General features: G+C 36.8%; 14 protein-coding genes, 2 non-coding genes and 2 pseudogenes across 20 annotated transcripts in view; 9 read left to right on the forward strand and 9 right to left on the reverse strand.

Moving 5' to 3' along the window:
- The window catches only part of LOC18773205, a 5,974-nt gene extending 3,916 nt beyond the window's left edge, over window positions 1-2,058 (reverse strand). For 2 of the 3 annotated variants that reach the window (XM_020566773.1, XM_020566772.1), the window contains exons 1-2: window positions 1,403-2,057; window positions 1-939 (exon numbers count right to left, since the gene is read on the reverse strand). The exon at window positions 1-939 is cut by the window's left edge and continues 1,914 nt beyond it. In XM_020566773.1, coding sequence (XP_020422362.1) covers window positions 1-939; window positions 1,403-1,876 — 1,413 coding nt within the window. In that variant the 5' untranslated portion in view covers window positions 1,877-2,057. Of the gene's footprint in view, window positions 940-1,402 lie in introns of all 3 variants that reach the window. The other variant, XM_007208070.2, reaches the window with a different exon arrangement.
- Window positions 11,196-15,481, forward strand: LOC18775015 (superoxide dismutase [Cu-Zn], chloroplastic). Its single transcript, XM_020566967.1, has 8 exons — window positions 11,196-11,634; window positions 12,167-12,228; window positions 12,308-12,347; window positions 12,490-12,585; window positions 12,672-12,703; window positions 12,887-12,962; window positions 13,248-13,301; window positions 15,187-15,481. Exons 1-8 carry the CDS (start codon window positions 11,349-11,351, stop codon window positions 15,210-15,212), a joined length of 672 nt encoding a protein of 223 aa, XP_020422556.1. The 5' UTR covers window positions 11,196-11,348; the 3' UTR covers window positions 15,213-15,481.
- LOC18773909 lies at window positions 23,687-25,092 on the reverse strand (annotated as a pseudogene).
- Window positions 31,917-33,226, forward strand: LOC18773662 (zinc finger protein ZAT5). Its single transcript, XM_020567309.1, has one exon. It carries the CDS (start codon window positions 32,107-32,109, stop codon window positions 33,034-33,036), a length of 930 nt encoding a protein of 309 aa, XP_020422898.1. The 5' UTR covers window positions 31,917-32,106; the 3' UTR covers window positions 33,037-33,226.
- Window positions 37,550-37,622, forward strand: TRNAV-UAC. Its single transcript has one exon. It is a non-coding gene; the product is annotated as a tRNA-Val (tRNA).
- Window positions 37,738-37,810, forward strand: TRNAV-UAC. The gene has a single exon. It is a non-coding gene; the product is annotated as a tRNA-Val (tRNA).
- On the reverse strand, window positions 38,183-41,569 carry LOC18772425 (50S ribosomal protein L9, chloroplastic). Its single transcript, XM_007205883.2, has 6 exons — window positions 41,307-41,569; window positions 40,901-41,028; window positions 39,806-39,851; window positions 39,152-39,249; window positions 39,026-39,073; window positions 38,183-38,595 (listed from the first exon to the last, which is right to left on the reverse strand). The coding sequence occupies exons 1-6, from the start codon at window positions 41,451-41,453 to the stop codon at window positions 38,475-38,477; spliced, it is 588 nt and encodes a 195-aa protein (XP_007205945.1). The 5' UTR covers window positions 41,454-41,569; the 3' UTR covers window positions 38,183-38,474.
- On the forward strand, window positions 48,331-49,951 carry LOC18772882 (zinc finger protein STOP1 homolog). The gene has a single exon (XM_007206415.2). It carries the CDS (start codon window positions 48,488-48,490, stop codon window positions 49,736-49,738), a length of 1,251 nt encoding a protein of 416 aa, XP_007206477.2. The 5' UTR covers window positions 48,331-48,487; the 3' UTR covers window positions 49,739-49,951.
- LOC18773392 (DExH-box ATP-dependent RNA helicase DExH9) lies at window positions 53,657-61,172 on the reverse strand. The gene is made up of 13 exons (XM_007208050.2): window positions 60,488-61,172; window positions 60,149-60,349; window positions 59,492-60,049; window positions 58,979-59,083; window positions 58,388-58,498; window positions 57,763-58,013; window positions 57,058-57,181; window positions 56,583-56,865; window positions 56,351-56,505; window positions 56,011-56,160; window positions 55,686-55,918; window positions 55,142-55,406; window positions 53,657-54,208 (listed from the first exon to the last, which is right to left on the reverse strand). The coding sequence occupies exons 1-13, from the start codon at window positions 61,121-61,123 to the stop codon at window positions 53,930-53,932; spliced, it is 3,351 nt and encodes a 1,116-aa protein (XP_007208112.2). The 5' UTR covers window positions 61,124-61,172; the 3' UTR covers window positions 53,657-53,929.
- LOC18774996 (probable histone H2B.1) lies at window positions 68,695-69,450 on the forward strand. The gene has a single exon (XM_007206048.2). It carries the CDS (start codon window positions 68,802-68,804, stop codon window positions 69,234-69,236), a length of 435 nt encoding a protein of 144 aa, XP_007206110.1. The 5' UTR covers window positions 68,695-68,801; the 3' UTR covers window positions 69,237-69,450.
- Window positions 69,577-73,512, reverse strand: LOC18773030 (pheophorbide a oxygenase, chloroplastic). The gene is made up of 7 exons (XM_007208144.2): window positions 72,730-73,512; window positions 72,201-72,436; window positions 71,890-72,016; window positions 71,323-71,459; window positions 71,066-71,225; window positions 70,203-70,481; window positions 69,577-70,105 (listed from the first exon to the last, which is right to left on the reverse strand). Exons 1-7 carry the CDS (start codon window positions 73,180-73,182, stop codon window positions 69,851-69,853), a joined length of 1,647 nt encoding a protein of 548 aa, XP_007208206.2. The 5' UTR covers window positions 73,183-73,512; the 3' UTR covers window positions 69,577-69,850.
- On the reverse strand, window positions 74,610-76,322 carry LOC18775088. Its single transcript, XM_007205028.2, has 3 exons — window positions 76,091-76,322; window positions 75,252-75,352; window positions 74,610-75,149 (listed from the first exon to the last, which is right to left on the reverse strand). Exons 2-3 carry the CDS (start codon window positions 75,332-75,334, stop codon window positions 75,023-75,025), a joined length of 210 nt encoding a protein of 69 aa, XP_007205090.1. The 5' UTR covers window positions 75,335-75,352; window positions 76,091-76,322; the 3' UTR covers window positions 74,610-75,022.
- On the reverse strand, window positions 77,161-78,695 carry LOC18772088 (cyclin-dependent kinases regulatory subunit 1). Of its 2 annotated transcripts, XM_007207465.2 has the most exons (4): window positions 78,587-78,695; window positions 78,362-78,477; window positions 78,218-78,278; window positions 77,161-77,580 (listed from the first exon to the last, which is right to left on the reverse strand). In XM_007207465.2, the coding sequence occupies exons 2-4, from the start codon at window positions 78,412-78,414 to the stop codon at window positions 77,431-77,433; spliced, it is 264 nt and encodes an 87-aa protein (XP_007207527.1). In that variant the 5' UTR covers window positions 78,415-78,477; window positions 78,587-78,695; the 3' UTR covers window positions 77,161-77,430. The 2 variants fall into 2 exon arrangements, with proteins under 2 accessions (XP_007207527.1, XP_020422285.1); XM_020566696.1 differs by lacking the exon at window positions 78,587-78,695 and having other exon boundaries at window positions 78,362-78,580.
- On the reverse strand, window positions 79,372-87,397 carry LOC18774416. The gene is made up of 18 exons (XM_020566831.1): window positions 86,094-87,397; window positions 85,896-85,982; window positions 85,599-85,803; window positions 85,398-85,509; window positions 84,822-85,022; window positions 84,610-84,691; window positions 84,471-84,530; window positions 84,339-84,391; window positions 83,903-84,069; window positions 81,978-82,188; window positions 81,674-81,731; window positions 81,491-81,547; window positions 81,107-81,355; window positions 80,742-80,806; window positions 80,549-80,605; window positions 80,373-80,466; window positions 80,122-80,262; window positions 79,372-79,942 (listed from the first exon to the last, which is right to left on the reverse strand). Exons 1-18 carry the CDS (start codon window positions 86,919-86,921, stop codon window positions 79,850-79,852), a joined length of 2,820 nt encoding a protein of 939 aa, XP_020422420.1. The 5' UTR covers window positions 86,922-87,397; the 3' UTR covers window positions 79,372-79,849.
- On the forward strand, window positions 96,993-100,764 carry LOC18774061 (annotated as a pseudogene).
- LOC18773726 (uncharacterized protein At1g08160) lies at window positions 106,210-107,256 on the forward strand. Its single transcript, XM_007205877.2, has one exon. It carries the CDS (start codon window positions 106,326-106,328, stop codon window positions 106,920-106,922), a length of 597 nt encoding a protein of 198 aa, XP_007205939.1. The 5' UTR covers window positions 106,210-106,325; the 3' UTR covers window positions 106,923-107,256.
- LOC18772876 lies at window positions 112,236-118,314 on the forward strand. 2 transcript variants are annotated; one of them, XM_007207084.2, is made up of 8 exons: window positions 112,236-112,425; window positions 112,977-114,072; window positions 114,336-114,454; window positions 115,553-116,515; window positions 116,598-116,910; window positions 117,027-117,192; window positions 117,791-117,896; window positions 117,992-118,314. In XM_007207084.2, the coding sequence occupies exons 2-8, from the start codon at window positions 113,245-113,247 to the stop codon at window positions 118,107-118,109; spliced, it is 2,613 nt and encodes an 870-aa protein (XP_007207146.1). In that variant the 5' UTR covers window positions 112,236-112,425; window positions 112,977-113,244; the 3' UTR covers window positions 118,110-118,314. The 2 variants fall into 2 exon arrangements, with proteins under 2 accessions (XP_007207146.1, XP_020421807.1); XM_020566218.1 differs by lacking the exon at window positions 112,236-112,425 and adding an exon at window positions 112,527-112,856.
- Window positions 119,545-121,004, reverse strand: LOC18774059 (histone H2B.2). The gene is made up of 2 exons (XM_007208497.2): window positions 120,930-121,004; window positions 119,545-120,762 (listed from the first exon to the last, which is right to left on the reverse strand). The coding sequence occupies exons 1-2, from the start codon at window positions 121,002-121,004 to the stop codon at window positions 119,740-119,742; spliced, it is 1,098 nt and encodes a 365-aa protein (XP_007208559.2). The 3' UTR covers window positions 119,545-119,739.

The following is a 122,786-nucleotide window of genomic DNA, read 5'->3' on the forward strand; positions in this document are numbered from 1 at the left end:
AGCTGATGCAGCTGATGCAGCAGCGACAGCTGCAGCAACAGCAGCCATACCAACACCACCGCTACTGGAATTACTTACCAGTCCTCCCCTCCCTCTCAGAATATCAGATTGCCTGACAATGAACTCCTTCACTGATATGATATCCTCTTTGCTTGCACTCTGACCATGACTTTCAAGCAGAAGAGAATCTGAGGTTCCCTTTCCATTCAAAACATCTTCCACAAGTCCGGTGGCAAATTCAAGGGATTCACCCCTCTGATTTGTACACCTATCTAACAACAGAACAGCCCTTGATGCATCAAGTGAGAATAAAGGTGCAGAACTTGAAGCCCCCCCACTTCTTGACCCTGCATGACTTGTTTCAGAACCTGAGAGTGTTCTACACTTCTTAATTAAGAAACGAATCTGTGCTTCAAGTGATGACTGCAGTTTCTTCCTAAAACTACCCTCAGATTTACTCACAGGGCGTGCAAGCACAACCACTGAACCAGAACCTTTAACAGGTAAGCTTGGCCTTGCTAAACTGCCCAAACTAGATGATTGATTATGTGAGGATGTATCTGACGACTCCTCCACATTAGAACTGGGATTTGGCACATCAGAGAAATCATCAATAAAAACAAACAGTGTGACTGGGGTACACTGTCCTGGAAACAAAGAGGTGTAGGAACCTAAACCTGACATTAGCGAAATGGAAGAAGCATTGCGATTCAAGATGCTACCACTTCTACCTTGAGAAGAACTGTTTGTGGAGGTTGTGGATGTGGTAGGCCGCGCAGATGATAATGATGAAGGTGGCCTGGATGGTGTTGGCTGCAAAGTTTGGGATCTCACAAATGGAGCCAAAGCATGCTTGGCAGCTTGCAACACTCGAAAATTTTTCAGGAGTTCAGATTCAAACCGCGACCCTTCCTGAATGTATATGATTACATGGCAAACCTGCATTACTCATTGGGTTAATGACAGTATTATTCACAGACATTCATAACCCCTGTGCATGAAAACTTCAAAAGTTCATTCTGAAAGTTGTAACTAATCAGAAAGAGAAAAAGGTAAAACAAAATGGTCATACACTGAGTACAGGTAAGTTCTTGTACTAGTACCAGAAACAAAACAATGCCCAGGGAAATTCTACCTCTATGAAATTTGTACTAATTTTTTCACAAACTTTCTACGTTTAAACATTATGAGTTATAACCCAATCCAGAAGTCTAAACCCTATACAGAGTTTCTAGTTTGTACACATGGGTCCATAACAAAAATGTTCAAATTTTTTTTACAGAAAGGTACAAACAAGGACCATTTCGGCTCAAATTTGCATTAAAGTAGTACATATCAAAATCGCAATATATGCAACTAAAAATACTAGAGAGAAAAAAAGGGCAAAAGAAGAACAACTTACAGAGAACATGAACAAAAGCCCCTGAAGGTCCCCAAAGTCGTGCTCTTCTACCGGTGAGTCAAAACCCGACCCGGACTCCGAGAACCCATCGTCCATGGCGGGGCAGCGAGTGGAGCAGAACTGCAAAAACAGAATGCCCTTTTGCTGTTCATGGAAGTAACTGATTCTTCGCCACCTGAACCAGTCCCTGAGTTCCTCTTTCTCAAGACAAAGGCTTTTATCAAGATTGCCCGACCCGAACACATTGAAGTCGAGAATCCGGTTGATGAGTTGGGCCGAGTCGTCGGGGCTCCGCCCGATGAAGCCCACGACGACCACGCCGTCGGAGGAAGGAGGGTCTGAGGAGGAGGGTGCCGGAAAGGTTTGGGAGGGTGAATAGGAAGTGGGTGTGAATGTGGCGGGTGAAGGAGGTGGGCGGACTAGGACCCGCATGGATGATGGGTTCGGGTTCGGGTTTGGGTTGGGAGTGTCCATGGGTGCAAGTTGGAAGGTCCTGTTGGGAGTCTGCTTATTTGGTTTGGCTTCTTTGGACTTCCATTGACACAGAGAGAGATGGCTTCTAGATTTGGGATTTCTGGGGTTGTATACACACCCAAATACCCGTTGCAGCTATTTTAATTTATCCATTCGTCTAGATATACATTTGACAAAGTTGGAGTTGGAGTTCGACTAGTGTTGATCCAATTCGTCTTTTAATTCAACAATTTTTAGAGTGCTAGACCCGCAAAGCTTTGAGACATTTTTTGATTCATATAACATAAACTTTTTGTTTTGGGCCATAGTGATTATTTTGAAATTTTTTAAAGCTCACTCTGTTTAGTAAGACATAAAAAAAAAATTACTAATTGTGAATAATTAGTGTGAGAGAAAGTAATTAGAGAAAACAGCTTATTAGGTGCTTTCATTTTTTGATTATGCAGGAATCAAATTTGAGAACGCGCTAAGTGCACTTCCTTTCTCCAGTTTTTATGATTGTCCTTTTGTATGTCATATTGACTGTTACTGAAAGTAATGAAGATTTTATCTTTGATCACAAAAATAAAATAATAAATAAAATAATAAAACTTTCATAATTCCAAAAATACCTGCATCTAATTCCACGCAGGCTCTTCTGCTTGCTCGTTTTCAGTCTTCACGCTCTCTTCCCAAAGCTCTTCTCTTCCATTTGTTCTTCTTTTTTCATTGTTAGATCAATTGAAGTAAAGCTGCAAGACTCAAGTAAGATACACATTAGGTTTATTTATTCTCAATTTCATTATTCCCTTTCGCTTTAATTTTTAAGGTTTTAATTGCTACTTTGTGATGAATTTTGTGTTTATATTTGTGTTTGTATTGTCAAGCCAAAATCGAAATTACTCTATGTTTTTCTTTTTGCTTTTACTACCCACCTTGTGTTTGGTGTTTGGTGTTTCGGATTAGGTAAGGGTTTGGGTTTTAGGGAAAAGAATGCTGTTGCATATCGCTTGGCAAATTGGAATTTTTAGTCTGGCTTTTGGGGTTAGTCTTTTTGATGGGCCTCCAGTTTGGCCTAGTTCTTTTCTGATAGATGATTTAGGGTTGCTACTTTTCGAATGATTGGTGTGGCTCAGTTGTTGTTTTTCTTGGGTTTTATAATCTCTCTTTCTCTTTGGTAAAAAAAAAAAAGTTGAACATAAATAATTCAGAGTTCCTCATTGTTCGAATACGTATATGTATATGAACATGATTATTTTTTACCTTCTGCATATACGTATACATATATGCATAACGTCAAAATTCATCACAAATACAGAAGCACGAATACTCTTAAATACGTATATAGATCCAATAGAAAGAAACATGCGTATGCCATTTTATTCTTGTTTAGTTTCTGAGTCTCATACTTCTGCAGGGTTGATATACTTGTACAATTGAAGGTCAACTCTCCTATATATATGTTATACAAATTGTTTACAAAGATTATAATAATTTCGTTCAAACTACTGGAGGACATGGGAAAAAATCGAAAGTAGTTTGGCATGTTTCCCGTGTCTGCAACATTGGTCAAATAAATTAGATCACTATATTTTTTTGGGTGCTGAGAAGGTTTATCCCTACAAAGAAGTTCCTCTCAATGTAAAATTGCGTAGAGCAGAAGGGAAGCACCTGAATTTTGAGCATACCAGTGAGTTGAAAAGCGCTTGTATAATTCAAAAATAGAACAAATATAGAAGAGCTGTTGTAAAGTATAAAGTAGTGGAGCCCACTTACTATTTGTTTGTAGACTTTGGTACATGATTGTATTGTAGACTCACGGGTGTTATCCACCCTTTCCCTATAAAAGGCTTCTCTCTTATGCAAAGAGAGATCATGATCTATGAAGAAGAGAATAGAGGGAAGAAAGAAGAGAAAAGAGGGAAGAAAGAAGAAAATAGAGTGAGAGTCAGAGAGAAGAGAAAGATTGGAGTTTATTTGAGGAGAAATTCTGTCAGTGTAAACACCACAAAGAGAAATATAATTCCACCCCCAATATTACAGTGGTACTTCTCATCCTCTTATTATTCTAGTTTTATTACACGTTATCAGCACGATAGTCTCTCCTTTTATTTCTGAAATTTTTCCAACTCAACACTATGTGGTTACTTCTCTATCTCCTCTCTGTCATATGTCTACTCTCACTTTACTACTACAACGACATGCAAACTTTCCTTTTTGTGTTCTCACAATTTTTATGTTGTTTAATCCATGCTTGTTTAATTTACTTCTTTGTAACGTAATTTGTAATTTCTATGTTGTTTAATCAGTCCTGTTATTTTATGGTGGTGTAATTTTTTACCCATCGCGTTGTAATACAAATTATTGTAATAAAATGATGGTGTGATCTTAAAACCCATCTATTATATCTTGAATAGTGGCGCAGTTATATTGCCCACACTATATAATATATTATGCACTTCATATATATTAGGTGGAGGTTTTTATCCCCACATTTATTTTATTTATGGTATGGTGTAGGTTTATTACCCATACGGCAATATTTATTTAAAGGGTGGTGCGGGTTTATCGTCCATGCCTTTGCTTTTATTTAAATGTATGGAGCAGAATTAGTGCCCATACAAGCACGTTTACTTTATCGCAAATTTACTTTTACTTAAAGTATTATTTATGGTATGGTGTAGGTTTATTACCCATACGGCAATATTTATTTAAAGGGTGGTGCGGGTTTATCGTCCACGCCTTTGCTTTTATTTAAATGTATGGAGCAGAATTAGTGCCCATACAAGCACGTTCATACTTTATGAATTTACTTTACCGCACATTTAAGGTATGGTGCGGGATTAACGTCCATACAGCAAGCAATTTAATTTATGAATTTATTTTACCGCACATTTAATTTTATTTAAGGTATGGTGCGGGTTTATCGTCCATACCAGCAAATTCATATCACTTTATTTTTATCATCAATTAATATACCTGAATAATGAGGACCTGAAATTCCTATTAATAAGTGGCTTAATGTCTTAGATCTCGAGCCTAAAGTTTTGGATGGCAAATTTGGCAAAACTAGAGTTTGCTGCCTTGGACCTTTCCGGGGACAACTATTTATCATGGGTCCTGGATGCCAAAATTCATCTACGAGCCAATGGCCTCGGACAAACAATTGTAGATGAGAATGATACTTCGCCTGAAGAGAATGCGAAGGCCATGATCTTTCTTCGCCGCCACATCCATGAAGCGCTGAAGAGCGAATATGTGGTGGTTGATGAACCGTTGGTTCTGTGGAAAGCTCTAGGTGAAAGATACGATCACCAGAAGACGGTGACTCTCCCAAGAGCTAGATACGAATGGACCCACTTGAGATTTCAAGATTTCAAGTCAGTGTCCGAGTATAACTCTGCTATGCACAGAATTACCTCATTAATGAAGCTATGTGGGGAAAATCTATCTGATGAGGATATGCTCGAAAAAACTCTGAGCACTTTTCATGCTTCAAATGTCCTCCTTCAGCAGCAATACAGACATAGCGGTTTCAAGAAGTACTCGGAACTTGTATCTTGCCTCTTGTTAGCTGAGCAGAATAATGAGCTCTTATTAAAGAATCACCAATCTCGCCCAACGGGCTCAGCATCACTTCCTGAAATAAATGCTGCATCTCAGGAAGTGAATGCCACTTCATCTCGTGGCAGTATCCACAAACGTGGGCGAGGGGGCAAGCGTGGCCACTGGCAAGGAAGTAGAAAAAATCGTGGTGCTCGTTCAGAGGGTTTAGGTCCAAGGAGCGGTCCATCCATGAATGGCAAAAATGCATCCCGTAATAAGGGAAAGGCACAGATGAGCCATGTGCCTAGAAATGTTGAAAGCCCTTGTCACAGATGTGGTGCAAAGGGACATTGGGTGCGCGCATGTCGTACGCCCAGGCATTTAGCGGATCTCTATCAAGCTTCACTTAAGAACAGGAAAGTGGAGATAAATTACATTGATCATGCTCCGCCAGCCACAGATGGCTCATCAGAAATATCACGTCAGCTAAACAAGACGCATCTAGATGTTTCTGATTTTGTTACTGAAAGAGGGAATGAAGGTTATGCGTCCGAATTAGATTAAATTCCTTAATGTACTATTTGTATTAGCTGAAGTGTTGTTTAAATTTCAATCCAATAAAAGTGGTAATGTTTTCTTCTTTATTGATTCAGCTTATTTTACTTATTTGGTGGCATGGATGTAACTTATGGATACCCTCAAAACAAAGGCTATGACAAAGATATTTGTCTCGCAGACAGCGCAACTACTCATACGATCCTTCAAGATCGGAAGTATTTCTCAAAATTAATGCTTACAAAAGCAAAGGTAACAACCATATCAGGTCCTGCAGATCTGATTGAAGGTTCAGGAATAGCCCAAATTATGTTACCGAATGGAACAATACTGTCCATTCCAGATGCTTTGTATTCATCTAACTCCAGAAGGAATCTGTTGAGTTTCAAAGATATACGTTTGAATGGCTACCATGTTGAAACAAAGAAAGAGGAAAACATGGAATATCTTTGTCTTACCTCCAGTGATACCCAAAAGCGTATACTGGAGAAGCTTTGTGAGCTCTCATCAGGGTTGTATTACACAACCATACAGACAATTGAGGCACATAGTGTCATGGACCAAGAGTCCATTGACTCAAATGCTTTTAAGCTTTGGCATGACAGGTTGGGTCATCCTGGATCCACCATGATGCGCAGGATCATCACTAACTCTAAAGGACATCCCTTGTTGACTAAACACATTATGTTATCAAGTGACATCTTTTGCCAAGCTTGTTCACAAGGGAAGTTGATGATCAGACCATCACAACCAAAGGTTGATGTTGAGTCTCGATCATTTTTGCAGAGAATTCAAGGGGACATTTGTGGACCTATTCATCCCCCATGTGGACCATTTCGGTACTTTATGGTCTTGGTTGACGCATCTACCTGATGGTCACATGTTTGTCTTTTATCTACTCGGAATATGACATTTGCTAGGCTTTTGGCTCAGATAATTAAATTACGAGCCCAATTCCCAGACTATCCCATTAAGTCAATCAGACTCGATAATGCTGGTGAATTTACATCTCAGACTTTTGATGACTACTGCATGTCACTAGGCATTGATATTGAACATCCTGTTTCCCATGTGCATACTCAAAATGGCTTGGCAGAAGCTTTAATTAAGCGCCTTCAATTGATAGCACGCACTTTGCTAATGAAAACAAAGTTGCCAATTTCTGCTTGGGGATATGCCATTTTACATGCAGCATCACTTGTGCGATTGAGGCCCGTCGCCAACAATCAATATTCTCCAATACAACTCGTATTGGGAAATCAACCAAACATTTCACATTTAAGAATTTTTGGGTGTGCGGTATATGTGCCCATTGCACCACCGCAACGTACTAAGATGGGCCCTCAACGTAGATTGGGAATTTATGTTGGTTTTGATTCACCATCTATCATCAGATACTTGGAACCCCTGACGGGTGATATTTTTACCGCACGATTTGCGGATTGTGATTTTGATGAGACAATCTTCCCACCATTAGGGGAAGAAAAATCTGTGTCTAAAGAACAAGGCAAACTCATTCCTGAAAAACGGCATGAATTATCATGGAATGTATCCACATTGTCTCATTTCGATCCTCATACTGCTCAATGCGAAAATGAAGTGAGAAGGATCGTTCACCTCCAAAGTATTGCAAATCAGATGCCAGATGCATTTAATGATGCAGCAAAGGTGACGAAATCTCATATCCCAGCTGCAAATGCACCCGCACGGATTGATGTCCATAATGGACAAAGCAATGTGCCAGCAAATGGTTCATCTGCTGCACGCCTAAAGCGTGGCAGACCACTAGGCTCAAAGGATTCAGTTCCTCGAAAGAGGAAGTTGATGGACAAAATGAATCCAAATGAAATAAATAGAGAGCCCACAATTCATAATTCAAATGCCCCCAAAGAGGGACAGGTACTTCTTGACAAGGAAAACGTCATTGGTGAGACAAGTGCCCCTGGAGTGGCAACCGTACCTGAAAGTCAAGAAATCTCCATAAATTATACGTCCACTGATGAATTGTGGAGTAGAAATGAGATGATCATCGATGATATATTTGCATTCTCAGTGGCTGCTGAGATCATAAAAGATGATGATATTGAGCCGTGCTCTATTAATGAATGAGATTTGCCTCTAGTGGAAAGATGCAATCCAGGCAGAATTAAATTCTTTAAAAAAAAGGAGTGTTTTTGGACATATTGTTCCAACTCCACCCAATGTGAACCCTGTAGGTTACAAGTGGGTATTTACAAGAAAGCGCAATGAGAAAAATGAGATCTCAAGGTATAAAGCGCGACTCGTTGCGCAAGGTTTTTCACAAAGGCCTGGAATTGATTATGTGGAAACGTATTCTCCAGTAATGGACACAATTACATTCCGTTACTTAATAAGTTTGGCGGTTTCAGAAAAACTTAAAATGAGACTCATGGATGTCATTACCGCATATTTGTATGGAGAATTGGATACAGATATATACATGAAAGTTCCAGAAGGATTCAGATTGCCTGAAGCAGCCAGAAATAAACCACGGGGCATGTTCTCAGTTAAATTGAGAAGATCATTATATGGGCTAAAACAATCTGGACGAATGTGGTACAATCGTCTCAGTAAGTATTTACTGAAGGAAGGATACACAAATGATCCTATTTGCCCATGTGTGTTTATTAAGAAATCAGAGTCTGGATTTGCGATAGTGGCAGTATATGTCGACGACATGAATCTAATTGGAACTTCTGAAGAGCTTCAAAAGACTGCTGATTATCTCAAACGTGAGTTTGAGATGAAAGACCTTGGAAAGACAAAATATTGTCTTGGCTTGCAGATTGAGCACAGTGCTAATGGAATTTTGGTGCATCAATCAACTTATACTGAAAAAGTATTGAAACGGTTTGGCATGGATAAAGCCCATCCACTTAGCACTCCAATGGTTGTTCGGTCGCTTGACACTAAGAAAGACCCATATCGTCCAAAAGGGGATGATGAAATGGTCCTTGGTCCAGAAGTACCATATCTTAGTGCAATAGGTGCTTTATTGTACCTAGCACAATGTACCAGACCAGACATATCATTCTCAGTAAATCTGTTAGCAAGGTACAGTTCTGCTCCAACAAGGCGACACTGGACCGGCATCAAACATGTTCTACGATACCTTCGTGGGACAACAGACATGGGGTTATTCTATTCCAGTGAATCGACCAACGCCCGGAGTATTATTGGTTATGCTGATGCAGGATATCTCTCTGATCCACATCAAGGACGATCACAAACTGGGTATGTATTTACATGTGGAGGAACTGCAATCTCATGGCGCTCAACGAAACAAACATTAGTGGCCACATCTTCCAATCACTCAGAAATACTTGCCCTCCATGAAGCCAGTCGTGAATGCGTTTGGTTAAGGTCGGTAATCCATCACATCCGAAGCACATGTGCCCTACCCTCAGCAACAGACACTCCAACAATTCTGAATGAGGACAATGCAGCTTGTATTGCTCAGATCACAGGAGGATATATCAAGGGTGACAGGACCAAGCACATATCACCAAAGTTTTTCTATACACATGAGCTCCAGAAGAGTCAAGAAATCAAAGTCAGACAAATCCGCTCAAGCGATAACCTGGCAGATCTCTTCACTAAATCATTGCCGAAATGTACATTCCAAAAGTTAGTGCATGACATCGGATTACGACAACTCTGCAAGCAATCAAGTTGGAGCATGCAAAATCAGGGGGAGCATTCAAGAGTCCTCTAACACAGGACATATGCACGTTGTACTCTTTTTCCTTCGACTAGGATTTTTTCCCACTGGGTTTGTCCTAGCAAGGTTTTAACGAGGCAACATGAGTGCATTACCCTTATGTCCCAAATAAAGTTGTACTCTTTTTCCTTCGCTTAGGTTTTTTCCCACTGGGTTTTTCCAAGCAAGGTTTTAATGAGGCAACCAATCTAGGGACATGTGGTCTCCAAGGGGGAGTGTTGTAAAGTATAAAGTAGTGGAGCCCACTTACTATTTGTTTGTAGACTTTGGTGCATGATTGTATTGTAGACTCACGGGTGTGATCCACCCTTTCCCTATAAAAGGCTTCTCTCTTATGCAAAGAGAGATCATGATCTATGAAGAAGAGAATAGAGGGAAGAAAGAAGAGAAAAGAGGGAAGAAAGAAGAAAATAAAGTGAGAGTCAGAGAGAAGAGAAAGATTGGAGTTTATCTGAGGAGAAATTCTGTCAGTGTAAATACCACAAAGAGAAATATAATTCCACTCCCAATATTACAGTGGTACTTCTCATCCTCTTATTATTCTAGTTTTATTACAAGAGCATAAATTTAAACAAATAATTTTAAAAAAAAGGCAACTCTACGCAATGAGCATGCAAAAACGCCAAAAATTAAAGTCAAGGTATCATAAGAACAGCACCCATCCGTCGGATAGCTGGGCCTATTAAGATACATTAGGTCAAAGGCAATGGATTGACCAAAAAAGGGTAAAAGGCAATGGCTTCCTTCGTGGTTGTTTGACCAAATATTTGACCACAATCAGTTATCACCAAAAGTAAAAATCTAGCTAATGAGCTTCTAATTAAGCTGGTTTTATAATGCTTAATTTGGATTTTTTAGCGAAATAGTAGATATTCAATTGAAATCAAGGCACAAACCCATAATTCATCAATAAGAACACAACAAAAAGTTTCCAAACGCCAAACTGCTTTATTTCACAACTAATTTCTCTCACAGCAAATCTGACATCGATTATTTTCATAACACAGCAACGCTAAACTGACCCTAACTAGATACATTTGACAAAGTTAAAGTTGGAGTTCGACTAATGTTGATCGAATTCTTATTTTGATTGATTAATTTTAAAAATATTCGACCTATAAAGTTTTGCTTCGAGATATCTTTTGGCTCATACAACATAAAATGAGATGTTGTGAGATAGGCCCTTATTAATTCTTATATTAGACATAAACTTAAAAATTTATTAACTTATATGAAAAACTCAAATTTGAATGCAGGTTAATAATTGTCCTAGTATTATAAAATATTTATAGACTATTTCATCCATCTTAATTGTCAAATCCCTTATTTTTTAGCATTTATATAATTTCTTTTAATTTGGGAGAACCTATTCAATAATAAGACGTTTCAGCCAAAAATAATCAATTACCAAATTACCTACATATCCAAGGGTTTTCTCGGCTTTTTCTAAGGGTTCTGCCTTGGAGATGGCCTAAAAGTGACAAACTAAGAACCAAAGGCCCAGATAACCCCAACCCGGCCTCAGAATTGGACCGCACCAAAGCACCTGAGTGGCAAATCCTCGTTGACCACAAAAAAGCTCACTCTCAAAACATCATCTTCAATTTCATCTCACTATCATCCACCTCCACAAACCAACCCAAACAAGCAATGCAAGCAGCCTTGGCAGCCATGGCAGCCCACACTTTGATGCTCTCAACCTACTCATCTCCCACTCTCTTCTCCCAAATTCAAAGCCCTAACTCTCACCCACTTCCTCACTCCTCCTTCCATGGCCTCTCTGTTAAGCTCCCACTCAAATCCCAATTCCAATCCATGTCTCTCGCCGCAGCCCATAAGCCTCTCACTGTGGTTGCTGCCACCAAGAAAGCCGTCGCTGTCCTCAAGGGCAATTCCAGTGTCGAAGGGGTCGTCACCTTAAGCCAAGAAGACGATGGTCTCTTCTTATGCCTACCCTTCATTCCCCTTATATCTTTGATATTCTAATCGAAATCTGCTTCTTCTTCTTTTCTTCTCTCACTTGGGTTTTTTATGGTGTTTCCGATTGTTTTATTTTATCCTTAACTTGTTTCCATTCTTACATTCTCTATGTCTGAGGGAATGAAAATGTGGAAAAAATGATGTGTTGGTGGAAGCTTTAGCGGATTAGAACTGAATTTTAGTTCTGCATTATTGGGTAGTGAATAGGTTCTTTATCTTAAATCATTAGTCCAATGTATAGATTTTCTTGTTTCTAAATTTGACTTCTCTTTGTTGACAATTATGAAAATGGGGGTAGTCAACTTTTTCAAAGTTGAGTTTATATTTGATTTAGTTTATTGCTGTTTCAATGCTTCCTTTAATTGTGAGTGAGCGGTCGGAATTCCATGCTCAAAAGCGTAGGTGTGAAGATAGTCTGAACTCATAATTTCAATGGCATTTGATGGTGCAATGACTGCTCATCACTGATCGTGTTGTACTGTTCCTAGGGCCTACAACTGTGAATGTTCGTATTACAGGACTTACTCCTGGGCCTCATGGGTTCCACTTAGTGAGTGTTTCTGCATTAGCTTCTGTCATCTGTGGATTAGTAAACTTGCAATACCTAAGTGTTTTTCTTTCTTGTGTAGCATGAGTACGGTGACACAACAAATGGATGCATATCCACAGGTATGGATTGCTTTCGTTTCAAGCTTAAACTGTTAAAGTTATAATATTTCAGTTGACGTAGTTATATTTGTGATTCTTTTTTTAAGCCATTGTAATGAATTTGTCTTTTCCTTATAACTTTGCAATTAATTCTAAATTTTAGGACCACATTTCAATCCTAAAAATTTGACACATGGTGCTCCTGAGGATGAAATCCGTCATGCGGGTGACCTGGGAAACATAGTTGCTAATGCCGATGGTAATTCATTTTTTAAATTCATTTACAAATTTGTTTCAATCTTCCACACCAGTTAATGTACTAAGAGATATATTGTGGGGATGCAGGGGTGGCAGAGGCAACAATCGTGGATAATCAGGTAATCATTAAACTTGGGTAATGTTCTTCTATAAGAATGTTTGTAAGCTCAGGGCATGCTTATCTTTATTTTCATACAGGTTTGGTTGTGGTGTCTGACAATTTTTATGTTCACACTTTGTACTGTGTTCCTACCCAAGTAGTATATGATTACTCAGTTTTTGATTTTGGCTTAAATTTGTAGATTCCATTAACTGGTCCTAATGCTGTAATTGGAAGAGCACTTGTCGTTCATGAGCTTGTGGATGACCTTGGAAAGGGTAAGTATGTCTGTAATCTAGCTTGTGGAAGAAACTTGTTAGTACATTTAAAGGCTGAGTAGGGCAAACTTTACATGCAATGGTTTATATGGTTGAACTAACCAGTTGGTAGGTAAAGACAAGAAATTTAAACAGAAAAAGTTGTCTCCTCCCTTCCCTTGTTCTTTTCTCGGGGATGGAGGAGAAGCAAGTTTTTAGCATAAGACCGACCCCCTATGTGAGTTTGATGCTTCTTTCAAATTCTTCTTATTTCTTTCCTCAATCACATTTGGGTTGCATTTGTAGGTGGACACGAGCTTAGTCTAAGCACTGGCAATGCAGGTGGAAGATTGGCATGTGGTAAGCAAGAAAATTCTGATTCACATTTATTTCTCTTTTCTTCAGTCCCTTTTCTGTTTTCCTGTTTGGAAGAAGATTATATGTTGTTTATTGCTCCTTTATGTAATTGCGAATTGGAAGAATATGATAAGTTGATGATGATGAATAATTTTTTTCGGGAAATAAGGTAATTATTTCATTAGACATGGACCATTGTGCATAACAAATGATTCATAACCTGATTTTGATTATTTGCTTCAAGTTTATTCCACCTCAATCATTAATTTTATTTATTTATTTGTTGAACCAAGTAGGTGCTTGATATAGCGAAATAAAAATAATTTGATTACTGTAAATTTTTATTATATGTGAAAAATGAGTTAAAAAAATGCCCATATGCCTTACCTGTGTTAAGGTACTGTAAAATATGAAATTGCAAGTTTGTTATGCATAGAAACTTGGGAAACATCATACCTTTTGTCAACATTCTTTTGGGTGAATTTGGGGGAGAATGTTATATTTATGCATGTCTTTATGTCTGCATATACTTACTATAGCATTAGAAACCCTTCCAGGACGATCCACTAACCATTTCCATGTTTAATTGGGGTCTTGAGAAACCTCTACATAATAAATATAAAAAATCATTGTTTTGCTTTAGCTTGTAAATATTGATAATGAGAATCGACTATTTTGGGTTCTAATGTGAAGATGAACTGGCCTCAGATAAAAATTAGAAAAAGGTATATGGGCTGTAGTTTCAGTTGAATATATCCAAAACTCTGTAATCGTCGTAATAATTCACAGCCAACTAATTTAATTAAAATCATAGAAATGATGAGTTCCAGTTCTTACATATGCTGATGAAATCTTTCATGTCCCAATCTATGGGTGGAAATTGTTATTTGCCCCAACATCTTGATGCCTGTTGCAATTTAAAATAATTGAAGGACTTAAGCCAACTCACAAGGTCACCTAAAAAACTGCCACTTCTTTTGTTGGGCACAAGTGAGATGGGTTTGGTCAAACCGTTTGGGTATAGGGTCATCTGAGATACTATGGTGATTAATGGCTAGGTTCTAAAGGGTACATTCATGAGGCCGTCAAACATGTTTAATGGGTTTCGGTAATGGTTCATCAATTGCCATTATCCTAGGATTCATTTTTCTCATCATTAGCCTCATTAAGAAGGCTTTGAGAACCATTTGGAGCACCCCTCTCTGGTTTTCACTCTTTCCTATTAAACTGTAGTTCTAGTGAATTAGTGAGTGAACAAAGGTGAGAGTGAGTATTTTGTGCGTTTCATTCTGGTTATGGTAATGGTAGTCTACCCTTCATTATTTGTTCCGTCGCTTGCTGCTCTATATAGTAGGCTTTAGTCACAACATTATAGGTAGACGTATAACAGAGATATCTGCATTAGGCACATAGCAGCTGTGTTCAACATTAGGAAGAACAGAACTAGTATATGATTTTCCGCTCCTCCTTAGCTAATAGGTAGTCCCGTGAATGCCATTTCCCTTTGAAAAATGCTTTCACGCATCCTAGTTAGGATGAGGATGGTTAATTAGGTGATAATTTGTTTTATAGGAGTTCACTGAGTGATAATTGGGAATATAATTTCTGATCTTTGCTGGATATGCTATGCGTTTAGAAGCATCAAAAAGGAAAGTTTACTTTAGTTGTACAGATACATGGTGCTTCAAGTGCCGATATTAGTTGAACTTTCATTTTTTGAACCGCATAATCACATAATCACATAATCCATAATCACATAATCACATCGTATTGTTGAGTTTTTTCTTGAACATGTTCTCCTGCAACACTGCAGCATATATGGAACTTCTTGGCTTGTTTCCATGATTTCATTAAATTATCAATTTTCGTCATTTTTCTTGGCTTGCAGGTGTGGTTGGTTTGACACCAGTGTAACGACAACATCCTTTTCAAATCAGTTTGGTATGAAGATTTGGCTGCTGTGGTACTAAAGTTTCTCATATAGAGCTAATCTGTTGAGGGTGTAATGTAATATTATGGACAAGGTCATTATAACATTTGTGGAATATTTTGATCTCAATAAACTTGAGTTGCTATGGTTGCATTATGAGAGTGGAGAACTTGCTTTTGACTTTTGAAAGCAGTAAGATTGGATTAATGATGTCCTTTATCCCATAAGAATGAGCATGATTCTATAGTGTCTATTGGCCTGAGTGCATTGTGATAGTGAAAACTTGTTATTGACTTGAGTTGCTATGCCTACATCCGACAAAACCGGAACGATACATGGAAGATAAACATGGTACATGCACAAGGATGCCACACATAAATCAAAACCTAATGTTCTACCATCGCATAAGAGTGAGCACGATTCTAGTCTTTTTACTGGAGTGAAAACCTAACCGATATGTGATGCACGAGTAGGAGACAGCTTTGTTTTTTCTATTTTGGTACAAGGGAAAGGTGGACGGTGAGGAAGGCTCAGGGTTTTTTTTTTTTTTTTTTTTTTTCTTCTCTATTTTGGACAAGGGAAGAGCCATGAAAGGGCACGAGGCACAGTTTTGTTTTCTGTTTTTTTCTAGGTTTGTTTAAGGGCGTAGGACCAAAGGTGGCTCACAATTTTTCTTATTTTCTATTTTCTTTTGCAGACCCCAAGTGGCATAGCAAACTTCCGAGCTTGAACCTCGGCTGCTCAAGCAACTTGCTTTATCTTCTTTCAACTTGTTTGAACATTCTAACAATAACAATCTGTTCAGCTGCTCTAATCCAATCCACTAGCAAATGGTAAAATTGTACAAAGTGAATCCATCGCCCATTCAAGAACCTTTTAACCTGAAAATCATTTAGGTAAAACAAGTTTAATTTGTCAAAGATTCAATGGAGTCCACATTGATAATTAATGTCTCTCGGAGCTGTGCCTTAATATCATGGACCATTGATCTAGTGGGGAGAATTTGAATCCATAATTATGTTAGCAATTTCTCTTTTATCACATTAGCATGATTGGAGAATTTAAATTCAAAACCTCGAATAATGGTAAATGCTCTTAATCACTACAGTTGCAAGCCCTCACAATGTTAGGATCTTTTTAATTTTGATTCTTCATAGATAAATTAATCATGAGTAAATTATGAACCTTTTTATGGGCAGAAAAAACTTTCTTGTAACGGGAATAACACTGTTTTGCTGTCCTTGGCCAATAATGTAATGACTCATGTAAAAGTTATCCCCCATGTCATTACACTATTCGCCGAAAATAGAGTGTTATTCTCATTGCATGAAAGTCTCTTTCCTTTGCTTTGTGAGGGGACACCTGACACCCTAATAATCTCTCTCAACTCCAAAACTACTTGTAGTTAGTTGATAGTGATTAGTCAACTTTGAATCACGATTTCTTTTACATTTGTTGGGGTCCTATAAACTTGGCTTAGTAGGCTTAGCCAATGCTTTTTAGTCAACACGTGGCTGGTAAGCGGTGCATTTCATGCCATCATTCTGGTAAGAGCAGCCAACAAACTAGTACACCTGCATGCATCAGATCTAGCAAACATCTCATGAATAGGCACTGCCGGTCCTAGCATTAAATTGAAATTCATTTTTAGTTTCTTTGAAGGTATTTCAAGCAAATAACATCAACACAATTTATATAAGTATAAGATCCATCTCATTATTAAGGCTCCTTTCCCACCGGCCATCTAACGTGTTGGGCTAAAAGTGACCAAGTCATGAGACAGGTACCAAAATACGATTAGTACTAAAAAGAGTTTGAGTATGTAAGAGCCTAATTTGAAGGTATGAAAGAAGTTTGGCACAAAGTCCTTGTGGTTGTGGTTAGAGGGAAAGCCTTAATTACTATTATTTTTCCTTTTTAATTATCTTATATATTATCTTCTTCTATGTGCATTAGTTCTAACTTCCATCAAACACATGACTTTCAGTACTAATTAAAGTCATCACTATTACTAGTGCCCACTAATTATCTCAACCAGAGAGAGAGAGAGAGAGAGAGAGAGAGAGAGAGAGAGAGAGAGAGAGAGAGAGAGATCTGATTCTTGAGATTGCTTGAATTGGCAGGCAGCGTTAAGCTTTTTCTGTGTGTCCCTTTGTTAGGCTTTTGGGTGGTAAATAGTCAAGAGTGTAATGCTACTCTGAGTCATGTTTCTTGAGGTTGGTGTAATGAGAACAATTTGTTACTAGTTTCATGCAATACGTAACCCTATTTGATCCTTGTTCTTTTTGTAAAATAATGCATGCGAAGATGGTAGAGGTTTTTGCTTTTCGGGTAAGGAAAGATCATGAAATTCCTGCATAATAGTTTTACCACGAATTCTGATGGTAGGGTAGCTCTTTGAGTAAGTGGTTGCAAGAATGGAAATTAATGTTCCTATTTTACCACAAACATGTTTGGTAAACCTATAATGAAATTTAAACACAAAATTTAATATCTTTTTAGAGGGCATGAATCTATAATGAGATGTGGTTAACAGCGGGGGTGGTGATATAATCGTATCTGATGTTGGTGGTGGGGTGGGGATTCTAATGGTAAGTTGGTGGCGAGATGGGGGGTGTGAGTGGGTGATGCCGGTGGCGCTTGTTTTATATAATATTAAACATAACTAAATATATTTAAATATATGAAATATAATAAAAATGTAATTAAATATTTATTTTTATTTTAACAGTAAAATAGAATAGGAAAAAAAAGTTTATCAACTTATGGGTTATTAACTTGTAAATTAAATATCACTATATTAATAGATATTTCTATAACATTCTAATATACTTCGTAAATTTTGTATCCTTATGCTTTAGGAATATAAAATAAAACGCAGAGTATTCAAAGATTTCTTTCTTTTTCAATACCCGAACTTGAAGATTAGGAGCTTAAGTAGTGAAAATGAATTTGGAAACATTGACGTGTAAATTAGCTACAAGCAGTATGTTTTAATATTGTTTACCAAAGCATAAAGGGTCAACCTTCCTTATTTTGTAAATTCCATGTCCACAAATCTTCTATTTAGTGTGTAACCTGCATAAATAGGTCATAATTCAAAATCCAAAACATTATGCACAGACTTTGAATAAATTCTATATTCGCATTATCAGGTGCAGTCTTGCCACTATCCTACTCAATCATTCATTCTTTTGATAAGGTGAAAATGCTTTGGTTTCCTCCACCACCAACACAACAACCATCCAATTCCACATCACCAAACACCAAATGAATGGCTTCATTGCTCTCTTACATTATCCTGCCTCGCTCAACTAGCCACATAAATTTTTCTGTGCCTGAGAATCGTTATTAGTGGGGCTGAATTTGTGATAGCAGTGCCAGTGTGACCGAATTAGTTAAGTTTGGTCATATTATAAGAAAAAGTTCATGATAAAAATATGTTATGTTGCCTAACAGTTAGTTAAATTTAAACATGTACATGGTATATTGTCAATCTAAATATTAAGAGCGTGAATTGTCATGTCATAAGAAATATGCACTGTTAATTTAAACATTAAAAGCATGAATTGTTATGTCATAAAAAACGTGCACAAAAATAGACAAATTATTCTCTCGCCAAACAGTTTGATATGTATATTAGTACATTTTTAGTCTACATATTAATTAAAGGGTGAATTCTTATTTTAATTTTGAAGAAAATTAAAAGTAGTTGTGTATGTGGTTTGCTTAGTCTGTCAGTGTCCAGGCATGGTGTACTACCTACCAAAATATCATGAAGACTACTTTGTTTGCATTATCTTTAATAACAATTTTCAAATTGCAAAGACAGTCAGTTTACTGACAACCAAGAAAAAAAAAATACCAAAAAAAGCGGATCTAGCGTGGTTTGTTAGCTTTTGATTATTTTATGAGGACGTGCTTGGTTGCAAAACACTTGGCTCTCATGACCATGAGTGGCTCACAAGTCACAAGCTTCTCACTCTCTCCCCAAGTGACATCTCTACTGTTAAAAAAGTGGAGTGAGTTTCAAGTCCCCAAATCCCAGAGACAAGTAAAGTACTCCATTCACAAAACTATATATTAATTGGCGCTTATATATATATACTTTCTTTCTGTTGAGAGATTTCTTAAATAATTTTATTTGAGAGACATCTTTTAAGGTTCTCTATAAATTTTTTTCAACGATTGAAACTATCTATTAAGTCTATATTCATAGATTATCCTTGAAAAAAATTAGACAAATCGGAAACTGTTTTGATATCCAACTGTGTCCTACAAAATCAATGAACACAGTGCTTCAAAAAAGTATTAAATTTTCAATAATTCAATTGAGTAGTCATATGATATCGGATTCAAGTGATTTTTTTTGTAGAGATGATCTTTAAATGAGTATCTACAAAAGAGATGGTTTAGATTAGTGAAATACAATACAGAATGGGTCATACAATGGTATCCCTCAAATTAGCTTATTTGAGGGATCCTCAATGGAAGCTCTCTGTATATCAGTCCCCTTCTATTGAGGGATCCCCTACGAATTTTTTTCAACGATCGAAACCATCTATTTTGATATCCAATTGTGTCTTACAAAATCAATGAACACAGTGCTTTAAGAAAGTATTAAAATTTCAATAATTCAATTGAGTGGTCAAATGATATCGAATTCAAGTGATTTTTTGTAGAGATGATCTTTGAATGAGTATCTACAAAAGAGATGTTTGGATTAGTGAAATACAATATAGAGTGGGCCCTACAATGGTATCCCTCAAATAAGCTAATTTGAGGAATCCCTCAATAAAAGCTCTCTCTCTATATATATATATATGATGTAAGAGGAAATATGGGTAAATTATAGTGTGAAAAATTAATTAAAATAAAATGGCTCAAAGTTGAAAGGAATTCGTGTAAGATAGGAAAATTCCAATTAAATATCAATTATGGCACTAGGGAAAGAAGGAAGGTGTATAGTTGGAATTTTCTATCAAGATTTGTATTTAATTTAATGTTTTATTTAATATTTTTAAGAATAAGTTAATCTATTATGATATTATTTTCCTAATGTGATTTTAGATATGATTTTTATTATTTTCTTGTTAGCTAAATTTAGGAATATTCTAGAACCTAGAGTTTCTTATGGTTTTAGGGTTTCTGTGTTTTCTATTTAAGCCAACTAATGGCATTGTATTTGTCAATTAATTCATCTTATTTTCAGTCAATATATTTGAGGTTTACTCAATTTCTCTGGTGGATTTCAGTTTGTTGGTGGATTCCGGAGTGTTACTTGTAGGGTTATCGTTCGATCTCCCTATTCCATTATATCTCGCTGCATCAATATATATCTTAAGGTCCCCACTTTCTCCCTCCAACTCCAAACAACATGCACAACAAGGTACAATCACCAAATATAAATTAGGATAAATTTGTCCCATGCTAATTATATTATTCCTAATTATATTTTCTGAGGGACTTCTTTGATCATTCAAACTAGAGTTTATTAGCTTTTTTTTCTTTGACCAACTCCAAACACATCAACAAAAATAACGAACAAACGAAGAGTTCAATAAATAACATGAGCATACTCGAAAGCTTCATATATAAACTGCGGCCTTGCAGAGACTTCATTCACTACCATTGTATTTCATATTGAGTATACAGTATTCATGAAAACTATAAACAATTTTGTAATATTTGTTTTATTTTTGCTTTGCCAACAAGCTTGCGGGTGGCCGTGGCCATGGCCAAGAGTGACTGTCCGTATTACCAACAAGCTAGGGGGCGGCCAAAGCATGAACATTCCCTGCAAATCTGCAGACAATTATCTTGGCTTGCAAATTCTGGCAGACGATCAAGAAACTAGTTGGAGTTTCGACCCGAATATTTGGCAAACAACACACTTTTATTGCAATGTGCAATGGGGTAACTCATGTTTGCATCAATGTAAATATGTGATAAACGAGAACCATCAAAACCAGCGGCAAGAATATCCTTTAACAACGTAGATATAATGATGAGTTTTGATGGAAAATAAAAGAAGAAGAATAAGTCCATCAATGCAATGAATTAATCTTTTATTTTAGCTTATGATGTCAATCAACATTAATATACGTATTATCATATACTTGCAATAATTTATCAAATAATCCTCTATTAGTTTATATTTTTCATTTATGAATTCGTAAGAACTTGTTAGGACCAATTCGGCTTAGTGAGAAGATATGTGGGTTAAGGGATCGAAATTCCAAAACTGATTGAGGGAAAATGGAATTGCTGAAAATATATAGGAGAGGAGGTAGCTGGTAAAGGTTAGAAGATGACTTCAAAAAAGAAACACATCAACAATCATTTCAATATAATTACAAGGATTAGAATAATTTAGACTATCGCTTATATATAAATAAAAAGAACACATCAACAAATATAATTACAATGAACCCAAAACATGTAAGAATTGAATATAAGAAGTCAACATAAATCATTTTCCCATATTATTCCACCAATCTTGTTGTGGTCCACAAAGTGAGCTCAAAATATGTATATATAGAAAAACCGATTAAAACCCTGGAAAAGAGGGTAAGACTATAATGGTGCATTTGGATGGGGGAAATAAACTTGGGATTTAATATTATCTTAGAATAAAGTTTTAAAAATTAACTAAACTTATAATTTGTTGATTATCAGGAGGAGAATGAGAACCTAGATGCTAAAATATTAAAACTATTGAGAGAATATTTGTTTGTGGGAATTTTCTGTGTATTCTTCTCCTTGTAGGAGGTTATATTTATAATACAACGAAACCTGAATGGGCAAGTAAATAATAAATTCCTAAATCTATTTGCAGTAGGAAATCAGGAATTAAAGTAAATCAATTACAATTATAATAGGAATTCTTGGTATGTAAGGAAAGTAAGTCAATATCCACAAGTCACGCCAACACTCCCCCTCAGTTGGTGCATAGATGTCGTCAATGCCCAACTGATCTAGTGAATTGTGGAATGCTTTACTGGAAATCGCATTTGTCAAAATATCCGCCAATTGATCCTCGGATTTCACAAAATGCGCAATCTGGTCCATGTGTCGGGGTCGTTAGTCGAGAAGTCATAATCTGTGCAGCGGAAGATGCATAGGATACAGTTGAGTAGGAATTGGGATCGGAATATGAGCCTGAGTCGAGGCCGGAGTCAGAGTTGAAATCGGGATCAGGGTCTGAATCAGAGCCAAATTCGAGGTTGGGGTCATCATCGGAGTGGGGGTCGGGGTCGTCTACGGAGTCGGGGTCGGGGTCGGGGTCGAGGTCGTCTTCGGAGTCGGGGTCGGGGTCGTCTTCGGAGTCGGGGTCGAGGTCGGGGTCGTCTTCGGAGTCGGGGTCGGGGTCGTTGTCGTCATAGTCGGAGTCGGGGTCGGGGTCGTCAAAAGAGGATCCTGATTCTGGATTAGGTTCGGGGTAAAAGTCTGCATCTGTAGGAGCGGAGCCATCTGGGCACTCAACTCAACGATGGTTGGTGGAGAATGAGAGAATGAGTCGGTGGTGCTACCTCTATGAGGGTTAAAAAAATCATCAACCCCCATAACACTAAATAAAATAATCTCTATTACAATAGGACAAAATATAATTGGTAAGTAACCAAAATTCTAATGAAATAAGGACTCGTCAACACTCCCCCTCAAGTTGGGCAAAGATATTTCGCAGGCCCAACTTGACAAGCGAGTCACAGGACACCATACTTGAGAAACACCAATTGTAGAGAAGATCTTTTAGTCAACCACGAGTGAAACAAGTGACAAACTAAAACAAAGTTCACAGCGGAAACACAAGAGCAAACCCTAAAAAATAGGGCACATAGCAAAACACAGAAATCCTGTGAGCACGGCTGTAGATAAGGCAGAACACAGAAACCCTGTGAGCACGGCAGTAGGTAAGGCAGAACACAGAAACTGTGTGAGCACAGCAATTGGTAAGGCAGAACACAGAAACCCTGTGAGCACGGCAATAGGTAAGGCAGAACACCGAAACCCCATGAGCACGGCAGTAGAGACAATGGCAACAATAAATTCTTCCATATAAACTTTAGCTAATTCACTCATACACAACTTCTCTTCAATCCTCCTCTCCCCTTGAAGAGAAGGGGTCGTCGGAGTCAAGAAATAAGCAACATCTTCATGAAAATATGTCAAGGTAATTGGGATAGGTCAATAAACATATCCCTTTCACTCCCCCTCCCCCCCTCTCAAGGGGGGAGAAGAGCACTTAAATTTCAAGAAGAACACAAGCACAGGTCCCTAGATCGAACCTGGCTCTGATACCATGCTAAAATATTAAAACTATTGAGAGAATATTTGTTTGTGGGAATTTTCTGTGTATTCTTCTCCTTGTAGGAGGTTATATTTATAATACAACGAAACCTGAATGGGCAAGTAAATAATAAATTCCTAAATCTATTTGCAGTAAGAATAGGAATTCTTGGTGTGTAAGGAAAGTAAGTCAATATCCACAAGTCACGCCAACACTAGATACTAATAACTCAAGATTTAGGAATCTCAGTTGGATCAAAATCATCCTTGGAGTCCAATGTTTGCTTGGTTAGCCTAAGAAGACTCCCAGTGGCCAAAATAGCGTTGGGATTGATATCATGCATAGACCTGGCATACAAACTCCTACAAGCCTCACTGCCCTTATCAACCAACTCCTTGTTTTGGTTTGGACACAAAAGGCAGTGACCCAATATCCTCAAAACCGGTTGCATCAATTCCCATGGCAGAGGAACCCTCCCCTCCTTTTCTCCATTCCCATCCTCTTCTTTGCATTCATTCCTATTGCTACAGCTACTACCAGTCATCTCCTTGTACATTTCACCGTCTTGGCCAGCCGAAAGCTTACAAAACTGGCAAAATTCGATCTTCGACAGCACTGGCATTTCATGTATCTTGCTGTAGTACAACTCTAGTGCAACCCCAACAATCCTAGCCCTCCTTGTGGACCTCACTGTACCGTAGGGTTCCAAACTTGGAGATATGACAGCCAAATTTAGGTCTGTGGAGTTGTTTTTAGCGGGTGCTTTGGTTTCATGGTAGAGACTGGGATGAGACAGGTCGGGACACTGACGGTTATGGAGTGGCCAGAACGTGTTGCGGTTTCGTGGGCGTAGAGGGCTAAGAGGACGGCCTCAAAGCCGGCTAGGGGTACACGGAGTGCCACACGGGAGATGTAGATGCCCGCGATGAGGGGAAGGAAGCGAAGGACGAGGAGTTGGAGGTCGGGATCGGAGGATTGGAAGGTGTCGTAGAGCCAGCGGCAGAGGTTGTTGTCGCCTGCACCGGAGTCGGGTTGGCGGAGAAGGGAGGAGATGTGGGAGGCTGTGTGGTGGTCATGGAGGAGGGAGCGGGCAGGGTTGGAGGAGGAGAAGAGGGAAGGAGGGAGAGAGGGGAGAATGGTTGAGAGGGATTGGATTGCTGATTGGGATTTGGAGAGGGATGAGTTATGTGATGAAGCTGAGGCTGAGACTGAAGTGGTAGTTGTTGAGGATGGTGTGATGGTGGTGGAATTGATGGTGTCTTGATCATCTTCTAGGGTGGAGGAAGTGGAGGGGTCATTGGACATTGCTTAAGAGGGAGAGAGATAGAAATTAAATGGGTAACGTTTCAAAGTAGGTTAAAATATATGTGATCTATAAGGTCAGAGGAGATAATTGAGGGGGAAGTTTTCTTTTTATGTTCTTTTTTGGCCGATAATCGGGGAGGAGGAACAGGTGAACACCCTTCAAATAAAATTAAGAAATATTTATCCACTCGAGCCGAAAATTATATGTAAAAAGGTGAGAATGCTTTGGTTTCCTCCACGACCCACAACAACCATCCAATTCCACATCACCAAACACGAAATTAATGGCTTCATTTTGCTCTCTTACATTATCGTGCCTCGCTCAACTAGCCACATGAACTTTTCTGTGCCTGAGAATCGTTTATCTGCTACCTAAATATATAATTAAGGCATGAGTAGTGGGGCTGAATTTGTGATAGCAGTACTGTGCCCGAATTAGTTAAGTTTGGTCATATTATAAGAAAAAGTTCATGATAAAAATATGTTATGTTGCCTAACAGTTAGTTAAACTTAAACGCGTACATTGGTATATTGTCAATTTGAACATTAAGAGCGTGAATTATCATGTCATAAAAAACGTGCACTGTCAAATTGAACATTAAGACACTATGCCAAATTTTACTTTACACCACACCACATAGGCATTGACGAACCTAAAAACCAATGTTGTTAATATATTAGGCATCGATTTTATAAATAATAAGACTAAAAATGTATAAAGACATGATCAAAAATTTCAGAAAGCCTTGCCTTTTTTAACTGTAGTTCCAGTGAAAAACGATTGATTTGATTAACAGTAATGGCATGTAGTCTGTGCTGGATCAATTTGAATTATTAGATGTCAAGTTTAGGGAAAGCAAAATTATTTTCTTTGTTCCTTATAATAAATGACAGATTTCAAAAGGAGGGAGCATGGTGGGTTATGTGACGAGGAGTTAGGTGGTAGTGGTAAAAGTGGAAGAGATGCGCAGATGTGAAGTTTAAGATTTATTTGGTGATGCTGAAGGTATATCTGTGTTTACATATGGAGAACTTGACTTGTAGGATAATTAGGTGTATAAATTTGGTTTCTTCTTGTAATTAGGCTCGCAGCTAGCAGTAGTAGTAGTGTATGTGGTTTGCTTAGTCTGTCAGTGTCCAAGCATGGTGTACTACCTACCAAAATATCATGAAGACTTTAGGCATCACTTTGTTTGCATTATCTTTAATAACAATTTTTATTTTTATTTTGGTAACATCTTATTAATAACAATTTTCAAATTGCAAAGACAGTTAGTCAGTTCACTGACAACCAAGAAACAAAGAAAAAAAAACTACCAAAAAAAGCAGATCTAGCGTGGTTTGTTAGCTTTTGATTATTTTATGAGGACGAGCTTGGTTGCAAAACACTTAGCTCTCATGACCATGAGTGGCTCACAAGTCACAAGCTTCTCACTCTCTCCCCAAGCAGTGACATCTCAACTGTTGAAAAAAGTGGAGTGAGTTTGAAGCCTCCAACCCCAGAGACTAAGTAAAGTACTCAATCCGCAAAACTACATATGAATTGGCTTATATATATCTTAGGGTCCCCACTTTCTCCCTCCAACTCAACGTGCACAACAAGTTACAATCACCAAGTATAAATTAGGATAAATTTGTCCCATGCTAATATTATTCCTATTTATATTTTCTGAGGGAGCTTTCTTTGACCACTCAAACTAGAGCTTATTAGCTCTTTTTTCTGATACTTTTTGCGTGGAGATTATGACATGGTACCTTTTCAATACACATGGCTAGGGAAATTCAACCTGAAAATGTTTTTTTATAAACAAATTTGGACAATGAATGTCTTCCATTTCTTTTTTGAATTTTGGAATCAGAATCAAAATGCTTTTATGAAATTCTGAAATTTCAAAATGCCTTATGGCATGTTCGGAAACTATATATAAATTGAATATTTGTACCGAAAATAATATAAATTGAACATGTCACACTCGAACAAGAGTTTGGCCTTTTACACTTTGCCGCCAGTGTACGAGAGTATATGTTTTACCACTTGAGTTAGAAGTTTCCCTTTAGTTAAGTGATCGAGCTAGTTGAGTTATACGATTGAAAAAAAGTATATCTTGGCTTTACATATAAGTTAGGACCCCAAACATGCCTTATAAAGCAAGATATGGACGTATTTTACACTATATAATAGGGTTATAAATTGCTTGAGTGTTGTGCTTAGGTAAGAAAAAGAAGCTTAATGACTAATGAGATTCTAAAGAAAAAAGAGTAAAGTTGTAGTCAAAGTGATTTTCTGCTTCTCTGATAAATGATGGGATTATTATAGCAAATTTCAGGCATAGGACCCTAGGCATTATTCTCATCCAATATTCCCTCTTTTGTCGTAATCTTTTTTTCTGAATTAATCCGAGTACAGATACGCACAAAGAAGAAGAAGAAGAAGAATATCTTATATTTTTGGTACACCACATACCCTTATACTTTATGCTTTAAAAGCAACAGCAACAGCAGCAGCACTTGGCAGCATCACACACTACTACTACTACAACTACTACTTCACTTACGTGCCTCACACGACTAATAACCACACATCCATCTGTTACGCCAAGAATATCTGCCTTCCTTTGCCTCCTCAATGTCGTCCCACTACTCTCCTCTTCTTACTTAATTTAGATTTCATCTGCAATAAGCATCTCCTTGTATGCATAATTTTTTTTGGGTTGGTCAATCACATTTTGTAAATCTGTGGTTTGAGGTTAATTTTGGTCAATATCTTTTTAATATTGGCAAATTAAAATCTTAAAGTTACGAATTCTTACACATGGACCTCATCCTCACTTCAATCGTCAAGTAAATCTTGGTTTTTGGTGACGCATGGATTAATAGATGTCATATGAACAACAAAGAAGAATTATTTTTATATTTAAAGAGAATCTTAGCCTTCTAGATATTTAAAGAGATGAAAAGTGGCACGCGACCATCAATCTGGGGTGTATACAAGGAAAAAAACAGGCTCAATGATTCCCTATAACATGAGTTGTTAACTTGATAGTTTGACGAACATAAGAGTCTGTGATTTAACAATTTATTATTATTTTTTTTCACAGTTGAGTGGTTTCACTATCAATAATACCGAGACATTTAATGATAAAATTCTACATTTTCTAAACTATGTATGTGATTACCAATTAGTAATGAGCAACATGTCCGTAACTTTGAAATCTTGCAAAGTAATTCAAAAGAGAAAATTTTTTTTTTGAAAAATCTCAAGAATAACTTCCAAACATCTTGTGTTGACTTTGGAATACATGGTGTTTGATGACTTGTACCCCAATTTTTCGGGGAAAAAAACATACAAAACTAAAAATATTTCTTTATCAATTTGTTCTCCCTTATCTTTTTTTCTACGTAACGGAGGGGATAGATCCAAAACCTATATGGACTTTTGAAGAGGATGGCTTGTACCGTAGGAATAGGTGCACCCACTTCTTTGATCATGTCCATGGATCCTTAGTTGATCTTACACACAAATAGAAAATAAAATTAAAATCAAAGAAAAAAACAACGAAATTCGAATATATATTGTTACAAGCCACGATCTTAATTTTTGTTATTCTGTTGAAGAAAGGCATATGCTTAAATCCGTTAATGGCGCTTGTCGGTTAGATAGATTCTTTATTCCACTGCTACAACTGAAAGTGTTTCACACTGATAACTGATGCCCTGATAATTAATTATAATATATAATTAATCTTTTTATTTACTATGCTTTTTTTATTTTAAATATTCATTTATCTTAAGAAAAATACAGATTCTTTGTGGAGCTACAGCGAATTATGATTTATCCACTTAGAAAATTAATAATTGAAAAGTCTCTATTACAAAAAGAAACAAATGAACCAATATAAAATTATTCAGATATCTAACTGCGAGAAAATAAATTTCATAATTTTTGTAAAGACAGTATGTATGTACATATACAATTTGTGGACTTGTTAACGGGGTCTAACCCAATGAAAAAAGGGTCTTGACTTGTAGATTAGAGGTCTCATGCTCGAACCTCCGTGGCATCAGTTGTGTGTGTGAGAGAGAAACCCCCTCCCCTATAGTTTAGACTATCACTTATACTCAAAAAATCACATATGCCAAAACTACCATTCTTCTAGTTAAATTTAAAAATACATGGATCTAAAATGAATGCACTCTAGTGATTGGGGGAAAAAACAAATGGCAAAGAATAATGCACACCAAACAAATAATGTAGCGGATGATGAATGGGTGGCTGCTTAGGAAAAAAGAAAAAATAATAAAGTGGGTCAACGGTACATGAACCACACTAGATGATGAAGTCGTGAAGAAGTTACCTAAAACTTCGTTAGTTATTCTGAGACTTTCTTTACATTTTGGTTTTAGAGGTTTGAATGAATATTTTTATAAGAAAACCATTTAAAAGTCAATACAAATAATATATATATATATATATAAAATAGCATAATAAGCTTATTTGAGGGACACCCCTTGTAGGCCCCACTTCGGATTGTATTTCACTAATCCAAACGTCTATTTTGTAGATACTCATTCAAAGATCATCTCTACAAAAAACCACTTGAATCCGATATCATTTGACCACTCAATTAAGTTATTGAAATTTTAGCATTTTCTTGAAGCACCGTGTTCATTGATTTTGTAAGACACAATTGGATGTCGAAACGGTTTTTGATTTGTCTAATTTTTTGTAAGGATGATCTATGAATGAAGACCTAAAAAATAGATGGTTTGGATCATTGGGAAAAAAATTGTATGGTACCCTAAAGGGCGTCCCTCAAATAATTTTATTGGAGGGATCCCTCAATAGAAGGGGACTGTATATATATAATAGCATAATAACCAATATAATATATATTGCAATTTAATTTCTTTAATCTCCTACCCTTTCTGAGTCTCAATCAGTGTGCAACAGGTGCCCCGTCAACATGGCCTCAAATTTTCTTTTTCTTTTTCTAGATAGGTCCCCTTTTTTTAAAAAAAAAAAAACGAAAAATAGATACTTTGAGGTTGTAAGTTGCAAAAGCAACCGAGTTTTATAGCGAAATAGCTCCCATATTTCCTTTTAAATGTTAGTCCATCTCTGTTTTCTAATGCCGACTGACTCACTCCACTTCTTCTCAAGCTCTCTCTTTCCCTCTCAACAATCGCATTCGCAGAGCAATTAACAAATTTCAACTTATAGTGTTTATATACGTGGATATGGAGCGCCGTATTAAAAACGTTAACAAGTTAATAAGTCAATATAGCATTATCTATTTTTTTCATGATCTGAATAAATAGAGGAACACATGTACAATATTTTCGATGAATAATAAAAGGTTTTTTCATCAATTTGCCTTTAAAATGGGTCACTCTTAATTTACTTTTCACGCATTTCATCCTATTTTTTGTTTAATAATGTCATGTGTGAAACTGTATTGGGAAATTGATCTTTTCAACATCAATTTGCAAATTCAGTTCCAATATGTATATATAGAGAGAGAGACATATAAATTGAATGATTACTTCAACCTTAAAAAAAGTTAAAATTTTGATGGATTTGAAGATTAATGAGATATGACTACTAAGTAATGTGAAAAAAAAGTTTAGACGATAACGAAAATGGTAATGAAGATGCTCATGATCTTGTGCAAGATAAAAATAACTAGGTTGGTGATTTAGGTCAACCTAATTTGGCATGGGATGCTTAATTAGTCTCCGTTATGAGGTAATTAGGCATTATTAATGTATTGAATTTACTAAATTAGCAAATTTTGACTTTGCTTTATTAATGTATGGCATCAGAATAAATGCTAAAATACGGTTAGCGTCGAGGCATCACAAATTAATTAGCTGCAAGTGTCAACTTGCTTTTAAACAAGATGATGATGAGGATAATTAGTCACCAAATGCCCGTGTGCATATATACTTGTATTGTATGGTAAACATACCCTACTTATCACTTAACCAAAGCCTACTTGACTTGTTCACAGTGCTTGAATGATGTCCCTTTCTTTTGCTTGCTAGGCTGGGCACTGTGGTGGCTTAATTGGTGCCCTGCAAACCCAAAGATATGCTTAGATGAGAGAGAGGGAAAGAGAGAGAGAGAGCTTATTGGCACGAGCTTTAGATGAGAGAGAGAGAGAGAGAGAGAGAGAGAGAGAGAGCAAGTGAGCAAAGAAAGAAAGAATAGTTGACAGAAAAAAAGTTGTATGGGGTTTGCTTGAAAGCCACCCGAATCTCCTCCCATTACTCAATAGATGAGAAGTAGTGGTACTTTTCTTTAAGAAGACATGAAGTGAATGAGGTGTAGCCATGCTTTTAACGTGCCATTCTCCTTTGCTTTAATGGGTGTGTTTATTCGTGACTTTTGTTGGCTTACTATGTGAGAAAGAGAGTGTGTGAAACCGACTCCAAACGTTTGTACCAACCATTTCTTGAACTGTTTCCATTCTAATTTTCTATTTTCATTTCCTCTCTCTCTCTCTCTCTCTCTCTCTACAATAATATCATTACACTATAACAAACTATATTAACACTCTACAATAGTATTATTGTGTAAACAATAATAGAAAGCAACCTTTTTGCCATGCACTCCAACGAGTCATCTCTTTTAGTTTAGCTACAAAACAACAAACCAAGCACCTAATCATTAAAAAATCTATCTACCCTTTTAATACTTAGCCAAGTAGTATATTCTACATTTACCTTATTTACTATTTACTTTAACCTGATTACGTTAAACGAGTCTTGTTCGTATAGATCTGATGACTTCTATAAGCGATGTGGTAAAAAATATAGTGAGTAAAAATGTCTCTCCCTTTTCCTCTCTAGCCCTCTCCTGATGCTAGAGGAGATAACACATGACTCCAATTGAAATAAATGTTGACGTACAATATATTCGCGTGAAAGTAGAACAAACTTTTCTTGGTAGTAACACTTCGAAGGTTGGAAACGCAAGGAAGATTTTGGTGGCAGACTAATTTATGGTTAACTGTGAGCGGAGGGGCGGCTTTTGACCCCACAAAACTTTCTTACCATTCACTATATATAACAACCACACTCACTCTTCTTTCCTTGCTTCCCTTCCTTGCTCTCTCTCTCTCTCTCTCTCTCTCTCTCTCTCTCTCTCTCTCAGCCTTTGCCTTTCTTACTTCTCATCAAACACCTTTCATTTCTTTCATCAAACACCTCTCTCTTTCTTTATTTTTCTCTCTAAGCTAAGCTCTTGGTCAGAATCAAGTTCTGGGTTTTGGTCTGCGAGTATGGAAGGCCAAGAAGAATTGGTTTTGAGCAGTGATCAAGCATCCCAGATGATCATGATCAAAGGCAAGCGCACCAAGCGCCCGAGGCCTCTGTCCCCGAACGGCGTCGTGGCTGCGGGGACGTCTAGCTCATCAAGCGCCTGTGGTGGTGGTGGTGCTATGGGAGGAGATCATGAGTATAATTATTATGGTAATTCGTTTACATCGCCCACAACTTCTGGTGAGATCTATGAGAGTACTGAGGAAGAAGAGGACATGGCAAATTGCCTAATTCTCTTGGCTCAAGGAGATCATGTGACTGTTAACCCAAAGCAGATCTTTGAGCAAAGACTAGAACAAACCAGTAACATGGGCAAGGCTGGTTTCTTTGTCTATGAGTGCAAAACATGTAACAGAAGCTTCCCTTCATTTCAAGCACTTGGTGGCCACAGAGCAAGTCACAAGAAGCCCAAGGCCATGAGCACAGAGGATAAAAAGCCAGCGCCAGCCCATTTTATCCCAGCCTCCACTTTTGAGGAATTTGAAGATCAAAGCAAGCAGTTCATCAAATATAAGAGCAGCCCACCTCCTGCAATTTCAAGCCAAATAGGAAGCAAGCCCAAAATTCATGAGTGTTCAATTTGTGGCTCTGAGTTCACATCTGGGCAAGCTCTTGGTGGACACATGAGAAGGCACAGAGCAGCAGCAGCAGCAGCCAACAACAGTACTAATCATGTGGCGGCTTTGCCTAGCAATATTGGCACAAGTACCAAACTGCAGAGAACTGTTCTTCCACTGGATCTCAACCTTCCTGCACCAGAAGATAATGATCATCATCACCACCAGCTTCATCATCATCATCAACACCGTGACTCTAAGTTTCAATTTGTGCCTACCCAACAAACAACTCTTGTCTTCAACGCCCCTGCTTTGGTGGATTGTCATTATTAAGAGAGAGAGAGAGAGAGAGAGAGAGAGAGAGAGAGAGAGAGAGATATGGAGTGAGTGAAAAAAAAAAAAAAAATTCTTAATTAGTAGATTATCAATGTGAATTATAAGCATTATTTTTCAATTAATTACTTACTGTCAATTGGGTATAATTGTGGAATATTAATTCTTTGATCAATTCTTTCCACTTTAATTTGTTGTTTATTTATTTTTCTTGTTGGTTCATCTAATTTGTTGAAGTGTGAATACTTTGAGTAAGTAAGTGGTTAGTGTTCATGGTTGCCTTTCATTCACGAAAAGTGAGTGATGAGGCATCTTTTCCTTTTCACAATTTTCCTTTCTTTTTCTATGTTCTTTTTAAGTGGGAGAGCTATACACAGAACACCAAGAGAGAGAGAGAGAGAGAGAGAGAGAGAGAGAGAGAGAGAGAGAGAGAGAGTGTGTGTGTGTGAGTGTGTTTGTGTGTGAGGAGTGAGAGAGTGAGGGCAAGGCAATGCGGTGGCATGGGATGGCAAAAGGGCTAGGGTTAGGCACCACCACCACCACAACCAAAAGTCATGGATTAGGTTCTTCCTCTCCTTGGTGTGTATTTTTATTACAATAAAGCTAAAAAAAAGCCAATAAAAGCTCTCCCTCTCACTTCCCAGTCTGTTTCATTAAATGACAAGAAGTAATGGATAGCAAAGCAGAGTTGGCAATTGCCATGCCACATGTATCCACCTGTACCTTTCTCTCTCGCTCTCATTTCTTTTTCATTTTTAGCTTAATATAATAACAAAAACAATATTTTTTATTTTAATTTTGTGGTCCACCTCATCAAGTTTTTTTAGTTCCAAGCCTAACAAATATATATAAACACTCTCTCTAACAGTTGTACCTAATTTACCCAACTGCTGTGTATGTATGATCCCTTACTTTGCAAGTCACTTTAGCTATATTTGAGATCATCAATCATCATCATCCTCTCTCTCTCTCTCTCTCTCTCTCTCTCTCTCTCATGGGTCCACCCCATGCCACATTCATTGATATTCCCTAGAAAGATACTCTAACTCATACCACAAACACTTTCGGTTTGGCTAGCTTCAACTTATCCAAGCTCCACTCCACTCCACTGTACTGTGAACTCTACTTCATTTGGACCCACAATCCCCTCACGTATTGTTGTTGTGATAGCTCACTGCTTTTCAAATCAATTTCTCCGTCATCATTTGAGAGTTCCTCTTTAGTATTCCTTTTCTCTACCATGTCAAAGAATTTCCTTTTCTATATGTGTCACATTGTCAAGAATGTAACCCATCACTAATCAAGTTTTATATTATCAAAGGTTAGGTCAATCGTTCACACACGTATTTATGGAAGAACAGTTATTTATACACGAATAATCAGGTATCAACGAACAGTTATCTAAATGCTAATAATTGTGATTTGGTTGTACATATATAGATGAAAATGGGAGACTTGAAATGGGTTCAAAGAGAGTGTTACTTTCACACTACTAACTTGCAAGAGAGTTTGCTAAGTGCACGTTTAGGTGAATGTGGGAAGTGAATCATGTGAAAGAGATTGCGTGGGAATTGAGATGTCCAAATACACACTTAGAAAGAGGGAGAGGAGATAATCATTGACATTGGCACATGTAGTGGGGAGGTTACCTTGTCATATATCCTCTCCCATTATTCTTCTCCACATTATATTTATTCAGCATATGCTAAAAACCAGAGCTAACTAACTTAATTAATGGTGTGAATTTGCTTCTTATATAAAAAGATTCTCCTTATTGGCTACTCTGCCAATCATCTAGAGTAGGGGTATATTTTATGAAGAAAATAACAAGGTCAATAAGGCTTGTTTTAGTTTATATTAAAAAATAAAAATACCAATTAACTAATCGTCTAGTTACATTTTTCTTCTTAATATTTAAAAAAGCCTCAATTATTTTCAAATCTTCTTCGCTATCTTGTTGATCTAAAAAGACACTACGAAAAGAAAATACATCAACTTTTAAACCTAAGCAGTTGTATTTGGTACTAATTTTCAAGCCACACACATGTAACCTCCAAATGCCAATCCAAGTCAATCTATGATCTTTTTAGCTTACCAATTAGACATGTAATCCTTCATATGGACATCCTTTTCTTGTCTACGGAAGTGAAGAAATCGACCTCTTTGCAGTTTTGAGTATATACAACAAGTACCACTCAAAAAAGAGTTCAAAAAAACCACCACCAATCACAATGCGACAGCAAAATATTGACACATATTTTGATCCATTCATACATGTCCTACTGAAAATGAAGTGTTTTGTTTTGTCAGTTTTGGCTCGCATGTTCTGAAATTTTGGCCACTTTTCTGTGGACAGTTTTCACTTCAAGTCGTATGCTTTAAAAATATAGGAAATAGTAGTGTGGCGTGCTCTCCAACTTCACACAGCTGTATGGCTGTGAGTGAACAAAAACCACAGGCAAGCAGGCAGCAGGCAGCAGGCAGCTCCTCTCCTCCAATTCAATGGCATGGCATGCAAGCTCAAACTACCAAAAGCAAAGACACCCAAAAAGGGTACTTTGCTTAGAGACAAAATTAAATAATTAATTAATTAAATGAATCAATACTCTAATTAAGCTAGCTGTCACACTGTCCAGAAATGGGTATTTGCCGGCCATTCTTGTTGATTAAACTTTAATCACATTGGACTTAACTAAATCATTAACCAAAATGGGTTTATTTCGTCTTTGCATTTGTGTGACACTTAAGTCGTGATATTTTTGGTGATTGTTTTTGTGGTTGTCATTAGTTGGTTTGGTGAGATATTGAGTACCTAATCACTACTACGCATCTGGTTCACAGATTTTGGTGGGTTAGGTTTTTTCATGGTCATGGACTAATGGTAGTTGCTGAATGGAGAGAGTTGAAAACTGCTAATTAATGTAATGTACTATTTTTTATTAGAATAGAAACTCCACAATGATGTTCAAAGTGAAACATGATGTATGAAAAAATTAAATTATATGTATATTCTCGTTTGGCGGGTAAATTTGTACTAGATTAATGGCATGATCGTTGTTTGGTGAACTTATAAATACTTGGACTGAACTTCTTATTAAATTGGAAAATAATCCAATATATTATATCGTACAAATCTCATTGAGAGAAGTCAGACTCATAATTTTATAAAAAGAAATATGACTCAATCCTAATCCGATTCAAATTCAAGCCAAACCGAGATAAAGTCATAAATTCAACTCTCAATTGCTTAAAAGAAAAAAAGTTGTGTATGCTACTTTCTATGGTGTAGTACGTTTCATTTCAATTTCATTGTACGGGACCATGTTGCATGTTGGGCCCTTAAAATTTGAGATGAATGCATGACACCCTTTATTTAAGAGGTATGCTTTCATATTGATGAATTTAAAGGTATGGTTTGAATGCTAAGCAGAAGCTAATTGCGTAGACAAAAATGGTAGGGCAGGGATTTTTGTAATGGCATGTTGAGTAAAGATGCCTAATCTTAGAAGTAAGAAAGATGCCAAGGAACTCTCAGTTTTTCACAGATAAGACTTTTTACATCTGTCTCACAAGAGATAGATTCAACATTAATTATTTCACCTCATCTCAGAAAGTTGGAAAAAGATAAAAGTGAGTTCTAAAGTATCTTTCCATAAATAATTTTGAATTGATTGATTGGCCTGATTAATATGACATGTAATGCTAAACTTCACTTATTTGACTAATGTAAAGTGATGTTTTGAAATATTCTAAATTCAATTAGACAAATAACTAATTTGTTAGTTAATAGGATATAGTTCGGTGAAAAAGGGAATTGACTTGTAGACTAGAGATCTCAGGTTCGAATTTTCACGGCATCATAGTTGTGTGTGTGTGTGTGTGTGTGTGTGAGAGAAATCTTCCTCCCATGCTTGTACTAAAAAATAATAATAATAACTAATTTGTTATGGCTCATTACTTATATATAACAAAAGTAACGTTAGATGTTTATTATCACATTAATCATTTATATTATTTGTCAATTAGCTCTTAATTTAGTAGTATTTCTTTTTTCTGTATTAAAAAGATGTTTTCAAGTTTGATTCTCCCTCCGTATCAATTATAAAACATTATCATATTATCCACTTATAAAATGTATTTGACTACGCACAGTGGATGCATTATTCTCATACCTCCTTCCTTCCCTCTCCTTTTCACCCATAAAACGACCATAGAAAACAAATCATGGTATAAATAATATCATGGGTGCAGAACAAAACGATAAGGGCTGTCAGAGACATAAACATTGTGTTATGGAGAGCCTTTATGCAGCGAAGTCTCAGTTATGAGGCCCCAAAGAGCCTGTAAACATTGTGTTAAGCAACCAGAGAAATTTGAGTGTGGTTAAACAAATTTGTGTTAAGCCTCCGTTTGGGCCCGACTGCTATATTGTAGTGTGGTTAAACAAATTTCTCTGGGCCATCTTAAGTCATTCTAGTTATTAATATTATAATTGAGAAAATATAAACAAGTGGTTGCTGTGGTGTAGTGGTTATCACGTCAGTCTTACACACTGAAGGTCTCCAGTTCGATCCTGGGCAGCAACATGGTTATTTTTTTATTTTAATTAATTGGTATTTTGATTTTATTTTAACCATTTATATTTCAATATTTTACTGGGAATCCAATATTTACTATTTTAAACTTACTTATTGACAAGAAGTTGCTGTGGTGTAGTGGTTATCACGTCAGTCTTACACACTGAAGGTCTCCAGTTCGATCCTGGGCAGCAACATTATTGTGTTATATTTTTTCATATTTTGTTCGTTTGATGAACCAGCCATCTTTGTGTATTGTTTTGATGAATGTGGATCATCAAAGGCACATAAGCATGGCGTAATTCTCTTTGGGTTTGAAACCAAACGTCTACTCAGGAGGATATATGGGGCGATTCTGATGGGATCCAATGTAGGTCCAACTTTCTCTTCACTCGTGGGATCAGGGTAGCCTTTTTTTAACCCGGTACATGTTGAAACTTTACTGAATGACATTATGACAACACTAACCAGTTAAACTAGTTTGTCAACTACATCCCAATTAGTCCCAAGACTCCCCAGAACCAAAGGTGTTGCTGAGGAGGAGAATTATACTGACAATAAACAAATAATATTGCCCAAAAAAAAGGTTTATATAGAAAATGGAAAAAGAATTGTCCAGAGATGGCTTCTCATCAAAAGGCCACCCTCCAATGAGGAATAAACATACATTGGCACAGCCGAAGGTAAATCAGATTTATACATCTCTACTTTCATTAGATTACAGCCACCCTCCAATTGGTGCCCATATGATTTCATGATGTTGATAGTACTTTGGCCATGTACATCCTGCATAAACACATCAAAAATTCATCTTCTCTATTCAAGTGGGCCTCCAAAGACAACTCCAGAACGTGCTTATCCCTAGTTAGCAGAAACGATCACCCGCACTTTAGCAGTCACTTCTGGGTGAAGCTTCAGTTCTGCAATATACTCTCCTATCTCTCGAATATCTGGAAGAGAAACAATTCGCTTGTCCACATCCCTACAGATTAATGAAAGGGCAGAGAATGGAGCAATCAGACAAGCCTGGATGTGTTTAGCATAGTTAAAAAGACAAACGTGGGCAATGAAGAGTCGGCTTTGATAAAATGCATAGATATGAAATGCAGAGACCATCTCTAGTTGCACGTTGTTGAACTTTCTGAATTATGGATTTCATTGGCCAAAGAGAGTATTAGGAAAATCAAATACATATTTTCTCCCTTCTTTTTTTGCTTGGGGGTGCTGTGGCTTAGAAGTAAAAAATTTCTGCTAATAGTTCTTAATTGTAAAATTATGGATGCTTGTGTTAAGAGCCTATATGGTATATATCTCATGCATTCAAGTGGGGTATTCAGAATGCAGTAACAGTGCACGAAGTGAAAATTGTGATTGATATATAAATCATACTCTTACCAGATAAAAGATATTACCTGTTAAGTTGTGCCTTGATTATGTCAACGAGATCTTGCGGGGTCACACTGCAGAAATATGTCTGTGTTAAACAACATATGCAGACAGTGCACTGAGTGCTTAATGTCGCACTGAATATAATTCACCTTCCAAAAATTAGCTTTCCTTTTCCACCTTTGCGCTTCACCTTGAAACCTCCAACAGTTTCAAAAATAATAGCAAGTTGCTGCGCCTCTTCTTTTACCTGCACCAAGATGAAATAATCTAACAAGACATAATTAATAGGACAAATTCAGACAATATAGAATCTACTAGCTAGAGAGATTAAATGCAATTATTAGCATTTGGGTGAGACTGCCTGATGCAGCAGCACACTCACAAAGAAGTGGCACCCCCGTATGGGGGTCCTACCTGGCCTCACTCCTTTGTGAGTGTGCTGCCGCATAGGGCAGCTGCACCCAAGAATCTCTCCTATTAGTGACAAGCCTTGCTATGTTTGACCTGACAATTAATGAGACTAACAGACAGCCCGATGTAGCGTGGTATTATAATATAAAGCATTCAGGATAATCTCTAAGAGAATACAAAAATGTGCTTTTCAATCCAGTTTAGGATGATCTGATACGTCCAAAGGCCCAAAACCTGAGCCTTAAATGAATGATATGTGTAAAGGGGTGTAAAGAAACAAGGCAAAAAGTACATCTAATTTTATATCTATAGTTTGAGTTACAGCATAAGAAAACATATGAGGGGCACAGCACATGAGGCAGAAGGAAAAAATATATGTGTTATCTAAATACCCTTATTTTCTCTGCCTCAATCCTTTCGTCTTCCATCTTCATTTCCCTGGAAAGAGCAATTAGAAAAAGCGTGCAATGATAACATGTTCTCAAGATAGAGTATAGTTAATTTTCGCAAAAAATAAAGCATGAGTGCCATTAGGAATGTTGATTCATCTCCCCCCAAAAGTAATGTTTATGCCACGCTATAAACACAAATTTTTTGTATGACATGTTGCTTATCAATCTTTAATGAGTGATATTTTTGTTTTGGTGAATCATAACATATATTACAACATAGATCAAATATCTTCTAACTGGATAGAAACCATATAGTTGTAACTTGTAAATTAAAGCACATTCGTGACTTGTGCGCTCTAAAAATACATTACAAGAAGAGGCATATTGCACAAGAACGCTAAATCCTCTTCATGTTTATCTCTACTTTATATTTAATATTCGAAATAGTAAGAGAAGAGTTGCACCTAAGGGTTGAGGTGCCTCCAATAAATTTCCAGAATCAACTAAAAAGTATCTAATAGTTATGCAAATAAAAATTCACACTTTCACATTTTTGATGCATTTTAAGAAGTATTATATGTACCAAACAGAACTTAAGAAGTATTACTACCTCATATTGATATGATATGAGTGTGGAACGCAGTATCTGTGCACCTAGGAATAGGTTGAAAGCCCTTGTATTCAATTTCTTTTGTTGAATGTTATGAAAGAGTTTCAGAGGTACAATTAAACACTATAAATGCTATAATTAAACCTCACCACAAACATCACCCTATATCAAGCAACATTCATATATTACTCTCAAAACTTGTATATGCCTCCTCTGTCCATTGTAGGTTTATAACTTGAAATGTTTATGTGGTAACATTTGTATTTGCCAAAATAATAATTGATTCCCTCATCATTCTGTCCAAGTCCCATCTTTAAGTTTTCCAACTTTTTGTCATCAAATTCGGTTGACTCCGTAAACACAACACAAAAGATTGAGAAAAGTATTATTCTAACTTCAGAATTGAAAACTTCAAAAGTAAACTACAACAAAAATGAACAAAGTAGAGAAAGGAAACAATTTCACGTAAGATAGTTATGCATTACTTGAGCAGCACAGGAGTGACAAGCTGGGCCTTGCCCAATGGTAGCAGATAATTCCTGTAATAACCAGCTTTCACACTACGAAGCTCCCCTTTCTTTCCCAGGTCAGCTATATCCTCCTTGAGAATTATCTGAACCAATCAACAACAACAACAATTGACAACCCCATCATAATGCTACATTCTAGCTCACTAATTTTCTGAGAATGATTAAGAACAAAATTGAATAAAAGGAAAATCTTGGACAAAATTTCACCCAACCCAACTGTGCTTAGCAAACCATGTGGCTCAAATTGAGGTGGGTTCTTCTTTTATGAATTCTCAGAGCAGAGACCATACAAATTTTGTACTTTCTGGTAAAAATATAGAAACACCAAAGTGTTAGAAGAGAACCCATTTCTTATAATTACCGTTCGAGCCTTCTTGGCTTTCTTTTGAGCGAAAACCACCAAGCCCGTTCTTCTATCTGACAATTTACAGGCTTCGTTTGTGTTTGCAGCGAAGCTTTGAAGCAACGAGGAAGAACTCCATGAAAGAGTCGATGCTGTAGATGCCATTGCCACACTTTCTTTCACTCTTACACAAGCTCACACTCTCTCTCCCTTACACACACACACTCTCTTGGGCTTTATGAGATTTATGACCTTATCTCTTTGTTATGCCTCTGTTATGTCACAGAGACAAGCACAATTTTGTGTTTTATCATTTTGACCTCTCCGCAAAATGCAAACTACAAATGTTACCCACCTAATAACTTTTGAATTACAACAATTCACCCTTTTCCTTTTAGTGGAAAATAAATTAAATTAAATTAAAATATTTTGCGGCAAAAAGAAAGTGGTTTTTTTTAACTATAGACGTCCTGAACTTTATCTCAAGTTTCAATTGAGTCCTAAAATTATTTTTGTAGCAATTATATCCGGGAACTCAGCAAGTAGTTCCAATTGAGTCCTATAACAAAATTCGTTGAGTTTGACTATGTAAATAGCACGTGATGTTGTTGTTAGGGGTATATTGGACTTTTGGCTCCGGGAGAGAAGTGGTAGGAAATATTCTGCCAGAAAAACCTCTTCATTTTTCATAGCTACAAATCAAAGCAAAGAAATTACTCCAATCTAAGGCCAAAGTGTTGAATTTCAAACTTCAAAAAAGTCGAGGGTTTTTGCTTCTGTGGGGAAAAGGGTGGCGAAGAATATTCGGGTGATGATGAATTGGTTTATTTGGGGAAAAAAAACAAGGAAAAAAAAGAAGGATGATGAATTGGTTTATACAAGTTGGATGTGATTGCTCTCACGTGCGGCCCAGAAGCAATTTGAAAGCCTCTTCCTAGCAATTGGATTGGATTGGATGTATACCCGTTGGGGAATGAAGCAAGCGACTTGCCACAGGCACCCTACGTCATCAGCAAAATCACTTCATTTGCAAACTTGGGAGCCAAGGAGACATGAAATCGGATCTCTCAAAAGAAACTAAGGGCATGTTTGGTAGTTCTTCTAGAGGGGTAAAAGTGCTTTCAGACAACCGAAAACGTTTTTTAGAGAGGCACTTATTATATGCTTTTTCTTATTTTTGGTACAGAGGAGGGGCTAAAACCCCAAAGCAGCAAAGCTAAACAAAAACTAAACGAGGCCTAGCTACACTTCGAGCATCAGTATCTAAGGCTGTACTAAGAAAGACACTTCTTCATAAACATGGAGACCATGACTAAACTCAAAACATTTGGCTGCCAAGGCATCTGCAACATAATTTTGCTCACGAAAGACATGCTTAACAGAGCAGTTCCAATCCTCTCAAATCTTCAAAATGAAGCAGTTGATAATACAATTGGGTTATTTAACAGAGCCACAGCAGAACTAGAGTCACACTCAACCTCCACCATTTTAAAAACTAGTTTCCCAAGCCAAATTAATTCCATAGAAAAGCCCCATAACTCATACTCAACAATAAAACCATCACCTAAATTCACAGTGAAGTCTTTTTTCGGTTTCTTTATGTTTGGAATAATAAGTCGCATCGACTCTTTGGATTTTTTGTGTGGTTTTCATATCTCCTTTTGTGAGAGTTTCCACCTCTCTTTTGTGAGAGCTTTCCATCTCTCTTTTGTGAGAGTTTTATTTGTATTGTTATGGCTTGGTTTTTTCAAGCTTTATCTCGTTTTGGTTGTTCTGAGTTTGAAATCTTAGTTGGGATGCCTATGCCAAAGTTTTTATGCTCCCGCGTGATCGTTAGTGGAGGTGCACCAAATTGTCTTAATTTTAATGTTATACCGCTCAGTTATTAAAATGGCTCTTTGTGACTAGTTTGTATTAGCCCTTTGTGGCTAGCAGGGATGAGCATTTAAATAGGAAAATAAAGCTCAATTAGGCTCCAAAAAACTGAAAAATTGGGTTGACCAAAAATCAGACCGTGTTGACCTAAAACTAGACTGGACCAATTTGGTCCAGTTTCAACTCTGGTTCTTATAGTGAAAAAACTGGATCGGGCCAAATCGGACCGTCTATGTATTTTTAAATTTTTAAATAAAATATTTAAACCCAATGCTAAATTTCTAATCTTTCCCTAAGTTCAACTCCAAATCACTTCTCTTTTCTATGCCCAGTCACCTCCCTTTTGCATGAAATTGGGCCATTTGTGAAATTTTAAGCCCAAAAAATAAAAAATTTGTTGCGTTTTGTAGTTAAAATATATATATATAATATGGTCCAAAACCAAAAACTGAATCGGCTTATGGGTAAAAATAAAAAATCTGGTCTAAACTAAATCGAATAAATAGTGTCGATTCTAGTTTAGGATGAGAACCAGACCAAATTGGACCGTGGCCACCACTAGTGGCTATAGGTTTTTTTTTACTCAATTATGAATGTAATCCCAGAACTTCTAAAAAAACTACAAATTCCTAATTTAAACAATTAAATTACATGAAAAAATTAAATTGAGGTTAAACGACATAACGAAAATTCTTGTTTCTCTTTTATTTTATATGAATTAAAAAGATAAATAAATAAATAAGCATATTTGAGGGACATCCATGTAGGGCGCACTACGCATTCTCTACTTTAAAAAAAGTCACTTGAGTCCAAAATTATTTGACCACTCAATTAGATGGTTGTTATTATAGTTTTTTCTTGAAGCACTGTATTCATGTATTTTGTTGGTCCCAACTAGATGCCTTAATGATTTTCAATTTGCCTGATTTTTTGTAAGAATGATCTATGAATATGAAGACTTGAAAAATAGACTATTTGGGTCGTTGAAAAAAAAATCAAATGAGACTTTAAAGAGTGACCCTCAAATAATGTAACTATATACACATTGTTGATACTTTACAACAATTTTAGCTATACAGTTTAACCTCAATTTAATTTCGGCAAGGAAAAAGATATATTGTTGACACTTGAGTTGGCCAAGTCCAAAGTTTTGTTTAAGTGGAAAAGTAACCTAATTAGTCTTTAGAACACAAAATCCAAATAGGGGACTTTTAAGGAGAGATCCCTTGTATAAGTCAGTCTAGCAAGTTGAGTTTCGCTCGTTGCCACGTAAGCATGTCAAGCTCTAAGCTGTGGTGTGGAAGAAATATTCTAGCCAATTCCTCAAGCTCAGCTCAAACTTGAACTCCACCAGCCTGAGGTTGAGAGACAAAAAGATTCCAGAGAAACCCAAAACAGCTCGAGAGAATGGTTTGAAACCCTTTCAGAGGAGAAAATTCGAGAGAACATCTGGAAAAGCCCTCTCTCTCTCTCTCTCTCTCTCTCTCTCTCTCTCTCTCTCTGTGCAGACACAGCTTACGTACTAACAAATGAGAGGGGCCATCGTCGACAACAGCGACTTTGGGAGAGCCATCATCCATGATCCATCCACCTTGAGATTGGTACATAGGAAGGCAATTAATTAAATATAATAAGCCTTAATTACTATTCAAAAGAATAATTAATTCCTTGTAGCTTACAAGGTGCAAAATACCACATCCAAAACCAAGTTGTTGTCGATGATCATTTGTTCCAAGAACCCACACCCAATTAAAAACCCCTACAAATTATTCTGACAATATTATTGCATATTCAAGCTAGCTTGACTATCATATATATATATGTTTTATACAAAATATATAACACTCGTTTTGTACATATATATATTCATAAGCGTTTACTTCTTCGTTTTTTAATCACCAAGGAGGATCTGCCCTGCCCGTGGGTATATCTAAGAAGAAAAAACCTAGGTATATGTACTCATCCATCCACACACCCAAGATTTTGTTAATTAATAACTTTTAAAAAAAATAAGAAATAAGAAATATTGGCTAGGGATGAAAATGGCAGACCAAAAGCATGCTTCAAGTAGTAATAAAAACAAAGCAGGCAGGTTTTGTCTGGGGTTTTCCCCCCCCTTTTCTCCCACACACACACACACACAAAAAAAAAAAAAAAAAAAAAAAAAGCAGGCAGCCATCTAGACCTAGTAATAATAATATCCATGCTGTGTGGATTCTTTATGTCCTAAACCTGTCCATATAATGCCGGTTGGGCCATTTGAAAATAACACATACTTTCATAATTCATTACGCAAAAGAAAGACCTTGAGTTAATTTGGTCGTGGCGGCGCATGTTGGAAAGTTGTTTAAACAAGTGCGAACGTAATCATGAAGTGTGCCATACATGGGTATGAAAGAATGCAGCCTTGTTGTCTTAATCTCTTAAAATGGTTTATTGGATCGTTTATGAAAAGTTCATGTTAGAACAATATCATCTATTGGAGCATTTTTGCTTACCATCCTTCTCAACACTTGACACGTATTTTGGTGTTCATAAGCATAACTATGGTTACATAAATCAAAGTAAAAATTAATCATGGTTATGTCTATGAACACATGTCAAGTATTAAGAAATGTGGTAAGCATACACCTTGAGTTAAAGTGATCAGTAAAAATATTTCCATCATTCATCATACTAGAAGCTAATAAACATTCAACCAAATTAGCTATGATCATTCTAGAAAGTTGGGCTTGTCTAATATAGCCCCTACAATTTCTATTTCTTAGACATCAACTCATTAATTTTGAAATCTATGTATAAAACCCAACTTCAAACTAAAACGCCCCGTAAGATATAAAAGGTCATAGTACTCTTATATATTTATATTATTTGCCACTCAACTTCAGAAAAGTCAAATCGGACGGTTTTCAAATATGGTATTAAGTCCCTCATTTCTAATTAATACTTCCTCATTTATAGTATATCAATGACTCCAGTTTTTTTTTTTTTTTTTTTTTGAGGCATTCCCTCTAATACCTAAAATTTTGACTAACAAAAAATCCCTCAAATTTCGTCCTAATAAAATATAATAGGTAAATTATTATCAATACAATATAATGTACCTACAAATTTACCTATACATCTTGTATATATCCAATACGGGTAGGTAAATTATTTTCACAATATATCTATAAATGTGGTGGCTTTACCTACAATATCCCCATAATAGGTAAATTACAAGTTATATTATTACATAATAGGAAATTATTAGGTAAATTATATACAAAATGCTTTTATTAAAGTTGGGTATATTATTTGAATACAGTCCTGATCTCTTGGACTACAGGGGTCCAAGAGATTGGGACTATATTTGAATCAGTCCTGATCCCTTGGACTACAGGGGTCTAAGAGATTTGTGGTCACTCACCGTTAGATGTAAATTCAATGGTTCACTCACTCTTGCACTCCTTCTAAATTTTTTTTTGAACCATTGGATTAATATCCAACGGTGAGTGACCACAAATCTCTTGGACTCCTGTGGTCCAAGAGATCGGGACTATAAATTCATATTAGGTACATTATTTTTCGTAAAAAAAAGTAACTGGTACGTTATTTTTATCCTAGGCAAATAATATATAAATTTTACTAGGATAAAAATAATATAAAAGTAATAGAATAAAAAAAGTACAATAAATTTGATTTTGCGCTTGATTAGGTAACTTGCCGAGTTGCATTCTAGTCATCGGGTTTTATTTAGAAAAAAAACTGGATTTTATTCAAACAAAAATAAAGAGATGGATTATAATTGAGGAAAAATGACTTTGAAGGGATTAAGCTAAATTTACTATAGATAGAAAGTTATATACTTTCGTAAACAATAATTGACAACCGTTGATAATTGTAAACCCTCACAATGACTTCGATATTCATCAACGGCTACATCATAACACAAGCTAACCATTCAGCCGAGTCGCTGCAATGGGTTGTTGTTACAGATAAGGCAAAAGAACTTGCATCAACGGCTCAGACTCATCGATGTGAAGTGACGACTACATCATAACACAAGAAATTAACTAATAAGTTAGTTTCACTAATCAGTAGAAGTTATTAAGCTGGCGAAGGGCTCATCCAAATCCCAGAGTAGTTAATCACACATGTATTCAAACAAGGGCAGCAGCAGAAGCAGCTAGCATGGACCAAAATGGCATACAAAGCCGCATGCTTTCTGACGACTAACATGATCACTGATTCAATGAATTGATTCAGACCAAAAAAAAAGATTCAATGATATGATTGTTATGAGATCATTCTTTTGAAAATTTCAATTCACGCATATATACAAGATAAGTTTACGTTACTTAGACTCCCTTTAGTTGCAAACACCAAAACATATATATATATATATATAAAATATACAGAGAGCTTTCATTGAGAGATACCTTTATAGGGCCTATTTCACATTATATTTCACTAATCTAAACGTCTATTTTTTAGATAATCATTCAAACTTGAATCAGATATCATTTGACCACTCAATTGAGTTATTGAAATTTTAGTACTTTCTTGAAGCACCGTGTTCATTTATTTTGTAGGATACAATTGGATGTTGAAATGGTTTCTGATTTGTCTAAGTTTTTTGCAAAGATGATCTATGAATGTAGACTTCAAAAATAGATTGTTTGAATTGTTTAAAATTAAAAAAAAATCGTAAGAAACACTAAAGAGTGTCCCTCAAATAAAATTATTTAAAGAATCTCTCAATAAAAATAGAAGGGGAATATATATACACACCTACCTTAGAATTTTATTCTTTCTTTATTAAACTTTGGTCTTATAGAAATTTTAAAAAAAAAAACAAACAAACAATGTGAAGGGTTGAACGTGTAAGAAATAGCTAGGTATAGTCTTAGTAGGCAATTCATGCAAGTAAACGGATAAACTAATATTTATTAGTTAATTAATTAATTTATACTTGCCAACTCTCGAAAACTCTCTGCACAAGGGCTTACCTTGTCGTAACGTGAGGGTAGTGAGATATGAGGAAGGTCATAACTGGGGATGATCAGTTGATTTCTAAACTCCAAGTTGACTTCTATCTCTCTGTATTCTCTCTCCTCTACCTGAAAAGTTAGCATATATATTCTTGAAATAGGTTCTTTCTTAAGCATATCCCTATATAATCTCCACCAATACACTACAAACAGTTTTTAACCTTTACAAGAAAAGATCTGAAAAGCCAATCTAAGGAAACAACGATCCAGACTCAGAGGGGGAGGCAGATTGGAGAAAAAGCAAAGCAAAAGCAAATCAAAAGCGAAAGGCTGTACAACTTGGAAATAAAAATGATTTCTGGGGCCACATCTAATTGTTTCCAAACCATGCCACAACAAGAAGAAGATGAGCACCAAGGTTTACAAATCTTTTCCATGACTGAAGATCCTCAAGTTTCTTCATTTTCAACCTCTTCAGGCCCAGAGAACCACTCAACCTCTCTCCTCTACAGTCTCTCAGTCCTCAAAGAGAAGGTTCGCCAAGCCAAATCCCTGTTCAGCATCCTTATCTCTCCAGATCACCACCACCATCAAAGTCAACCCCCGGAGTCGACCAGCATGGCCATAGCAAGCATGAACAATGTGATCCAAGAGATCATCGTCACGGCTTCTTCGATGATGTTCACCTGTCAGCAAATGGCCCTTGTGTCCCCTCCTCCTCCTCCTCCTCCTCCAGGTAATAACAACCCTACTAGCACTTCTAATACTATTGACCATGAAGAACAATTGCTCCACCATCAAGGCCTTAATAAGCCTCCTCCTCCTCGATTTTCGCAACCAAACTTTGGTAGCGGCCTTGACAATAAAATCGAAACTCCTTTCTATCCAACTAATGATGATCAAGCACTCGATTGGTTTAGCGACAGCTACATCGATTGTACCACGAGAGATACGAAAACTAGGCACGTGCAAGGCAAGCAACAGCCTATTTCTCCGAAAAGCTTCGACATTATTGAGCTAGACGCTGCTGATTTGCTGGCCAAGTACACCCATTACTGCCAGGTTTGTGGGAAAGGGTTCAAGCGCGACGCGAATTTGAGAATGCACATGAGGGCTCATGGGGACGAGTACAAGACCACCGTTGCACTAAGCAACCCCATGAAGAAAAACAATAGCAGTACAAATAACAACAACAATCATGGCGCCGGAGGCACAGATGGAAACACAGATTGTTCGACGAATTTGCCAAGGAAATATTCATGCCCGCAAGTAGGGTGCAGGTGGAACCAGAAGCACGCCAAGTTCCAGCCCTTGAAGTCGATGATCTGTGTGAAGAACCACTACAAGAGGAGCCATTGCCCCAAGATGTATGTGTGCAAGAGGTGCAACAGGAAGCAGTTTTCTGTGTTATCTGATCTGCGCACCCATGAGAAGCACTGTGGGGATCTGAGGTGGCAGTGCTCATGTGGAACCACATTTTCAAGGAAGGACAAGCTCATGGGTCATGTCGCTTTGTTCACAGGGCACACGCCAGTTGTGATCAGTTCTTTGGCTAGTAGGCTTGGGAAAGCTGATCAAAGGAGCCATGGATCACAGATGTAATTGGACTGAATATTAATGGTAAAGAAATTGATTAATGGTTTTGTCTGCACTTTTTTTTTTTCATCTTATTATGTGTCAATAAAAATGTTTACTACAGGATTAGTTTGGTTTGTGAGTTTAGCATCGTGTACACATTGTAATTAACTAATTAATTAAACGTTAAGTACGTGTTTAATTATGGTTGCCATTTTCCCATCATCCTGGGGAGCTTTACTCTCTCTGTTCTATTAGCTCTGGAACTTTTGATCAACTTTTCCTTTTCCAAGGGAAGGTTGTGTACTGCTTCCACAAAATCTGAGATTGATATTATATGCATTTTTCTTCATTGTGTAGTCGATCGTTAGTTTTGTCGGTCTTAATCTTTCTATACATACATTTCTTGCTTCTAATTCATGTACGTATATATCGTATTAAGTCGCGTAAGTTCATTCATATGATAAAGCATGTCTACATATGTGTGTGTCATTCTTTCTGAGAAACGAGATCGAATCATGCATTCTGCTGCATATAGAGCAATTGTGTACATGGTCGAACTTCATTTTAAGTTCATAAAACTTGAACTTCATTACAAGTTCATCATAAATTATATAAATCACTAAAGAAACAATAAGTTACAATAACTAAAATAGAGGACGAAAACAAGTTTGGTATGGTGAAGCATTGAAGACTTGCTAAATTAAGAGAGACGGGCCATCCGTCCACTACCAACAACACTGATATTGTCTCCAACTTAACCACCTATAAAGGTGGTAGGTGTGGGGTTTTATCACAAAAGGTCTCGGTGATATTAGTAGTTGAATTATTCATTATATATTTTATTTTATTTAGTTATGTTTCCGATGTGGGACTCATATTCTTCAACAAGACTGTCTTCAAATATTTGTAGCCTCCTCGGCCTGCAACCCATTGCCCAAAAGTATAGTATAAAGAATACGAAAGTAGAGGGTTTCTAGAATAAGAAGTGTCTCAAATGTAAAGGAGGGGTGACATTTTAGGGGCAGCCTAGGACATATATAGATGTAACCTTCACACACATTAACTCACAATTTTTTTTTTATCACATGATCTCTAACGCTTTTAAAGGTCAACATATTGGTCCCTCATGTTCAAGATCGGTTGATGTTGTTTTTCGCATTTTGTTCCACATATCAATGTTGTCCCTATTATTCCATATCTAAAATTCAATGCATTTGAGTAGTGGATTGTTTTTTGCCCGGCAAAGTGCCTGTAGTTTTATAGTCTCGTCTTGGGGATTTTTCACGAAAAATTTGTTGTACACTTTCTTTTATTTGCTTGTTTTGGTTTGATTGATTTTGGACTAAAATTTAATTGGAGTAATAAGTCAGTTGGTAACATTAATATTTGGAATAAAGGCTTGAGGGAGTACCGATTGTATAGCTTGTCAAGGCACATCTTGTTGTGGAGAGGGAGTCTGGAGCATAATATGGTGCCATGGAGTAGGGAGGTGGATGGTGTTAAGGTGTCAGGGCAAGAATGAGCATAAACTTTGGTGAGCTTGTTGTTCCAACAGACTGCATGGAAAGTGGCCACGTGTAGGGGGAATGTCATGGACCGCTTACTTGAGGTTCTAGCCCACGTGTAGGAGGCCCATTTCCTCCAAGCCCAATTCGTTGTATATTTGCATATGTGAGAATATTCTAATGTCTGTGTCTAAGTCCAAGTATTGTGTCTAGGTCCAATGGATTGTGTATATCCCATTTCCTTATATACATTGTTTGTTCTAGTACTTCCCCCCTCCCTTGTAATATGCTAGACCGTTAGATCAATGTAATTTTAGCCATATCCATTCAGGACTAAGAGTTGAATATAATGGAGATGCCTCATTTTGCCAAACCATCCTCACAGATATATAGTTCTCTTGAGAACAATACAAACATTCTTTCTCCCAAATCATTATTTCAGTGTTATTAGCATTCTTGTTCACTTTTGATATTTCAATCCAATTTTGCAGGTTTTAGGCTGACTTAGATTGTTCGAGGCGTCGACCAAGTCTAATGCCGCACAAATTTCGAGTGTCGAAACCTCATCCTGTGACACTAGGTAGAAATTAATTGACATGGACTTCACAATTAATTGAATAGCCTTATCTTATCTACTAATTAAGATATTCTAATGTACTTTTATTTTAACAAAAAAAAAACTAGATTTTCAATACATAATTAGGGGTGCGATTAGAAAAACAACAAAGGAAATTAGAAAAAGCAAAGATAGTGTGGCGCGCGAGAGACGGAGCTTTTGCTCCCCAACCCGTGACCACACACAAATTGTCACTCTTATCTTATATACTAACTAAGATATTTTAATGTACTTTTCTTTAACAAAAAACAAGATTTTCAATACATAAATTAGGGATGCAATTCGGGAAGAAAAAAAAAACCAAAAAAGAAGTTAGAGCATCTCCACCTCAAAAGGCATGGGCAAGGCAAAGGCAATGCAAGGGCTGCCACTATTCACGTGAATAGTGGCAGCCTTGCCTTTTTTGGTTCCACCCCAAAAGGCAAGGGCAAGGGCAAGAAAAAAAAAAGATTATGCAACAAAATATAAACAATTTAGAAATGCAAGAAATAAAATGATTATGCAAGAAAAATATAAATATGAAAGAAAATATAAACAATTTACAAATGCAAGAAGAAAAAAAAAGATTACAATTTACAAATATTGGAAGGAGAAGATTTGTATGAGGATTTGGTGTGGAAAGTGAATAAAAATGTTATGTATTTATAGGAAAAAATCCATAATTTTTTGGTATTTTTATTAAAAAAATTTGAATTTTTTTGGATTTTTTTTCGCTCGTTGACATCAGTGTGACTTCAACACTTCGGGCTGAAGCCCTGGCAAGATCTGCCCATGGACTTGCCCAGGCTGGTGGGACCCAGAACTTGCTCGGGCTCATTTGGCTGCGCTGGAGTTGGATTTGGGCTGGCGGGGGGACTGTTGCCCTAGCAAGGCTTGTGCGCTAGAGGTGCTCTTAGAAAGGGCAAGGGAGCATGGCACGCTCACCCTCACTACCGTCTAGCCGAGAGTGAGAAATAACAAAACAAAAAAAATAACGACTTTAATGACTTATTATCACAAAACGTCCATGAGGTTTGCGAAACTATCAAATTGCGTCCTTTATGTTGTTTTTTTTTGTCATTTATGGTCCTTAAAGTTAATAAATGCCCTCCCAAATAGTCATTGCCGTCAGATTCCGTTAAAAAGTCGGTTAAGTTGATGATGTGGCACATATATGGGTTCCACATATCCAATAATATGATGCCACGTGGATTAAATAAAAAATACATTTTAAAAAATAATTTCAAATTATAAACCATTTAAAAAATTAGAAACCCAAAAAAAAAAAATATCACCACCTTCTTCATTGCACCAAACCCCCACATCCTTCGTCCAAAAAACAAAAACCCCCATATCCCAACCTGCTATCCCAAGTCAAAACCCACAACAGCCAACCCAAACCTTGATATGCCAGGAACCTTACCCACTGCCCGTCTAATCTCCACCACCAAAGACCAAAATTGGATGGTGGTTAGTGAAGGCCAAATGAATAGGTTGGATGGGCTTAGTGGTTATCTGGGTTTGCTTGGAGGGGAGGGGGGTAGAGTTTAGGTTGGTTGCTGTCAAATAAAGAGAGCATGGAAGAGAGACAAAAAGGGAGAGAAAAGGAGGGCGGGGCAGTGGTGCGGGGGGTGGGTGAGGATAGGTGCGGCTGTTGGAGGTTTGAGAGGGAGAGAGAGAGGAGGTGGGTGGGAGCTAGGAGAAAAAGAGGGGAAGGAAGAATGGTGGGGGTTGGGGTTTAGTGCGATGGAGAAGATGATGGTGATTTTTTGTTTTTTTGTTTTTAATATGTTTTCTTTTCTTTTAAGTTTTTTTAAATTTTTTTATAAGTTTCCCTCTTGATTTTCGAAACCATTCTGTAACACAATAACATGTTTCCCTGTTACAGTTTACATAAATAAATTAATGAACCCCTCCTAGAATAACACATAAGGTCCGGTCCGAACCCAAAAGAAAAAAAAAGTCTACTTCGGAAATAATATGTACATCTCAGGCCAAAATTTTGTAGGATGCTCATGATCCCCTTGGAACATGAATTCATCCACTTCAAAATTCCCTACTACTAGCATAAAAACTAGAAAAAGAAAAAAGGGAAGAAACATTTTCCAGGGAAAATTATAGGTATAGGGAAGCTGCAAAGACAATGTCCCTCTTGATTTTCGAAACAGCCTCCTCAAATTTTGACTCGAGCTCAGTTTCTCCAATAGACTGGGCTGCTTGTATAAGTTGCTGAAGAACTTCCTCTAATCTCCTAATAGCCCTGATCAAGCTTCCCTCAAAAACAGGTGTAACTGACATGATCTCGTAGAATTTGGACCCTTTCGCCCAAGCATACAATGCCTCCATAATATCAGGCCGAAATGAACTCACAAAGCTGTCAACATCAATTTCGACCTGTTGTGTATATAATGCAAAAAAGCATTTCAATATATAACACGTCAAGAAGGTAAAACTTAAATATTTTGCAATAGCACAGATAAATTTAAACACTTAAATGTTTTACAAAGTAGTCCAGTTGGGTCAGTTCAGACCAATATACCAGTGGGACCAAACAGTACATGCGCACTGAGCAAAGATCATAGAAATTTATTATACTATTCTTGTCCACAGGCAATAGCCATTTAATTTGATAATATTTAATCTATGAATCATAATCTCTTGGTGGTCTAAATGTACTCCACACAAAAAGGAATCTAAGCTTCTCACAAATTTTACTGCGAAAGATGCATGAGTATACATATGGTTTGAATGACCATAGAACTCTGGTAGACTGATCATATACAAGCTTTAATTGATATTCAAATCAAGTTGGTCGTATAAAGATGATTGAATTCGCACAAGCTATCAGATTATAACTCAAATGATCATCAAACTCCTCATGAAACTATGATAGGATTTCCAGTTTTGGTAGTAGCTACTTCGCAGCCAGAGTTCAGGATGACAGAATGGCAGAATGTGACCACTGACCATGGATATGGGACCTTAAGTCCTCTACAAGGTATAGATTGTTATTTTTCTACAAGGACACAAACATTACATCAAAATTCTTTTGGGAATTCATGTGTCACAGATCTTTAAGTAAATTAGTTAGCATTATCTAATGTATATGACTGCAATCAGGAAGGCCCAACAAAACAGGGCTGTCACTTTCTCAAGTTGTCCTTTATTTTAGACAACTCAACATGCACCCAATTTTTCTTTGACCATTATGACTTCCAAACTTCCAAGTAAGAAACATTTCATTGAGGAATAATCCCCTGTTATTTAGAGTTCAGTTTATTTTCAAAGGAATATTCAGCTGTACCAGAAAGGAAGTCACTTCTTTACCTTGCACTCAAGCTGAACCTCAGCAACCCTCCGAGCTGTATCTTGTAACTGAGAAAAGAGCAGGTCAAGTTCTTCCCTTGGTTTTGTAGCATCCTTAAGTTTCTCCTGCCACACAAAACATGAGAGAAGAGACACCATCTCTTCCACCTTTATGTCCTTAAAAACCCCATTGAACATGAGCTCAGTCAAGGTCAACTCCTCTGCACTACTGATTTCACAGGCAACTTTACCCTTCAACTCCACAACATCATCACTTGTAACATATCTGCATTTCAAGCCACAACATTTGTGATATAGAATTTCTGGTTTTATAATAACAAAGTTACACAGAATTACGAAAAGTTGGCCAATCCTTAAAATCTGTCTCTAGCGTGATAAGAATGATAATTTTTAAATTTTATACTAAATAATAAGCAAATTTTAAATTTTATACTAAATAATAAGCAAAGAGTAACATATATCAGTATTAAAGAAAAAATAAACAACATTATGGTTACAATAGAAAGTGAGGGAAGGCCAGAAGAAGGATAAAGAGAATCATTACCCTAGCCTCCGAAGAACCCGCTTTCTTGCCTTAAGTTCATCCTTAAAAGCCAACGCAGTGGAAGAGCGCATTGTTTTCTTGATCGACTTTATCTTGGCAGCCAATTCTTGCTTCATGTGAAAAACCTTAAGCTTTTGTTCTATAAGTGGAGAATTTGCTACTTCATGCCTGTCAAAGAGGTTCTCTAAAGCCTCAATCCTACGAGACACCTTCCTGTATGAACTACTTTCAATCTGAAGAACAGCAAAGTCAAGTTGAAATCAGTAACATATAGAATATTTAATTAAAAATAATAAAGAATAAAAATCAAATTACAGCAGCATACCTTCATATCTTCTTCTGGATCTAGCATAGGAATCTTTTCTTTATCAAATCTTGAAAGAGTTTCAAGAACTCTCTTCAGTGTGTTTTCTCGGGCTTGTAGAGGCAAAAGATCATTTGGAATGACCATACAAAGTCTACTCATAGTATTTATCTGTTCACAAATATAAGACAGCAAATAAGAAGTTTAATGAGTGGTCAATGAATTAATACATGTAAAAGAAGTTACATGGCATCGAATTGAGAATGCTTTCTTAACGAATTTCAATGATAACTCATACACAGGAAAAATAAATCACAATAAAATAGAAGCAGATAAACAGCAGGAAGCACCAGACATTTACCTGAGATATGGAAATGGAAACAACAACAGGTTCTCCTGGCTCTTTTAGAGGAAAAATTTTGATGGTTTTCTTTGCAACTCCATCTGCACTCACCCCACATCTTGTCAGGACATCCACTGTGTAGTCTGAACCTTCAGGTTTTTTACTTGCATCGTCTGGACAACACATGGGCCATTTAGCAACCCAAAAACTCAAATCAGAATATAGACTCTAAGCAATTGGAAATCCTAACCTTCGGAAACATTTTTCACCCGTTGAAAATTAAGTACCACTCCCCATGTGACAGGGTCTTCAACGGAAAAAGAGGGGGAAGCTCCATCATTCCTAGCACATTGGATTGACACAAGCCTACCAGGTTTCAGAAATGGTAAGCAGTACTTTGGAGAAAGCACAATATCACGAAGTTCTTTTTTCAAACTCTTGTATTGCTGTAATAGATTGTAATAATTCTTTACACTATCTTCTTCTTCAATTATAATTGAATCCCTCTCTTGCTCAAGGTCCTTTCTTTGTTTCTGCAATAATAACGTAATTCACAATTTCACAAATCGAAAGACACAATAGAATTGATTATCTGTAATCTCTTAATAGATTTCTTTAGATTGTCAAGACACCTTGTGAAATACAAACAAATCTCAACAAAGATACAAAGAAAAGAAAGAGGAACTGAAATTGCAAGATTACAATCCTCATCAAAGCCAACTAACCTCAAGATTGGGGATGGCACGATCAGCTTGAAACTGATAGAATGAGTTACGAAGCAAATTTTCTGGATTACCATCTTCGCTGCGTAATTGATTCAGAAGCATGTTGTAGCTCAAATGAAAAGCACTGGATAGAAAAGGGACAGAGGTCAGAAGCATGAAAAGGGGAAAATTTATTACAGTTCAGATTGCTATTGAATAAAAATTTCAGAGAAAATGCATGAGTGTACCCGTCTATGTTGAAAATTGTATAAATGAGTATTACCATTTTTCTTTTTAAGTTCGATATACCCAGAAGTCCACTAAACATGCTTCGTGGACTCTGTTTCAATTCTGGGGTCCCTTGCTGAACGCAACAACCTTGGGACATAGTAAACTCTAACAAATAGCTAAAGCAGTACCTTGCGGAATTGAACCAGATACCCGGTGGGAACAAACCATGGGGCAGACCACTCAACTAAGCCCTCATTGGCAAGCTGTGGTTTCTCACGATATTGTTTCCTTAAATGTTTTTCAACGTTAAAAAGATATGTTGTCAGATATGTTGTCAGATATGTTTAGATATTTCTGGTAGCAGGATGCAAGTTCTTGTACGTATATATCATGAACAGCTTCTTCACTGCGTTTGTGCATACTTTTCTATTTTATTATATTAACAAATTATTTTGTTTCTCATAAAAAATCTAGATTAAAAAGTAACACATGTACCTGTTCAAACAATCAGCACTTCCTTTGAGCATCATCTTAGCAGTAGATGGTTCAAGCTTCTCGTCTACCATGAGTATGCATATCCCACGTTCATCAATACCACGGCGACCAGCACGGCCGCTCATTTGTATATACTCTCCACTGGACAGCCATCTGAACTTATCACCATCAAATTTCCGGACATTGGTAAACACAACAGTTTTTGCAGGCATGTTCAATCCTATGCTGAAGGTCTCTGTGGCAAATAAACACTAAAGAAATATATTTCAATATTTGTACCACTTTGTTTTTAAAAAAATGCTAAAAATATATGTTAAGATGCATATAATAAGGCTGGAATTGTGAGAAAAAGAATGATAATGCAACTTATTGAAAAGGCTTTTCGGGCCAATATGTCTGGAACAGTATTGCCAACAGAACAAGTAGACCAATTTGGATTTTGGTTAAAAATAGTCATAGCAGTCTAGCCAGAACAAATCAAGACTTTCCTATGATAAAAAAAAGTCCAACGGCCTGGTCCGGATATAAAATACTGTTTGGGATTTGTAACTAGGCCATTTCAAACAACAATATATGAAACGTTATGCATAAAACAACAATAGACGAAATAAAATTTAAACCCAACCTTGATCAGACCATCCTGAAATAAAAGTTCAATCACTTCCTTCAGAATGGGAAGCAAGCCGGAATGATGCACACCAATTCCACGCTTCAAAAGGGGTAGCATATGTGAAACCTGTTTTAAGCAGTATCCTAAGGGATGAATATCAATATGAAATAAAGCAAAATTCTTAGCAGTTTTGGGCATAGAGATCACAAATTTAATACAAAACATGATTTCAAATAATTACACACCACTTTATCTGAATATCTATACAGAGGTTAACATTGTTTACTGTGATTTTATTTGCTACTATATATGAAGTTAATTAGATTAACCCAGCCACTAAGTGTGTTCAGTTCCATTATGCTTTAACTGAACCATCAAAGCTCCACTTTGCTTACTCAACTGCCAAAGTCACGAGATAACTCAAATATTTAAAAGGAGTGCAAGACACATGCAAACAGATCAACTCAAGACTGATGAACATAGAAACAAGTTACACCTGACGTAATATTTGAGAAGCAGTAAAACAATAAATCTAAATTCTAAACCAAACACAAAGACATGCTTGAACAGACATGCCAACTCAAACAGGAAGAAATGACAGCTTGCCTGGGGTAACTTCTTATCGTCATCCGAAAGCATATCCATAGCATACCAGAAGACCTTTTCTATGTTTTCTTTCTCATTGTCCCCATTTAGATCCATTTTTGACATCTGTCACACCAACCAAACAAAAAGCAAAAAATTGGAACCATGAACAAGTGCTCAACAATAAGATGAAGAAACTAAAGAATTACAACAAAAATATTTTTAAAGAAATTCAAATAAACATTCAGGGCCACATTTGATTGGATTCCACAAGGCTTCCCAACCAAGAAGTAATACTTCTGAATGAATACCCATCCACATACATATTACACTTGATCTTTTATCCAAAAGGTTGACAAACCATGGATGATCAAAACATAATGCATCATATCTGCAACATGCGGGTAACAGGGTTCAAAAGGTTCACTCTGCATAAAACTCGGCCAATAATAATCGGACAATTTATTGGCATGGGGCTTGCCAGTGTTCCATGTCATTTTAAAAAAGTATAGTTTGCAACGAATAGGTTTGTACCTGCATTGCAAGAGATTCGCACTCCCTTTTGCTAAAGCTGAAAAGTATGACAGGATCATACTGTCGTTGAATTATCATTTTCACCATCTTGAAGATATCACTTTCCTCAGCAGCCTTGCCCATGATCAAACCCTTCTGCCACTTTCCACTATCCTTCTTCTTAGCACCATCCGCAGCAGGGACAAGAGCATTTAGAGCTTTTTGAAAGCTGTCCTCACGAAATTTCCCTTTTTCATCAACTACTAAGAACAAACCGTTCCCTCCAGAAGGAAAAATATAATGCTGCAGAGGAGTTGGCCTATAATCGGTATAGACAATGTGACAAGGCTGACGGTGAATCTTTGCGAGCCAATCAGCAAATTCCTTAGCATTTGGCACGGTTGCTGAGAGGAAAACAAACCGTGCATTCTTTGGAGCCATAACAATGCTCTCTTCCCACACCACACCTCTCTCCCGATCACGCATGTAATGTACCTCATCAAAGATGATCCAAGCCACTTCCCGTGTCACCTCTGACCCTTTGTACTGCATGCTACGCCAGATTTCTGTGGTCATAACCTGAACGAAATTCGAAAGTAGCTGATTAGCTGAGCAATATGGCTAAATTGGCAATCTACCAAAAACCCTGAAAATCCAAAAAGAAAAAGACGTGCATACCAAGCAGGAAGCGTTGGGGTCTATTGTTACGTCCCCAGTCATCAACCCAACATCTGAAAACTCCTCTTTGAACTCTCTATACTTTTGGTTGCTCAGAGCTTTGATTGGTGAAGTGTATATCACCCGTTGCTTATTTCTTAAAGACATTGCAATGGCATACGATGCCACAACAGTTTTTCCAGCCGATGTATGAGCAGACACCTATTAGCATATCCCCACAATTTCACAAATTATTATACTGAATTCGAAATACACCAATTTCACAATTCAAATAATTTCAATGGGAAATTTTAAAATTAAAAAAAAATTGAAGAAGAAAAAATCATTAAAAGAAATTACCATGACTGACTCGGCTTTTTCCAGGCACTTTATGGCTTCGGACTGAAAAGGGTCGAGAGTGAAGTTGAATTTCTTGGCGGGCTCCGAAGCTTCTCCAGCAGAAGCAGAAGAAGAGGGAGGAACGACAAAACCCTCAGGGTAAGACACGTCATGCAAGCACGCCACGGCTTCGTCGTCCAAGGTTACAAAACCATTCTCCTTCTTTTGTTGTTTCTGTGAAGCTCCTTCTGCCTCGGCCGCCGCTTCCTCCGACTTTCTCTTCAGTGATCCCATTTCCATTCGAGCTTTTGCCCTACCCAAACGCGTCCCGCTCTGAAAGTTTGACCGTCCGATATTACTCCGATACTCCAAGGATACCGTTCCGATACGGCGCTGCTGCGCGAAGTCTGAGGAAAATGAAGAAGCGTCGTCGTCGTCTGTGAGGCTCTGCTGCGCGAGGAAGAAGAGGAGAGCGCGTATTTGGTTTTTTTTAGGGTTTTTACTAAGACGACGTCGTCTCATTGTTGGGCTTTCAATTTCACTTTTTTTTTTTTTTGGGACAAATAATTTTACTTTTATATATGAAGCATAAAACAACAGGCTAAGAATTGTAAAACATGTGAAATACCAGAAAACGCCATTGATTAATGCAAACATTAAGAATTGAAATTATTAATTAAATGAGAATAATATGATAAATTTACACTTTTTCATATTTAAAATTATTAAAATTAAAAGAAAAATCAAATACTAAATCCTATTTTTATGGAACAAAACTACCCATTATTTTTTTTAATTCTAAAATAAATTTTAATTTTTTTTTAAAAAGCCTCTTGCAGGCTCGGAAACACGTGTAGAGAGTCTAGTTTTACTTAAGTTGGAACCTAGTTAGCATTTTCTCATTTAATACTCATATTATACACGTATGTACATATTTTTTAATAATACTTATATTTTCCCTTACACGTCTTAAAGACTCGATAAAACACAAATTTTTTAGAAAGAAAATGTACAATTCAAGTATTATACACGTACGTACATATTTTTTATGTTTAATACACTTGTTGTTACAAAATTTTGAATAATACAGACAAAATTCACTTATTATACATATATTTTTCACATATTATTTAAAAAATAGTATATATTAAAATATTATATAGTTGTCAAAATTTGCAATTCTTATCAAAATTTTACCAAATTAAATACGTACGTATTTAATCCTACTTTTTCCGTTCCGTGTTTTACTAAGTATGGTTGAAACCCATTTTTAGAGGAATAAACCTTTTTTTCTTTTTTGAGACAACACACCCATTTTTTAAGGAGCAAACTATGTTGTATGTTTTTAATTGTTATCAAAATGCATTAATTTGGTTACATGTGTTAATTGGTTTTTAGTTTTAGGTTTTGAACTTAATGGATGATTATAACATGATGGATGCAATATCAGTTTTTATTATTTATATTATTTTTAAAATATATAGTATTTTAATCAATGTATAGGTGTCGTATCTATATTCTAGTTTTCATAATTTTGTCATATCATCGAATCGTATCGTATTGTATCCACATATCTGTATCCGTATTCATGCAACATAGTTGAGAACCCAATTCTCGGTGCACCGAAGAAGATAAAATGAAGAAAGAAAAAAAAAACGGTGTTGGATAGTGGTCTGGTACACTCCTTTGAGGTTGGAAGTCAGGGTTTGAATCCCCTTGGCTCCAGCCTCTCAATATTTTTTGTAATTTTTTGCGATCGGTTCGATTCAGTGAACCGTTGATCCTAAGAAACTCAAATCGTGAACCAAGAAATCTAATAAATTACATTAAAACTTTAGTAAATAGAAGAATATTAGGTATGAAATAATCAGATGAGGAAAGTTTTAGAAAATATAGTTATTCGATAAAAACAATAGTTTACTACTGTGACAATTTTTTAAAATAATCATTCTAGGCCTACTTTTAACTTCTTTTTTCACAACAAATAAGAAATTGTCACATGAGCAGCATAGTATTATTGTTAAATCTTTATTTTTCACTACTTTTTGTTAGGTTATTTTTAATTTTTAATATTCATGAGACGATTGTAAATGATGATTTTTGTGATGAGGTTAGGCATGAAGTCCTAATTTCCCATTCTTAATTTTCCAAAAATGCATATTCCAATTATTCGTTATCTCATATTATTGTTGTTGTTGTTTTTTAATTTTATTTTTATTTTTTACTTTTGTTATTGTCGTTGTTCATGTTGTTTTTTTTATATGCTTCTTTGATATATTGTAGGCTTATTCACTGTAGTGCCCCCTGAAACTTCAGTCAAATCTCACATTAACCCCCCCTCCCAACGTTAAAGTGGCCCATTTTCATCCCTTGACCGAAGTTTGGTAACCCACTTTGCCCCATGTCGTCAACTCCATCTAAAACTTTGTTAATTCTGATGACGTGGCAAGGGTGTTTTTGTAATTTCGTATATATGGACCATTACTCACTAATTAAGTGGGTGACATGGCAAATGGAGCCTACATCTACATAAATAAAAATATAATTAAATTTTTTAGTAATTAAAAATAAAAATAAAAACATATATACATAATTTAAAAAGTAAAAAATAAAAATAAAAAACAAACAAACCCATCTCAGCCTTCCCCGCGCTCATCCCCAGCCGCCCCCGCTCTCTTTTTATCCCTTCCCCGATACACACCCTCTCCTTATGCTCGTCTTCTCATCCTATTTCCTCAAATTTCATCTCTTCATCAACCCTAAATCCAAAATAAAACTTGATAAATTTTGGGGGAGGTAGAGAGACAAAGAGGTACAGTGGCTTGGGGCCTGCAAATCGGGGCTTGGGAATAAGGCTAGGTATAGTGGCTTGAGTAATTCTGGAAAAGTTTGGAAATTGTGGACTGACCACTTTGTAGAGAAGGAAAGAAAGGAGACATTTTCTTCCAAATTCCTTCTCTCTAAAAAAGTCAATACAATCCAAATCGTTAAAAGCTCAAAACCCACCACCCCTGTTAACGCCAATTCCAATTTACACAGAAAATCAACCAAAAAGAAAACAACCTTAACCCATTTATCCATATGTTCGTCTCTTTCATCATATACATATCTCATCATTCATTTCCTTCTTTCAGGTGATTTTTGTTTCTTTCTTAAATTTTAGAAAACAAGAAAATTTAAAATCTTTGCTGGCGTGGACAGGGTTTGTCACGGCACCCTCAACTTTTGTTTTCTAGCTTTTGGGTTCTTCATATTTTGTGGATATTTTTTTATTTATTCATATTTTGTGGATATTTGCTAGTGGGGTTGCCATTTTTGCTTTCCAATTACCAGGTTTTGAGTTGAACCTCAATAGATTTGGCCTTCAACCCCACTATCTCCCTCTGTCTCATCCTAGTCCCCCAGATCTGACCCATACGATCTCAGATTGCAGAGCCACTGCCACTGTGGCCATGGAATTAGGAGAAAGTTAGTGAGATGGTGTGTTTTGCGGGATTGGCTCGATTCCAAGAAAGAAACAGAGGGGTAGAGAGAAGAAGAGAAGGATGGAGAGAGTGAGAGAGAATGAAAGGTCGGGATAGGGGTGGTGGTGTACAGCGTACGCTGGAATGGATTTGTTTATTTTTTAATCTTATTGTTGTTACTTTTTAATTTTATTTTGTTTAGAGGTAGTTTGTTTATGTTTTTAATTATTATTAATTATTAATTATTTAATTATGTTTTTATCTATGTGGAGTAGGCTCTACTTGAGGAGAACTTGAGGGAGCAAAGTGAGATTTGACCGAATTTTCAAGGGGGCCATTAGTGTAATTAAGCCTATATTGTATGGTAGTTATTGTCTAAATGAGTTATTTTTTAATGAGTTATCAATCTTTCCCAACCCAATCGTTTGTGACCATACCTTTATTTAATTTTTAATTCTTAGATTGATTAGGGATATATGTGGAAAAATAAGGAAAATATTTGTTTCTATTCTTGAAATAAGGAACTCATACTATCCTATAAATCATAGCTTGACATGTGAGTAGATTTTTTTTTTTTTGTTGTTTTTTTTTTGTTGATGAATTAAGTTTGCTTATGATTGTTGAGGCCCAAAAAATCCAAGCCTGGGCTCAAATATATTTCTACCCCTGTACGACATGTAACTTGGGTACGCAAGAGTTCGTCATATACGCTTGCACACGTGCCACGCCACGCTACAAGCTTAAGTGGGCTCAAGCCATGCGAATGCCTGGGGCTTGCTGAGTGAGTTGTGGTATGGATAGTTACGAGCATTCACGAGACCCATTGATAGGCCAAGAAGTGGAAGTTTTGAGCTGCTTGAAAGCACCAAAACTCGAGCCCATTTCTTGAGCTCAAACATATGGGTAAGCATGAGAAAGAATGAGTGGCCCAATAGCTTAGGAAAATATCTAATGGCTTGCAAACACTTGGAGAAATCCCACATCAGCCAAAATATCCAGCACCTTGATCAAATAGGTTGTTTCCAGCAGCTTGAGCAAACTCACAAGCCGCTGGAAACAAAATACCAATAGCTTAGCCTAGCATCATGGAAAATATTCAGCATCTCTGTTAAAACCAGATCGAAGCTAAACCACCAAAACCAAGCAAACCCATATGCTGATCACATTTTTGACTAGCACCCTTACCCATTCTTTCCTCTTCAAGCTTTGGTGAGAAAACAAGAAGCAAAAGTGAGTGGTGCCTCACCCACATAGAGGAGTCCAGCTGTCTGAGGACCTTGGAACCCCAAAAAGTTGCTTGCCTATGGGTTCAGGTTAAGGAAATTTCACCAAATAAGATTAAATGGAAGAAAGTGAAGAAAAAGGGGAGGGAGGGGCTTGCAAACACTTGGAGAAATCCCACATCAGCTAAAATATCCAGCACCTTGATCAAATATGATGTTTCTAGCAGCTTGAGCAAACTCACAGGCCGCTGGAAACAAAATACTAATAGCCCAGCCCAGCATCGTGGAAAATATCTAGCATCCTTGTTAAAACCAGATCAAAGGCCAAACCATCAAAACTAAGCAAACTCATGTGCTGATCACCTTTTTGACTAGCACCCTCACCCATTCTTTCCTCTTCAAGCTTTGGTGAGAAAACAAGAAGCAAAAGTGAGTGACGCCTCACCCACATGGAGGAGTCCAGCTACCTGAGGACCTTGGAACCCCAAAAAGTTGCGTGCCTATAGGTTCAAGCTAGGGAAATTTCACCAAACAAGATTAAATGGAAGAAAGTGAAAAAAAGGGGGAGGGAGGCTTGACAAAATTAAGGTTTCCAGCGCTTATAAAAGGAGCCACTTCCTACCAAGCAAAGCAACACACCTTGGTTGCTACAAGCCTCCCAGCAACCATGAAAACTGATTGAAGGCAAGTATTCCATCTGGAACCCTTCAATTTCATGTTTTGTTCTTCCATCTTCTTCCTCTCTCTCCTAAAACCCACATCCAGAGAGATCAAGCATCACCTCTCATCCTTGCAACACTTCAATTTCGAGCCATATTCCTCTATCTCTTCCTATTTTCTCTTCTGTCAAGCAACCCAGGAGCTTGACGAAGCTTTCGTCAAGCTACTGGAAATCTGCTAAAGTCACCCATGCTTTTATCTTCTTTCTCTCTTTCCGATAAACACATCCAGAGAGAGCAAGCTTCACCTCTCATCCTTGGAACCCTTCGATTTCGATCTATGTTTTTCCATTGCTTCTCTTTTTCTCCTATGTCAAGCCATTACAGAGTCTGACGAAGCTTTTGTCAGGCTGCCGGAAAATTACTCAAACCACCCACTTCTTCTCTCTCTCTCTCTCTCTCTCTCTCTCTCTCTTCAATGAACCCCTTTAGAATCCCTTCCTCCTTGCCTTAAAAACTCTGTTTCTCATAGGAAATCGCAGCTCTTTCTCTCTCTCATGCTAAACTCATGAATGCTCAGCTCACATGCCACAAGCTTCTCATGCCAAGCTAAGAATTTATCTGTAAGCAACTGTTGGTTTCATTGGTGAAGAAGACCAAGGTGTTTCCTAAGGTTCAGCTACCTTTTCGAAAACACTCTTGGGGTCTGATCCTCGAACTCAGACTCAAGGGGCAATTTCACACATTTGGCTCTTTACATCAGCCTAGGCCCCACAAGTAGCTGCTAGAATGAAAAAGCCCCTACAATGATTCAAACTGTAATTTTAAGGAAGTAGGAATCCCTCCTTCCGGGAAGAAAGGGAAGCAGTGTCCAAAAAATAATCCTTTTTGGCTTAGAGCATCTAGAGTAGAAAGGTGTATGTCAAATATAGACATTTGGTTGCCAGAATGTCCTGCAATGGGGAGGTGTATATGGCTGTAAATGCATATCACAGCCGTGAGATGGGAAAAAAGATGCAAATGTACATCTAATTTACACCCAACCAAGTGGATCCCGTAATAGAAGAGCCAAGAAAAATGAGAGAGGAAAGCTGCCTAAAAGATGAGAGCATTTTTGCTCACAACTTTAACTCAAGGTGTATCCTCACCACCATTCTCAACACTTGACACGTGTCCATATGCATAACTACTGTTCCATAAATACAAAGTAAAAACTTAATTATGATTATGTCTATGAACACGTGTCAAGTATTAAGAAGGGTGATGATGATACACCTTTGATTAAAGTGGTGAGCAAAAATATTTCCTCTAAAAGATGGGGAAGATATTAAAATGGTGGGCCTATGGCGTGGCTGAGATTTATTAAAATGATGCAAATGTAAAAAGTTCTTCTCCAACAACTCTTTAAGGTATGACCAAATTTCATTCAAATTTAAATATGAAACTAACAACTACACTGATCAATGGTGAAGAATAAACTCATATAAAAACTAATGGTTCAGATGAATTTTATTTACATTATATTGGATGAAATTATATCTTATTGGAATTTTAAAAAATTTAGGTTGATTTGTTTAGAAAAAATAATTAAACCTAACACACCAAAAAGTAACACAAAAAACAAATTAATACAAGAAAATCATATTTGTATATTTGAATTTGCATCCAACTCATTGGAGCAAAAATAACATATGCATCTTCTAGAGGTGTAAAGGAGATGTAAAAGTGACTTTATATCTTCGAATTTACACATCCCCACTATGGATACTCTTAGAACATCCACAATGGACTCCCTAAACCACCTCCTTAGAGCATCTCCAAAGGAGATGTCAAATACCAAACATCAAATTTAAATTTGATGGCTGATGTGGCAATATGACATTTTACACAGCTTTACACTCGATATGTCAAATTAAATTATTATTTTATTACATTTTAGTGTTGATTTATTTTTAATTAAAAAGAAAAGAAAAGAAAAGAAAAGAAAAATAAAATATTCATTTGACATCTTTCTTTTGGGATGTCAAAAATAACATCTCAACCTCCAGCCTTCATTCTACATCAGCTTTAACACATCGGTTTGAGTGATGTGAGATGTTATTTCTAGCCATTATGTCTATATGGCACTTTTGACACATCGGTTGGAGATGCTCTTAGATAAAATTTAGGGAGGAAGAAAACCCACCTCCAACCATGCTCCATATCCAGCTCCTAAGTATGATGAGAGAATGAACTTTTAGTGGCTCCCTATAATTTAATGCTACACTATTTAATGAATATTTTTAAACTTTAATCAATATTGTCCATTTTTATATTACTTTTTCATATAGATGGACCATTTATGTTGAATTAAAATATAATTCTAATATTTATGACCACCTAAACTAGAGAGTATGATTGAAGTTGAAATTTTATAGAGAGTTCCTAAACTAACTTTCGTGTGTTTTTAGTTAAATTTTAACTAAAAAATAGAAAACATGATTGTAGATGCTCTTAGAACATTAATTATCTAGTTTATTGGTGGAGTTTACCTATCAACACAAGACTGGAAAAACCAAATTAGGGACAGTAAATGAGAAAGGTAGATAGCATTCCTCTAACACACTGGTGTGAATGTGTGATCTACAAATTAACGATTTTTTTAAGTTTAAAACTTTCAATTATTTTCGCCAGAGCGCGCTTCAAGACCCAAGCCCGCCAAACCCAAAAACCTATTTTAAAAACTATTCAAAACAAAACAAGCCCAAAAATTCCACCGCTCAACCGAAACCCAATCTCCACCGTCCATGCCCATCTCCCGAAAATCCAACCGCTCCACGTCATCGATCCGCACCTCACAAACTCAGCCAATCACATTCCACCTCCTCCCACTATATAAACAGAACCCCAAGCCTCAGACCCAACACCTTCACAACACAACCTTCGTTTCAAAAGCAATCTGTATTTCTCTCTTCCTTCAAAAGTCTCTGAAAAATTTCTGAAATTTGCCATGGCGCCCAAGGCAGAGAAGAAGCCAGCCGAGAAGAAGCCAGCGGAGGAGAAGAAGGCCGAGAAGGCTCCTGCAGAGAAGAAGCCGAGAGCCGAGAAGAAGCTTCCCAAAGAAGCCTCTGGTGCCACTGACAAGAAGAAGAAGAGATCCAAGAAGAGCGTGGAGACCTACAAGATCTACATCTTCAAGGTCCTGAAGCAGGTCCACCCTGACATTGGGATCTCAAGCAAGGCCATGGGGATCATGAACAGCTTCATCAACGATATCTTCGAGAAGCTCGCCCAGGAGTCTTCGAGGCTCGCTAGATACAACAAGAAGCCGACGATCACTTCCAGGGAGATTCAGACCGCTGTGAGATTGGTTTTGCCTGGTGAGCTTGCTAAGCACGCCGTCTCGGAGGGGACCAAGGCGGTGACCAAGTTTACTAGCTCTTAGGGCATTTGGGGAAATGGGTAGTTTGTTATCGGGATTTTAATTAGGGGTTTTAGTTGTAAAGTCTAAATTTGGGGTTGGCCTCTGGGATGCTTAGGATGTTAGGTTTAGGGTATTTTGTAGTTTGACTTTTGGGTTTCAAATTTGAACATTTTGCTTGGTGATTTCTGGATGTAATTGATCTCATATTAATTAGATGTTCTTGTTTTGAATCAAATTGTGCTTAATTGTGTTTTTTAAACTTGTTAAGCACCTCTAATTTGGTCTGGTTGAAATCATGACAATAGCAAACCAACCAATTCTTGTAGGTGCTTAACCAATAAGTTGAAGTTTGGGGTTCTGGTTTAATACAAATCAATGTATGTCTTGTTATTTTTTTGCATAAATACAAACTTTTGTACATTGTTTATGTTTGTATGCAAGCAAATAACTCTAAACATAAATTAAAGTACCTAGATTTAAATCTCATAATTCAAACGGACTTGGACTCGTTTGGAATGCTGTATAAGCTTTGTATTAATCCTAACAGTGATGCACTAGAAACTAGTATCTAAGGCAGTAAGCCCTGCATCAGGCAAAAACAATTCGGGTTAGTTTCCATGTACAACTCTATATCTCTATTCAATTTCAGCATGTACATAATCAACAAACACAAAATTCTTTTCGAGTTCACGTAAGGCATAAGCCAAGGCAGCACTTAGAAGCGCAAAGCCGGCCAAAATGATCCGTAGCTGCAGATCCGAAGGAATTCCGGCTGTTGCACAGAAAACAACGGTTGCCCCAATTAGCAGCTTCTGCCATGTCTGGAATGCTGTATAAGCTTGCTTACATGAGGAACATTTGAGGGTGTGCTGCTCAAATCTGTCTAACATCTGCAAAACAAAGTTAAAATAAAAACCAAGTCAAATAGCAGCTTCAGATAGAATTTGTTTAGTTTGCTTTTCAAGAAAGGAAAGAACTGCTTATCACCTGACGTTTTGATAAGACCATTGATGGCAAAGGTTGTTGGTCAATGCTGCCAAACCACTCAGGTTGGCTGTTGCCATGCCGCCTCAGCCAATTCCGAAATGCCAAGACGAAGCGATCTGCTTGTGTGGGAGTGAATGTGATTTTTGTGTACTGCTTATTAACATCACCAGATTCCTCCTTGGACTTGGAAAGAAAGACCTTCTCTTGACCCTGAAGGACAATCATGTCTCCATCATACACCTTATTTGAAGTCCAATGCTCATGCCATCTAGGAACCACCTGAAATATTTACAAGTTGAGAAATAAGGAAAATCCAAGATTATAAGGAAATAAACATTGAAAAAGGATATTTAAAAAAATGAACTTGAAGCCTACTATGAGCGTAACATTCTGATTGGTTTACTGCTAAATTGTTTGACAAAATCCTAACTTGACTCGGGAATAAGAAATCAGCAGGAGAAAGGACTGACAGCAAGTAAGATCAATATATTTCACACACAAATCAAAGTAAGAACTTTTGGAAGCTCATTGAAAAGTGATATTGCTTCTTAGCTCATATGGCATCCGATGCTCATAATTTGGACTGGTGCCTAATCCCTTCTTCTATAGTTTAATAACTAATCACGTACAACTTATCTCAGTGTCAACCAGAAAAGCTAAACATCACGTGTCGTATGGAGAAATCAGGAATTCACATATCCTCTCATCAAGTTATATGAAGTTATAATGAGTAAAAGTAATATTTCTACACAAGAGACCATAATAGTCTCCAACATAAGGATCCTGCTGGACAACAAGTGCTGGTTCATCAAATTGTTGTTATGAAGTACAAACTACGACATAAGATAACACAAAGTTCATACCTGCCACCAAGCAGGCCCTGGCATGCTGAACTGAAAGAAGTTTCGAGCACTACAAACAATAGAACGAGTCTTCCCTGGTGCCATTGGAACGTTGAAGGAACAAATCCATATAATCCATTTTTGATCACCAACTAGTGGAAGCTTTGTGTCAATCTCTATTCTGGATAAAACATGATTTAGTTTTAGAAGGATAACATCCAAGTCCTACACATAACTCATATAATCCTTTACTGCTTATATGAGGGTGATGAACTTACTTGTTCAAATAATAACAAGGAGCTATAAACTCAGCAGTAATCCGTGGGTTGCCTTCATTTGCTCCAGCAAATCCCCACGGGCCGCTGGCCTCCACTTTAAATGGCAAAGGCTTGGCTCTATCTCTCCTTCCTGTAACCTGTTTGAGTGATTTCACAATTAAGTAAAATGGAAACTTTATCTATCATGAAATGAACTTCAATTGCCAAGTATTAACGTTCCTTATTCTACATTGCTCATTTCCTAACACATCCCGATTAGCAGAGCTTGGATCTTAGAATTCACATGCCAAGTACCACAGAGCAGAAAAAAAAAAATTGGTCAAGTTCCAAAGACCAACACATGCAAAATACATGTAGCAAAACTACATAACATTAGATTGGAACAGACACATATGTGTATGATAATACTTTCGTAGATTTATCCACCAACAATACGCCAACTGCTCAATTTACTAGCATTCACTATTACCACTCTAACTGTACGAGTTTAGAGGACCAACCAACCAAAATTTTTGCTTGAATAACGAAAAAGAAAGAAAAACCCAGATATTAGATCGAACCATATACCTTGTGATGAGCGAAGTCAATGTGGGAAGGATCAGAGACATTTTCCATGAGGGTATCATAGCCATAGAACAGATCACGCTGGATTGTCACTGATGAAAACTCAGGTTTACCAAATTCCTCAGGCAGCCTAAACATTGAACAAGTACATCACATCAAAAGGGCATTAAAATATTCAGTGATCAAAGGTATAACAATTAACAACTAACCATATTAAACAATTAAAAAACAATTCGAGCACAGCAATCAACAATCCTAATCACTATATTCACAAATTAAAAATTCACAAGAGAGACATAAAATGAATCAACTACATGGGAGGCTTAGTGGCATTAGCTCTTTCCCATCCATTCTCATCTGGCCAAACAAAGAGTAGGCCTTGAGACACCAGTGTAGGAAGCCTTGTAGCACATGCTCTTGGAGACCGAAGGGCACGAGCCTCAGGACCTTCAGATGAAGCCTGCGGAATCTTAACACATGATCCACATCCATCAAATGACCATCCATGGTATGAACACTGCAAGTTTCCCCCTTCATCAATCCGTCCTTCCTGCAAAACCAAACAACCCCACCCATGACCCAGTTTCTCATTTAATTATCTGAACATCTTTAAACCAGAAATTGATGTTATGCTTACATTACAGTTACATGGAAGTCATCAAATTTTATATGATTAGTGAGACCAACTGTACAAAAAGAAAGCAACCTAACGTATTAAAAAAGACCAACTTGGGGAATTTTATTGTCTTATTGTTCTTTCTTTTCCTCCAAATTCTCGGCAACCAAACAGAGCATAACATTAATCTGACAAAAATGATCAAGAGTGAACCCAGAAAAGCTTACAGATAAGGGCGCGAGGCGGTGAGGGCATTTGTCATCAAAAGCAACCCATTCACCAGAAGACTTATCATACCATAAAACAAGGTCACGACCCAGAAGCTGAAATGGGGTAGGCAAGCGAGGGTCCAAATCTTCAATCAAAGAAACTGGGTACCAATGATCCCTCCAATTGAACTTGGTTGTCGGGTTCTCATCCTCAACCTCATCCTCAACTCTGTAATCTTCACCATCTTGTTCCGTCTGTGTGGGTGGTGCCTCTGGGTCTGTGGTTTGTGGTTGGGTTGCAGGCACAGCTACTCTCAAAGGAGATATACTTTTTGCTCTACCTGGTAATTTATGATTTGGGTTATTGGTGGAGATCAAGAAAGGAAGTGTCTTGGGAGGTTTTGGGGTTGGTGATGATGATGATAGAGTAAAAATTGCAGAAGAAGCAGAGGAAGAGAGTAAAACTGCCATTATGGGTTTGTTTCTGATACTTCAATTCTGTGATTTTCTGCTGAAGAAATTGGTCAAGGTAGGCTCTAAAAAGGAAAATGGAGGACTTTGCGTGCAAGTTTGAAATGGGGCCCTTTGTCCTTGCCTGAGCTAGAGAATTCCAGTTTAAGCTCTGAGGAGATTAACGGTAATTTCGGGAGGGAAAATTGTGCACAAAATAGTCATTTGTGTCGTGGTGAGAGGTCATTGGTTAGGTTTTGTTTGGTGTTGACGTTGCCGGACATTAGTGAGTGAGCCACCGTTGAGAAAAAATCACGTCCACAACTTTGGAAGACAGTAAACTTGCTGATTCAGAGTTCATACGTAAAACAAGGACACGAGTATAGAAAAATCAAGAAGCTGAATTATGGACCAGGTGGAAATTTTTTTGGACTTTTTTCTTAAGGATGGGCCAAGTGGCAATTGGGTTCATAAAATGGACCCTAATAAGATCCTTATGGCCCAAAAAACTCTTACTTAAAAGGGGGTGAGGGTTGCGGCTGGGTCTGTGTTGGTGGGAGCGGCTCAGGGTGGGTAGAGCTGGGTTGTGGTATTTTTTTTTTCTTTTTCCAAATATTTTAGTTATTTATTTTAATTTTTTAAAACTCAAACAGTAAATCATGTGACAATCGGACGGAAAATTTGATGGAGTTTGAAAAATTTGACGGTAAGGGCGAATTGGATATTTATTATTTTGAGGACTAAATTGACTTAAAAATTAATTCAGAGGTTAAGTTCGATTATGATGAGTTCATGGGGTAAAACAGCTGAAAATCTAAGGGAAAAAGTCACTTTTGATCACTGTAGTTTGCCAATTTTTTAAATATGTAGTTTAATTTTTTCAATTTAACCCATGTAGTTTGATTCTATCACAATTCAATGACACATCCAAATTTCTATCTAATTCCATCCAAAATACCCCTCCACATAAGAGGCACATGTTCATTCCATCAAGGAATTAAGTCCTTAAATTACAATAAAATCAAACAACAGGGGTCAAATTGCAAGAATTGAAACCATATGGACGAAAGTGAAAATTTCATTAAACTAAAGGGACGAAAATGATTTTTTTTACCTACTTAAAACAGCATACATGTTGAGTGCCAATTTATGCTTCGAATTTAGTCTTTACTTTGAACAAGTCTTGGCTTTAGTAGGGTTAGGGTTTATTGTTTAGAATTTAGAGGCATGTGAATATGAAAGTAAAAATAACTAGGGTTTAGGGTTTAGATGTACCTCTCTTAAACTCTGGTTATATTGTTCTTCTCTTTTCAATTAATCAAAATATGTTTTAGTAAACAGAGAGGTACACTCTCAATTAGCCGAATCCGGTCCTCCGTTGCATTTTATAAAACATAGAAGAATAATCAGAATCGAACACATGATACATAAAGAATTTTACATCCCGCTAACGAATGCACTTTTCTTATTTTCTTAACTTGAATTTGATTTTCCTTCAGGAATCAGAAACTAGAGTATGATCCTTCTATTGAAACATACATTTAAAAAAAACATAATAATACTAGTTTAGAATCAATCAAAACAATTCATATCCACCTCTCTGTGTCTAACTTAAACTCTTTTATCTTTATGCTTTACACAAACGAGTTCTAGTACTAATAATAGTATTAAACATCTCGCTACCACTCAGTTTAATACATTCAAAAGTGAACATGAGAAGAATTTTGACCTCTCGCTCTGTGGTACTCAAGACATTCCTGGTCCCCAATCCAGAAAAGTACGTTCATCCGGAGCAGCAAACTCCAAATTGATTTAATTTATTAAGGTTTACTTCCTGAGAGCAGATATCATGCCAAAATACTCACTTCTTTGGGTAGGTCTGATGGTCAGGGCCAACGTCACAGGAACCAGTGTTTATATAAGGCCCTCGAAACGTTGCTTGGGGTGACAGTGGCTTTGAAGGGTCAATGACAGGCTTTGGGGATGATCTGGAAAACAAAAAAACACATTATGCCAACTTTTTTTTCCCTCATAAATTAACATAACATTATAGTGTGTATTCATCATCATTGAAATGGCAATCTACTTACGCCATGTAAAAGGGAAATGCCAAGCCCGCAGCTGCAAAAGCCACCAAGCCAGTAGCAACAATGGCATTCCGTGCTCGTGCCATTGAGAGTACCAAAGCAAACTAAACATGAAGTAAACAAGAAACATAACAGTTATATTCAGTGAATATGAAACTATGTATTTTGGTATGCTTCCAACCGAAAAATTTCATGGTTATTGCCTCGAAAATTATAGCCAGTGTATTACAATAAGAGCAAACTTCTGTTTCATTTCCATAACCAATGCACACGCCAAGTTCAGTCAAAGAAAATGTTCAGCCGACTGTAAAACAAGGCAAGGAAATGCTCAATCCATAAATTAGATAGACATTATCTTTTGCTATCTAACCTCCAAACTGTAGAAAGAAGGCTATAGAGATTCTAACTTCAATTCAAACAGTAAATCTTAGGTTCAAATCTCACTAAAGAAAAGAAAGGCAAAGATACATTTTACTCCTGGTAGTTCCAACTAAAGTTCTCCACAAGAAGTATGCTCAAATATTCACATTCATGAATCTTGATTAAACCCTCCAATTCACATTAAGAAATTGAAAACTATCACTCTGTTTCTCATCTCATGGATTGAATTTTTCGCATATTTTGATCCAAACTGATAATTAGGCATTCGCACAAAGAAAGATCAACCTTTTTACAATGAATTGAGTAACGAGTGAGGAAAAAAAAAAGTTAATCCAATCATATTTCAAAAATCGAAGAAAACCCTAATTTTGAAAACGAAACTATGAATAATGAATTGATGAAAACAGAAATGGAAGTTCGAAATCGCAAAGAAGAAAGTTGAAATTGAACGATTGAATCACCTGAGTCACTTCCAATTGCTGCCCAGAAAGAAATAATAGCTGCTCCAATACTCACCGACTCGGGATTCGGGTTAAGACTCGGGGACTGAAAGTGTTTGCCGTTTTTCTGGTGACCTGCTCTTTCATTTAGGAAGAAACGGGGCAAATCATAACAAATGAGGTTCAGGTAAGTTATGACCCAAAACATTTATCGGGTCAGAAGACAGATAATTCTATCGGCACCTTAAAATTAAATTATCACACCCATAAAACATAATGTGATTTTTACGGTTTTAGCATTTAAAAAAAATAAAAAAAAATACATGTAATAGTCTAAATTAAAAGCGGAGAGGGTTTCTTAAACACACTACGGCAAACTTGACACCACTGATTTGCAAGTAAAGACCATTTTCCATTGGGTTAGCCTCGTTGGCTTACGGTTTTAATTTAGTTTAGTGTGATTATAATGGTTACCTGGTGTCTAGAAAACATTTCATCATTTTCTAGCTTTTATGTTTAAAATGATTGGCGGTGGTAATCTTAGGTCTAGAATTTCAACTGTGATAGTCTGTGATCTACTGGGCATACTTGTCTTGCAAACCCATTTTGTAAGATATGCGTCTCCTTTGTTTCTCAGACAAGAAGCTTAGACTTGTGACCAAAGAAATTGAGACTAAGATAATCCCACGTCCATGACCAGGTTAAAGATGCTGCTGTTAGATGCGTAGTGAGTTGGTTATTGGGAAATTACAATGTACATCAACTGATGACCCATTCAAAAGTTCGACATTTCCCACGCAAAATGAAGACCTACGGGGGATAAAAACTGATATGAACACAACCCATCAATCCCAAATATCTTTGCACATAATTTACTTTCCAATCATTCTGACAAAAATGGAGAATTAGCTTTGCTTCAACAATCACAAAACTATTCAGCATTCACTTCCAATCAATTGGGAAAGTATAATATTTAGCAGAATCACCGCTTCATCCATCCATTATTCTAATTATGAGATCTCACTTGTTCAAGCTCACCACTTGTTCTAAATCAGAGAAAGCAGGGCCGCAAGAAGCTTAAAAACCCACGATCAGAACATCATCATTCAAGCTCACCACTTGTTCTAAATCCACACAAGAAAAGCAGTAAACCAGAGGTAAACAACCATGTACGTTATAAAAGTCATCAACAATAACACAGATTACAATAATAATAGTCACTACGCCTCACAATTCTCCAAATGAGAGAATTACCCTACAGTGCCAAGACCCAAACATCCAAATTACTTTTGAACAAACCATAAACCTGTTTATCTAACATTTCAGTTCTAGAGATTACAAGGTGAAATTGAACACAACAATCACTTTGCAAGCACCTGCTGGGCTTGATTCTCCTGCTGTTGCTGATAGTTCAGTGGCCTCCTGAAGAGCATGATGTGGGGCTCTGGGCGATGAATTGCATAGTGAACCCAGCCACGGCTCTGCTGAACTCCAATGGCGCGCCATTCATTCTGAAATCAAAATGCAAAGGGAAACAAACGGGGTTATTTAATTTCCGATACCACGGGTTTTCTTATCTACAGAGATCATCTTTCACTTCCACGGAAGTGAGCGAATGCTTCTGATTTTACAACTTAGCAAAACCATATATTTCAAAAATCTCAATCCTCTCTTTTCCCTTTCCTTCAGGTTCTCAAAAACCAAATAGCACAATGATTTTTTACATAGACATAAGAACCCAAAAACAAAAACGCTCGTTAAAGAACCTCTACATATCACCGAGAAACAAAAATTAGGAATTCAATGCCTTTTCAAATTAAATTAAATTAAAAGATCCTAATAATTTGAGATTCAATGAACTGAAAAGCAATAAAGAAGAACCGTATAAACCAATATAATATATTGCAATTAATTTGGGTTCCATGATTGAAACATTAACCCAATTACACCAGACAATGAAAAAATCCCAACTAGATTCTAGGTTTTCACACATTTGCATAACGGAGATTCAGAGTTTGAATTCCATTTCTTTAATTTCTTCGGCAATCAAACAGAACTATGGCTCCAAATAACAAAACACAGAGAACCCAACGAATCTTAGGGAAAAAAAATTGAAAAAACGGAAAGAGAAAAACCCTAAGCACTTACTTCAGAGAGAAGCCGATTTTTTGGGAGCAGTTTAGCCACTTCCTGAGGAAGAACCACATGCCTGTACAGACGGTCAGGAAAAAAAAAATTAATCAAGAAAAACAAAGCAGCAAACAAAAGAAAGCAAAGCGAAAATGAAGGTACCTGTACTCGTAAATATCATCGAAGTACTTCTCGGAGTATTGGATCTGACCCATATTCAGGGATCGCTCTTTCAACCCAAAATCTCAAACAGGGTTTGTAAAATTTCGCAGTTTAATCTGTGAAAATCGAACGAATTTTCAAGAAATCAAATGAAGTCGAAATTCTAGAGAACGAAAAGAAAAAAGAAAAAAGAACTAAAGCACAGCAACAGGAGAAAGGGCATACCTCAGAGAGAGTGAGGGGCGGGAGGAAATGAGAGAGAGTGAGATTATAATAAAAAGGGGTGAGGGGGATGGGAGTGATGGTGGAATAAAAGGGAACTTCAAGAAGGGGTATTGTGTAAATTTACTTTCCTAAAATGTGCTCTTGATCATTTTGTTAATAATTTTGTATTTGAAAGAAAAAAGTACGCCCCGTTATGTGGGTTTGAATTTCAAAATTTCGAATCTTTCCCGCTTTGATTTGTTTTATGATTTCTTTTTCTCACGTAATTTGTTTCACAACGGCAGGATTATTTGAAATTATCATAAAATATTTAAAACCAAGTCATTTGCAATGATGAACATTTAAAAAAAGAAGGGTAAAATGTGTATGTCACTTTGCACCAACACTCAATAGCTAGAAACATCATGCAAATCACACCCCGACACCAGTCTGCAAATCAATACTCTTTTTTATTGGGTTAGACCCCATAAGCCAAACATCATGCAAATTGAGATTATGGAAGGTATAGTTGGAAAAGAAAAAAATGATAATGAGAATGAGAAAATGGGTTGTATCTAACAATCAGTAACGCTTAAGGCTAACTAGTTAATAAGTTAATATGACACTAAACACTTATTTAAACCTACTTCGCAAGATAATCTCATGATCCGAACCAGTCTTTTCTTATATACAACATGGAGTGAATCTCACATCTTTTATTGTGTAATAGAGCATTTTCAAGGAATAAGAAAAATGGGAATGACAACCGAAATTGGCTTTTCCCACAAAAATTTCAAGGAAAATCATGATAAACAAAACTACTCAACACTTGAATCTCATCGGAAGCCTTCTTTACTAGTTTAGAGCCAAGGAGCTCAATTCAAGTTTGGAACTACAAAGAAAACCACAATGGAACTGAGAGAAAGGCATAAGCTACAAAAATGGAATCCCATGGCCAGAAGCAGAAATAAGAGTGCCATAAAAGGCACAGTTCCAGGAGACAGGAGTTACCAAAATTTCTGTAAGTCTCTTCATTAACCTACTCTTTCATTAACCTACTCTCACTTTTCTGTTGCCCAACTGAAATCTCAGAGTTTCTATACGCTACCAAAAAAACAAAAACTGCCTGTAGGGTTGGTTGTTGTATATTTTCTGATTTTCTGTACACCAGGAGCCAAGGGAAGTCATGTACATTTTGAAGGAAAATGATCCACAAATTAGTTTTCTTCTCTCCATTCCAAAATAGAAGACTTCGATGATCCAATATTCAATTACTCTCTCTTTTCAAGCAAGAATTCTGCACTTGGGGACGGGCTTCCGCAGCATGGATGTCCCATGGAAGATCATCATTTGGTAACTTTTCCTGTAATTGCTTATCTGCAAGAGAAAATATGTAAATAAATAAACTTGATAAATTAAGCATTTAAATAAACTTGATCGCTAGACCCTGCATTATTCATGTTACTTAGTGTGTTTGCTGTCTCGGGCGTTTAGCCCCCCTTCTTCACCAAAAAAAAAAAAAAAGAAAGTAAATCTCTCTCCAAAAGTTCACGTACCTCATTTTGGGTCAACTTCTCCAAACCAAATCTCTTTTTCCATATTGATTCTGCCTCATCAGCAGCTGGCACAACAAGACTTTTCACATTTAAGAACGCAAGAAACCTCTCAATACATGAAAATAAAGTCTGGAAGTAACCCTACAAAAAACAATAATGAATTCAAGTCAGGGAAAAAAAATTCATATAAACTTCATTGATTCCAAGAGAAAAAAGGTGGCAATGCGACCACAGAGCGATGTAAAAATAACCTGTCCTTGGTAATCAGCACTTGTTGCCACTAAAGGAAGCTCTGCCACTTCTGCTCCATAGATACGAAACATTCCGGCTGACACAACCAATTGGCTGCATAATAAGCAATATATGTCAACACAGACAATTTTATCTATACTAACACTATATAACTGCATTTCGATATGATCCTCACTTTACTGTAATTATTGCACAGTACATCCCACCAAATTCTTGGGTCTGGATGGTCCCCCTGCAAATTCAGTTGATACAATCAGTCAAAAGTGAATTCAACTGGGTTACACATTACGTGATAATTGACGCTAACAGAGCAACCAAAAGAATAGAGGCTGAGTATGACTAATGAAAAAGAGAATATCGTGGCTCACCCATAAAGCATTTCTTTGATGAAGTCAAGGCGTGAAGTAGGATCAACTATTGGGGCAAAACGATCCTATAGCACAGAAATGAAATTGACAAATAAGTACGCATAAAATTTAACCCCTGAAACAATGGCAGAAAGTCATCTAGTAACATCAGACACAGATGCCCAATTATGCACCGTATAGACAAAAGCCTGGAAGCATGGGACATCATGGCACGTCAAATCACCAATTAACATCACCAAATACAACACAACATTCTCCCCAATATAGGAAAATAAATTAAAATTTGATTTACTACAGCTAGGTTGGTTACTATAATTAAAATAACAGATATTTTTAACAGGGAAACAAATAACAAGTTTACTCACATGGAATATGGCAAGAGCCTTTGAAAGCAACTGTAAACTTTCATCATCAGTGGACGTTTTCCCATTAAGCACCCTCCATTTTATATCAAGATTAGCCCCAAACTCTGTACCTTTCTCATTGTGCTTCTTCCTTACAACATTCAGTAAGGAGTCAGGAAGCTTCTGTCCCCCATGAACTACCAACTTCTGCAAAGCTGAATGAACCCTGTGGCAATCTGGGCAACAGAACCATTTTCCTTTCGGTATTTCCTGGAGAACAAATGTTTTCAAACGAAGTATGATTAAGATAGCAGCAAAAATACAGCGCACAACCAAAACAAGAAGGGGAAGGGAAGGGAAAAAAAATACTGTTCACAATAAAAAAACAAAGGAAGACTGAGGCACCTTCAAATCTTCAATCCCGTTATCCTTCAAACAGCCTACATGAAACTCCTTTTCACACTGGAGAGTGAGGAGAATAAGCACATCAAATAGAACATAAGGGTTAATCATAAATAAAGTGGAAATGTAAGGCACTTCAAAGCCAAGACTTAATTAGTTAAGAAATTAAGTTAGCAATCAAAGTACCTGATCACACAAAATAACTGTGCCAGGACCAAAATCAGAGCCGCTGAATTCATGTCCTCTGCAGACATCAAAATCAAGAATATTCATATTTTCTAATGGAAAATCTGAATTAAGAAAAAAAGCTGAAAATCATGATAAGTTAATGCACCAAACATATGGAAAGCAGTAATTTCTCAGTGGCAATTGTGTAATATAGGGAGACTAGACACACAAATAAAATCACCAAAGGGTTTTGCCAAAAGTCAGTGTTCTACAATAGCTGCAAATATTTTTCTGGTTCATTACAACTAATATGAGAAATAACCTGCACAGTGCGCAACCACCAAATTTCTCCTCAAAAGTTGTGACAATACGAATGCATCGGTTGGTTATTTGTTCTATAGGATCAACTCCTGCAACTCTTCCAGCTGCAACAGCATTGGCATTATGCTCCACAAATTTCTCTCTCTCAAACATAGACTGGCACTGTTTACAGTACCAAGTACCTTCAGGGACACTTGGTAGAGAAAGGCACTCTGCAATTGGCAACAAAATAAATAAAACATGTAACTCATGCACAATACATTACAAGCATACTATACCCTTCTCCCTTTTCTTTCTTTTATCTTTTTCCTTTACATGTGTTGTAATTATCAAGCTACTATCTTAACTAATTACGAAAAAGGATCCAACAAATAAGCCAAATGAAAAACCAGATTTAAATGAATGCATATGCATTTGAAAACACAAAATGCATGTAGTAACAATATCAATAACCATAACATATGTTTTTAGCTTAAATATTCAAGTAAAAAAAGAGATAATAATTAGCTACCCCGGTCATGAATCCTACCATTCAAAGAAAAAAGTGATATGGCTAACTGCACAAGTTCTATTTGCAACTATTTTAAACAAACTGTATAATGATATGGGAGTAATTTAAAAAACAAAAAGAATAACGACATCAAAATGTAAGGGACAATTGGAGATAAATCCTAACAATTAATTCTATGGAGCGAAATCACTCTTAACCCTCCATGTGGAGGCAGCTAAAGCATTGGATTGTGCATCCACGCATGCTTGCCTTCCCGGCTTACAAAATAGAATTGAGGGTCTAATGTATCACATTGCAATTTTATCTGTGTTATTTTCGTCAAGCCACTAGCTTTTGTATATGTTGAGCTCATCTCCCCTACCCCCAGAAAGGAAAAAAACCAACCAAAAAAAAAACCCATTTTCATGTTTTTATTTTCGACAAAGATATTCAAGGTTAAATTTATTTGTACTTTCTTCTGATCACCACATCGATCATAATACTCTTTTCCTTTAAAAATAATAATAAGAAACAGGCTTTTTTTATTTAAAAAAAACAGTTCAAAAATAGTGAGCAAGGAATCCACTTGTGGAAAAATAACTAACAGTCAAACCTGCAGCAGCAACTCTATCCTAAGAGAAATAGAACACCAAATCAGAATTTGCCCGAAAAAACTATACATTAGTTGCTTTCCAATCTCATAAAATAACAAGGAAAGATAGCTCCTGAAACTCCAAAGCTACACAGAAATAGCCCAAATGTGAACCCTAACCCAATAAACAATTGACCTCCTCACCGCACACATTCTCAAAGACCCTCCTATTCCTTTCAGGCCAGAACATTGTCATCATAGCACATCCCAGAACTGTATGCCTTATTAATCTAATTTTTAAAAATTAAAAAGGAAAAGAATTTATTTTCTTCTTTTCCTTCTCCTTTCTCCTACCCCCTCCCAACCCTAACCCTAACTTTTTATCTTTGCAGGTCATGGCACTACCGGGGTGTGTGTTACCTCAGTCAAATTACTTTTACTTTTAATTTTTATCCACTTAAGTAACAGATTAAAGATTTTAAAAAGGTCAGGATGAAATGGGAAAGTTATGAAAGTTTTACAGAGGGGGCATAATGAGACAAACAATGTGCAAATAGAAGCAATCCACTACTAAAACATACCCATTTGTCCGTATTTACCTATTGAAAGAAATATATATTGAAAATAACTTTTATAAAAGTAAAAATAAAAAGAATCGCCCTCGCTTCTCGATCCCCTTTCACCACTTCCATGTCTGGCCCTTTTTCAACTGAGGAGGCTCAACAGTTTTATGGATGCAAATAGAAGCTCCTTCAATATATTACCCAACATATATACTAATGAAAAGTTCCACATGGTATTTGAGAATATGTGTTGATGCAACAAAAACAACTGTGAAAATCACCTTTGTGAAAAGCCCTTGGACAATTATCGCAGCACAAGAGATCTCCTCCATCTCGACACATGGAGCATAGGTCATCATTCTTCTTTGTAGATGACTTCCGATTTCTTGACAGAGATAATGCCAATTCATGGAGAGATACCCCATTAGATGTGTAAATGAATAGGTAACTGCCAAATCAAGCAAATCAAAGTCAAACAATAATTTTTTTATAAATAAATAAATAAAAGAACACATTAACGAAAACTGCCCACAATCTTTCCACCCAAAAATCAGGTAGACAGGCCCATGGAGAACTTGCCAATTCAATCATGATTCATGTCATGTGACAGAGCTAGAACAAGACCAGGACCAATACACACTGCAAAAGTCCAGGACCAATACACACAAGACCACAAACTTAGACCCAACAACCCAAAGAATATAACCAAGGACTCACGGCTTGCGACGTGATGCAAAACCAGCATGAGCTTCAAACTGCGATGCGCTGACCTGCCAATTAGATGTAAGAGAATCACATACCAGTCACTAACACCATAAGTGATAACAATTCAGTAGAAAGTCAACATACCACATCATTGCAGCAGCTACAACTAATGCCAGGCCCCTTTTTATAACCGACCAACATTTTCTGCACACAAAAAATCACTACTGAGAAAATAAAATTCCACTTCAATTAGGCAAAACTGCTGTAGATATTTAATTGCAACCTCCCCATGAGAATAATAGGCTACTTCTGTTCCATCTGGCAAAACATCTTCCTCAAAAACCAACTTGTGCAACCGAAGATCCCTTTCAAAAAAATGTCAGACAACAAGCAAATTAAGATAAGAAAGAAGCAGCAAATACCAGAGCTCACATCAAGGGAAAAGATAAACATGAGACAGATACCAAACACAAAAGAGAGAGAGAGGTTATATACTTTCTTGTTACACGTCCCTGGCTCTTACTTTCTGAAGAGCTACACTTCAATGCTGTATCAGGACAATTTGGTACCGTAACCGGCTTTGGTGAGCTATACTTTGACACAGTATCAGGAAACTTTGGAGCTGGAACCGGCTTCAGTGAGCTACAATTTGACATGGTATCAGGCCCCTTTGGAACCATAACCGGCTTTGGTGATCTACATGCACACCCTCAATTAGAAATCATAGCATATGAATTAAAATACTATTTATGATATTCTTTTGGACTTATATTTGACAGAAGAATAAAACCCCTGAATTACACATCACACATAAAAGCATATAATTATGTACATATCACGCATAAAAGTATATAATATGTACATATCACTATATACAAAAGCCTAGATAGCAAAATCTTTTAAAATAATTAAACCTCCCTTTTAAAAAAAATTGTAACTTTCTCTCTGTCAACATTACATTAAACACATCGGTCATCTTGTAAACATTTTGCATCAACCCATCAGAGGCAGAAAGATTTGTTAGAAAGACAAATAACATATTACCAAAAGAGCGGGGAAAAGAAAGCTTACTCATCACTATGGTTAGCACCTACAGCAGGCGTAGCTTCACCAGACTTTTTTAACTCCATGCATGAAATACAAAGTAGCACTGCTGACCTAGTACCCTCTCCATGAATAGATTCTACATTTCATCATATGACAAAAGTGTTATGCATATGCAAAATACTCATCAAGAGGAGTTGTAATTATTTATATGGACGTAAAAGCAACCTTTGCAATTGAGACAGATGGTACATTTGTTTATCGATGAGCAACCAACAGCAAGTCTAACAGCTTCTTCCAAAATTCCCAAAGGAGAATTTTGGCATACGGTCATGACATCCCGAAGGGTATTGCCATTTTCAAGATATATATAGTCTGGAGGACGTTTATTTGAACTACCCGCATGCAGTTCAAACACCGCAGGTGTAACAACCTATAAATTCGATAAATTGATCTATCAACTCTTCACAGAAACACTGTAAGATTTATGAACTACAAAATAAAATATCATTAAACAATACTCACTTCAGTTCCTTGGCAAGAATCACAGTGACACAATATGGAAGAACCCGTAATCACTCCCATAAGCCACGTATCTCCAGCTCCTCTCACCTAACAAAAAATAAAAAATGAACCACAAGATAAGCCATAGTCTAGCCCAAACCACAAAACACTAATAATATGCACACAATGAAGAAACAAAACCACCAATCGAAACAATACCTTTCTAAGGTACTTGACGGGCTGCCCCTCGAGGATACCGGTATCAAGAAAATCTTTTAATTTAACAAACTTCCTCACCATCTTCGGCATTTTCATCTCAAGTTTTGATTTACTAACAAATGGGCTTTTCTGCATCTCCGAATTTAACTGTTGGGAATCACTTTTCCCGGGTAAATGATTCACTTTCCCCGCCTTCGGCTTCAATGCTGACCGAGTAAACCGCCTCTCCGGCTTTTCAATCACCTCTCCTTCCACCTTATCGCCGCCACTCTCAATCATCTCCGGCAATTCTTCATCCACCAAAGGCTTTTCTGGTCCACTCTTCTTCAATTGCTCCTCCTGAGCCTCATCTTCATTCACCGAATCACCAATGCAACCCGTCTGTGGCTCATCGTCGACTGCCATCTCAACCTCACCGTTCTTCAACTCGTCTTCGTAGACCCTCTCGCTCAGCACAGAGTCATCCACGTGGGTTTTAGGCTCGTCGTCGCTTATAAGGTCCACCACATCGCTTTTGGCGTCCTCTTCGCTCATGGTCTCATCCAAATCCTCCATAACCTTCACATTGTCGCCCTCAACCATCTCCCCACCCGCCAATATATCGTCACCACTCGTCAATTTCTCGTCCCCAGCATCCTTCTGCACCTCGTTCGTGGTCGCTTTCTTCAACCTCTTACCATTCTCATTCAGAGAATTACTGCCCCGAGTCCGTCCCAAAGAACCAGACACTTCAGCCTGGGCCTTCAACGCAAACGCGAACTCACGTTTCAGGCCCGTCCGGACCTTAGACATCACCACAAACTCCTCAGAATCCGTACCGTTCGCCATGCACCGCCTCAGATCAATTCAAAACCCTAGAAATTTACCCCCAATCACTGGCTCAGATTTGTATTCGAAGAACTGCAAATCCAAACCCAGACAAAACCTTTGTTTATATACGTGTGGGGTTAAACTGAAAAGGTTCGAACTTGTTTATATTAAAAAAATATAAAATTTGAATCTGAAGGAGTTAGGTTTCTGAGAAAGAGATAACAAATTAGGGTTTCAGAGAGAGAGAGAGAAGAGAGAGAGATTTATTTCTGCGTTTTTGGGAGGAAATAGGAAACGTCGGGTTGTTTTTGAAGACGAGCCACCACCAGGTATGAATCAAAGAAAGAGAGAGACAAATAGAGAGGGAGAGAAGGAAAAGGGAGAGTCCACCTGTAATTTTCTTCGTTGACGAAACTACCCCTGACACTACGATTAATTTTCTAGTTTATATTTTCGAGATTGCGGTCCTTTATGTTTTAATTATTTTCATTTGCGCGCCACCCCCTCCCCCCAATCCGCTTGCAATTTCTGCTTGTTTACTTTCTCTTGAAGATATAAACTAGATAATGCATCCAAATCCATTCTATCTAAATAATGTTTTATTTGTCTTGTGATCAAAATTGGGAAGGTAATAATTAGGATATAATGTTTTTCCGCATACAAGGATCTCTAAGCACATCTTCTATTGTTTTTCTATGGCTACTACATCTCATATTGAAAATTTGAATAAATAAGCAATTTGGTTGATTGTTAATTACTAGTTGTTCGTATCAAATTTGTTGTGGTCAAGAGTTTGACAATTTTAATTAGCTAACTTAAAGTCTTATTTGTTATTGACAAAAAAATAAACAGATGTGAGAAAAGGACCAATAGTGCAACACAAGTCCAAGTTTGAGGACAATAGAATTCAATAACATAAAGGACCAAAGTGTAAATCAGATTATAACTTAGGGATCATTATTATAATTAAACGTAAATAAAAATATGAGAATTTATTTGTTTACTCCCTATTTTATCTATTTTCTCATTATTAAAAAACAAATGTGAAATCGAGAATCCTCAGAAAGGTTCAATATTGTCGTAGAACAACCCATATTACATGGCATGGATGCCAGATGTCATTTATCAAAGAAAACAAAAGAAAGTCTTAGAAGAGGCAGTCACATGCAACGGCTCACTCAGAATGGGTGGGACCCACAAGAGGAAGAGTCCACCCGTAATTTTCTTTAATGTCGAAACTACCCTTGACATCACGATGTCTTTCATCGTTTATGAGATTTTTATTTTTGAGATTGTGGTCCTCTACTTTTTGTTTATTTTCATTTGAAACTGATCCACTTGTAACTTACTTTTTTTTAATATACTTTTTCTTCAAGAAAAATGCATCTAAATTTTATTATTAAAATATATACATAAAGAATATTTCCAAAAATATTGGATATTTGAATATTAAATTTCTATCTATTTCTCAAATAATTTTTTCCTTCTAATGATAATTGTAAAATGCAATAATTAGGGTATTATGCTTTTTCACATACATGAATCTATGAGTACATCTCTCTCCTTGTCAATTTTTTATTTTATTTTATGGCTAATACATCTCATATTTAAATTTTAAGTAAAACTATAGAAGAAAGCAATTTGGTTAATCGTAATCATTCAATTATGTCATAACGGTTGTTTTATACTAAACTTGTTGCGGTCAAAGAGTTTGATGATTTTAATTAACTACCTTAAATAAGAGTATGAGAAGAAGAAGAAAAAATGATTTTTTGTTGAAATGTCACCTGAACTTATACTTAGGGTTTCAATTTGTCACATTAAATACAAATTTAAGAGAAATGTCACATTAATTTTTCAAAATACGTGATTTTTCATATGACTTTAATACCATCCAATTTTCCATCCATTTTTAAGGGTATTTTAGTGTTTCCATTTTCAAGGGTATTTTAAAAATGGAAAAATCATTATATAAAAAATTGTATATCTTTTAAACAAGGATCCCGAGCCTTTACATTTATTTACTGCATTTTATTAAATCTAGACCATTCTAATTATCTAACGATCGAAAACATGATTGACCCTTTAACCTACCCCATCGTCGGTAAGCCCACCCCACTCATAACTCCCTCTCTCCTCACCATCAACAAACATCCCTTTCTTTTCTTCTCTAACTTTCCCTCTTTACTGCACGCAAAATTTGAAATTACAAGGAATGAAATCTATGGTTAGTTGTTGCACTTTTATTTCTATCTCATTTGCATTCTGACGAATTCTGACTTCTCGCCCTCAAGTGATTAATTTACCGTCTCTAATATATTGCATAGGGATTTCATTTCATAAAATCAATAAGCCCTAGGTGGGACAAAGGGAATTCAAGAAGGATTCTTAGAATTTCTTAATTCCTAAAAATATTAAAGGTAGAAGGAAGAAAATTTAAAGCTTTGGAACTGAAAAGAAAATTTCAGACATGCTCAATGAACACCATAAAAAAAATTTATACATGCTCAGAGAGACAAAGAGAAAAGGGGTGAGATGGGGGTCCTATTCGATGTGTTTTAGGGGCGGGTGGGTTGGTGTGGGGGAGGAAGGGATAAATAGGTCTATTTTTTATTTTCTATTTTTATTTGAAAATTGAAAGATTAAAATACCCTTAAAATGGATGGAAAATTGGATGATGTTAAAGTCATATGACAAATCATGGATTTTGAAAAATTAAAGTAACATTTCTCTTAAAATTTTCTTTAAGGTGACAAATTAAAACCGATGTCCTGGAAAAAAAAATTATGGTACTTTTAGGCTTTATTCATTCTTTTATTAGTAGCTCCTTGGCAGGCCCTCACACGCTCGCTAATTGGCTCTTTCTTTTAGTACATATGCATTTTTTGAGAATTATCTAAGAATCGTCTGCCACCTATAAAAGTTCAAATTTTTACCTATACTTTATCTTTCTTTTCAAAAGAATATATAATCACTTGAAGAAAATCCATTTTGAAACTTTGTAAATTCATTTGAACAACACGTGCTAGTTACGATAACCATGGCAATATAAGCTTTAAACATTTAAGCATGAGTTAAAATTAAATTAAATCCAAATATCTTTTTAGGTCTATAAATTGATGTATTCCATAATTTTAATTGTCATCATAGAATAAAGTAAAGAGGATTATACCTTTGAAGCACCACTCTTGATATAGATAAAAAGTCTTTCATCCTTGAATGGGCCTTCAATTAGATCCTCCAAAAATAAATGGAATCTCTAAGTCTCCACACCAAACCAAGATAGGGGATGACGATGTGATGAGCTCGGTGAGATGAAAGTGCTAGCAAAATCTCACCAAGAGTGGCCAACCATGTGCAAGATAGGAGAGTGAGTTCTGGGGTTGCTTATCTTTCTCACCAAGTTACATAAAACCCTAAAAATGAGATGAGCATGTATAAATTTTTTGCTATGATATAATTATATAGGGGTTCAATTAAGTGAAACCATAGCATCCTCACTCCTTTAGTGAGCCTAGCCTTGTTGGTGGGCCTATTGCTTTTCATTTAAGTTGTCGTGCACAACTTGAGTTAAAAGCCCAATATGACTTTTAAGAAATTTAAGGAAATGCTACATAATGAAATATTGCACAACATTATATCGTGATTTCTTCCTCAATTACTTTGATTGTACTCGAGATTATCGGTGCTATGTATTGTATTTATCAAGAACTTTATAAAACATTCCTTCCAATTGATTCATGATTCATGATGAAATGTTGTTCTCGATATGCATTTATCTAAAAAGTAAATACAATTTCTAACGACACTCGATTATCTCCAAATATAAACAATGAAAATTTGATAGTTTTAAACATTGGAATATTACTAATGAAATGCATTATGGCTTCAAAGCAATTTAATTTTGGTTGGCTGCTTGTTGATTGAGTTAATTGATATGCATGTATAATTAACTTGTTTAACAATTGAATGGAGAATTTTTTATGTGGAAGCTCTTCTTCTCACTATTGAACACCAACAAGAAGAGTAAGTTCAACCACAAGTTGATCTAACAGGGTTCTAATTTTCAACGCAATGACAGTTTTCTAGGAGATACATGTTTCTCATCGAATGGCTCTCTCCCAAAATGTCAAATTTGTGGGATTTCAAGGGATCAAGCTCTCAATTGTTATAATCGAATGAATACTTAGTATGAAGGTAGGATTCCAACTCGTCATCTTTCTTTCATCGCATTTAACTCGACATACGACAATCATCCAAACTCCAACAAATGGCATATTGATAATAAAGCCAATGCTCCTGTGACTTAAGAATTTTGCAATTTGAACAATCCCCGTGAGTATAACGATAATGATAAGGTGAGAAGTATAGATACAAATTATGAACTTAACATCACTCATATGGGTTTGCTAAATTTCAAACTCCATTATTCTTAGATTTCTTTGAATAATGTCATGCGGTGTCCAAATGCAACTTCGAGTCTTTTATTTGTATCGTTTCACATTCCACCGTTTCTCATCTCATACACCTTCTATTATCCTTCTCCTAAGTCGATCATCACCTTTGCTCCTCATTTTCATCTCATCTTCTCCACTTATTCGAAACCAGTTGAAGCCCTAGCCAACTTACATATGCTTTTTGTAGGGACTTTTTTCTTCCGGCAAGCTAGGCTACCGTAAATAGCAAAATGGCTAAAATTTCCCCCTTGTGTTTGAGTTCAAAGATCAGACTCTAAAATGTTTCGAAAATATAGTAAAGTCTTAGAAAACACCTTGGTCACCTTCACCAACAACAACAATGGCTGCTTACAGATGAATTCTTAGTGCTTACAGGTAAAATCTTAGCTTGGCATGAGAGGCTTGTGGCATGGGAGCAAAATTGTCATGAGTTTAGCCTTAAAGGGAAGGAGCTGTGAGTTTCCATGAAAAACAGGGGTCCTAAGGAAGAGGACGAAAGGATTATCAGAGGTTTTGGCTGAGATGAGGAAAAAGAGAGAAAATGATGGCTTGAGTGTTTTTCCGGCAGCTTGACAGAGACTCTGTCAAGTGTTAGAACAGCTTGCTAAGAGGGAAAACTAAGGGAAAAGGATGGGCTGAGCACGAAATTGCTGAGTTTTGGGAGTAAGAGAGAAAGCTTGCTCTCTGGATGTGGTTGATGCTTGTTGGGTAGACGAGGCCTATTTTATAGCTGCTGAAGCTGACATTTTCCAAGAAACCCTAATGGTTTCTATCCAATTTGGCCAAATCTCTCCCTTCCTTTCTCATCTCCTCCCTTGACTTTTCCCATATTGATGAAATTTCCTCAGTCTATTTGCACAAAATCAGGGATTTTTGGGAGCTCAAGGCCCTTTCCCGCAGCTGTTTTAGTAGGAGACTCCCATTCTCAACTATTTCCTTTTTTCTTTCCTTCCTTCTTCCATGGCTAGATCTGATCAAGGAAAGCAAATGGATATACATGTTGGTTTAAAGGGTGCCTCTCCTCCTAGCAGCTTGCGCGCTAATATCCCTTAGTTCTTCGGATGTTTTGTGCTTAGAACTTGTTCCTTCCCATGTGTTGGAGCCTTCCAGGAGCTCTGCATATGTGGACATCTTGCTCTCTTCGTGGCTTCTGTTTTTTTTCTACAAGGGGCTGAGGCTTTTGTTGTTTCTCATTTCTAATTGTATGGGCCTTCTAAGATAGCAAGTCAACTTACCAAATAAATGGGCTAATCTCATCAAGTATTGGGCTATATTGGTTAATTTAATAGACCATTTTGGGCTGAGGTAATGAGCTATTTTTCTCCTTCGTGCTTACCCACATATTTGGGCCTAAGAAACGGGCTTGGGTTCCGAGGCTCCCAAGCAACCTGGGACCTCTATTTCTTGGCCCATCAATGAGCCTCATGACAACTTATTACCATCCATACCACAACCCGCTTAAGCAAGCCTCGAGCATTTGAGTGGCTTGGGCCCACTTAGGCTTGTAGCGTAGTTGGGCTTGAAACAATAATTTCCTGCTTGGCGTGGCATGTTGCTTGGCACGCTCTAATTTTATTATCCTTAGAGATGGACACAATGTTTATTTTAGCATAGGCTTGTATTTTATAACCTTACCCCAGTTCCTGGCATGACAAATTATTTATTTAGTATGGCACGTGGGCTGTGACTTGTATATGACTGGCCTTCATGTACTCTGATATGTGACTTTTCTTAATAAATTATCGTATTTGGGCAAAAAATTTATTTTAGCCTAACTATGGACTTTTTTGGGCCTCAACACTTTTCACCATCACTCATCTCAGACAACCTCCTTCACCATCATCACTAATCTAAGACACATTCTTAGTCCTTTCTTGGTCTCATGCTTTAATCTCTTGAATAATTAGTAAGTATGACCAACATCTATATAAACACAATGTTTTAAAACGTTAAGGCGTAAGATTTTTGAGATTTTTTTAATTAAAAAATTATTAAATTATAAATATATAAACATATATTCCATAACATGAGTATACATATTTTCTTTTATGCAGATGTCCGGACGTTATTACTGTGCGAACGCCATGTATTCTCTACTACCCTCCTTGCTTTCCTCCATGTTTACAATGGTGTCGGTAAGGTAATAACATTCGAACGTCCGTATAAGGGAAGAACTAATATCTATGTAAAATTATAAAGGTTTATTATTAAAATTCCCCCTGAAACTTAGGTCAAATCTCACTTTGCACCTTGAAACTGAAATTAACCCATATACCCCCTTTGACGGTGGTTTCACGTTTCACTTGGCCCTTGCCGTCAACTTCTTTCCAAACTTCGTTAAAATTGTTGATGTGGCAGGGGTAATTTCATATTTTCGTCTTTTCCTTGAGAGGGTGACTTGGCAAATTATGCAGCCCACCCTTATTAATAAAAATGAAAAAAAGAAAAATTCAAAAAAACAAAAAAACAAAAAAACAAAAAAAAACCTTCTTCCCCACAACCCATCTTCTCTAATCTCTCAACTTTACCAAATCAACCCACACCCCATTCCCACCCAACCCCCACAAACCTAAAATCATCTTATTTAAACTCTCATAAAGTGGAAATCATAAGTCCTAATCTTTCTCCTCGATGCTCTTTGTCTTTTTCACTCATAGGGTTAAAGCTTTCTCTGCATTTTCTTTCACTCTCCCAGTTTATGCGTCTGACTCTACCAAAGGTCCCATTCTTTCATTTTTTTCGCTCAGTGCAAATATGTTGGCTCCCATCCACCTATGGTTCTATTATGTGCGATTTATTGTGGGGATTTCTTGGGGTTATGTTATTTTGGGTAGGGAATAAGTTGGGGTTGGTGGATGAATGTGCTAGAGGTGATTGGGTGGAGGTGGTTGGGTGAGGAGGCGGCTAGTGGTAGGGTTTGTTCAAGGGGAGCGGTTGTAGGGGTGGGGTGGTTTTTGTGGGCCAAGAAAGATGGGAGATGGGGATTGTTGGAGTGCTCTGATATGGTAAGTAGGCTGAGGTCGTGGTAGAGTGCAGGAAAGTGGAGAGGTGGTCATGACATCGAAGTGGGATTGGGTGGAGATGGCTGTTGAAGGTGGGGCATGGGGTTGCTGGGCAAAGGATGAGCCTTCCGATTTTTTTAATTTTTAATGTTGAAATTAAATTAATTTGAATTTGAATTGTTTAAGAGGATTTTTCTTTCTTTTTTTAAAATAAAACAATTGTTTCTATGCATACATGGAATCTGTTTGTGCAAATAATCTTTCGGGAGAATATTCACTTCTAGATCCTTCGCCCTTTGATCTTCCTTTTCTCTCCTCAATTCCTGTAAAAAAGACCGGAGTAAATAGACCACACCAGAAAGGTGTTGGGCAAAGGCCCTCCTATGCCTAAGTTAGTTCAAGTGTTTGTAGGAAAACAATAGCTAACAAAAGGGTACGTGGATGTATGTATGGTGTGAACTGGGCGGCTGGAGCCATGTGGAGAATATATGGAGAGTGGAGAGGTTGGCGGCAAGGGTGTTGCCGTATGCTAGAGAGAGAGGGAGAGAGCTTCATATATTTTTCTCGGGTTTTCCAAGTAGGTTTAGATGTACCTTGACTGATGAATGAAGCCATCTATTTATAGGAGCCTCGTAGGTTAGGGTTTCGTAGAGAATAAAACTCTTATTGGGAAGGAGTTTATTCTTTCCCTAAATTGTAGAGATTAAGTCTATTAGGGATTTGATTGTGATCCAAATGTCCTAATTTGATGATGATTATATCTCCTTATTAGGATAATATTTAAATTAATGATATTATCTTATTAAATAAAGATAATATCCTATAATTCAGATATTATCCTTGTTAATTAATTGGCCATATAAATTGGTTCAATTAATTAATTTAAGGGATATTCTTCATTTCCATGTGGCATGCTATAATTCGTGCTATAATATTTGAAGGTTGAGGTGGGCTTCACAATTTGCCACGTCACCCTCTCATATTAGTGGGAAAATAGCCTGCTAGGATGAAATGACGAAATGACCCATGCCACATCAACAATTTTGACGAAGTTTGGAATGGAGTTGACGACATGGGGCAAAGTGAAAATGGCCCCTGAAACTTGGGCTTTCTTTCCTAGTTCTTTATATTTTCTTAGGCCCTATATAGCTTGTTTCAGCTCTTGGGCTTAGGCCTCTCACATGCCATGTTTAAAAGAAAAGCCATATTTTGCCTAAAATATATCATTTTAAACTTTCAAAGACTTTTATAGAGTTTAAAAGTTTGGAAGTATCCAATTTAGGAGAGGTGTATCCAATCCATACTTATAAAGACTTTTTAAAAGTGAGTAACTTTCCTACTGTTGACATATTTTTAAACACTTTCATAGAATTGATAAAAGTCACTAATAAATTAGCAAGACTTTTGTTATTAAAAATTAGCCTTAAAAGTATACAAAAACAATTCATTTAGTATTTTTAGGTCTAATGGTCCATGAACTTTGACCCGATTTGCATTTTGATCCCTCAATTTTCAAAATCATTCCTGTAGTCCTTCAACTTCAATTTCGTTAGGACAAATGGTCATGTCGTCAATTTTGTTATCTTTTTTGTTAAATGCAGGGGCAAAATGGTATTTTTGTATTAAAAATAAATATCTCTCTCCTCTCCTTCTATCCCGATTTCTTCCCCAGATTTCTTCTCCCCTCAAACCCAGATTTCTCCTCTCCCTCTATCAAGAACAAGGAAGCTTACCTGCATACTCAAGATTCATATGAGAGGAAGATAGAGCAAAGAGCGCAATCCACAGCCACCCTTCACCCAGCGCCTCCTCCCCTTTGATTTTCTTTTCCCCCATGTCCACCGGCCTCCAACCCCAAACGAACCCAGAACCCCTCCTCCTCCCCTCTTCCTGATTTCCTTTGTTGTTAAGAGAGCCTTTCTTTGACATCAGAGTGTGTGATATACAAAAATACCATTTTTTTGGCTGGGGAGAAGGTGGCTGTAGAGGAAGAAATCGGGATAGAGGGAGAGGAAAGAAAGAGAGAAAGAGAGATTTATTTTTATTTATTTGGTTTTTTAAAATACAAAAATACCCTTTTTTTAAATACAAAAATACCATTTTGCCCATGCATTTAACAAACAAAGTTAACAAAATTGACGGCAGGACCATTTGTCTTAATGAAACTGAAGTTGAATGACAGCGGAAACGATTTTGGAAATTGAGAGACCAAAATGCCAATCTGTTCAAAATTCAGAGACCATTGACCTAAAAATCCATTCACTTAATAAGCTTTTTAAAAGTCGTTAACTTATTGGACATCTCCATACTTAAATTCTATAAAAGTCTTTAGAGGTTTGAATTATATATGAACAAAAATCCATAAACAGATCTATGTTTTTTTTGTTATAATTTTTTTTAAATATATATGTTTACAAATTCCAAAAGACACCCCCAAACTATGAGTTCATTTGCAAGTTCATACCCTCAGTTTGAGGTTCTTTTGTAGTTTGCCCATTTTTTAAAATTTACAAAACATGTTTTAGGACAACGACGTCGTTAGTTATATTAAAAGTTAGGTCAGCTCATCTTCTTTTTCCCGCGCTTGCACAGCGCCGATCTCTCTTCTCCTTCTTCCTCTCTCTCTGTCTCGATCTCTCTCCCTCTTCACACGCACCGCCCAGCGCCTAAACTGCTCGTCGACACCTCTTGCGCGCCTCAATGGCAAACCACGCGGCCAGAGATGCTTCGCTGCATTTCACAAACGTGCGCGCCTTTTAAAACGCTGTATAAACCCTATGCTATTTCTAATTTGTCTTCAATCCAAATCAATGGTATGTTGTTTTTAACTTTATATGTGCGTCTTTGTGGTACAGGACTTGGATAAAAGTCTGTTGTGACTACAATGTGGTGGTGATTATGGATGAAGCTGACTCAGTGCCAACGGTGGTGAGTTCTGAAAATTTGCTTGCTTGATGTTCATGAGATATTGGTTCTGAAATTTTTTGTGATTATAGATAGACTTGCTGTTGTTTGTAGATAGGTTCTGCAGTTTATGAGATATTGGTTTAGGCTTGATGTTCATGTTGGATTTTGTTGTGATTGCTTGATAGTCTTGATTCATGCTTGCTGTTTCAATCATTGTGCTAAATCTGTTGGGAATTTTATATAGATGGAGGTGCACCAGGGGGTGGAAGAAGGTCTTGCTTCTAATGAGCCACCAATATGGACTCAGATGCATGCTTTTGAATGTTTAGTATGCTGGCAGCCTTTGATGGAATGGAATAATAGAATGTTAATATGTTAGCATGATTTCTGTTATAGCAGGTGGAAAAAAATGTACGCTTTTGAATGTTCATTATGCTGCAAATTACGCAGCCTTTGATGGAATGATATAATGATAGAATGTTAGCAATGATTATGTAAGAGCATGTTGAAAAATGCATGGTTTTGAGTTAGGCACAAACAGAACCACACCGATTACCAATGGTTTGGATTGGTTCGGTTTCCCTTATAGTTTTAGGTAAAACTGAACCAACGGATCTTTTGGTAGAACAATGAAGCCGGTTGTGTTTTGTTTCCTTTATTGCATTGCCCCCTGCTGTGGATGCTCCGCTGCATTTTTCGCCTCGCACTGAAATAAAGGAGCTAGCCTTTTGTGATTATAGGATATGTCAAATAGTGAAGAATATGACTCGGATGATTATCCAGCAATCAGAGACCCAGACTCAGAAGATAAAGAGAGTGGTTCCTCTGGAAATGAGGTTAGAGTTGTGGAAATATGAAAAAATGTTTAAAGATGTAAAGATGTGACTTACTTTTCCATGCCATGTGATCTCTTATTTTTATTTCAACTAATATACAGCTACACCAAGCCTATAGGTCAGACACTATATAATTTTCATGATTTGGTAGAACAATGAAGCCGGTTTGGTTCTACAAGTTTTCTGTTTGTCAGTGTGTTAATATTGTTAGCTATAACCATGGCAGGGCGTTCTTAACTCAAGCAACAAGGATCACTTGGCCAATGATCATGGTAATGATGAGGAAAGTGATAGTTCTGAACTTCATGAAGGAGTTGAGGAGAGTGATTCATCTGAAGATGAGGTCTCTTTTCTTTTTGTCTTAAGCAAATTAAATGCGATTTTATATAGTATAGTTACCTGAATGCACTTAAGTGCCTTTTCTCTACTTTTTTCTGTTTTTAACAGGTGGTTCCTCGAAATACAATTGGTGATGTCCCCTTGGAGTGGTATCAGGATGAGAAACATATTGGTATGACATTACAGGGAAGAAGATAAAGAAGAAGGAAAAAGAAGATAAATTGCAATCCTTTCTTGCTAGTGCTGACCATTCAGAGAACTGGTACGCTTTTATTTCTAATATGTTGATAGCCATCAATTATAGGATGTTAATACACTGGTGCATAGATAAGCAACCCGGTCTTCCTTCTCCTCTGAACCAAATCACAAGTATTGACCTCCCATGGGCAATTATCTAGACTACGACTTGTACCTTGGGAGGTGCTTCAGCCTTCCAAATCATTGTGGGAGGAATCAAAACAAGAAAGAGTGGAATTATCAATCAGCTATCTTGTATATTTTTGCAATAATTTTATTGTCAACCTTTTCTTCTTTTCATTTTGTTTTGAAGGTATAAGTAAGAGTATATTTTTTACTCTGGTTTTGTTACTTTTCAGGCGCAAAATTTATGATGATTAAAATGATGAGGATGTAGAACTGACGAAAGAAGATATCAAATCTATAAGCAGATTGCTCGAAGGAAAGGCTCCCCATGGTGACTTTGATCCTTATGCGGTCTGTAGATCAAACTCATCCAGTTGTAATATTTATGATATTCTTATTGATCATATGACTAGTACATGGCTATTTATAAGAACTTCCTTACAAATGAATTCCTCATTTTAAGTTGAAGTGAAATTCCCCATGTTTCAAGTGCAGCCATATGTTGATTGGTTTAAATGGGATGGCTCCAAGCATCCACTGTCAAATGCACCTGATCCCAAGAAACGATTAATTCCTTCAAAATCTGAAAGTAAACTGGTAAGGCATGCCTAATGTATTACTCCTGCTGGGTGTTTTCTTTCTTTTTCCTTTCTTCTGTAGTTTTATTTTCTTTTCAATGCAGCTTCAGAGTTAAACAAGTGTACTAGAGTTTGTTTTGATTGGAAAACTTATTATTATTAATTTAACATGGTTTCCTGTTCCATCATCTGCACTTCTTCTGATGAATCTACAGGTTAATAAGATCAAGTTGGCCATTCGCAAGGGTTTGATTAAGCCTAAAAAGTCCAAAGAGGTGGAGGAAGAAGAAGAAAGTGTTTATCCCTTGTGGGGAGATGACTCTAATTCAACAGAAAAGAATGACCATCTATCTTACATTCCTGCACCAAAGCCAAAATTGCCTGGTAATAATTTTCATCCATATTCTGAGGATTGTGAAAAGTCAGATGTAGTGCAATTCCTTTATTTGGCACGAAGTATCTTGAGACTTGATGGAAAGCTTAAAATTGATGTTTGCTTTTAGGCCATGAGGAGTCCTTCAATCCTTCTATAGAATACATCCCAACACAAGAAGAGATCAGTTCTTATCAGTTAACGTACGAGGAAGACCATCCTAAATTTATACCTAAAAGGTAATATTCAGTGTGACTTGAAATTTGGACTAATCGTAATTTGCTACTCTTTCTGATATTACAGCATCTAACAAGCACATTATTATCATATTCGTTAGGTTTACATCTATGACAAGCATCCCTGCATATGAGAATGCTGTTAAGGAATGCTTTGAAAGATGTTTGGATCTATTTGTGCCCCCGAGTCCCAAAAAAACGCGTAAGTGAAAAATCCTGATCGAGGAAAAGATTCCGTAGTGATTATTTGTTCAGATTTTGATGGTTTTGCAAGATATTTCAATTTGTAAAATCTACTTATAGTCATATGAGGACAAGGATCAAATTATTCAAAGTATATCCTTTTATGTTCCAGCTTAATATCGATCCTGAGTCTCTGAAGCCCAAGCTACCAAACCGAAGTGATCTTAAGCCTTACCCTGTTTCTTGTTATCTTGAGTATAGAGGTCACGAAGATGCAGTTACGTCAGTTTCTGTAGAAGCTTCAGGGCAGTGGATTGCATCAGGTGTGGATGACATTCCTTAATTCTTTGTTACATTCAGTAACGTAATTGAAGTCGGTAGGTCTCATCATCTGTTCTTCTTACAGGTTTATTGGACGGACTGTGCGTATTTGGGAGGTTGAAACTGGTAGATGTCTAAAACACTATAAGATTGGCGAAGCGATCAAATATGTAGCGTGGAATCCTAATCCCGAGCATTCTATACTGGCTGTCTCTGTGTAAGGCTCTGCAAATTAATCACTGGTAAATTGTAGGGGCCAAGACGTACTTCTTTTGAACACTGGTTGTGGAAATGAAGAAGTACAGAAAAGGACTAAAGAACTTCTCTCTGTTGAGATGCCTGTGATGACTCTGGTCAGTGTGAGATCGTCATAGCTTTCAATATCATATATCAAATGAATGGTTTCTAACCTTTGCGGAACATGTTTTTCTTACATAGGCAAAACAGCATCCAGTGTAAGCTGGCTTCAAGATGATAAACTTGAGGGAATCAGGTTAAGGCACTCTAAGTCTAAGGTACATTAGCCTTTTCCTTCACCAATTTATTTGTGGTTGTGCAAGTTTATGAGTTTCTTAAGCTGAAGTCAAGATTAGAAGGTTGGTCTTTCTATGAAGAATCTTAACTGCTTTCTTTGTTGGGCTCCTGCAGACTGTTGCTTCAGTAGAATGGCATCGTAAAGTATCCTTCGACAGTGGTGCCAGCGGATATCCTTTCTGCATATGTATACACATATTTTTATATTATATGCTACATTAAGCATGACACAGATGGGTTTGGGTATGTGTTTTTATTTCTTAGACGTGTATGGTTAATGCGTATATTTGTTTGCGAATGAGTTATTATTAAATTTCTGATAACAAAACCAAGTTATATCAAATAAGTCATCTCCCTGGATTTTCTTGACTTGGCTTTACGTGAATCAAGAGCTATTTTTATACACAAGCTCTCTAAGAAGTTTACTCAGACACTTTCATTCAAGTTGCGAGGGATTGCAGTTACTTCAGTTTTCCATCCTACACGTTCCTTCTTCTTCATTTCAACAAAGAAGATAATTCGTGTTTATAATCTGGTGAAAGAGGGAAAGGTCGTCAGAAAACTTGAGATCAGACTACGTGAAGTCTCCTTTATTGCAGTTCATCCTTCTGGTAGTTCTTTTTATTTATTTTTCATTCATTAAATTTTTGCTAACTATATACAACTGTATGGATTGAGTCCATTCATTATTCTCTTCGTCGTAACAGTTGTGCGTGAACTGTACTCTGATTTATCTGGGCTGTACTGTTTATGCAGGTGTTCATATAATTGTGGGGAGCAGAGAAGGAAAACTATGTTGGTTCGACATGGACCTTTCATCTAAACCTTACTCTCAAGCATGTCACACATTTATTTTTCAAATAATGATGCAAAACAAATAAATGTTCTGTAGGGTCTTTTCTTTTGGTTGTTTGGAGAGGGGGTTAATACTTTCTTGCAAGACACTGGTTCACTTTAAATTTTGCAATCTCTGAAATGGTCTGCATAATGCGTAGATTTCTGGAAGATGTTATCTAATAGATAGGTTTAATCAGCTAAATGACCAATCATTAACAATTAGACAAACACCAAACCAAATATAACACATCAAATTCTATTTGCTTGATTTTTGGACATATAATTGTTTTCTTCTGACATTGTGAAAATTTTTCAGGTTGCATCAGAAGGACATCAACAATGTGTGTTTTCATCGCTCGTGCCCCCTGTTTGCAACATGCTCTGATGATTGCACTGCATATGTTTTTCATGGCATGGTTTATTCAGATCTTAACAAGAACCCTCTTATTGTTCCATTGGAAATACTCCGAGGTCATTCAAGCACAAATGAGAGAGGTGCGCCCTATAGCTTTCTTCAGTTTGTATTCTGTTGGGCGGTTTAACAAGATGAATAAGTTCGCTCATCATCTTTCCCTCGCCAAATATGGGGGACATGTTACCATGGTCTTTTTCTGATGGTTATTCCTCCTAATCGAGGAGGAAACTCAAATTGGAAGAGGAGTGGAAGTAGCTCAACTGGCAAGGAAGAGAAGGCAGCCAAAAAAATGCTGCTAGTGCATGTGTAAAAAGTTTACTGAATTCTGGGCATTATATTAAACATACTTTCACCAGCTTGAATGTTTTTGAACGTATGATATGTTCAAGGTCCCTTCTCTACAATGGGGATTTGATAAGATGCGACTAGGAGTTAGTGAATAGAACTTGCAGAGTTGCAGGCCAAATTTATAGTGAACTCAGTTTCTGAGTGTAATTCAAACTTGAAAATTAAAGCTAAATCTTTTATTAACTGCGGTTGTATGCAGGTGTAATGGACTGTAAATTCCATCCAAGGCAGCCATGGTTATTCACTGCTGGTGCGGACTCGGTGGTTAGACTTTATTGCCATTGAGAGGAAAAGAAAGGAAACCGCCTGTACCGGATCATACTGCAAGCTATGGATCTCACTAGTCGGGTCAGAATTTTCCGTGCTCTAAATGTCTAGTTAAATTGTTGTATGTATCATGTGTTTACTGAAATGGTCCAATCAATTTTGACAGCATACAACCAATTATTTTCTGTTATGAGGATCCAATGGAGGAGGCAGCACATAAGACCACCTTTTGGTTTCAAGTTCCCTTTTTAAAGAATCCAATCGTGAAGAGAGAGGGAGAGTTTGTAGGAGAGAAAGTGGTGAGAGGGAAGAGTTTTCCTTTTGTGTCAGAACCGATAAGAGTTTTTTCTGTGAATTGCAGAGAGGAAAGTTAGTGAGGAAGAAGAACACATCACATCTAAGGGGATAGATAGACCAATATAGAATAATGTGCAGTAAATAGTTTTTGTACCTTTAGCAGTATGAAGAAGATGGAAGATACAGATTGTTGTGAGAAGAAATAGAATGAAAGAAAGTATTTTAATTGAAATTTATATATGCAAGACCAAGAGTTTAGAGATGTGGGGTATCTTCCATCTGAAGAACTGTTCATATTAAAATTAAAGAGAGCTAATTAAAAGTCTAAACGAAGCATAAATAATTAATACATTGCTTTGAAAAATAAAATTACATCATCTGCAAAGCTTCATGTACATCAAAGTTGCACCAGCTGCCTGCTGATTTCTGCTACATTAATATAAATATGAAAGAAAAGAAGCAAATACTGAAAAAAACCAAAAGCTTTGATACTTACTAACATATATATATATATATATATATATATATATTAACTGAACCCCATAATGATGCAGAGAAATTCCCAGTTGGGTAAAATGCCAAAGGTTTGAAATTGCCCTGTGCAGGAGAAATTAACAGCTTGCCAGTTAGACCCTTTGAGAGCAGAAAAACTTTTGTGAAACAGGGATAGCATTGCTTTGCTATCCCTGGCCAATCACGATATGCGAAGTGGACAAGTTATCACACGTGACGTATCGGGATTGGTTGGAGATAGCAAAATAGTACTATCCCCATTCCACACAAGTGTTTCTCCTTTGAGAGAGGCTGCTGCAGACCAAGCTCAACTTCTCCCATTACAGAAAATCATTATTCTTCTGCTGGAGAGCCACCTCCCACCACCAACCCACATGGTGGGGATGGCACCACTAGTAGTACTAGGGCACTTAGGTGTACCAAAAACTTAACTATATATTTCATCTTAGGGACTATCAAATATTGTTGCTGTGGTTGTGAAAGAGCATGAGAGAAGAGGGTCTCATTTTATATGCAGAGATGGGAATGCAAAAAGTGAATGAGAACTGTTGATTGTTGAGCAACGTGGGCTCCTTGAGGATCTTCCAAAGCATATGCGGCGACCAACTTAGATGCTATCATCACTTTCAGTCCTTTTCCTTCTCATTTCCTTTTCATCTTTTGCCTATATTGCCACCTATTTTTTAAAGTTTTATTTACTGTAAATAAATAAAGTTCATAATAGACTCAGAAAGAAAATAATTGAAACACCGACATATCAGTTGGTATCCAAAAATTAGTGTAATAAATTCACGTCGCTCTAATATATATATATATATATAAAATTATATGATCTCTTTGAAGAAAAAAAAAGCATTTTATCATTGCACCCTATAGTTGAGTAACAAGCATCTGGCTATTGGTGTCAGTCCATTGCAATTTGTCTCCATTTTAGGTCAATGAGCATATAAATAAAATAGGTCAAAAGTGTTCGAGTAAAGGTTTCTGCCCCCACGTGCCCATTGTGATTGCTAAATTCATGTGTATGTGGGATCTTGAGATGTCATTGAAGAAAAAAATTAAATAAAGTTTTCAAATTCATGTGAAAGTCACCCAATTTTTGGTTAGGTCAGGCTGATCACGCAGAGTCTTTTCTTTTGTGTGGGAGGGAAAATTGCTTTATAGAAATCTTAGTGCGCCTCAAGTTTGTTTGATTAAAGTACAAATGTTAAAATAACGTTATGTGTAAAGTGTCTTGTTGGGTTGTAATTCTTCAAGCCCAGAAGCCCAAGAAGAGGGCCATAAGGCAATTGGTGCAAAGGATTTCAAAGTTGGATTGTTAGAGTTAGGGTTCTTGCCTCCCTGAGCACAAGGTGGCTCCACCCTTGAACAATGCCTAGCTCAACAGCAAACAATGAAGCCAAGCTAGTGGGACATGGACAAAGTAATAGATTATCAATTTCTTGTGAGAAGTAGTTATGCCGATTAGTTGAAAATAACTCGGAAGAAGGTTTAGAACATTTACCAAGTAACTTTTAATTCAGTGGTATCTCTTCACAATGTTGGAAGAGATAAAAGTTCGAATCCTCTTCCTACGTTGAAATAAAAAAGTTAATACTTGGAAGGCAAGAGCTTCAAAACATGATAAACTCTCAAACTTGGTTTGTAATGTTTTCTAGATTGATATTGTGTTGAAGTCTAAAACTACGTCGTTTCAAATCTCTATGATATTTCCATTGAAAACCCGCAGATATTAGCACAAAACCATAAACAAATGTATGACCCCACAGAAATAGAACTATAAACAGATCATCCTAATTCCATTCAATCCATAGAATTTAACCTGCTTGCAACATAGTTTGGCTTTGGAATGAGAAAAATCTCATTTCCTTCTTTCTTTGTCAATCAATTCTTTCAATTCAACTATGTGCCCTGGGGCCTTTCAAAAACTTACATCCAATGAGCAGCTACAGCTATCCCATATTAACTTTCTTCTTCTTTTCCTCTTTTGATGGGATGGGAATAACAGAACAAAGTGAGCAGCTTACAAGAGTGGTTTTAGCATACCTTGGAGGCAAAGCAAGAACCATGAATAAAATATTATACAATTATTACACTAATAATAATAATAACAATAAACATGGTTTTGATAGGAACATGATGAATATCTAATCACATACTAATACTAGTGACTTTGAAGCAAATGATATTAAAATGGTACTTTTGCCACCATGCAAGTATATTCCTTTCTTTACTTCTTCTTGTGAGATCCACTCCACAGTCTTTAGCATATTTTTCTTGGTAGAAAAGTAGTTCAGATGACAGCACAGCTAATGTCTTCAGAATCAGAATACTATGATTTTGCTCTCAAATGTCACAATCACATACATAAAATACTTCTCAAATCTTAATCTTAAGACATCCAGAGCTGAAGAAAAGAACAAACTAGACTGGCAGCCTCAGCCCTTTATCCAGATGTCTTGAGTTTCATGCAAGAAACAAAAAGAGAAAAAGTGTCATGGTGACAGAGAAAAAGAACCTCAAGATTTTTCTTATATCAGCTCATTTGAGAGGTGCAACCACCAAGCAACAAATTTCAGGAGCGTTCCAAATTTCAGTCCAAAAATTTTGTGCAAAATGCCTACCTCTACATCACTGCCCTCACAAGCACCAAAGTCAAGATCAAATCCAATTAGACTCATTGCCATAGTCTTGCTAGCTTGCATTGTCCTCTTGGGTATTGTGGTGCTCATCACTTGGCTAATTCTCAAGCCCAAGCGCCTTGTTTACACCATTGAGGATGGCTCAATCCAAAACTTCAACCTAACCAATGACCACCTCTCTGCCGACTTTGATTTTGTCTTAAGAGCCTACAATCCCAACAAGAGAGTTTCCTTATACTATGACTCCATTCAAGCCACTGTGAACTACAATGACCAGACACTGGCATTTTCTGGGGTTGATCCCTTCTACCAGCGCCATCGAAACGTGACCCGATTCAACATCAAGTTCACAGCTCATTCCACTGCACTGCCCAGCTCTGTCTCTAACGATCTACAGCTTGAGAAAAGATCAGGCAGGATCCAGTTTGATGTTTGGCTCAAGGCAAGGATTAGGTTTAAGGTTGGAGCTTGGAAATCGCGCCATCGCACATTAAGGGTTTCATGTGCCCCAGTGTTGGAGTTTTCAAGGCCTAAGAACTTGAAGAGGACTTACTGTTATGCAGAAATTTGATCAATCCTGTCTCTGCAACTGCATGCATATTTCAATGACTGAATTTTTCTCTGTTGTTTGGGAGTTTTTTTAAATTTTAAAAACCATGTTTTTTCAGTCACTCTGTTACAACTTACATTGTTTTCTTCATATAATCCTCAACTATATATGTGTGTGTGGTCATTGTTGTTGTGTTGAACTTTTCATTTTTCATGTAATTGTGATATTTATTCATTTATTTATTGTGTAACTAAATCCACATGGATTGATCAGATATGCTTTAAGTTTCTTTTATTTTATGTTGTACTTTATGGGCTTTGGTTCGAAATAGAAAATATGTGGGCTTCTTTTTTCTTTTTTTGTCACCAGTTTCTTTTATTCTTTTTTCTTTTTGAGCAATTTCTTCATCTTTACACTTCGACTCCGAAATTCCATCAATTTAGAAATCCTTAAAGACCCAGCAATAATTTTATTAATGGATATTGTCACGTATCAATTGCAAGTGAAGTGATGCCCTAACGTTGTATTCAGTATCAAGTTTCAGAACGAGTTTGAACAAGTCACCATATATAAAAGGAGCTGGAATGTCTTAATTTGGATGAAGTAAAATTATAACACAGAAACAGTGGCGGTGCTTCAAATTGTATCTCTGCCCAAGTTGGTGGTGGTGCACACAAGCTGTTCGACATAATGTCTTAGCCAAACTATGTCTGTGCAGCCAGCAGTCAGCACTGCAGCGTGCAATTTTTTTTTTTTTAAGTCATGACCAAAACAACATCGTTTTGAGCCAGAGCAAAAAAGAAAAAGAAAGGAGGAAACCGGATTCATGGGCTTTCAAAAAGGCTTTCATTTTGTGGGCTTCAAACAATGATTCTTTCTTGAAGCTTTTCTTTTCATGGGTTTTAAACAACAATTCTTTAAACAAGGCAAGCATTTCGTGGGCTTCAAGCAATTCTTTCTTCTTCTTTTCTCTGTTTGATGTTTTCTTGATATGAAACACCATTGGCAATAATTGTAGGTTAATTGTAATGCTATTTTTTTTTATATGACTTATGAATGACATTGGTATTGTTTAAATTATAAGCATTTTTGGTTGTCATTTTTTATATAAAGCTTTTAGCCTTTCAAAATTGCACTCCTTTAAAAACTTCATGAGTCCGCTAGTATACAGAAAGGATCTTCTCAATGTAAAGGCTCGAGATCCAAAAATATTTTTTTTATTTATAGATCTAAACAAATATAATTAAAGTATGGATTAAATTGAAGTTTCTTTTTTTCTTGTGTGCAAGGAACATAAGAATAAACAATTAAACTTTTATCGTCAATGTGGAGTAAAGAATAATGGGAAAATAGTGAAAGCTTACAAATGTCTCGAATTCACTAAAATGTTGGTTGAAAAGCTTACCTCACTGAAATTTATATACCTGGCTTTCTGTATAAAATAAGCCTCAATGTTTGGTGGGAGTAAGAAGTTTGGGTGTATGAGAATTCTCTGTCAATTTTATTCATTAGGTGTGAAATGTGAAGGAAGGTCAACATATGGAATGGTGGAAATCAAGCTTCCACATGATTTTTTTTTCTTCCTTTCGGCCAAGTTATTTGGTTGGCAGAACAACTCTAATTAGCTGATATGGTGCTGACGTCGTACATTTGAACTAATGACGGATTGTAGAGTTAATTGGGACATCTTGTATTAGTGTGTTAAGCTATAATTAGTGCCTTGGTAGTCAAGTCTCTATCGTATAAAACGCTAACAATTACAACAGCCTCAATTGTAATGATCATTTCTTTGGCATGTTTACTAACTTGGAATCGGAGGATTGTCGATCACTCATGATTAGCAGCAATCATAATACGTAGTTATGATTTGGAGTTGATTAGGTCTAGAAAAGAGAGGTAATTTGAAGTTGAATTTGGGGAAAAATTAGTTATGGGCTTAAGAATTTATCACGAGACTTTTTACCTCTTGTATTTCACTGTTAGAGTTACTTCGACGTAAAAAAGATTGCCAAATTATGTTTCAATTCTCGTGATTGTGAACTTGATATTATCTTTAGATGGGACTTCGATGCAATCCTTACTTGATTTGATGCTAAGTGAGCAAATAACATGAATGAACTCACCTGAACAACCAAAGTGGGACATATATGCATGTTATATAATAGGACACACACTACAAGACGGTCCCAGAGAGAGAGAGAGAGAGGAACGATATTTCCCAACATAATAAGGTCCAGCCCCTTTCAATTAGGCCAATGTTGGTCCAAACCCTAAACAGATATCCTGCAAATATGTGACATATATTGATGTGGCAGTTGTCCCCTCAAAGCAAAGCAAACCTGCCCTTTCGTTTCCGGACCCCTCCACTACATACACATTCAACTAGCTAGGGCTCCTTCTGCTTTGTCAGATATTGCTAAGGAAATAAAACATAAAACATTCAAAAGAGAAGGGCCAAATTAAATCGACAAGAAAAAAGGTTTTGAAAGACAGGCAACCTAACACATTTTACACCATCTTCCTGTCTCTATGTCCTTGTCCTTGTCCTTGTCCATATGCATTTTCTGGGTTGTATAGCTAGGTAAAGAGAGATTTTAATTATATTTTTTTAAAAAAAATTGAGGGAATAAATAAATACAAATTAAAACACATGCATTTACCTTCACATATAATGATATATACAGAATTCGACTCTCATTCTACTTATTATTTTGAGGGTTAAGTTATTTTGAGAGTATTTTTGGTATTAAATGTTCTTAATTAGGTTCCAGAGTTCTTCTATTTAAAAACAAAATGTACTTTCTACATCGTGTAACCTTTTTATCATTTAGTCATCTTGCCAAAATATTATATTTTCATAGTTGTTTAACTAGATTATTACACTTCATTACTAGTTTCTTGTTCCGTGATATTTCTTTTTCTAATATTGAAATACGGTTGATCATATAATAAAGAATAAAAGAAAACTTTAAACTAAGCATAAGCATTTTATATGTGAGAAGTGAGTGAGCGGCAGAAGAACGTGAATGCTCACGCAATCTAGGACCCATGCATCATGCATGCAAGCAAAACAAGATGTAGCAAAAGCTGTGGGGTTTGACCTCAAAGCTACTCAAGTAGCCGGGGCCATAGATTAGCTCTTGCTAGCAGATTACATGTGGGTTTCATAATGCCTCCCTACATTTTTTTTTTGTTGTTTTTTTTTTAAATTAATCATAATGTCTACTACTTCAAAGACATAATATGATATTATGTGACCTAAAAAAGGGTTTTTTATTTTCCAATGATAAAATTTAGAATATTCATTTATAACCTAAGAGAAAAATCAAGAATATTCATTCTTATATATATCAAGGAAGTTTTGGGATGATGTTCATTGGATCACTTATATATATATTTGGGATAATATGAACATAATTCTTTTTCTTTTTTTTTTGGTTGATAGAGGGACCATGTCATTATGCTCATGCGTTATGATTATACATAAAAAGGTCATGTTTGTGTTGAAAAATAAAATTTTAAAATGGATCTTTTATATAAAATAATACAATAACTTCTTTATAAGTGATTAGACGTTATACATCAAACATAATTCGTCGTTCTTTTTAAATATAAGTGATAGTCTAAATAATAGAGGAAAAAAATTTCCCACACACATCCACAGAACTAAGATGCTATATATGGTATTCGAACCTGATTCCTCTTAATCATATATATTAATATAAAAGTTCCACCCAAGTTTTCTTGAAGACGATCGAGGACCCATTTTGGCCACGTTGTGATTACTCAATTTCATCAAAATTTGGTGGGAGGTTTGAGCATGATTCATTCATTTATTATATTTATAAACCAGTGTCAGCGACATGTTTGGCAGCAGTCAAGTCAACACTATATATTTTTTGTATGGATTTTTAGTCTGATAAATTTTATTTTGGTCGGAATAATTTGAAAGATGACCAACACTCAACAGGCAAACAGGGAACAGCCTTTCTCTAATGTGTTAATTAACAGGCTAAAAGGAGTCACTAATTATTGCAATCTCCTTTTGTTATAACTTATACTAATCAAGAAAGCTTAAGTGTACTTGGGCAATTCCATACATCTTAAATATATAAAAAAATATTTATATCAGAACCAATCATTGTCAAGCTTGAGCAAGCATGACGAGGAAGAGAAGGGTGGTTGAAAAGGGATTTGAATTCAATGAAGCCTTCAATTGCTTTAGGACTAAGAAGACTCAATATCTATCTAATTACCCAAAAACCAATAAGAAAAAAGAAGACTCAATCTATCTTATTATGATATAAAGTGACAAATTTGGAATTAAAATTTGACACAACTTCTTATACAAGTACATAATTCAAGATTTCGATCCACCCATAGATTTCACCATCTAAAAGGCATTGTTTTCAGCCTTTATGTACACCATAGGGCCACATACTGAATTCAACTTGGCCTCTCTTTATAATGAATTCAATACTTAACGTTTTGAGTAAAATCGTATTACACCAACTAATATGGGCAACGTCTCATTTATTTTCTTTCGGAGCTCATTATAGACTTCATTTATTTACAGCAAAATAAGACATTGCAATAATACGAACTAGCTAGTAAATTATTGAATAACCTTATTTGTACCTTATTTAGTCACCATATATCTTTCATAAAGGTAAGATTTTCAATTCTATAGAAGATGTAATAAACAATGCAGTGTTGGTAAAGAAACTGTCACTAAATAAACTTCACTGTCATGGTCATGGTCATATATTTTGAGCTCATCCTCCATGTCCATTGGTTGCCACATCTTTATCATACAATATTATAAAACATCTAGAATGATATTATATTATAGAAAAATACTGTATTTTATTCTTTGAATATAATATTATTCAATTTCCTACAAATTAATGTACGGTGAAAAATGTGTCATGCCATACAACATCTCCATCCAAATTGAAGCAAACAGAACACATCACCAATAATTAAATGATATTTGTTTTTTTTTGGGATAAAAAAATGATAATTTCTTTGGGCTAATAGAATGAAATGGTAAAAGGAGCCCACTTCCGAAATACAACACTGAGATCCTTACAAAAGGAAGCTTGCTAAACGGCGCCGCATCACAAAAGGAGTGAAACAAGAACGGCGTCGTTTCTATTTCTCAAGCTTGTTCCCCACTTCCCGTTAAATTTAAGATTTGGAAGGTTTCGTAAAATGACCGGTACAAACAGACAGGTGACACGTGGCAGCCCCTGGCGGGCTCCCCCAAAATTTAAGACGTTTGCGTTACGGCAATATTTATGGGGGAAGACTCTCAACGGTGACGTGGTTCCATTTATTCTTCGTAAAATCGCCGCTCTTCCCTCTCTCTCTCTTTGAAACTTCCATTTTCTCTCTCCTTCTCTATTACTCTCTCTCTCTCTCTCTCTCTCTCTCTCTCTCTCTCTCTCTTTCTCTGTTACTTTCTACACAGCTAGGGTTTCGTTTCCTTTACTCCCAAATCAAGAGGCAGAGAGCTTCACCGGTACGTTTTTTTAATCTTCGCTTTTTAAATTGCTCAATAACATTGCGGTTCATGTTCTATTCGGTCATTTATCGTTTTTCTCTTGAGTGATTTGCAATGTCGATTTGAAATTTGATTGAATCTTCATTTACTGGTTGTTTGGTTTCCGGGAAAGGTAGGGAAAATGATGGAAAATAAACCTTTCAATCTCCGGTTATGGTTGTTAGGTGTGGAAAGTCCAAGGTTGACTAAGTCTGAATGTGCTGTTGGGTTGTTTGTGTCTCTGAGGGATAGGGGATTATGCGCCTTAGTTTCTTGTCGTTTTGTAAAATTTCTCAGAGACCAAACAGAAGCATTGAGGAGTTGAATAGATTTATGACTCCGGTGGTTTCGGAGTTTTGGACTTTAGCAAGATTGTTTGTTTGTTCAATTTCTGCTTTTTTACGTCTAAGGTATTTAATTGAAATTTTATTTTATGTAAATGGTTTATCTTTCTACAACTTCGTAATGAGTTAAACCTTTAAAAGGAAAAATTTGTTGATTTTTGTTTCTTTTTCTTTTCTGAAATGCAGCGACAAGTGAAGAAAGCAATCACGTCATGGTGAAATTTTTAGGGGGTTGGATGATTTAATGCTGGTTAGATTGGATGAGTATGTTTATCATCTTCATGTGGCCATGATGACAGGGATGATAGCTATGACCTTGGCTAATTTCGTCTGAGTTTGATGATCTGATTTTTGAAAGAATCACCTTGTTGTAATTCCTGTAAAGAAATGCGGTTTTAATATGCATTTTATACAGATGAGTTTAAGGTCTAATTATTAGTTTGGATCTTGGACAATGGCTATTGCTGGTCTACACAATGTTTCTGTGCTCGAGCCTTCTATCCTTCGAGACTCTCAGTCTCACGCATCTAGACGGATAGGCAATGAAAGAAGGGTAAACACCCGCCCGTCCTCCCTACTACGAATGTGGCGAGAGCTTGAGGATGAGCATGTGGTGAGTCGTGCCCAAGAGAGAATCAGTGAAAGGCTGCTTCAACAAAGAAGTGATAGGTTGATAGATGACATCTCAAGAGCAGATGCTGCTGAAGGCCACAGTAGTGAACACACAGGTGATTTAGACGATGAGAGTGTGGCGGAGAGTGAGTGCAGATTATGGTCTCAAGGTCAAATTGGGTCATCCAATGAACATGAGAACTGTAGCAATTTTAGCAGTGAGCATTCTGATTTTGGGGAGGTTGAAAGGGGGAGGGTGAGGCAAGTTTTCAGGGAATGGATGAATTGTGGTGTGGCTGAGTGTAGTTCAAGTGTTTCTAATATGAGTAACAGTTCAAGGGCAGAATGGCTTGGTGAAACTGAACAGGAGAGGGTCAGAATTGTAAGGGAGTGGGTGCAAATTAACAGCCAGCAGAGAGGTGCTTCTGGTGACAATAGTGGAGAACAGCCTGCTGAAATTGGTAATCAAATTGAACGAGTTCGTGATGGATTGGTTGTTAACCAAACCGAAGGCCGGTCTGAGCTCACGCGAAGGGGCATTCGCAAGTTATGCGGTAGACAGGCTCTGCTGGATATGTTAAAGAAGGCTGAGAGGGAAAGGCAAAGAGAACTTCAAGAATTGTTGGAGCACCAGGCCGTATCACATTTTGCTCACCGCAATCGCATTCAGGTTCATTGTTATCATGCTTTCCACATCTTCAGTTTCTTATCATAGAGTTACTCTTTGAAAATGGGTTTTGAGTTTGTTATACTTGAGCGTACAATATCATTTTGGTGAAATTTTTTATGTAAATCAATATGCTAGTATCATGTTCTAGAAGTGTAATGATGTGTTGTTATGCCTGTGCATTTCTACTGGTTTCTAGGCATGGAAAACTTTTCTTGTTACTAATATGTCAACATGTTTTTTGTTTTTCTGTTTTTCTCTCGCAGTCCTTGCTCAGAGGAAGATTCTTACGAAATGGTAGAGTGATTGAGAATGAGAGATCCACTTCCATGGCTGAAAATGAACTAGGCTTATTGAGGCAAAGACACACAGTCTCTGGTCTAAGGTAATATTTTCCCTGCTTTAATTAATAAGAATGATATCTTTAATTTATGCTCTAATTTGTTTTCTTAAGTATCGTGTGACCTTCCATTTTATATACACCTGAGATGTCTTTGTAAGTTTTACGCAATGAATAGGTGGAATTGCATCATCTCGTAATGATGAATTAACCCATCCTTGTGATCCTCTTTTGTTTTCTGTATAATTTGTATCATATTTACATTTATTGAAGTACAAATGATTTGGGACATCTCAAGTCTAAGTTTTCTAATTATTCTTCTTCCAAGAGTTGTTGATGCACGATTTTTGATAATCATTGAATTTAGCCAAAAAGTGATATACAAAAATGGTATGCAGTAAACCCATTCTTCCAACCCCTTTCTAATCGTGAAAGTGTTTTTGGTATAATATGTGTGAGTTTATGGGGCTTGAAGGGTGGTCCACCATAGAAAGATGATTAAGTCTAAATTACAATGGGCAGATTGTAGATTTTATATTTTGATTGTTGGAAAGATGACAAACTATAGCTATTAGCTTGCACTGGCGAGTTTGTTTGATAGTTAAACAAACAGATTAATTCCTTGGTACAATTTTAAGTAGTGGGGTTGTCAAGATGTTGTTATTTGTGTTTCCTTTCTTGATTACTAGTTTTGTAGAATTTGAAGTGTTAAAACAATATATAAATCACTTTTGACATGGTGAAATTGAGTTTGAGTTCTTTTTGAAAACCTCTATCACTGTTCCGGTATGATGTTGCCCTGCAATGGACCCTTATGGTGCTGTTTCTGACTGGTTGGAAAAAATTACGGTTCATGGACTTTGTTTTATGTAATTTTTTGCTTTTGATGCTACACTCATGTTCATGTATGTATGCATATAGACTTTCACCTTTAGAGCATCTTAATCTTCTATATTTTTATCAATTATAGATTGTGGTCATGTAAATCCATTAACTTTTTTCTTCTTTTATTCTTGAAGCTGTCTGGATTATTTCATTGACTAATACTGAATTAATTTCTTCATTAATTTTTTGTTTCTTATGTAGAAAAATTGCTTTTATTTATTTTCTCATTGATATTTGGGCATCTGTTCTTTGGAGTAGGGAAGGTTTTTGCTCCAGATTGGATAATACTGCATGTGGTCAAGTAAGCAGCAGCCATTCTGAGACATCTTCAAGTGTGTCTAGTGGTAGTAGAAATGGACATGCTGAAGAAGAGAATTTACAAGAGGTACATGGTTTTTTCGAACAATCTGACGCTAATGAAGAGGCAAGTGATGACAGAGGACATGATAGATGTGGAATGTCAAATGGTAGGGGTGATTTAGGTGGCAACACCATTCTGGATATAAATTCACAAGAATCTAATGTTCATGTGGAAGGTTGGCAGGAAGAAGTTCCAGATAATGTCGTAAGAGACGGGCATTGCTCAACCATTTTTGACATTGTCGAAAGGAGTGTGGGTACTGGTAGTAATATGATTGGGAACTTACAGGCAACCACTGCTGTTGAGCAGCCTCTAGAAACTTTGCAAAATGATGCTGGTGAACACAGTAACATGAGAGAAGTCATTGATGTATCTAATGAATCTGAGCCAAGTGGGGAGGAAAGTGTAATCTGTGAACAATCTGGTGATACATATAATTTACAAGGCAACATGGTTGGGGATGTAAATTTTCAATGGGGTGTAAATTTTCAAGAATTTACTTCTCAGGTACAACAATGGCAGGATCGAGTTTCAGAAAATGAGGAAGGAGACTGGGAAGAGCCTGTTGTTGAGTATAATGATTTGAGAGAAAATGTTGGTCGAATTACAGTTGGAGATCAGCAGGAAACTGCTGGTTATGAATGGTCCCAAGAGTTGTTGGAGGGCGAGGATAGAGAAAACAGTCATCTTGAAGAAGTTAGTGAAGTGTGGCACGAGGAAAGTGGTTTTCAAGAGGCTGTTCACAGTTGGTTAGAAGAGCCATCTGACCAGGATGCTGATCCAGTCAGACAGATCGATACCTTTTATTTTCCTGATGACGATAATGCTCATAGTACAGAGATAAGGGAACTCCTAAGCAGGTATTAAATTCATTAATTCATGATTATGCTTTGGGCTTCTGAAGGATCAGCTTTTCTCATGGAAATCTTATTAATGTTGCAGGAGAAGGGTTTCTAATCTTCTTAGTAGTGGTTTCCGGCAGAATCTAGATCGACTTATACAATCATATGTGGAAAGACAAAGCCATGCTACCATTGACTGGGAGCTAGATGATACATCACCTTCTCCTGAATCTGCAGAACAGGATCTAGAGCAGACTGGTGGATATCAAAATGAGGGTCAAGTGGATTCTGTTGAGAGTCCTAGTCCTAGTACTGCACTGCCATCACAGCAAATACCTCCCTCACCACTTTGGGACCAGGAGTCACACCCTGATAATTGGCCACAGCATGACATGCATCAACGTTTTGGAATTGTAAGTTCACATAATTTTTCTTGCATCTTGCGTTTACATAATTCGATTTCAAGTCACTTATATTCTTGACGCCTACCTTTTGGCTTAGTCAATTTACAATTTGCTTACTGATACAGGACTGGGAGATAATTAACGATATGAGGATTGACATGGGTAGGCTACAACAGAGGATGAATAACTTGCAAAGGATGTTAGAAGCCTGCATGGATATGCAACTCGAGTTGCAGCGCTCAATAAGACAAGAAGTTTCTGATGCCCTGAATAGATCATCTGGTTCACAAGGTTTGTCAATAGTTTTGATGCACTTAAGCATATTTTACGTAGTTGTTTTTTATGGTGAACTTTTACTCTACATTGACCACCTCTGGGATAGTTTTCCTAACTCTGATTGGATAGTTGCAATGAAATTATGTCTGATTGTTTCTTCTATCAAAGGTGTTGGTTCTGCTTTAATGTCTTAGAACTCCATCAGTTTGTACCCAGCCCACCGTACAACATGTTACGTTTCTTTTAAGAAGAAGATTGAAGTTTACTTATGGGCCTATGCTGCCCTCCCAAATCTTGGGCTAGGCCTGTAATGTGCTATTTTTGCAATGAAAACATCATTTGACCAAAAACATTCAAAAGATAAAATCCTAACCTGTATGACTTAACCACAAAATTAGACTTTGTAAACCCTAATCCTCTCCTTTTAAAACTTTGCAAAAATGATACTAGTTGTTTGTGTTTCCTCTCCTTTTAAAACTTTGCTCCCATCTCCTGCTGTGGATCCCTTGTCATTTCGCCTTATTTGGTTGTTGGTTTGGTGAACAATTCTCTAAAACTTAGGTCCATTGCTTGCTTTCCTTAAGTTGACTGTGAGAGGTGTCTGCTTCTGCAGGTTTGTGTGAAGATGGTCTGCTAGAAGATGGCTCTAAATGGGATCATGTAAGGAAAGGAATTTGCTGTATATGTTGTGATAGAAGTATTGATTCTTTACTGTACAGGTAAAACTCCAAAATGTGCACCTTTGTGATTCGAATTGTTGGATATGTGGAGATTCTAACATCATTTTTCAATTTCTGTTCATTTCGTCTTGCAGATGCGGGCACATGTGTGCATGTTCAAAATGTGCTACTGAATTGGTTGAGAGTAGCGGAAAGTGTCCAATGTGTAGAGCACCCGCAGTTGAGGTGATCCGTGCTTATTCTGTACTGTAACTTGAACACTAAGTTACTAAGTTAAAGTTAACATTTATATAGGCATCATAGGGTTTTGCTCCAATCTCTTTTTCTCTTTGTTTTTTGTTGCTGCTTAGGTGCCATGATGTCTTACATATATTGAGTGTACGATTGACACACAAAATGCTCTCTGATTCATTATTCTGATCTAATAAAATAGAACGGAAAGCTAATATACCATAAATTCAGTATCCAATTAGGTTATAGCTGAGGTTTGCCTCTTGACTGCCCCGCGACCCAACCCCCCACCCCACAAAAAACAACTGAGGGTTGCTTCCCTGAAAGATATCACCCCTTACTTGGTATTTGCATTTGGACCATCTAGGGTGCAGGTTGGATTGGAAAATTCGATCCGAAAATTTCCGATTTTGGTGAGCCCAAATGAATTTTGAAATCTGAAAATTCCAAAAAAATGGGATTGAAATTGAAATGTATTTTAAGATTCCAAATTCTGAAATATTTTGAGGTTTTAAGTCTGGATCCGAATCTTTTGCTCTGCCATGATTTGCTTTACTTTTATTCTCTATATGATACCTTATTAAAATTTAATATAAGGGATTTGAAAGTTGACACATCATCCTAAAACAAAAATTCAATTTACTTCTAATTAAAAAAGAAAAAAAAACCCTAACACCCAACTAATGGGATAGTTAACGTCCAAAAGCTGTTTTTTTTTTCTTCTTCTTCACTTCTGTCCTCTTCTCTTTTTTTTTCTCCTTCTTGCTACACGTTCTGTCCTCTTCTCCTTTTTGCTTCACCTTGATCCACCATCGCAAAGCAATAAGCATCACTACGAAAATCCTTTGAAGGCAAAACCATCAAGCTTAGAAGAAGAAAATTTTTTTTACAGCTTTTGGACATTAACTATCCCGTTAATTGGGTGTTAGGTTTTTTTTTCTTTTGTAATTAGGAGTAAATTAGTTTTTTGTTTTGGGATGATGTGTCAACTTTTAAATCCCTTAGATTAAATTTTAATGAAGTGGCGTATGAAGAACAAAAGTAAAGTAGATCATGACAGAGAAAATCAGAGCAAAAGATTCGGATCTTTCAAGCTTAGATTGCATATAATAACTAATTTGATTTTCAACTAAATATGACTTAATAACCAAATAAACATAGATAAGTAATTTCATAAAGGATAACAACATCTAAGTAATAACATATAATAATTTTTCCTTTACCAAGTGCATGAAAGTTAAAATCTAATACCTGAAATAAAGTGCTATAAAAGTTCAAATTTAAAACCTGTGAATAAGTTGCTATGAAAGTTCAAATTTAAAACCACTGGTATGCACTTTTACTGAAAGGACTCGGTTGGCATAAATATAATTCGGAAGTGTGCTCTGAATCTCAATAGAACTCAGACAATTAATACATCCCGTCCATAGCTGTCGAGAAGTATAATATCAAAGTGAGACAAAAAAGAGAGGAGGAATTCATAACCAAAACAGGCGGACCAATATTCACACGCCATCATCTCTACACATGGTTATCCGAACCCTTTTACAAAGAAAGAAAGAAGACCAATTTACAAAAAGAAAGTAACATCTATAAATAAGCAAACTAAAACGAAATCCTAATTAAGACTCTTGTTTTGGTTAAATCCTAATTAAGACTTGGACTGTCTTCCATTATTATTGGACACATAGGTTGATACAGCCTTGGTCCCCTCTGCCATGGCATGTCTCCCGAGCTCACCAGGCAAAACCAGCTTCACTGCCGCCTGAATCTCCCTAGACGACAAGGTTTTTCTTGCCGTGTACTTGGTCAGCCTCGCTGCCTCATCCGCCAGCCTCTCAAACATGTCGTTCATCAAATTGTTTAGCACTGTCATGCCCTTGGACGACACTCCCATGCCAGGGTGCACCTGCTTCAAAACCCTATGCACATATATCTTGTACTCTTCTCCTCTACCTCTCTCTCTCCTCTTCCTCTTCCTCTTCTTCTCACTACTTTTCTTGCCTCCTTTTTGGGTCTTCACCTCATCACTTTTGTGCTCTTCTTTCTTTGTTGTTTCTTCTTCCTCTTCTTCTCTCTCATCAGAAGTTGTATTGGTTTCCATGGAATCTTCCTTTTCTCCTTCTAGGGTCTTGACCTCTTCACTTTTCTGTTCGTCTTCTTTCTCATCAGAAGTTATACTGGTTTCCACTGTATCTTCCTGATCTTCTTTCTTTTCTCCTTCTCCTTCTTCTTCTTCTTCTGCTGCTGCCTCTTTCTGATCAGAAGTGAGAGTGGTTATTGCTTCAGCGTTTTGGCCCTTTAGGATTTGGTTTTCCTCTTCTGTTTGAATGGGGATCCTTCTAGTCTTGAGTGGCTCTGAGATTTCCACATTTTGGGTTTGATTTTCTTCTTGGGTTTCAATGGAAATAGTCTTGATAGTCTTGACTGGCTTCCGAGTTTGATCACCACTGTCTTCACTCTGCTTCTTCCGCCTTTTGCTTTGAACCACTGATGAGACTTGAACTGTTTCTCTCACAACTTGCTTGGTGGTCTTCACCACCGTCTTCGTTGAGCGCTTCGGGGCCATTTTTGACAGTAGTGGCCCTATATTTGCTTGCAGTAAAGTTGCCTCCTTCCCTCTCAGAAAATGGATTTGAAAATGGAGATGTTGTTTGGATTGTAACAGAAGAAACTTATGTAGTTAAATATCGATATTAAAGTAGATAATAACTGTGTTGTGGGGTTTTACCAAATGTTGACAAGTGGCGGACAGGTGTTGAGTGGTTTCTGAACCCAATGGCTACGTGGGGGGTAATAGTGGTGGACAGAAGTTTTATTATTTTCACTCTTGGAGCTTACCTCTACATTCCCAAGTTCCCAAATCTTGCTACTGAACTTTCCAGGAGAAGATTTTTGCAGTGGGTCCTCCAACATGAAATATATGGGCTAGGCCTAAAATGCGTCCACTGAAAATGAAAGACTTTGAGAATGTTGTTGGGCTTTGTGTACGTATGCCCAAACGGTGTTGGGTCCTCGACCCAAATTCTAAACCTTATTTGCGGCAAAACTGCACAGAAAAACTGTAACAAGGGGTTAGAGTAAGGAATCCTTAATAGTGATCAATTACAGATTCAACCCCCTCAAAATTACCCCCTCATTAGAGCAACTCCACCCATTTGTCCTTTGCCATGGCAAGGGGGTTAGGGCAGCTACTATTCATGTAAATAGTGGCTGTCCTTGCAAAAAGTAAAGTGTGTTTCCACCTATTGCCATGACAACCACTATTCACATGAGATATGAGAAGAGGAATTTGTATAGAGTTTTGGTGTGGAAAGTGAAAAATATGACTAAGTATTTATTTTTTTTAAAATCTGAAAAGTTTAGTATTTTTTTAAATTTTTTTAGATTTTTTAAAATTATTTTTTGGTTGCTGACGTCATCATTGATGTCAGCAAACCTCGGGTTAGACTGAGGGCTAGTTTTGCCTGAGGGCCAACCCAGGCTTGTGGAGCCCACCCACAGTCCGTGCAACATTTGTTCGCCGGAAGGCTGTTTTGGGCCAAACCCCCCTTTTGCCCGGGCATGCTGGAGTTGCTCTTATACAAGCTCCCAAACGTGCAATGATGTCAATTAGAGTAGTGATTTTGAAAGAGTTGGCCTTAATATCAAATGACATCAAATAGGGCTATGCACAATCCTAGATAGAGTGCAAAAACAAAAAACTACATACCACTAAGATACCGAATTACAGAATATGCACAAAACATAATAAATCTCCGTTTAACTATTGCCGTATTAAGAAAATAATTAATTTTTTGTTTCTTAAAATCTAGTGTATACAAGCCATGGAATAATTTGAGAATTTCTAATGGTTTTGTTAGTATTATGATCACATGGGTTTTTGTTCTTAAATGTATGATTTATTTGGTTTAGAAATAAACATAGTTGTGTTAGTTTTGAGTTAAGCTCAGCGAATAGTTAAGTATTTTGAATTAAGATTGTTTAGTATTGGCTTTCTATTAACAATAGGGTTTTTATCACAAATGGATACTGAGATTTATGAAATTATCACGTTTAGTTTTTTATGTTTTTTCGCTAACCTCAAATACCATTTGTGATAAAAACCCAAATAATATGAATTTGGAATATGTTCTAACAAGGTGGAGATTAAATTATAGATACCAAATAATCCTTGACAAGAAAATACTTTACACGTGGACATTGGAAATGACATGATATGAGCACAAGAACTAGAAAACACAACACTGAATATGACACGATATTTTCCAGGTCTCGTATAGATCAGAAATGTGGGATCAAAGTTCATCAGAGTGTTTATGGCCAGTCGAAGATATATTTTGACTTGCTGTTACATCTCTCTCTCTCTCTCTCTCTCTCTCTCTCTCTCTCTCTCTCAAAACAAAGACAATTTAGAGGAAGCCTTTATCTTTTGGAGCTACTCTCCTTGCGAAAGACACACACAATAGGATCCAAAGCTATATACGTACCTTACCAGGGCCGGGATTGGGGTGGGAGGGAAGGGCCATGACTATAGGCCTCCAATTAAGGGGGTCTCAAATTGTTTTTTATATTATATACTAGTCCCTTGGCACATGTTCACGCATGTGTCAATTGGTTTTATTTTTATTTCATATTTTATCTATATATATAAAGCAAACGCAGAGATGGTGAACATTTCAAATACCAGAAATGCCC

This window comes from Prunus persica, chromosome G6 (genome assembly GCF_000346465.2).
Source record: "Prunus persica cultivar Lovell chromosome G6, Prunus_persica_NCBIv2, whole genome shotgun sequence".
Classification (NCBI taxonomy): Eukaryota; Viridiplantae; Streptophyta; class Magnoliopsida; order Rosales; family Rosaceae; genus Prunus; species Prunus persica.

Excerpts from the sequence above, each read along its gene's own strand:
- LOC18773392 (XM_007208050.2), bottom strand. The coding sequence starts at position 61,123 with ATGTTTGCATTAATCAATGGCGTTTTCTGGTATTTCACATGTTTTACA. Across the intron at positions 60,050-60,148 it reads ACCCCAACGCTTCCTGCTTG|GTTATGACCACAGAAATCTG; the intron begins GTATGCACGTCT and ends AATTTCGTTCAG. Across the intron at positions 57,182-57,762 it reads AGTGCTGATTGTTTGAACAG|TGCTTTTCATTTGAGCTACA; the intron begins GTACATGTGTTA and ends TTTTCTATCCAG.
- LOC18772425 (XM_007205883.2), bottom strand. The coding sequence starts at position 41,453 with ATGGCATCTACAGCATCGACTCTTTCATGGAGTTCTTCCTCGTTGCTT. Across the intron at positions 39,250-39,805 it reads TTGAGGCAGAGAAAATAAGG|GTAAAAGAAGAGGCGCAGCA; the intron begins GTATTTAGATAA and ends ATCTTGGTGCAG. Across the intron at positions 38,596-39,025 it reads ATCAAGGCACAACTTAACAG|GGATGTGGACAAGCGAATTG; the intron begins GTAATATCTTTT and ends ATTAATCTGTAG.
- LOC18773726 (XM_007205877.2), top strand. The coding sequence starts at position 106,326 with ATGCCTACCTCTACATCACTGCCCTCACAAGCACCAAAGTCAAGATCA.
- LOC18774996 (XM_007206048.2), top strand. The coding sequence starts at position 68,802 with ATGGCGCCCAAGGCAGAGAAGAAGCCAGCCGAGAAGAAGCCAGCGGAG.
- LOC18775015 (XM_020566967.1), top strand. The coding sequence starts at position 11,349 with ATGCAAGCAGCCTTGGCAGCCATGGCAGCCCACACTTTGATGCTCTCA. Across the intron at positions 12,348-12,489 it reads AAATGGATGCATATCCACAG|GACCACATTTCAATCCTAAA; the intron begins GTATGGATTGCT and ends TCTAAATTTTAG. Across the intron at positions 12,704-12,886 it reads CAACAATCGTGGATAATCAG|ATTCCATTAACTGGTCCTAA; the intron begins GTAATCATTAAA and ends TTAAATTTGTAG.
- LOC18774416 (XM_020566831.1), bottom strand. The coding sequence starts at position 86,921 with ATGGCGAACGGTACGGATTCTGAGGAGTTTGTGGTGATGTCTAAGGTC. Across the intron at positions 85,023-85,397 it reads GGTGCTAACCATAGTGATGA|ATCACCAAAGCCGGTTATGG; the intron begins GTAAGCTTTCTT and ends GTGTGCATGTAG. Across the intron at positions 80,606-80,741 it reads ATCAAAGAAATGCTTTATGG|GGGGACCATCCAGACCCAAG; the intron begins GTGAGCCACGAT and ends CTGAATTTGCAG.
- LOC18775088 (XM_007205028.2), bottom strand. The coding sequence starts at position 75,334 with ATGGCACGAGCACGGAATGCCATTGTTGCTACTGGCTTGGTGGCTTTT. Across the intron at positions 75,150-75,251 it reads GCATTTCCCTTTTACATGGC|ATCATCCCCAAAGCCTGTCA; the intron begins GTAAGTAGATTG and ends TTTGTTTTCCAG.
- LOC18773030 (XM_007208144.2), bottom strand. The coding sequence starts at position 73,182 with ATGGCAGTTTTACTCTCTTCCTCTGCTTCTTCTGCAATTTTTACTCTA. Across the intron at positions 71,460-71,889 it reads TTGACTTCGCTCATCACAAG|GTTACAGGAAGGAGAGATAG; the intron begins GTATATGGTTCG and ends TCACTCAAACAG. Across the intron at positions 71,226-71,322 it reads CCTTGTTATTATTTGAACAA|AATAGAGATTGACACAAAGC; the intron begins GTAAGTTCATCA and ends TGTTTTATCCAG.
- LOC18774059 (XM_007208497.2), bottom strand. The coding sequence starts at position 121,004 with ATGTTGGAGGACCCACTGCAAAAATCTTCTCCTGGAAAGTTCAGTAGC. Across the intron at positions 120,763-120,929 it reads GGGAACTTGGGAATGTAGAG|TTTCTTCTGTTACAATCCAA; the intron begins GTAAGCTCCAAG and ends TAACTACATAAG.
- LOC18772882 (XM_007206415.2), top strand. The coding sequence starts at position 48,488 with ATGATTTCTGGGGCCACATCTAATTGTTTCCAAACCATGCCACAACAA.
- LOC18773662 (XM_020567309.1), top strand. The coding sequence starts at position 32,107 with ATGGAAGGCCAAGAAGAATTGGTTTTGAGCAGTGATCAAGCATCCCAG.
- LOC18772876 (XM_007207084.2), top strand. The coding sequence starts at position 113,245 with ATGGCTATTGCTGGTCTACACAATGTTTCTGTGCTCGAGCCTTCTATC. Across the intron at positions 114,073-114,335 it reads CTCACCGCAATCGCATTCAG|TCCTTGCTCAGAGGAAGATT; the intron begins GTTCATTGTTAT and ends TTTCTCTCGCAG. Across the intron at positions 114,455-115,552 it reads CACACAGTCTCTGGTCTAAG|GGAAGGTTTTTGCTCCAGAT; the intron begins GTAATATTTTCC and ends TCTTTGGAGTAG.
- LOC18772088 (XM_007207465.2), bottom strand. The coding sequence starts at position 78,414 with ATGGGTCAGATCCAATACTCCGAGAAGTACTTCGATGATATTTACGAG. Across the intron at positions 78,279-78,361 it reads GATGATATTTACGAGTACAG|GCATGTGGTTCTTCCTCAGG; the intron begins GTACCTTCATTT and ends CCGTCTGTACAG. Across the intron at positions 77,581-78,217 it reads AAAATCGGCTTCTCTCTGAA|AATGAATGGCGCGCCATTGG; the intron begins GTAAGTGCTTAG and ends TTTTGATTTCAG.